The sequence below is a fragment of the Phragmites australis genome, chromosome 2, assembly GCF_958298935.1.
Source record: "Phragmites australis chromosome 2, lpPhrAust1.1, whole genome shotgun sequence".
Classification (NCBI taxonomy): domain Eukaryota; kingdom Viridiplantae; phylum Streptophyta; class Magnoliopsida; order Poales; family Poaceae; genus Phragmites; species Phragmites australis.
In genome coordinates, this window is record NC_084922.1 from 7,006,747 (window position 1) to 7,146,644 (window position 139,898).

Genomic DNA, 139,898 nt, shown 5'->3' on the forward strand with positions numbered 1-139,898 from the left:
CACATGAGCTAGCATCGTTGGACTTCCTCACAGCGTTAAACTTGTTCGACAATAGACTGATGGGAAGCATACCGGTGTCGCCTCATTTCTTGACATTCTCCAATAGCTCATTTCTTGGAAACAATGGTTTGTGCGTGCCTCTGTTGTCAAAAGAGTGCATCGACACAAAAAAGTGGCGTCACATGATTCCGAGAAGAAATATGTAGACATTGTGCTATTCCTCTTTGTCGGATTGGGATTTGGTGTTGGGTTTGCAATTGCAATTGTAGTGGCATGGCCGCATGGGGGATCCCCATTAGAAAGCCCTCTCAATTGTGTATTGAATAACCTCCTAAACTTTAAATTGGTCAGAATAACCTCCTGAACTTTAAATTGGTCTAAATAACCCCTAGAATTCCTAAACTGGATCAAATTTCACCTTTTGCTTATCACAATACCGGTTTGATGACGTGGACTTCGGGTTTCAAGATTTTCTTGACTGTGTCATCCACGTGTGCCAGCCATAGCCATGACAGTGGGTCCAGGCCCAGTTGAAACACATCAGATCTTGACCTCGGTCAAAATCAAATGGACGGAGTTGGGGAAAATGGCAACAGGCGACTCAGTGCAGGCTCGCCGACGAGGGGGCGGCAGAACTCAGCCAGGGAGGCACGGCAGAGGCTCGGCGCGTGAAGAGGGTTTGGTTCGGGGGTCGATCGGTCAGTGAGGGCGATTGAAGATGGCCGACGGTGGTGGCCTGGCTTCCCGATCTTGGCTGACGGTGAAGAAGGAGTTGGGGATTCGGCGGGCTAAGGGAAGGTAAAGCTCCACCGCTCTGAGGGGAAACCAGCTCAGTGGTCCAAGGGCTAAGGGCCTGGCCATGGCCCGACCGCGCGGCTTCCGTAGAGGCGGCAGCGGTGGGTGGATCATGCAGAGACCCACGTCAGCGTCGGTCCGAAGCTAAAACGGAGTGCACACAAGACTTAGCAGAGTACGGAGGAGCTCATTGTGCTTTTGGTCGGCCGGGAAAGGCTGTGGCGCGGTGACGCGTCGTTGGGGTGGTGGGGATACACGTCGGAGCCGAAGAAGATGAGTTTGCGCACTCAAATCTAGTTAAGGTTCTATGGGGATCTGGGGAGGGAGGTTCGGTGAAGCTATGACAGCCTCTCTGGTGCGTCGTCTCTTGCGCGCGCGAGTTTGGCCCCTCCGACAACACGACCTTCACTGTGTTCGCGGACTGCCGCTCATCATGCTCCCCGAGGAGGCCGTGCCCGCATCGCGCCACGACCACGCCGCCTCCGGTGACCACCTATGCCACCCACACCCCCTCCTCTCCCTCCTCCCTTTCCCCTTCCCCTTCGGCCCGGGCCACCACCGTGCGTGCGAAGCCTCTCGCTGATGGCCCGAGGCTCTGCCCAGCCATGCAAGCCGCGAGGTTGCGCGCGCCTGAGTGTGGTCTCGCTGTCGGGCGCCATCCCCCTTCCCGGGCATCCCCTCCCCCTGCCGGGCCACCGCCTCCCCCCCTCTCTCTTCTTCGGTGGAGAAAGGAAAAAGAAAGAGAAGGAAAGAAGAGAATAGAAAAGAGGAGGTGAGACTGATAGATAATTGGGCCCCACGTGGTGATGTGGTATGTCAGCCAAACCGGGTACAAAACCACTCCAGGGGGTAAAGTGATTCAGTATTGATAGTTCAGGAGAAGTAAAATAGACAGTTTAAAAGTTCAGAGGGTTATCTGGACCACTAGTATAGTTCAGAAGAGTAAAATGGATTTTCCTAAATATTATCCATGCCATCTATAGATAACACTTCTAATGAACTAGATATACCGCTTCCCTCCTAATTTAATGTGGGTCCATATGTAATAGGATACTAAAAGTCAGCACGTGTCTTAGAATGCGATATAGACTGGCTACATATTAGTAGCTAGCTTTTCTCTCTCCTCATATTAACATTTCACCACATAGATAAAAATACGATGTGGATATTTTTATATCTAGCTGGCATGATGGATTGTTGGAAAGTGAAAACACCCTTAAGCAATAGATGTTCATCTGGATTTTCGCCACTCATGGGGTCGCCCCTGGCCTGCGTCGCAGCCTGTGTCATCTGCTGCGGGCCAAGGGCGACGCCGAGTCACCGAGCAAGTTGCGGTATGTGTCGTTGAAGCCTAGGTTCTGGCGCTGGAGATGATGCCGCAGGTGAGTTCCCACCCGTAGTTACCGAGAACATGGAACCATGTCGTGCTCTTCGATCCTATTCCTCGACCCTACTGATCGGGAATTCGGTGACTTTGTTCCCACCTCATGCCGTAGTTGTCGCTGCTATTCACGTCAAACGTAACAATAAAGTCCCGAGAGCAGGTTCGTTGCCATAGACACAAGCACTCGTCTTTGGACGTTATTATGTCACTGCCGATCCGGCGATCCCTGTGACTGTGAAAGCACAAAAACTTAACTGAGTTATTGAGGTAGCAAATATCACACAACAGAGCAGGGCGTGACTTGCAACAGAAGGACGTTCAGTTGCGAAACTACTCAATTTTTTATCGCTTCCTTTGATTTAACTTTGCTTTCGCGATGCAGGTATGTTTGTACCAGTATTGCTAGTTCACAAGAAGAGCTTCTTTGGGGCGGCGTAGCTTGGTTCAAGAGAGGTGAAGCAAGGAGCTCCAAGAATCAAGACAAAGCAAAAATGATAGAAATCTTTTGACTTTTGTGCTGCTGTAGGCTCAATGGCTGTCTTCTTATGTTCTAGATCGCAGTCTGAATTAGTTTCAGTTTTCTCTGGACTTCGATAGTTACGTTCGCAGTCTGAATTACTAGTTGATAGACCATCAAGCGCTTGGGTTCTATGGGTTCTATGGACCTCAGTGCTATGCACGAGCCTGTGTGCCTTCTGTCTTCATTAGTGCCTACGGTTGGAAAAAAGCTGCAAAGAACTGTAATAGAGTAAGACTTGTTTTGTGGATCCTTAGTCAAGTCTTATGATCAGTTTCCCCCAAGCACCCGCAAGGTGCAAATCAATTACTGTCAGATAGGCACAGTAGGAGACATCATGGGGTTACCTAGTTAGCAAACGAAACAAAGCTAGGAAGACAAGAATAGTTGGAGGTTAACTCCAAAAGACAAGAAGAGTTGGAGGTTAACTCCAAAAGACAACAACTACTGAAGCTCCCACACCTTCCTTCTAATCAGATCCATCACTTTACCCACCATCGCTCTCTCATTTCTTTGGAACCTGGAGGTTAACTCCAGTACGAAGCATGAGAAATCAAATAAAAATATGTTTGGATTTATATGTGATGAATGATTGATAAGGTTATTATTTTGGTTTATCGATTTGTGAGATTTCATAACTTGTATATAAACTGCAAATATGATCATGACTAACCAAAGTTGCAGAGAAAAATAGAGCTGACGTGTTTGTCTCTGAGTTCAGAAAAATTGTACACGCCGAATGATCCAGCGCTCTGAAAATTGAACATGCCAGAAGGTCTGGCGTTCAGATGTGATTCACGCTGGAGCATTTCCAACTCAGAAGCAAAAGTTGGTGTACTTGTCGGATGGTCCAGCACTTGGTCAGTATACACGTCGGAGTATTTCTTGCAAAGAGGTTAAAAATCGGCTCTTGGTGACTTATACTCATCGGATGGTCCGGCATTCGAGCAGTACACGTCGGATGCTTCACCGAAGTATTTACTGCAGAGAGGTTGCAGAACAAGTCTGGAGAGGTTGAGCACGCTGGATTGTCCGGTGCTCAGGAGATGTGTACGTTAGATCATCTGATGTTCACGATTTGTTTATGATGTGCTGATCAACTGAGAATTTTGATTTTGACTAACCCGTAATGGAGTTCGAGATATATGTTTCTTTATCTTATGTTGTGCAGGTGATGGATGTAACTTGGCGGCCGATGATGAGACGATCGGGACAAGCGGGGTACTTGGTGCCGGATGATCGAGGAGGCCGGACGGAGTCAAGGGTGATTGAAAGTGCATCTAGGCCCTCTAAGTGGGTTTTGGCTTATTGATGACAAAACGATTAAAGAACTAACATGCTTTTTCGAGTGATGAACAGGTTTAAGCATTAGTTGTGAAGATAAATGACGTTTGACGCCTGCCGAAACAAATGAAGAATCAACGAAGAGTACTAGATAGGGTTTACATTCTTTTATTTTTGAAATTGAGTCTAGGATAGACACCTTTTTTAGAAGGATGAATTTGATTGCTTGGTTAGTGTCTCAATGCTCAAGAGATCCTTTAGAACCATCCAGTTGAGAGACACATTCACTCACGGACACAGAATTCTTTCTGAAAATCTTCACTGAGTCCGGAGTCTCCGGTGTTCACCGGATACTCCGGTACTCAGTGTTCAGCCGGAGTTTCCGAGGTAGCCTCCGGCAGAGAGTCTCGGTTACGGTTTATTCTTTTTGGAAAAAAGGCCGAAATCTCCGGTGTTCACCGGATACTTCGGTATTTTAAGGGTTAACAGACCGGAGTCTCCGAGGGAGACTCCGCCAGAGAGTCTGTGTTAAGTATTTGTTTTTTAATTAAAAAAAGAGGGGACCGGAGTCTCCGGTGTTCACCGGACACTCCGGTAAAATGTTTAGAGTTAACCGGAGTCTCCGAAGGAGACTCCAGCAAGACTTTCGGTTAGCATTTAATCTTTTTGATAAAAGAAAAGAAAGACCGGAGTCTCCGGTACCTAGAGAGGCCGGAGGGTCCGGCTGGTCTCCGGACTTAATCTTTTTGGAAAGACTGTCAGGACCGGAGACTCCGGTGTTCACCGGAGACTCCGGTAATTCAACAGAACTGTAACGGCTAGTTCTGACACGTTTGGTGACCGTTCTGACGCCGTTTTTGGATTTAGGACCGGAGACTCCGGTATACACTAGATACTCCGGTAAGCTCTGACAAAAATAGTAACGGCTAGTTTGTGAAAGAGTGCTATAAATGCCCCCTCTCTCTATAGCATTTAGAGCTTGCTATGGCTGGTAAACTTGAGACCTCTTGAGCACTTTAAGAGCATTCAAAGCCCCTCCAACCACCTCTAGAGCAAAGTTTGCAAAAATTTGAGAGTTTGTGTTTGGAGAGGGTTCAAGCCACTTGAGCATTGAGTTCTTCATCGAGCATCTACTGCAATCATCTCTCTTGAAGCTTTGGGCTTCTAGAAGGAAAGGAGTCGCCCGAAGAGCACCCAAAACTTGTGGTGTGCCTCGGGAAGTTTGTAAATATCTTCGAATTGAGTAAGAATTTCTAGCTTGATCTTGGTGGTCGCTAGAAGAGGATAGGGTTGGAAAAGACCCGGCTCTTTGTGAGCTCCTCAACGGAGACGTAGGCACTTCTTTGTGAGGTGGCCAAACTCCGGGATAAATTCACGTGTTCTTATTTGCGCAATTTACTTTATCGTGTGAATTTGGTGATTTGTCATTTAAATTGCTCTAGTAACAATCTTGCTAGTATTAAGTGTTATTCTAGCTTTGTGATATCTAGTAGACCTAGTGTAATCCTTAGACTCTAGCTGTTATCTTTAGTTCACATTTATTCTGAAAATCCCTTTTAGGCCGGAGACTCCGGACTAGACCGGATACTCCGGACCATACCGGAGTATCCGGCCTTCACCGGAATATTCGGCAGTTTTAATCCGCTGTTTTTAGTTTTAATTTTCAGAAAAACCTATTCACCCCCCCTCTAGGCACTTTAAATATATAAGGATGATATGCATGGTCGATGGATGGTTCAGCAATATTTTTTTGGTAACGAAAAGATTTATTAACTCTCAACATTATATCAAGATAATACAATTGTTAAAAAATTATCTTCAACCTCTGCTATGCAGATAAACCAAAACTATACAGCAGTGTAGGGATGACAATGGTTTATACCCGTGAGTAGAAGCTATACAAATTCGCACCCGCGAGCTAATTCCTAAATCCGCGCCCACACTCATTACCGGTCACGGGTAAAAACTGAAACCCACGCTCACCACCTACAGAAACACCCCTATACTCGCCAATATAGTAAATATGCATTAAACATAAGAGTAAATGTGTAACAATAATATGTCAATTTAAACATGCATCTTAACTAAAATAACGAACAAACATCGTACATATACATAGAATGCATATCATATTAATACACTACCACATAATTTACACATCAACATATTATTTCATAATTCAACATAAATAAATATTATTCATCAAGACAATATAGTATTTAGCGGATACATAGACAAAGCAGACACATACAAACCTATTGCATACCTAATCTCTTTATACCCGTTGAATTTATCTTCAAACTCACATCATGCCTACGTGTAAAAATTGCATCCTAAATCCGTACCGTTAGGGTTAGACCAGGCTTAGTACCCATTGCCATCCCTACAGTAGTGTACTCTATATATTCCCTGAATGTGGAGCACCATCGGAAGTGGCAAAACAGCAGTCCAGCAGATTAGACGAGATGAGCACCGGACACTCAAAACTACACGTCCTCCTGCTCCTCGTGTTACTGATCTGCTCCGTCCACACTTCAGCCAGCAGCCACACCACAGCGCCATGCTTCCCTGCCGACGCCACCGCGCTGCTCCAGCTAAAGCGCTCCTTCCTCGACACCAACCTCACGTCATGGCGAGCCGGGACCGACTGCTGCCGCTGGGACGCCGTCTCCTGCGACGCGGTTTCTGGGCGGGTGATCTCGTTGGATCTCGGAGGCCGTGACCTGCGGAGCCGGGGCCTTGACCCTGCACTCTTCAACCTCACCTCTCTGAGAAACCTCAGCCTTGCGGGCAACGACTTCATGAGGGCAAGCCTGCCGTCCTTTGGGTTTGAGCTTCTCACAGAGATGGTCCACCTCAATTTCAGCGATACATGTTTCTGTGGTCCGATCCCCATTGGCATAGCGCGGCTCAGGAAGCTGGTCACGCTTGATTTTTCCTCCTACGAATATACCACGGAACTACTCTTTCTTGAGGTGCCAAGCTTTCAAACAATCATTGCAAATCTGAGCAGTTTAAGAGAGCTCCATCTTAACGGAGTGGATATCTCCAGCAGCGGAGAAACATGGTCCATTGCTTTAGCAAACTCCACTCCTGAATTACAGATTCTAACTTTGCTTGACTGTGGTCTATCCGGATCCATTCATCACTCCTTCTCACGACTCCGTTCGCTGGTCGAGATCGATCTCAGGGGCAACGCGGTTGCTGGAAAGGTTCCTGACTTCTTTGCTGACTTCCCTCTCCTGAGTTCTCTTCGCCTCTCACACAACGATTTTGAAGGGCAGTTTCCCACCAAGATATTCCATCTAAAATGTTTGAGGATCCTTACAGTGTCTTGGAACCCTAAGCTTTCTGGGCACTTACCTAGTTTCCCAGTCGAAAATAAATTGGAAGTGCTAGTTCTACATGGGACAAACTTTTCTGATGCTCTACCAGTGTCTATTGTCAATCTCAAGTCTTTGAGCAATCTGGCACTTACGACGGAGGGAATTTCCAAGCAACTTACCTTGATAGGTAAGCTTCAGTCTTTGCGTGAGTTGTCGCTCCTAGCAACTTCCCTTGGTGTAGAGAAGCCTCATTTTTCTTGGATTGGGGATCTTAAACATTTGACACGTTTGGGGATTGTTGGCTACAATTTCTCTGAGCCAATACCCTCCTGGATCGGCAATCTTACGAATTTGATGTTCTTGGAGCTCATCAGTTGCAACTTCTATGGAACGATCCCCCCTTGGATTGGTAATTTGACCCAACTGTCATTCATAGACTTCGGCGGAAATTACCTCACTGGTGAGCTCCCACGTACAAATTTGACACCACCATTATTTCTTCATTATGAATATTGCACTTTTGACTATTGTCCCATGTTCTTTTGTTCATTGCCGTTGCAAATTTGCAACAATTATCTCGGTAATAATGGTATAAAGGTGACCAATGTATGTTTACCACAAATTTGAACGTTTGTACGGTCCCATGAGACTAAGTCCCACAAATTTGAAAAATCGAAAGTTTTTTCAAGTATTGTGTACTTTAGCTTAGAAAAGCAAAAAGGTGAACACAATATGGTGGTTCTCGCTCTCATCAATATTTCCAATTCTTTGACCTACCTTCATCTGTGTTGAGTTGATAAAAGTACACATAAGTACATAACTACAAATGGATAAACTACCTTTTTTTGTAAATATGCAGAGTGATGTTAATTAATCTTTTTATTGTCAGATAAGTTACTCTAGTTAGAAACTTGTTTTCAGCCATTACATATTTTCATGTTGATTATTTGGGCTGCTGTCCATGAATGAGTCTGAATTGTCGCTAGTTATGAACATTTGACAGTAAATGGTGATGTAATGTTACTACATGCTTAGTCTAAAGGAATAAGTCTATTTTACTCCCTCTAACTATCACGTTTATTCGAATAGCCTCTGAATTTTTAAATCGTCTATTTTACTCTCCCGAACTATCAATATCGTCCATTTTACCCTATGAAGTGGTTTTTCTCGGTGATTTTGATGACGTGGTGGCGGTTTCACCACGTGGCAGTCCTAGTCAGCGTGCTAACATCAGCGTTGCGTAATAATTTAATTTTTCTTTAAAAAAATAATTCATGAAAATAGATTATTCTGAAAAATAGGTTTATGTTTAGAAAAAAAATCCAAAAATATAAAATGATTTAGATAAATGTTTTAATATGTTTTTAGCTCTGTTTTTATTTCTGTAAATAATATTTAATGTTTTCTAGTGTAAAAATTATTCCAAAAATGTTAGAATAAATGTTTTAATTTGGAAAATATTTTTAGAAAATATAGATTAATTCTGATAAAGTTTAAAAATATTTTATTTGATAAAATAAATACTTTTAATATGTTTTGTTGCATATAAAATTAGTTTTAATTCTAGAAAAATTAGGTTTAAATCCAGAAAATAGCTTTTGTTGTTTTTTAGTCGTAGTTTCGCGTTGTTTCTAGCCGTTTAAAATTCGTTTAGCCGTACTTTTTGTGCATATTTTGGACATATTTGAGCACATTTTTGGTACATTTTAGGCACATTTAAGTATATTTTAGGCATATTTACCATATTTTGGTCCCATTTGGGTACATTTTGATCACATTTAGCCATATTTTTGTTATATTTGGGCACATTTTGATCATATTTGGGCACATTTTTAGTATATTTGGACATATTTTGGTCACATTTTGGCACATTTGACCATATTTGGGCACATTTAGCCATATTTTATCCAAATGTGCCCAAAATGTTTTCAAAATATGCCAAATGGGCCCAAAATATGTCCAAACAATGAAAACTATTTTTCTGGATTTAAACCTAATTTTTCTAGAATTAAAACTAATTTTATATGCAACAAAACATATTAAAAGCATTTATTTTATCAAAGAAAATATTTTTAAACTTTATCAGAATTAATCTATATTTTCTAAAACTATTTTCTAAATTAAAAAAAAATTATTCTAACATTTTTGGAATAAGTTTTACACTAAAAAATATTAAATAATATTTACAGAAATAAAAATAGAGCTAAAATCATATTAAAATATTTATCTAAATCATTTTATATTTTTTGAATTGTTTTCTAAACATCAAACCTATTTTTTGGAATAATCTTTTTTATAAATTATTTTTCTAAAAAAATCAAATTACTGCGCAACGCTGATGTCAGCACACTGACTGGACGCGCTGCCTAGGACTGTCATGTGATGAAACCACCATCACGTCATCAAAACCACCGAAAAAAATCACTTCGGAGGGTAAAATGGACGGTATTGATAGTTCGAGGAGTAAAATGGACGGTTTAAAAGTTCAATAGGTTATCCGGACAAATATAATAGTTTGAAGAAGTAAAATAGACTTATTCCTAGTTTAAATGATGGCTATGCTGGTACACGCATTCATTGTTTGTAGTTCAAAAAATCACTACTCTGAATTAAAACATTTCTCTTAACTAACATTTTACCTTTACATGCAGGAAAAATTCCGAGATACTTGTTCACTCTTCCAGAAGTTCAGTCATTATTTCTCACATCAAATCAACTTTCTGGCCATCTGGAGGACATTGAAAACCCTTTGTCTTCATCCTTGTCCGATATTTGTTTGAGCGATAACCAAATTGGTGGTTCAATACCTCAATCGTACTTTCAGCTTCCGAGTCTTGAAGTTCTTGACCTTAGCTCAAATAAATTGACAGGCACGGTCAAGCTTAGCTCTTTCTGGAGGCTAAGTAAACTTTTTGACCTGAGACTCTCTAACAACATGCTATCGCTGATAGATGAAGGAGGTGATTCTCTGCTTTCTTTGCCGCCTAACATCAATGTTTTGGAGCTAGCATCCTGTAACCTTACAGAATTTCCCGGTACGTTGAGATTTATGGATGAGATTGTGATGCTAGATCTCTCAATGAATCATATTACTGGGGCCATACCAAGTTGGGTTTGGGAGCGACTTAGCTATTTGAATCTCTCGCACAACATGTTTACTAGCCTGGAGAAGTTTACCACTCTGGTTCCTATGACATCTTTAGATGTTCTTGATCTTAGTTTCAATAGACTTGAAGGGAACATACCAATCCCACAAGTAAAAATAAGAAGCCAAAACGGAATGGTCTTGGATTACTCAAATAATAACTTTAATTCCATTCTACCTAACTTTGGTAAATATCTTAGAGAAACAACACATCTCGATTTGTCCAAGAACAAACTAACTGGTCAAATACCAACTTCAATTTGTAGTGCAAGTAAACTCCAAACCCTCGACTTATCTTACAACTACTTTAGTGGGTCCATCCCATCATGCTTAATAACACAAACAAACCTGATAGTACTGAAGTTAAGAGGGAATCAAGTCAAAGGAGTATTGCCTAACAATATCAGAGAAGGATGTATGCTTGAGACAATTGATTTGAGCAGCAACTGCATCACAGGGAAATTACCTAGATCACTATCCAACTGCCGAGGGTTAGGGCTTCTTGATGTCAGTAACAATCAGATTGCTGATTCATTTCCATCATGGTTGGGGATTCTTCCTAAACTTCGAGTTCTTGTTTTAAGATCCAACCGATTCGTTGGCGTGATTATGGATCTTCAAGAGAATGATCGAATTATGAAACACTTCTCCAGTTTGCAAATACTAGATTTGGCCTCCAACAACTTCTCTGGAAACCTGCCCCAAGGATGGTTCAATGAACTGGAATCAATGATTGAAAATGACAATAATGAGGGACAAGTTATAGGGCATCAAATAAACCCGTCTGAAGAATTCTATCAAGATACTGTCACTATCACATTCAAAGGGTTTGATCTTATTTTCACCAAAATCCTAACCACTTTCAAAGTGATCGATTTCTCGAAGAACTCATTTGATGGTCCCATCCCCGAGTCAATTGGGAGGCTTGTTTCACTACACGGACTTAACATGTCGTACAACAACTTCACGGGACAAATTCCATCACAGCTAGGTAACCTGACTCGGCTGGAATCAATGGATCTCTCATGGAACCATCTCTCAGGGGAAATCCCACAGGAGTTGACCTCTCTAACTTCTCTTGCTTGGTTGAATCTTTCATACAACAACTTTACTGGGAGAATACCACAAGGAAACCAGTTTTTGACATTTCCCAACAGTTCGTTTGAAGGCAATGCAGGCCTATGTGGAAGTCAAATCTCTAAACAATGTGACAATCCAGGTTCAACCACTCCAAGAGCATCAGATCATCCAGAATCCAACAGTTTGTGGCAGGACAAACTTGACGCCATCCTTTTGTTCACCTTTGTTGGCTTGGGATTTGGAGTTGGCTTCGCATTGGCAATCATGTTCCAACACTTATGCCGCATAGATGGATGGACTTGCAAGCGTTGTTGAATCCATATTGGATACAAGTATGCAACATATTTCTGGTTTTTTTTTTTTTGAAACGCATATTTCTGGATTGCTTTTCATAAAAATGATAGTCATGTATGTTTGTGTTGTACTTGTATGAGACTCTTAAATCCACTTTGTTGTGACAAGGTTGCAGTTTTCAAGTTCACTCTAGTTCATATATGATACTCAAAGAGAGTTGTGCTATCTCGAAGTGAAAAGATTATTTTACTAACTTCAATGTCCAATTATCTCAAGACTCAAGTGCTAAGTAACAACTGTAAACAGAAACATGTGCAGAAACTTAAAGTGTATTTGGTTAGAGGACAAGATTGAATGTGATATGATCATTCATGTTTTGTTGGATAGAGCGATCTAATTCCTTATTTGGTTGGACGGATAGAATTTGGATGTGGTTAGCTAAAAATTTGTGAAACATGTTTGTCATATTTTTAGTTTTTCATTAAAATATAATCACGTAAAATTGTATTTTGTTGATTTAATTGTAATGAATACAATGGTACAATTAGATTGTAAATCAAATCAACGGTTTAGAAGATAATGTTATTTGTCGGAACGTGGTCTATTTAAAACCCATTTATGATAATGCAAAGCAAGAAGGTTTAGTCTCGTATTGCCAAGCAAGGGGATTTAGACCAACTTAAATACTTGAGTTCCCTGACCTCTTTGAAATAGCGAAAATGAGAAAGAGAGAGTATACTTTGCTATATTCACACGCATTTGCGCTTGCGTATTCGCGTATTTTTCACGTGAATATCCGCGGCCGTGGCGTGGCGTGGCAGCACAAAATTGCAAGCCCTTTTGCTGCTCTCCCTTTTTAATTGTGATCAATGCCATAATTAGCCGTTTTAATTGCGATCAATGCCTTAATTCTGAGGTTATTGGTCTGTTATGGAGGCTGCAATTGTGACAATTTAATGAGAGAAAACGGCTCCAAGAGGGTAGCCAATTCCCTATAAATCCTGGAGACGTCCAGGCTTTTGGAAAAACACATCTCTCTGCTCCACATTTTCTTCACCACCCATCCAGATCACTGTCTTGTGTGCTGTGCTGCCGGATCTCGCCGGCCCTTCTCCTTGCCGTGCACAAGGTTGGAGAGTGAGCGGTATCTCCGAGCCTCTGCCGTCGTGAAGCCCGCACGAGGGACGGCAATAAGGTTTCTGGGCAGCGCACCTGCGCAACCGCTCTGCACTGCTTCATCTACGATCTGCACGGCAGCGAATCGACACATCGTCAACTTAATCCCTTCATCAACCCGACTATGAGTTCTTGATGAAACTGATGGATTTTTGGTACTGTTGCTTGCTGCTAGGGTTAGAAGTATGTTCATCTGTTATAGATTATGAAATATGCCTTTGTTTTGAATCTGAAATTAGATTTTTGCGTATATTACCAACATTATTTAAATCGTGCTAAAAATATATATTTACTTTAATTAATTAGAATAGGCCACATCAGTAAAGAGATCTCATGAACATGCATGACTCCGTCCAGCACTTTTTTACGAATGAACTCTTCTATTATCTGACAAGAATATTCGCTCTAAGTGGTTAACCCGGCCAGCTTCTTCCAATAATTCTTCTTAAAAAAACTAGACGGTCATCTCACGGATATCACTCCAAACAAACATACCCTTAAATACGTAGAACAAACTCAGAACTGAACTTGATCACAAATTCCAATGTCTGTCCTTCACCTGGACTCCTGAGTGTGCTCGCGGCTCGCCAAGCTGCGCGTGTCGGCGCCTCCCTAGTAGGTACTCCGGGACTAGCCAACCGATCATGCGGTAATCCGATCCCATTATCCCGTCTAATCCCCAAACAGCCAGCCTCGCGAAGCCCTAGGTCTCTCCAAGCCAAGCGAACAATCGGAGGCCGAAACGCAAGCTTGCGGATATTTGTAAGAAGCGAGACGAACTAGCCTGATAATCGGAGGCGATTAGCGCGAGGATTTCTCCATTTCGAAGGAGGACGCGCTGCTGAATCTAGTGTTGGAATGAAAGGAGGGAGGAATCCGGAGAAAATTCTGCTTACAGTTGAGCACTCACTGACCACAGTGCCCCCACAAGTCATGGACTAAATGAGTACTCGTCGTCCTCAGTTCCTGAGATTTTTACATTTTGGATCTTTTAAAAAACTTTTTCTACAATAGATCTCTATAAAAATAATTTTTGAAAATAGATCTTTTTCACAACACCGTAATATTTAGCATCGTAATTGAATAGTATGGTACCGTAGTAGTTATCACGTATAACCTTCACATTGGACTTACAAGATCATACGTTGTAGTTATCATAACATCAATTATCACGATGATATGCTATTTAACAATAGACATGATGTCATAAAAATGTTCATCTTTGAACATTGTTTCCTGGTAAATCTATGCATAGAAAAAGTTATTAAAAAGAATCAAAATCTAAAAATTCCACTCCCAGCTTCTTTAATTTTACGTATTCTGGAGCCGAATACATACACCTCCCTATCAGAGAATTTACGCCAGCCAGAGATGAGCATCATTTTTTTCCTGTCCCGAGATAAGTTAAGATCTTGTAGCCGCTTTGCAATGATGCTTTTTTCTGTCCCGTGTTTTTCTGAGTAGTACGGTATCTTTTAATCAACTAGCCATCATATTCAAGGTCGACATGCTCTAGCAAAGGTCAAAAGGTTAAGGAACCCATAAGTACAAAAGCTAAAGAACAGCAGTTTTTCTCACTACAAAGATGAAGAGAATATCCAGATATTTAAGCACTCAAGCGCAATTACAATGGTCGATGAAACCATTTGCATAATCTCACCTAGCCAACTCTCTGCTAGACAAGTTCCCTTGTAGGCTTCGACTAGGGTTAACTGAACATGCATGTTCTGGAAGCAAGCACTATCCTGCACAGATATCAAGTTCAGTCTCAACAGGACATAGTTTTCATTTACGTACTGTGGTTTATATACGGAGAGGGCCCTTATACAGACGGCTATATATGACAATCTTTTCGAAAAGGAAGACAAGAACACTACAAATGTATATATGAAGCTACAGAGATCTCTGTACTGAAGGATAACAGTTACAACTTTGCGTTTTCGTATTCATGTGAGGTTGACAACAGTTAAGACTCTGCGTTTTCATATACATCTGAGGTTGACAACAGTTTCAACTTCTTTGGCAGGTGATGAATCTACCATCCTTCTTTGGCATGATGTATGGAATGGAAATTACCTAAAGATTCAGCTTCCTAGATTGAACTCTTTTGCCAACATTTCCATTGCCCGATTCAGGGAAGACAGCATACCGCAATTTTAATTTTACTCGACACTATTCACGCAAGCTTTTGAGGAATTGCAAATTCTACAGCAGAAATTGGAGACCATTCAGGACAATAGTAATCAAAGAGACACTTGGATATATTGCTAGGGGAGTTCTAATTATCAACCGAGCAAATTTTATGCATTGCCTTACAAATCAATAATGCCATCAGCTCCTATCCTTTGGATTTGGAGATCAAAGTGCTCAAGAAATTGAAAGTTTTCACGTGAATTCTCTTCAAAGGCAGATTGAACTCCAAAAACCTGCTCAGATTGAATGAAAAATCTGAGGATTGAAGGAAAAAACCGGTGATTGACAAGCTAGGAAGCAGACTGCTGGGATGGAAAGACAAGTTCATGTCCTTGGCGAGCAGAGAAACATTAGTTAAGACAGTCATGTCGTCGTAGCCGATCTACTTTCTTACAGTGTTCCCTCTTCAAAAATGACTCACCAAAAAGCTTGACCGAATTAGAAGAGCGTTACTTTGGAAAAGCGACGAACCGGAGAAAGTCACGGGGGGCATTACCTGGTAAACTGGGACACAGTGTGCATGCCAAAGACCCTAGGAGGTCTGGCTATTTTAGAACTGCAGAGATTCGCTCATGCGCCACGTCTTAAATGGTTATGGTATAATTGGAAAGAAGGAGAAAGGCCTTGGGCACATATGCAATTACCTTGCAATCAGGCATACCATGAACTTTTCAGTGCATCAACCATTGAAATCCTTGGAGATGGTGAGAAAACGCTTTTTTTGCAATCTAGTTGGATATATGGCCAAGCCCCGATGAATATTGCCCCGAGTATTTATGCAAAATATAGAAGAAAGAAACAGCTAGCCTGCATTGCGCTAAACTAAGTCAATTCCATTATAAACTAAGTCAATTACCCTCTTCTATTAAAAAAAAATCGACAATGCTCTTACCATCCTTTCAAAAAAACTATTATTTCAAAGTTATATACTGATATACATAGTTCAGTGTCAGCAGGACAGACCATTCATTTTCCATTTATTGATTGTAGTTTATATGGAAGGCTAGATATGACATTCGTTCAAAAATAAAGAGCAAATGCTGTTTGTGAAGCTAAAGCCTCTCACCTTTCGAAATTTCATTTCAGTCAAAAGTAACAAAAGAATACTATTCAGGTCTCTGAGTTGCAGGATAACAGACAGTAGGCACTAAGCAACACAACTTCTGTGCCTTAGTTCAAGTAAACACCCGCTCATCCACTTACTACGTAGATACTTCTAGAGCTCAAGACGGCTAGTAAGGCCATGCTATTTTGCCACATGCACGCTCTCCTTTTGCAGATTTCAGGACCAGGATGCAAGCTAAAGGAGGGATCTCCATCTCGACTTCACGCAGCGGCCACAGGCCACATCACTTGCAATTCGAACTGCACAAGGACTTCAGATGCCCTCCTGCCATTTCTCCTCCGATTGTCATATGCTTGTCAACGCTGTAAAAGCTGCCGAACCAATTGACAGCCCTGGACATTGGAGTATTGGACTGATGCTCCAAATCAAAATCATACTCTTCCAATGTAGGATCACATCACATCAGAAGAGATAGCAATCAGGAAGCAGGTTACCTGGCAAGAGAAGCTGTTAAAAAGGTTGCAAACCTTTGGTAAAGAACTTCCTCAAACGTTACTGATGCAACACCGTACCCGGTCATCGCAGATCGCACCTTATGTAATATTCTCGAGCTGCGAAATTACTGTATATTTCATGCTACTAATTGACTGTAAATCCTTAATTTTATGCGCTTTTTAACCCAGAAGAAAGAAACTAAACACGATTCAGACGTGGCCGCCTGTTAGCAGTCTTGAGAACAATATCCAGAAGCAGCCTGCGTGCCAAGTTGCAAGTACCATAGTCGTAGTGCACTAGTTGGTCACCGGATAGAGCCATCAACCATGTAATCAAATCAAATTTATAATCAACTTCTCACATACTTAGCCCGATGTGTTTTTGTGTTTTTCGTTTTGTTTTTTCTTAATTAATTGAGCATGTGAATCTGTCAGATTTTCCTTCTTATTAATATAATTGGCAATTCTCTTGCCGATTCATTAAAAAAACAAAATTAGCTTACAGAAAAATGTCACACACTGCACACAATGACACCAATTGAAACAGAAGAGAAGAATCGAAATCACCCTCCGAATGACACATGAACCACTTTTCTCGGATCGATAGCTCATACGTGTGCTCATCAATGGCGCGGCACACTATTCTGGTAAACGGGCGTTCGAGATCAGTAGTGGCGCGTGGGCACGCAGCTCGCTGGCTTGAACGCGAGCGGGCCGGCGGTGTACACGACGTTCTCGTAGCCCTCGCCGTCGGTCCACCGCTTGCCCTCGTCGCGGAGCGGCGCGCCCACCATGCCCTGGTTGATGTTGGTGACGTAGTTGCACTTGGCGTCCGGGGAGGAGAGCAGGCGCACGAAGCACGCCTTCTGGGGGTCCTCCTTGTAGTAGTAGCGGGCGCTTTCGACGCTGAACTCGGCTTGGAAGTAGCCGTTCTCGTCGACGACGGGCGCCCGGTACGCCATGACGCGGTTCTTACTGTCGCGGCAGGTGACCGTCACCTTCGCCCCGGGCAGCGGCGCCGCGCCTTCGAGGCGCTGCGAGCCCCGTTGCGCGCAGCTCTGGCAGAACACCAGGCCCTCCACCCGCACCACCAGCTTCTTGTCCCCGTGGGCGGGCGGCGGGGTGTAGGGCGCCGGAGTGGAAGGCGGCGGGGTGTACGCGGCCTGTGGCGGCGGGGGACTGTTGGTGTAGCCGTCAGCCGTGGCCCCGGCGACGAGGAGGGACACGAGGACGGCGAGGTGGAGGAAGGCCGCCATTACTTGGGGACCGGCGCTCGATCGATCGCTCGGAGGCGGAGAATGACGAAGATGAATTGAGCTTCGGTTGTGTGGAAATGGCGGGAGCCGCACGGTTTATATACGTGACAGGGTGAGCATCAGCGAGAAAAGAAAATGGTGCAGACGTGCGGCCATGTAGGCGCGGGTGATCAGTGGTGGTCGCCTCGTCGGCATTGGGCATTTGGGCTACGTGAAGGCCAGTTTGTTTCGATCAGATTTCAGAGTCTCATCCTCTCAGGTGACTGCGTCACGTTGCACTGGAGGTGATAATGATTGGTGTACAAGAGATTGTGTGCTCGTGATTAACCTGATCCATTGTTGTAGACTATTGGTAAGTCATGTCGTCGATAAAGAAAAATACAAACATGCTTGCCGGTATCCAGTTATTACCCAATGGATATTAGAATAAAATGAGGAAAAGCTTTGGCTTCAATGTTTAGTAGATGTGTTGTACCTCTACTCACTAAGGATTAAATATTATATTTGCTATTTATCTGTCTCATTAAGATAATTTTTTTTTATAGTAGGCGAAGTACCTATCTACAGAAAAGGGGTATATCGTGACTTCGTCAATCTCTAAGTTTCGCATCTTTGATCAATAATAAGACGTGACTTTATCAATCACTAAACTTCGTATCTCTAATCGACGGCGAGACACCTATGGTAACTTTGTTAATCTCTAAACTCAACATCTTCGGTCTTCTGTATGTGCTGTTTGAGTCGTGCGTGCTGTTATGTGAGTATGTACATACGTCTATAAGTTATATAATTATTTAAAAAGAATATTAAAATAATATAAAAAATCTTTGGTGAAAACAAGTAAATAGATGCAAACATGCAAACAGTGAATATCCGTCTGATCCCCATTCGAAAGCTACGGTTGATCGCATCATCCCACCAATAGAGCGGGTGTTGCATAAAACTCTTGTGCAACCATAAAATATCACGAAATAACTCATTCATTGGTGGAATGGTGGGATTAACCGCATTTCGGATAGGGATAGGACGGACGATATTTACTGTTTGCTTTGCACAAAGATTTCCCCAAAATAACATTTTCCACGTAGTGGGCCTTCGGGAACTGGCAGTCCTGAATTTAAAGCCCATAATTGCATATTGGGCTTACTTTCTAAGAGTGGCATGGGCCGTGTTAAATATTGAAGATACAAGCTTCAAGCAATAGGCCCATTTCACAACCAAATCCAACAAGAAATGAAAGCCCACCTGTGCGTACGGCTTATCCCTCTTCCAATTGCGACTTCTTTTGCCCTAATCCACACAGCTCTCCGCCGGCATCACGAATACGGAGTACTCTCCTTTGTTTTTTACGCCCTGTCCTCTAGAACGTTCCCGAACCCTAGGCGAGAGCCCATGTCGGGGTCCTACGGATCCGACGACTACCGCGGCGGCGGCGGCTACGGCGGCCGAGGTCGCGTCTGGATCCTACGGACGAGGTGTTTGCGTGCGTGTTTCTCTGGATCTGCTTCTGACCGGTTCGTGTCTGTGTAGGCGGCGGCGGAGGCGGTCGTGGGCGAGGAGGCGGCGGCGGCGGCAGTGGAGGAGGGTATGGAGGAGGTGGCAGTGGAGGAGGGTATGGAGGAGGTGGCAGTGGAGGAGGGTATGGCGGCGGCGGTGGAGGATACAGCGGCGGGGGCGGGAGAGGTGGAGGTGGAGGCGGGGGATTCGGTGGAGGCGGTAGAGGTGGAGGTGGCCGAGCCGGGGGCGGTGGCGGTGGCGGTGGCGGGCGCGGGGGAGGACGCGAAGGCGACTGGGTTTGCCCTGACGCGAGGTTCGTTTCGAATTACTCGGTTCATCGATGTCCCGTTTGGTTTGAATGATCTAATTATCTTCGTCTTTGAGACTGTCCTGGGAATTCTGGTGTGTAGGCTTGAGATAAGTTATTGTTTCGGGATATTTTATTTGCGGTGTTTTGGTTATTAAAACATTAGGCTGTTGAATCAGGATTTGCTTGCGACATGATGTGCAGTAGCCAGCTCCCTGTTTCTTTAGTTGATTTGCACCCATGTAGGTGGATTGTATAGTTCCCTGTTGTTTGATTTGTCTGGATAGATGGAACTTTCATAGGGTTTTATGATTTGGAGCCTAGGGCGTCTTGTTGTGATTGTGATTACCAAAATTTGATTTGAGACTTAAGCACCATTGATGACAATTTCAATAATAGATTCTCATGGCTTTGTCAATTGATTTGAGGCTAGGATGCCATTGATGACAATTGTAATTCACAGATGTATAAATTGCTTTAGGGTTATAGGAAGGGTTTAGCATTTTTTCGATGGCTGTAGTTTCTTATATTTGTTTTTTCCCCTTTGTGTAGAGCTTTAGTTCTTCCATGAGAAATCTTAAATGATGTTTTTAGTTTAACTGGTTCCCTATGTCACTGTTTCCTAAAAGATCTATAAATTTTGATCCAGCTGCGGCAACGTGAACTTTGCGAGGAGGACTGAGTGCAACAAGTGTGGGGCGCCTTGTCCAAGTGGAGGTGGAGGAGGAGGCGGCGGCGGCGGCGGCGGGTATAATAGGTCTGGTGGAGGTGGTGGAGGCTACAACAGAGATGGAGGGGATTACAACTCCAGTGGTGGTGCAGGAGGAGGGGGAAGAGGAGGATACAATCGAAGTGGTGGTAGTGATCATGGTTTTGATGACTACCGCGGTGGCAGAGGTGGCAGTTATGGGGGACGAGACCAGGAGAACAACCAAAGGGGTGATGAAGGTGGTTACAAGGCCGGTGGCTATGGACAAACTCCTAAGCAAGGGCCTCCTTCATACGGTGGGCCTGCTGGTGACTACACAGCGCCTCCTAGCTCCTACGGAGGCAACAATGCCTATGGTTCAGATTCTGCAGTGCCACCTTCTAATAGCTATGGCAGTGGTCCAGGCTCATACCCACCAAGCTACGGTTCCCCACCTCCAAACCCATCTTCTAATAGTGGTGGTGCTCCAGGGGGGCAAGGGGGATTGCCGCCTACATATGATGGTGGGTATGGTGGTCGGTCCATGCCTGGGGGTGGAGGTTCTGGTGGTGCACTGCCACCTTATCATGGCAGCGGCGGCGGTTATACTGGTAATGCTGCCCCTGAGCCTGCTCCAAAGGTTAAGCAGTGTGATGCAAACTGTGATGAGACATGTGATAACGCAAGGATTTACATCTCAAACTTGCCGCCTGATGCCACTGTTGAGGAATTACAGGAGCTATTTGGAGGAATCGGCATGGTATACTTGAATTTCTTTTTTTGTTAGTACAACAACAACAACAAAGCCTTTGTCCCAATCAAGTTGGGATAGGCTAGAGATGAAATCCACAAGATCCAACTAAAAAGATGATGAGAAAATAATAATGATAATAAAGGTACTAATAAGCGTAAAAAATAAAAGTAACTCTATATTTTACGAAGGCATCACTTTCTATATTGGTATGTATGTTTTATAATTCTCTTTCTAACTGAATTTATTAGTTCCCTCTTTCTCATCTCCGTCATGTCCTAGAATTATCTCATTCCCAATGTTATCTTTCCCAGCATAATCGTTATTCACTTGCCACGAGCCCACTACTAGCTATGACAGATGTGTAGTTAGAAACCATGTTGATGAGCTAGTGGCAAGCTAGCATCTGATTTTACTATGTTCATATTGGTCTACTATGCACGTAAGGATACTATTATTGTTTTTTCAATTGTCAATACTCGTAGTACGTTTTAATGCATGAGTTTGTGGAATCTATTATATTTTTTAAGACAAGGTGCTCATACATGTCAAATGCTATGTTTTGGAGTACAAGTATCAGTTTGGCGGTTTGGTTTTATGTATATGTGCAAATAGTTTACCAGTCAGTTTTGTATGTCAATATTGATGTTCTCTTTGAGTGTGCATGTTTATAGTTAACAGTTCTACTCCCAAATAGATAGAGCAATCTTTATGCTTTATAATTATACTCTCATGTTAAGTTAATCTTGCGATGTAACTTGACATTGTTGATTGAAAATCTTATTGAGTAGATTACAGTTGATTCTTACGTTATACTGCGTCTTTGTAGTTATTATATTTTTTCAGAATTTTATTTTGTTTCTATGTTACCTTTTATGTTATGGAACCAATCTCTCTCTTTCGTTTTCCTTATCTTATTGAATAGAATACAATTGATTTTACAATGTGCTGAGTCATTGTAACGAACTCAGTTTTTTAGAGTTGCATCTTATTTTTTACATAAGTTGTCATGTTAAGGAACCAATTTTTTCTTTCTTTTTTTTCCTTGCTATTTATCTTTGTGTAATCAGTTGCATTACTGTTTCTTTTGAAAGGTTGGAAGGATCAAGCAAAAACGTGGCTACAAGGACCAGTGGCCCTGGAACATAAAAATCTATACTGACGAGTCTGGAAAAGCTAAAGGAGATGCTTGTCTTGCTTATGAAGATCCTTCTGCGGCTCATTCAGCTGGTGGATTCTATAATGGTAAGTTTGTTGTTGAGTTTGCATTGTTTCGTGATATCCACTTGTCCAATGCATTGTCCGGTGCAGTTTGTAATGCATCTATTCTGTTCATGTTCCAGATTATGACATGAGAGGCTATAAAATCAGTGTTGTGATGGCTGAGCAATCAGCACCCAGAGCACCCTCTTATGGTCATGGGTAAGTACTTAAATCTGTTTATCTCCTACACGCAAATTCTGAGATGCTGTATGAAATCAAATTGTCTAATTGCGTGCTATTCTGAATCAAGTAGTACCTTGTATTATAATTTGATTGATCTAGGGATTTGCATCTGCCACACACTTTAACATACTGTTCAGCAATGGCCAATGAATGATTCTAGTATCCCCTTTGAAAAAAAGGTGTGTTCAGTAGTATATGACGCACGCTGTTAGCACTTTCATTTTGGTCTAGCTTTTGAATTAACTTTAGTTGGATAGTACTGGATATTGTCCAGCCAAATTAAGTATTACGTATTAAATTGTGATATTGTACACAAGACACTAATGGTTGATCAGAAACGTAAAGCCCAAATATCTGGACTTGTTTTTCGCACATCAGGCCTTTTTTGTGATGTATAAGGTACACATGATGGTAAATACTGAAGCAATTTTCTTTGGTTACTCTGTTTCCTAACTGACAGAATCTAATTTGTTGAGCAAAACGATTTATCCTGATTGGAGTACCATACAATTCAGTAGTACTACCGTACGAACTCGGGGATGGCAAGGAAAATAGGAACAGATTAGTGTACTACTGTCTTGTTCTAATGTTTCTGCGTTGAAACCATGTTTATGTGAATGTAACAATGTGCAAGGGGAAACGAAACTACTTGATAATAAGTTGGCAACGAAAAGATATCGGATCTTGTGCTATGTAGTTTTGCTCTTAGCAGTGTATCCCTCGGTGTGTATTTGTGTACTAAATCATGATTCATGTAGATGATGCTTATATTAAAAAAAATTGTACTGTGTTATGTGCTGTGCAGCGGTGGCCGCGGTGGTGGCTATGGTGGTGGACGCAGGGATAATTTCAGAGATGGTGGCCATGGACCTAATAGAAACCAGGGTGGTGGTTCACGTCCACGACCATACTGAAAACAGCTAATATAATTACTAAGATTGTCATCTGTGAGAAACCATTTGTATTCTTGTTCTACGGACGTGTACTCATACAGGCGCATAAGGTAGGTTGTCTGCTTTTCTTGGACTTCTGTTCCATTGTCATACACCAGTCTTGGTCGGATGTTTGTTTGTCCTAAAGTCATTGATCTATGTTATGTGAATTTTTTCATAGAGGCAGCTGGATATAAGCTCCAAATGCTCGTAGGTTTGAGATGTTATTTCAGGTGAGTGCCGAACTGTTATGATTCTGTAATGTTTTGCTATCTTGGCGATTGCTTACCTATATATTTCTGTGTTCTCTTTATTTATCTAATGCTTACATTCCACATGGTACCTCAGCCGGTGGATCAGTCCTGTAAGCTTTGGATTTTTGCTGTGGAGAACAGTTAAGCATTGTTGTTCTGCGATAGGTTTATTAGATTCCGTATATATGATTAACCAACGTAGATTGCTCCACATCCGTTCACGTGGATGTGGAGTTGAATTTAGAATGTAGCGTGTTCCGAATTCAGGTTCCAGCGGGCGTCTGAGTTAGCACATTGATGGTATTTAGCAGTCTTGTACGTCTCTGGGTACTGATTTCCATCGAAACAGCCTTTTTTTTGTTCTGATTCTACCCCAGATGTGAAAGGAAAACCTTGGCGGTGTGCTCAAAATTTGGATTTATTGCAAGGGTGCAGCTGCACAGTGAGACAAACTTAACACTCAGCACCGGAACTGCAATGTTATCTGCTCTTTCTGTCGAAGTGGCAGTTGCAATTCTGCATCCACGCACGGGACCAGCGATGTGTGGAATGTTAGTTTCATCTGCTCTCTGGTGCCTCGTCTCTGACTCTCTGGGAGCTTTCCTCAGTTCAGTTGACCTGGCGGCACTGGATTAGGCATTAGCCTTGGTTATCTTCAACATATACTTCAAAAATTTATTCTTTATAATATTATTATAATATTTTTTTATTTTTTATCTTCAGTAGTTATCCTATTTTCTATTTTCTTATTACTCTTCTCTATAGTCATCTTCTATAAAAAGTTATGAGAGTAGAGAGTACTCCAAATTTTAAATATGAACCCATCTTGTTGCAATACTGTAGCACCAGGAACGGGTTGTGTTGACTTTTACTGTAGCAGTGGATACCGATGCTACTCGAGTTTGTCATGCTCTATGAATGCAAATGAGTATCTAATGGATAATTTTACATTAATATTTATTTTTTCCCTTAGCTTAGTTAGGAGTAAATCTTTAGTTTTTTTAAAAAAAATTGGATTGATCCAATGAATAAAAAATACAAAACTTCTCCCTAGCTTACTCGGTTGGCTGTTTTCTTCCCCACTCTGCGATACTTTCTAGCTTGGTCTGGAAGATCAGCAGAGCTATGGTGGCTACTTCGCGTGGGCTCTTATGCAGACTTTTTGTGTGACAAATGTATGAGTTGTTAGTTGTATGACATTTGTTCAATTAACCTTCACAAAGATTGTGAAATATTATAGAGTAGATTAACAGTCATTTGAACTGATCACTTTTATTGATGGATGATTGATAAAAATCCAGTGGAAAAAAATAAGGAGAAAAAGGTACAGCATATATTGATTATTGTTTCTTTGTTAACTCATATGAGAAAATCTTGTAAAAGAAAAATCCATAAACGAGTTTAGAGAATAATAGATATGTCTTGTATACCTCTTTTAAAAAACCTCGGTAGGAAAAATAAGAGGTATGATATGTGATTTTGTGTTGATATTGCCTCATTAAAAACCATTTATAAGAAACTTTATAAAAATTCAAAGGAAAAAGAGTACACTATGATGTATGAACAGATTGAATTCAGAAGGAGACTTCCATAGTTGCAAATAGTGGAGGCACATCTCGGCCAAAGGACTCATGGATTGGAGTGCTAGATCACTGGGGAACGTGATCTGAACCCACGCTGAACGCGCATAATTCTAGACTGGGGCAGCGGCACGGCAATCATGATCCCGGCGGCGTCGGTGCTCTAATAGTCGAACGGTTTGGTGAGGGCATGTGGGACATCCAGGGGCACGCGTTGGTCAAAGGACATGACGATCTGATCTATGATCGGCCAAGGAATGTCGATGCCAATCGGTGGCCGCACGGCTGCCGGCGACGGCCGTGGTGGCGCAGATCGAGCTTTGGCCGGGCTCGGGGTTCGGTTAGGGATCATAAATGGATCCATACAGGGGAAAAGTGAAGGGGAAGGGACTGGTCCGATTCCTCACCTTGTTGCGACGATCGGTGACAGAATTCGCGGAGATGACAATGGCACCGGCGGCACGGCAACGCAGATCCCAATGGCGTCTTTGCTCCTCTGGCCAAACTGGTTTTGGGTCATGGTGAGGGATGATCTAGGGCATATCTTGGTGAAAGATCAAAGTTTTTACCTGAACGGATCGCCGGGAACGCGGATGCCAACCGACGACTACAAGGCTGGACGCGACTTGCAGAGAGAACAGTGAACCATGGCAGCAGCCTGGCAGCGTGGTGGAGTGGTGGCATGCAGCTTGCAGCAGCATAGAGGGCTCTTTTTATATGTGCAACGAGGGAGAGGAACGATCGATCGGAGTTAAGGCTGTCGGTTTTGGAATTTATTGGGGAAGAGAAACGACCATCTCATGTTAAGGACAATAACTTCACCATCATAACTCCAAATTAGACGTTTCTGGACTCTATCTTGTAGTACTCGAAAAGATCTACAACTTTTGTATTCATTGGAAATTCTGAAAACGCTATCTTGATTTTCAAAATTCGTCACAAGAGAAACTGTTTGAATTATGTCCAATCTATGCAGCACTAATTTCGGTGGTCATAACTCCTAGCTCTATTATCCAAATAGGGACTTTCATAGTTGCAAATCTAATCTCTCGACGAGATGTACCACTTTGGTATTGACAAGATTTGCATTTGAGGTTGTATTGAACTCTGAAATTGCGTGAGAAGACAAGGCTGACGACGAGAAGTAACTTGCAACCGTCTTCAATTGCCATTATGGCCATTAAAGCGGCGGTTTTCACTCTGAATTGCTAGGAATTGATAGAGGATAAATGCATATCAATGCGTCTTTATTGAGCACTAACTCGAGCTTTGTTGGCCAGCCTTGGCTGCCATACGAAAGGACGACGTTGTTTGGAAGTGGATGGAAACAATCAGGTACATGCTCATGCAAGAGAGCTGATTTGGATTAGCTTTAGCGCACATGTGGGCTGTCATTCTAGCAATCTAACGTGATGCAAGGTTGATGGCTTGATGCTAATTTGGAGCCACAGGTTAGAGAGAAAAATATTGAGGAAAAATAGTGATGGGTTGGATCAAAAGGATGCGAGATGAGATTGTCCACGGATGATTACTGGATAATGTTGGGAAAAATGGAACAAAGATTTGTCCAACCTTGAAATTCCTTAACCTATTCTAATATTTTAAAAATATATTTTTCATCACTCAAAACAAATTCTTTTTAAACTCTAATTTTTTTAAAAAAGCTTTCAAATTTCAGAAAAAATATTATTTTATTGTTTTAAAATGCTCATAACCTAAAATATGAATTTTGGGGTGTGGCATCTTCCTTTCGTACCAAAGGGGCTAGTGGGCTGCGGCATCATGTCGAATTGACAAAGATCTTCGGAGATCGTTGATGGTTTGGTAATTACCTTTTAGTGGAACATTTGTTTTGGCTCCTCTTTTATTCCTCTAATAAAATCGGCAAGTCTCATGCCGTCCTTTCGAGAGAAAAATTGAACTGAAAATTGATATTTAGAGGATCTTTAATTCAGACATCTTGTTCTTATTTTAACCTAAAAACTGATATAACTAATTTATTTTATATTACAAAATCTAAATCGTATACGGATCTGGGAGCTAAAGCTCGATCAAACAGGATCAGAATCACGTCTCTATTCGTATTGAACCCATTTTTTTAAGGATATTGAACCCAATTTTTAGGAGTACATTACATTATATTGTCTGTACATATCCATTTTTTTCAGATAATGGTCAAGCGTACTTTGCTTCAATTGCTTTATGTGCAGTATGATACACCATACAGAAAATAAACGGACGGTGCGTGACCAACACAGTTTAGCTCCCTGTCATTCTTCATTTTGTTCAGCTGATGGATCCGCAGAAGCGCTACCTTGTTCAATCCCTACCTGTTCTTCTACATCACCAACCTGGGAATATAGCAGAACAGAAAAGGTCTGAAGATGAAATGGCGTTATTTCCATCAGAACAGAAAGTATCTGGTGTAATTCGGGGGGGGGGGGGGGGGAATCAAAAAATGGAGTTATTTGGACAGCAAAGTTGAGTGATTTTGTAGGCCTACGGTCTACCTCATCATCTGGGACCACCACCGTCTTCACTTGTGCGACAACGACTGTAATGTCATCCATCTTACCACCTGTAGGAGCAAAATTTGGGCACCATTGGCTTACTGATTTTGCTGTGTAGAATACAGAGCATGGCAGCATGTAATAAGCTAATGCGTACCTATTAGTTTGGCTCCAAGCAGCTTCTTCCACCAGGGAACATCGAAACCCTGCATGTAAGGAAAGTATTTGGAATGAATCATGTTCCGTCATCGATGAGGTAAATAATGACATGTAAAGGAGATTCTCATAAGATGTATTTGTATCACACCCTGCTCCGGGCCTCCATTGAGTAGGGTGAATCAAAGTTGACATCCACCGAATGTTTTCTTGCAAGCTCCGCCAATGCTTTTGCTGTGGAAAACATCATCACGCTTTCAGAAGGGATGGAACATGTGGTCAGATGACCCCTGTTGCATAAGTGAGAATTTTACCAGCTTCATCTACGCCTGGAGACTCAGAAATGACGGAAATAATCTCTTGATCAAAGATATTGTCAAAAAGTCCATCTGAACCACTCACAATCGTATCACCCTCCATAAGATTTACACTGCAAACCTGATAGATAAACAAACTTGCAAAACCAGACAGCAAAAACCTTCGCAGAACACTTACATCATGTATAATCGTATTGACCATTGTAGAACCTCATTAAATCTGAAATTAACAAGGAGGTGTCCACATATACTGATAAAAGAATCTTTGCACATACATGACAATTATTTTCACTTACATCCTGAAGATTAAACAAAATCCGACACTGGGCCTGCTTAATAGGTTGATTTTCATATACCAACTAGCCACCTTTAAACTTAAAAACTTTTACAGTGGCATGTCATAGTGCTGGTGCTTAAACATAATAAAAGAAAAAACACTTAAACTTAGAAGAAGGTACATACCAGTGCATCCTGATATGTTTGACCAGATGCCTCAGAGCTTATCTGATATGGACAGTCAAAGTAATGTTCTTGAGGGGATATAGAGAACATTACTTGGCCTGGAATGTCGTGGCATCGAGGAAGAGAAACGAACGACTGGTTAAAATTGGTACAAAATAGGTACATTTAGATATTATTTATTCAAGTTCACCTTTCCGAATAACTTTCAAACCACAATCTCCCACACTTGCAATTTTTAGAGTCCCGGTCTTCTCAAGCATTGCGATGATTCTAGTACCATTGCAATGAATTGAACAGCATTTTATGTATCATCCATAACACAAGAGTTATCTGTAAGGCTGTAACATATAACAATGTTCAAATAATGCTTACACTGTTGCAGATCCAACAGAAGAAGTTGCAGCATGAGCTTTCATTAGAAGAATCTGAGGATCACGATTGACCTGCAGCTCCCATGTGATGTAAATTTGTTACAGGTGCATAGCATAAATGGGACCGATGGAATTCATACATAAGTTTATTTCATAGTACTGATGTCTAGCGAGAGATACCTCCTCATCTTTGAGAAAATTAGAGCTGTTTCTCATGAGCTCTCGAGAAAACAGAGCGGGATTGACATCCTTTTCTGCCCATCTGTCAGTAGATAAGAGAATGACTAGCAGGATAAAAACCATGTGTTAATGCAGACTGATGAAATCACCTTATACCTATTGAAAGTGGTGCAGGCAATCAGAAATAGAAAGAAAAACACATTGATCACAGTTCATTGCAGGAATTCTTTTGGGGCACAAACAGTTGATTGCAGCAAAGATGGCGTACCCTGAAACGCCATCTGCGATGGCAAATACTCCGTGAGCATCACTATTGACAAATAAAGCATCTTCTCCACCACTCGCAGCCTGGAAAATATGAAAAAGGCTATCAAAGTTTTCCAATTTCAATTCCTATAATAAGAAAGAGAGAGAGAGAAGGCCCAGGAACGATATGATCTGTGAGCAACTAGAATTAAACTTATTAGTTAAAATAAATGGCCAACCTTTCTCGGGTGCGGGATTAGATGGGTACCAATAGATAACGCAGCTTCCAACCTACAACCACAAGTTCATAGGACTGAATACTGAGTTACCGACAGATGAAAGAAATAACTTGAGAATAACAATTAGGAGCACCAACAGTTGATCCCTCAGTAAGCTGGAGCAAGCAACTTAATTTTGCACTTTGATGACAATGTGAGTTGATAGTGTTTAGAACTAGAAGCCACCAGAGCAACTCCACATAAATAAATCATCATCAAACATACACATAAAGGGAACTAACACTATAATTGCACATGATGGAAGAGGCTGCACGAAATTGGGTGGCCATGTTACAGTTATGGAGCCATTTCTATACATAAGATCCTGAATTCCCTCCAAAGAGAAGAGCCTAAAAGTATTTTTAAAGGTGGTCATGTGGTGATGATGTTGGAAAGGGTGCATCAGGGATCCAAGCTACACTAAAAGGACTGAAATTTGTAGGGTGGACTTTCCCACCCTAATAACTTCAACTTCCTATAGCACCATGTCCAACAAAAAGGTGAATTTGAGGCAGAAACAGCGGGAATCCTACACTCATACAGTCATACTGTTCTTCATGTAAATATAAACTTGGATGAATTATAATGGCAATTCAATTCCTAGTATAACCATCACTCACTGTCCAGGATACTATCCGAGATCAAACTCTTATCCTAGCTTCCAAGAACCGGACGAAAATCAAACACTTTACGAAAAAAAAAACATGAATTCTTGAAACAAAGACAAGTAGAACATAAAACGGGTAGGAGAAAAGGGCGTACTTGGCGGCGCGAACAGGGGAGAATCGCAAGCGACGAAGTGGAGGAAGAGTAGAAGGGGGAGAGACGTGGATGCGAGGTGGCGAGAGGCGGGAAGCAGTGGACGCCGCCATTGAAATCTCCTCGGCAAATGCGACGCGCTGGTGGTGGTCTGGTGGAGGAGGGGTGGAGGCAGGCAGGCCACATCAGCGGCTGAGGCATCTTGCTAGCTCTCTCTCTCTCTCTCTTTAGAGAAAGGAAGGCCTCTTGTGCTACTTGATAGCTAGTGGCACCATTTTACATGTACCCAGCATAAACTATCCCTTTATAATGCTTCGCTAGATATGCCATCTCTTTTTTTTGTTTCTTATTGTAGCCATTACCATCAGCATCGTGTATGTAAACCCAAAAACATTGGACATGTAAAAGTACTCAGAATCCAAAGTAGGTTTAGGGTCTCCGTAGTTGTCGTACGAGAGTAACTTAATCCAACGTATATATATATAATTTTATATAGAAGTATATTTTGTTATCCGTATATACAGTTACAGTTTAGTGTAACATATGTAAATATATGATGGTAGCTTTAACTCAGGAGGGAAATTTGATTTAAGCTCTCTCTTTAGTTTGGTTTGGGGATGTATGTTTTTGCATCTACTTATATAGACAGATTCAGTTATCAGTATCACAAAATATCTTTATACGAGTAATTAATTACAATTTTAACTCTTACATTCGTTCATAGCAGCCTTATATTCAGTCAAACTTGAACAGAATGAGAATGAGTGAATTCATATTGATTAAAAAAATGTTTGATCGGTTATATTAATCTGGATAGATTAAATTTAGTTATCTAAATCTAATTTCGCGTAAGTGGATGTTAGAATTGAGATTTTAAATAATTGATCTTACGAAGATAATTTTATAACACATATCTACCGGACCAAATTATTTCACTCTCAAATCAAAATAATATTATATATTACGTTCACCGAATCAGACTAAAACAACATGGGATATAGGCGACAAGCACGCTTCTCCCATCTAAAAGCCACGCCGTGTCGCCGTGTCGCCGTGTCTTCTCCCGAACGCGATTCCTGAAACCAACGCGGCGACTCCGATCACCACAGCCGCCCGCCGCCCACCACCTCCTCCTGCACCTTCGCCGCTGCCGGGGCTCGCTCTCCTGGGAGACATGTCGCGGTCTATGAGCTTGAGGTCGCGCCGCGACCTGCCTCCTCCCCAGAAGGTGATGATCCCCGCGTCCCCCCTTTTCCCACCTCCCTCGGGCCTCTGTTCGCGCCCCGCGCGTGCGGTGAGCGCGTGCACATTAGCGCGGGCGTGCCCGCGATGGGCGGGTTGGATCTCGGCTTCGCGACGCCCGCCTTCCCGAGTGTCGCTTGGCATGGCGAATTTGTGAGCTAGGGTTCAAATGCCGATTCGTGCTCAGTGCCTCCATTACAAGGAGGCTTGTGCATGCACGCGAGCGGATAAAGGTTCAGTATTGATGTTGAATTTGGCCTACTACCTTGTTGATTCAACATCCGAGCATCAGCGTTGAAAGGCACCTTGTCCTATCTATCTGAAGTATATTTGTGCTCCTTTTGTTGCATTAGCTGTTAGGCGAGTTCCTTGTGCTTCCTTGGCGGCATTAGGTAGTATTTCATGCTCAGGGCCTGTGCATCAGCTACTCATTAATTTTGTAATAATGAATTATGTGTTCCAGGCAATTGAAAAGCTTGAGAATATGGTGGATGGAGGAAATTACTACGAAGCCCAACAAATGTACAAGTCAACCAGTGCAAGGTACCATGTATATGATTTAACTTAATAGTGGCTCCCTTTGCTCCCCTTGTTTTCATCATTTTGATAACCTTATGCTTCAGTCCATGTGAAAATTTCTTATTGCATGATGGGGATCAACTTTCCACACCATTACATTACTTGAATTAGACGGCCTAAGCAAGATATGAATCGGTTCAGTGTGATGTGTGCTTTATTACTATTGCAATTATTTTGGCTCATATAGCATCTTAAAATTTAACCTGAGGAATACTGTACATAAATCTAACAAGAATCAACTGGGGAAGAATGTGAGCTCGAGGATCAATATATACCAGTAAACCAGCTTAACTTTGTTTGGCACATCTCATGTAGGTATGTTGCTGCTCAGAAGCATTCGGAAGCCTTGGATATCCTTCAGTCAGGCGCTTTGGTACAGTTGAAGCATGGGCAGGTTACTTTCTTGCCCTCATTCCTGTTTTGGTTTTTTAATTGAAAACAGAGGTTATGGTAGCAGGCTATCATACTCTGTATAGTAAGGTGCTTTAGATTTGCCGGAGCTGATGCTGGTACGTGAATTTCGTTGTTATCTGTTTATGCACATGCATCAACCTAAATTGGCATTTGACCAAATCCATGATAGGAACAGCAGCATTTAGAACTTCGAAATCATTCCATTTTTTAATTACTGGTAAAAGATCTCAATGTATTTGTATTATTATTAACAATTTCAGGTAATTTGTGGTGCTGAACTTGCTATCCTTTTTGTGGACACCCTTGTCAAGGGAGGGCTTCCTTATAATGAAGAAACTTTTGGTCAGCTTTTTTCTTTTTAATGTACATAAGTTCCTTTTATTGATTGTCAATTAACATTTCCTTAAGTTTATCAGTTTTATTCTTCCTATAGTTAGCAAATCAACAATATTTTATTCTGCAACATGTCATTTTAGCATGCTCCTAGCAAGTCCATTGTGCAAAAAAGATTGAAGATCCTAATTTTTTGGTGAAAGAAGTGACTCCTAGTGCTAAATATGTGCTTCTCTTCTTCTTCTTTGCATGCAAAAAATCTTAGTGTTCCTTTATGGTTTGAAATTAACTGAATAAAGCACTCTTCCTGTAGCAAATGAACGCATGCGGCAAGTTTGATTAATCGTATCACATTTGGCGATTGTAACTATATTGTATTACCCTAGATCGTATCAGAAAGATGTATGAGGCCTTCCCCAGGATATCCATTCCCCATTTCCTTGGAGATGACTATGACGATGATGGGCATAAATTATCTGAAGCTATTTCTGCTGCAAAAGTGCGCGCAGAGAGTTGTTCATCATTCCTGAAAGCTGCTATCAGGTAAGGAGGTTATAGTGATAGGGTAATGCATGGTTCCTCATTTTCATTTGCTTCCATCTCATATCAAAATACAGATTGATCGACCGGTTGAAGTCAAAAGAGAAAAAAATATATGCTTTTCAATAATAATTGCTTTCCTCCTTGTGCTTTAATGAGTACTTGCAGCAACATGTTCATTATTAATCTCCGCAAAACACTTCTAGAGTTGGTCATGGTGGTGTTGTTTCAAAATGTAGTCTGGCTTGTGCTAATCTATTTTGTAGTTTTGAAACTGCGATACAATAACTTCCCATAATATTTGGATTTTGCATCTGTATATTTTCTACTTTATACTCACTGTGCTTACTCGGTTACTGCATTGTGATGATTCTCCTATTTCGAGCTGCTATCTTCATGTGGCACTAATAATGTGTCATTCGTTTATTAAGGTGGTCTGCTGAATTTGGGGCATCGAGAAATGGATCTCCTGAGCTGCACGTTATGTTAGCAGAATATGTATATTCTGAATCTCCAGAAACGGTAACTTGCTTTAATTCATTGGCTGATAAGAATGTGGATGTCTTCTATGTTAGAGCTGCAATTTTTATGAGTCACTATGGCTGTTCCTAGTTTTATTGTTTTTGTGATTGTGCTCCAAGTTTTTATGTTAGTTCCTTGACTGCAGGACATGACTAAAGTCTCAAGTCATTTTGTGCGCGGAAATGATCCTAAAAAGTTCGCTTCTATGCTGCTGAACTTTATGGGCAAGGTAATGGTTTTGTTCTTAACAAATAAGTTTTACATATTATAGTTGTTAAGTACTCTTAATCTCTTGTGTTGTATTGTGCAGTGCTACCCTGGTGAAGATGATACTGCAATTGCACGTGGTGTCCTAATGTAAGATGCCCTTTCATTTTTGGGGGGGGGAGCGAGGATATCCTTTGCATATATGAGTGCAGATATTCAGTGCATTTTGCAATGCAGGAGATGTCTGGTTCCCATTCTATTTACAATGTTAAGTACAGGTTCGCTAACATTGTGTTTGGTATGCATGCAAGATGTACCATGATTTAATAATGACACTGATTAGGATCTATTGCCTCAATGAAATATCCTGATGTGTGATCTACAAATCCCCTTTGGATAATAATTGAATGCAGAGACTAGCACACTGTAAAGTTAACTAAATGTTCCATTGATGGGATAGCATAACAATATATTAATGTTATAGAGATAGAAATATTCAGTCTTCTGACATAATGTTCTTTCCTTAAGGTACCTATCTCAAGGGAATCTGAGAGATGCAAATTTGCTTATGAATGAGATGAAGGCGCAACTAAAATCTGCTGACTTGGAATTTCCGAAAACAGATTTGATTCAGTTCATCAAGTATCTTTTACAAACGTCAGTTTGTCCTATTCTTTCTGCATCTTTTATCAATATAATTCTATCTTTCGGACTGGACATCTGTCCTACAGTTTTTTCATTGCATTCACATACTAATTTTAGCGGAATGAACGTTGCACTTTTGCATGATAGTTCTCAATTGTCAACTGCAAATATGTTATTTATATTTTCTACCAAAAGAAAGATAAATCACAGCTTGAAGGTATGGCAAATGCTTCTGTGGCTAAGCTTTTATGAGTACATTGGATGATTTTTGCACTTAAGACTCATGTCTTGCTCAGTTGCTCCTGATGACTTGATGTGAAACAATTAGTACCTGTTTAACTGATACGTTCATGTCCCATATTGTGCCTGGTTCATAAATTGCTGGTGTCGTGTTTTCTTATTTTGGCACACTTCTGTGGTATGTTGTCCCAGATTTGCTTGATAGCTTTATTTTCCCTTTGAACAAACTGATCGTACAGTTCAAACATATTGCAGGAGAACTGTGTGTCATTGTATTAAAGAAGCTATAAAGTCGATCATTTTACAAACACCAAAAAGAGAAAAATGAAAAAGAGCTGGCTCTAGTGTAAGCACATTTCAGGATATGTTTGAAAACGAAAATGAAAAAAAAAACATATTCAAGTCACCATGTATGCTTGAAATAATCTTGGGAGAACATTTCAGGATAGTTTTACATTTTGTTACTTGCATGTACATTTATTTGATGGCATTGCTCTCAAAACTCGGGCTTTATTGTATGCTAGTGAGAAGCTCTTTTGTTATTGTTTCCTGTGCTTGTGGGCATTTGTAACACGTGTCACTGTTTACAGGCTTGAAAGAGATGCTTACCCTCTTTTTAGGACACTTCGACAGAAGTATAAGACAAGTACAGATCGTGACTCTGTGTTTGAGGAGGTAGTGCCTTTTATCTAATATTTTGTAGCTCCTTATGAACATCTGTTTACCATCACAAGGCATGTTTTACCATTGTAAACATGAATTTGACAGGAACCAGGAGAACTGCTTTAAAAAATTGCCACATAAAAAATGATGACTTTAGATCCTGTAGGAGTTGGTCGAAAATGGAAGTTGTATTGCTGCTATTGCTGTAACTAACTTGCTATCATATCATATCATATCAAAACTAGAGAGAAAAAAAAGCAAACTTAAAGAAGGTAATGAGGTGGCATGGTTGGGTTTTGCAGTTACTGGATGAAATAGCTGCGAAATTTTACGGTATACAGCGCCAGAACCCTCTAGAAGGACTTTTTGGTGACATGTTCAAGGTAAGCTATATGTCTTTGCACTAATGCCGTAACTTGTGTTCTGAAATTGGTGGTAATAAATGACTTTTCCTGACATGTGTATCAACTTCTGAAGAAAGCAACAAAAAATGGTCTAAAAGATTATAAACTTATAATTGTTGTAAGCAGTCAGAAATTTTAAATGCAAAGGTTTCCCATGTAGTTCACCATTCCATGTTTTCCCTGTCATTCAAATTTCTTAGTCACTACCTCCCTACCTCGGTGGGAAAAATGCCAGTGCTAATTTACAGTTTTTTTGGTATCCTTTTTAGGTTTCATAGGTCCCAAATTTTACCTTTCTATGTACCTGCACCGTATAGTTTCACGTTCACATATTTCTAATGGCCCAATTACAATGCAGTGACCAATTGACACTAAAAAGTTTATCGAACAGTGATGTCAATATATGCTAACACTTTACAAACCAATCGGAAAATATTAGTATGGAACCACAAGTCGACAGCCTACCAAATTCCAAGCCCAAGATTTATCGGTCTTATTCTCTACATTCTGCAGATATAATAGATGAGGAAATAATTTGATCTTTAATGCCATCTTCAAAATCATTGAGCGAGATATTACAATTGCTGCCATGACACATTTTGTTCTCCAAAGGCGCTTCCTCATTCATGAATATCCAAGGTCATACATTTAACAGCAAAATGCATGAAGATACATGCTCCTCTGCTCTCCTGTAAAATCATCTATTAGTTACGATTGTTCCTAAATTTACTTGTTTTCCTTTTGCTGGCTCTGCCTTGTTCACTTTTGGAGAAATCATATGTAACCCACTTCACGATGCTAGCATGCTAGCTACATTCGATCCACGTGATGACCGATTGTATGTTCATTGATTTTAATTTACGGCGTTATCACTAGAAGCTTCCATAGGGATGCTTGCCTTGTAGTTCATTTTTGTAATCTGAAGACGTGGTAAACAAATCAATTGATTTCCAACTTGCACAAAAAAACATAAGACAGGATTAATTGCGAGTTCAGTATGCCACAGGTGACTGTAGTACATTTTCTCCGTAGCGATGCAGTGGTACCTAGCGCCAAATCAAACAATGGCACACAAAAATGTGTTTTCTGGCAATCATGATCGCGATCATAAACTAGTAATTTGGACCAAGCCAGACCAGGCAACCATACAATAACTGCCACAAAAGTTATCCAGAGCCAATAGTCCAATAGCATCAGATCGATTCTCCACCAGGGGAGACTGAGTACAATATTAAGGCCTTTAAGGGCATGAGCAATATTAGGTGCTTACAGTGTTAAGCACACATAAAAATTGTAATTTTCAATGCAAACAAAAACTATGTGTTAAAAATTATAATTTCCGATGCAAACAAAGACTATATTTACTTAAATATGATTAATTATCTTATTAACACTAATATAAATAGTGGCGCTAAAGTACCCCGCATAAGCACATGTGCTACTACAGTTGAGAATTTTTTTTTCCGCAAACACCTGCTATAAGCACCATATTGTACATGCTCTAATTTTGCTTCATGCTCATAGATTTTCCCAAAAAAGAACAATGTGTGTAGAACAAATCAAATTAAATAGAAATTCGTACACCAGCTAATTATAAACGAGCCTGGATAGGGACTTGCTTACAATGTGTTGCTCATGTAAGCCTGGGCAGCATAAAGACATGGCAGCCCCCAGATCCCAGCACAAGACAGCAGTTGAGTGTTGAACGCGACAGGCCTGCACAAGGCTCCTTGGCAAGAAAGGAGCACCAACTACGCTCAAACTCCATGAGGATGATTTCATCTTGAGTGGCAAGCGTGCTCATGTGAGTCCGGAGAAACCTCCCCTGCTCGTTGAGTTCTCTGATCTGTCCTGCCCCAAATAGCAAGCCCTGAAAGCACAAAAGTACTCATGGCTACAGCTACGTAACTTCTGTTTGCATGCTACGTGCATTAGTTGCGTATCTTGTTGTAATGGTATGTCGCAATGCGCCAATACATACCATGGATTATTATACATATCTACAGGCGCTATGAATAATGTGGGTTAAATCGCCATACCTGCTGAAGAAACATCTCTCTCCTTGTCACTTGCATTCCGTGCAGCGTTTAACGTAGTTGTTCGTTCTCTTGTCCATCGGTTCATACTGACAGACGAACATCCCACTGGCATAAGCTTCATCTTGGTCCAGTACTTGAACACACTGCCTCCAACCACCAGTGACTATCGCCAGTGAGAAATATTAAAGCTGAAGAACTCCCAAACAAATTCATCATTTGCAAAAGCAGCAGGCAGCAGCATTTATTATGATTCAGACACCACTATCGCCAACTATACATAAAACCCTTTCTTTTAGCTCTTGAATTTTCTGCAAGAACCATTCATATTGCGGTAAAACAATGAGTGACAATAGGATCATCAGAAAATGTAGCACTTAACTATGGTCTCTCTAAGGCGAAGAAACGTACAGGATAAGATATTGAAGCCCATCTCTCAGCAGAAGTGGCAGCTTCTTTAAGGTGGGATTTTTTAGGAATCTCATGGGAAAGAGTATAGGTAGAGCTCTCCGTTGCCTCAGCTACCCATATTTGCCTCATCTGGTCTTTCTGTCGCTTGACCAGATTACTAAAACCAACCTGTGTAGCAAATGTAACAATAAGCTAAAGCTGCACTTGTTTTGAAAGGGTTAAAGCTGAACAAATGTAACAACCAAAAAAATTACTGGAAGTGGTCTTAAAATTTCTAAGCAACGAATTCCACAAAGTGGCGCTCAATATAGAGGTTTCATAATCAGGGCTAATGATATGTCATATGTTGCATACAGTATCAATGTATTTCAGATTTAAAGATACGCCAACTTAAGATATATACAGCATAATCAAAATATCACATACTATACTTCCGGAGAGGGCATAACTAAATAATGCTGAGTCTTCGCCAGTGGTTGGGCAAGAAAAGCTAACTGCTAGAAGACAATCTCGCTCTTCAGACTTTTGTTCAGAGATAAATTTAGATCCATCTGTCAAAAAGAGCCACTGCCTTTTCTGGTTGCTACATAAATAAATATTGCCAACATACAAAATAACACCTGCAATGTCAAATTCACTGAAATAAACAGGAATTATTCAAAAGGTTCATTGATACAACGAGAGAAGATTCAGCGAGTTAATTTGGGATTAGACTGACCTTGAAAGCGGCACCTCACCAAACTTTGACAGTTCAATTGCTTTACGAGGGCTGAAAAATGATCTGCAACAAGAAACATGGTTTAAGGTTGAACGATGCAATGTAATCAGTGTGCAGTCATGTCTCTTACTTAAAATCTGTGGTCTGAGATGATGATAAGCGCCTCCATGTCGTAGATGATCCTCTAGCATGCAAGTAGAGGGTTTCAGTACAATAGTTCGAAGGCACCAATCCCGTAACAGAATAAATTTGTCCCTCCACAAGATCAGCTTTCTGTCAGTAGCAATGATGAAGCTTTAATGCTTTACATCAAAAATCATTTGTTCCCTTTTCAACAGAGAATAAGATGCTTTAGAACTCTTATAAACTGCAGGATGATTGTGCCATACCTGCATCTCAGTAGGGTTCCAAATTGTTATTAGCCCTTCCTTGCTACTGGCTTTTGAAGCAGAAAGTTTACTGACAAGGCCCATCACCCTCACTTTCAAAAATGGTGTAACATCTCTTGAACTAAGGTTAGCTACTTCGAGGGCCTTTTCAACCTTCTTAGCTACTTCATTTTGCATAACCACCTGCAATATATTTGGTGTAACATTTGCAGCTTTCCATAAAGTATTAACTAATAGATGCTAGAGCTATTTACCTTTCGTTTTTCTTTATAAGATGACAAATGCATCAACTGCTCTGAAGTCATGCCTGCAATTATAACATCAGGCTCAGCTGCACGCTCTAGCATTTTGCAAAATTTAGCCCCTTCCTCGTTATCATCTGTACTGTCACAGTTTTCTTGTTGTTCAAACAGAATATCTTCTGCGATCTTAGATACACTACAAGGGAAGGTAAACATTATTGCGATGGCACTAAAAGGGGGATAATATCAAACAAATAGAGCCACAAAACTACCACGGATTTTGGTTCAGCAACTTCAGGGCTCTAGTCTGAATGCATTCAACTGATTCTATGCAACAACCAACAATGAGTCTATAGATGATACAGTTATGTTGCCTGAAAATTTAATAATACCAACAGGCAACCCACAGCAATCACTATTCACCAGTGCACAGGACCTGTAGATTTACATGATGCTACTTGTTTTTTTTTTTTTTTTTTGGAGGGGATACATGATGCTACCTGCAACATGGTCTCCAAAAGCCTGGCACACTGATATTAGGGAAAATTACTGTGCAAATACAAATCCTGAAGTACTCATAATTATTAGCGGAGCACGATTAAATGGGATTAATAGACAATTAACCAGATATTTAAGAGGACAACTGCAATCTTAGTTGCACCAAAAGATAATGGTAGGAGAAAGCCCAGTCCTTAGCTAATAGGATGAAAAGCAGAGGCAATTGATAAGCACCAGTTCATTTAGAAAATATAACTTCATAATCCCCATGCCAAAAAATGCTGAGAATGTTCTGGACCAAAAAAAAAAATAGCCACACCAGAATGATGCTTTGACACACTGTACATGTATTAGCACTTGTAACGCTACTCGGATACTTCTATAGATAATCGACGTCTATTAGGAGTTGTGGGCGTTCAGGGCAATCAATTGTGTCATTTGCTTTAGTGACAACTACGTACCTCTGCTGGTGCAGTGTTAGTGCCTTTCTTTCCATCCTTTCAGATCTCACAACAGAGCGACCATCAGGCAACCTGAATTACTCAACTGAGTGTTAGAGAGTCCACCTCACATATGTGTATCTGATCCTAGTTTTTGTTCCGACAATTGTAATGTGTTTAAATTGCATCCAGCAGTATACCTTTCCCTGTACAGAACAGGATATATCCTTGTGACTCCAACCAGTGTCTTAGGAACTCTACCACCGGAAGCTTTTATGCACTTGAATGCCAGTGGAAGTCCAACATGCTTGCCTGAGATGTATGAAAGGTTATCAAAGATAATACAGCAGTTTGAAAAGGGATAAGCAGAACGTGGAGTACAAATTTTCTGTTTTCAAGTACTTGTATTGTACACTGGTAATCCCAGCTGAGTACATGTTTTGCTTTCAATATAAGCAAGATAAAATTATCTTTATTTTTTATTTTAAAAACTAACTATAGTACAAAAAGCACATACAGAATCCCAAGGTCTCATTCCATCTTGCACGATAGGTGCCATTTATATGGACCATTAATTTGGCAGAACCAGATGCCTGAAAGTACGAAGTCATCAACAAAGACATTTAATTATGTGTTAGTCCTTATGTACAACTAATGAATGGATCAGGGCATCAGGCAAACCTCATGGAACGACACAGGCCCAGACCACCCGCATAAGGAAGCTCCCCATATCTGCCAAGATAGAACACATAAGGTCATATATGTTAGGAGTAAGTAATTAACTATAGCCATGTCCCCATGAAAAGTGAAAACAGCATAGTACCCGAAGCTTCTGTCCTAAGAAAAGCTTTCTTTTCTCCAGCTGTTCTGAAAGTGCCGTATCTAATGATGCATCAAGTGGATACCTGCGAAGAGGCAGACACTGGATGTTGTTGGGTGTCCTTCAGTTTCAACTCAATGCAATAAGGAGAACGCAACCACGTACCATCCATCAGTTAATTCAATTTTCACAGACATGTTTCTATTAGCAGCTGGCAAGCTTTTATTGTCATTGCTGTCTTCATTAGTATCTGCCTTGTCAACCTCCAACTTATTGTTATTTAGGTTAGGACAAGAGTAAATAGCTGAAATGCACAGGACCATCATCAAAGATGGTGAAGCATTCCCTTCTAAAACTTTCTTTATTGCTGACCGATGGCCATGGTTCACTTCTCTGTCATACCTAAATCCATAATATTTCATGAATAAAATCATATGCATCCATACAACTGAAATGGTAAAATTAAAGACATGCCCGTTATCTTACCGGTACTTCAGCTCCTCAAAAACGTTGGCAACAGTCAAGAACTGACCAGCAGTTCTAGTTGGGTAGCATCTTTCGAGTGAAGCAAGTTTCCACACAATCCATTTATAGTGGTTACTGACCCATCTAAAACAGGAAGATTCAAGTGATTCGATATCCAGGATGTGCTTATTATTTGGAGAGAAGAAAACTATCTCATAGTTTTTACTGGCATCCAGCATTCAGAACATGTAAGTCAATATAGAGTAATCCTAGCATGATGAAAATGAAGCAAAAAAAAGAATTGGAAAAAAATGAACAAATCCCTGGAAAAAAAATCATAATGTAGGCAGTTCACTAGAAACACGTGAAATTGGAAAGTAATGATCAAACATTTTATATCACTTATTGAGCAAAGGCATCATATCTAGTTAGTTAATCTAACAACGGGCTTGCTTAGTAGCACCTTAGAATGGCATAGCCTTAACGTTGAGGGATAGAAAAGTGGGATAGAGATTGTGAAAGGAGGCGGAGTAATTCTAAGCCTTTATTCTTTTCTATCGAGGAACCCCAAAACCCTATCCCAATCCCACCCCTCTATCCCACAATTTAAACACCCTGTAAAGGTCAATCTTGTATCATCAGCATGAATTGTATCATCAGCATGAAATATTGGAATATGACATTAAAGAATGATGCTTACTCTTTAGATGCATATGACAATGAAGCACCACACGCGAGCAGCATCTTCTGAAACTCTTCAGCCCCAGTACCCGTATGCTGAAACTTGTACCTCTCAGCTCTTTTTGCATCCATGAGCTTCACATCATCTAATACATGTTCAGTCTAGTCATCACAAGAAAGATTCCCAGTCAACAAAGTGAGAAATTAATGCACCTGCAGAAATGAAATGCGAGTATGCAACACTCTGCGTACCGAATATTTGAAGCAAGGAGGACCACCAAAATATTCTTTATAAGTTTTCCTTTGATGTTGGAAAGGATAACGTGCAGATAGCTTTGTCCTACAGGGACTGATCTGAGTTGATGGTAGTTTGGATTCTCCTGTGAATAATAGTCCAGCCAATCAAGTAGGAACGAATCTGGAGAATGTGCTTAACAATGTATCACCCATCAGCTTACCAGCAGAGGACAGTTTGTTAGTTTTCATTGGCGTGATGAACCTATCCAGTTTTATCAAGGATATATCAGAAGCATGACATCAAGGAGTTTACAACTTGCTAGACAGGATGCAAATCAAAGGACCTGGAAGAACGGGGCCGTTTGAATGGAGATATGGAGCTTCTTCCCCCGATTATTCTCTTTCCATTAGTAAAGTGGTCCGTAGTTCCAGAACGTGTAGCCATGCAGTTAGTGATGTCAACCAATGCTCCAGCTGGCATGTGGTGCCTCCTGGTCTTGTCCTTAGTGTCACTTGCATTGTCACCTTCAGATAAACATCTGGAGGGAGGCTTCGGGACCTTTGGGATTTCATTGATTGGACGATATTCCTTCCCCACATGAAACCCATTAGCATTTCCTTTAGTCGCAGGGGTATCAGGTACAGCACATCCATTTGCTCTACTTATGCACAATAAGACAGATTCATCTCCTTCTGGAGAAATAGTTGAATTTGGTAGCTTCTCTTTACTAGATGGTGCCAAAGAGCAACCTACGGAATCATTTGGTGAAACCACTAAATCCGATTCACCCAGAAGGCTTTTTGCACGTTGTATTGCACCACTAGAAATAGCCATTGATTGGCCACCTGATGTTCTGAACCTGATAGAATGCTCACCAGTATCAGAGGCAGTATTTTTAGAAAAACCGAATTGCTTATGTCTATCCATAAGTATTTGGTTTTCTGTGGGACAAAAACTCTTGTGAGGGCCACCAGAAACTGTAAGTGCAGATGCAACATCGAGCCTGTGTTTTGGATCGTCCCGGTCAACAGTTATCTTTGTACCCAACTTATCACCCACATGTCCAAAAAACTGTGTTGAAAGGGTATTCTCCTCCAAGCCCAACAAGGTAGCAGCTCGAGAAACACCAACTGAAGATATATTTACTGTTCTTGCACAGCTTGTCTTGAGAGGTGAAACAAAGACTGGAAACTTTCTTTCCATGTTAACCAACTTGTGGTTGTCTGACAAAGAACAACTCAAATCAGCAATAATTAAAGGGAAAATAAATATAATTTTAAAAGCGCAAAGCATGCACTCATTTGCATCCTTTTGAAACAAGTTTCTCTAATAATCACCGAATGATCATCATGCCACATCAGCACCTGAGTTAACTTGCCCACACTTATCGTATATCATACATCTGAAACTTGATAATGCATCATACATTTGTCATTTTGCACCCTTGTGCGCACTTATTTCATTTATTAACACAGAATAGGCTGATGCAACTGTCTGAAAAGCTAAGTGTGTCGCTCTACATGAGCACAGCGGCATGATTGGGTTGCATAAACAAAAATATGGATTATGCCAAAGACGCAACGTTTTTCTTTCTTCTTTTTATGATAACGTGGAAAATTGGTGATCTATTACTATCTTTTTTCGTGAACTGAGTTTAGTAGCTTAATTTTCACAGCTAAAAAGGCAGCGTAGGACCTCAGATTTAACTAAGACAATCTCTTGCCATGATGCATCTTTCAAACATATTTTTTTCCAATACACTCTAGTTTTTACTCCGTCTGTTCTTTGTTATTTGATATTTAAGAATGTGTGCCATTAAAAATATTTAAGAATGTGTGCCATTAAAATTTTGTAAAATTGGACTAGCAATATATTTAGAACTATCTATATTGACCATATGAACACAATATCAGTAGGCTTGTCATCAAAATTGCTATTCTAATATTATAATTTGGTTAATGCTTACTAATATAGAGTTACAGAAAGTAAATCACATCTCATAGACTCTGAAAAGTTGATGTCGTAAAATAAACAGAGAACGGAAGTTGAATATGAAGTATCGGTTGATGCATCAGCAAAATAGCCTCAGAATAAAGTTCGATATGCATGCTGAATACCTCTGTTTACATCACCTTCCTCCAGAACAACCTTTGCCTTCCGCACTGAGCTTTCACTAACCAAGACAGACTTTCCAGATCCAGTTTGAAACATTGGCAATGCACTTCCACAATCTTCATATCCTTTCAAAATAATGTTGTAAATACTATTTTACATTTCAAAGAGTGGAATTAAAGGTGTATCATGTCTGATTTGTTCTGTGAATCTAATACTAAATCCATCTGTGTAAAAAGCCCTACAGTGTAACACAGTATTCCAAAAGATACCTTCCGATACAAATTTTCCTTGCTCCAAGAGGATACTGGAACTATGACTTGAACTTCCATTTTCCAGTGCTAAATTTTGTATCCCTGGATTTTCACCATTGCCGTCTCCAATGTCACTATTTACTGGTTTGCACATAAGAGATCAATACTTAACTGAGCATAGAATATAGACTTTTACAAAAGCTATCGATACCAACTTTGAAATCAAGTGAATTAACTAAGAACATAAAGTTACCTCTTTGTTCCTTTTCTCTCGAGTTCTCACTTGCTAAGATAGACCTCCCAAATCCAGTTTTAAATATTGTGGCACAACCATCATCGAAATGAGCTTCATCTGAGAGAATTTCAGAAAGAAAATGTGTTTGTTAATAAAAAAAAGGTGACATACCATTTACCACTGATTGACTATTAAGAGTGCATGCCAATTACAAAAGGATGATATGCGATGTTTGAGCATGATTTACCTTCCAATTCCTTTGCAATGTTCCTTGGCTCCAGAATTGCACTTGCCCTTTTGATTGAGCTCTTACTTACTGCAACTGACCTCCCTGACCCAGTTTGAAACAACGGCAAGTAGCCATTGTCTTTATATTTATTTTCAAGTGGAAAACAAAGATTATCAAGTGAGAAACATCTAAGATGTACCAATACTATTATGTTTATATTACTAATGAATTGTAAAAAATGGTTTGCACAATAGCACTAAAGAAACAAGTTTTTACAGTGAACTTGGGAAAGGCATATACCTTGCACTGTAGCATTTCCCTCTGGTGTAAAAGTTCTGTTGTTCATAATCAAACTGCTACTCATCAAAACAGAATTCGGTGTTTCAGTTTGAAAGGATGTGGCGCAAACACTTGTATCTCCATTTCCTGAATCTCACAAAGGTAAACAATACTATGATCCAGTGCATTACATAGTAAAGGAAACAATAAGGAAGTATCTGTGTCTTTACCGCTTCTTTTAACATCTTCTTCCTCCAAAACTGCCCTTGCCTTGTTAATTGAGCTCTGTTTCACAGAAACAGGCCTCCCAAGTCCAGTTTGGAAAATTGGGAGCTGGCAGCCAGTATCCAATTGTCCTTCACAACAAAAAGTAACCACTTAATATCATGATTGAATTTAGTAACCACTTAATAGTCTAATCTTAGTATCTTACCAATATTTTCACCACCTTCATCCATCAGCACAGCCCTGGATCTTTCACTGATCAAAACTGGTCTTCCCAAACCAGTTTGAAACATCAGAGACTGATCGGGCCTACCAGGACCCTCCACATTTCCTAAAAAAGAGGGGAATTGTATCACGACACTAATGAAGGTGCCCATATCAAAGTAATTAGGAAAAAACTATGGTGAATGCAAATAGTATCGTAAATTTGTAATCAATGTTACCCTCATTTATATTATTTTCCTCTAGTACTGCCTTAGCTTTCTGGATAGATGCCATATTCATTGCTACAGCCCTACCTGAACCAGTTTGGAACAATGGAAACTGTTCCATGCCATCCACACCTCCTACACCTCATGCAATAGAGGCTGGTTAATCAAAAATAAGGCATGTCTGGGATCGGCAAAATATTCAGAAGTTTGAAAGATAGAAATCTTATTTAAACAAAACTAACCTTCATTTGCGAAGGTTTGAGCCTCCAAAACAGCTCTTGCCTTGTCCATGGAACTCTTGCTAACCGGAACCAATCTACCTGTTCCGGTATGGAACATTGGTTGTCTGGCACCAGCAGCATTCTCAACATTATCTGAAAAGAAGAGTGAGGTATCTCATTATTAATGACAGTTTTGCCCCGAACACAAAAGAAAACAGATCTTAAATTACAGAAAGACAACTTAAAGCCATCATGCACAAAATAAGAAAACACTTCTTACCTTCTAAAACAGCTCTTGCCTTCTGAATCGAGTCTTCGCTGAGCGAAACTGCTTTGCCTGATCCAGTTTGGAACATTGGGGACAAGCTATCTTTATGCATACCACCTAAATTTGAAATTACACAATCTCAGTACAGAACCACAGGATTTCATCAAAATTATCAGAATTTTGCACCCTTTTCCTCCAGTTGCAAAATCTAGTCCAATCTCCAGAAAGGAAAAGGAAAAAAAAAAACAAGTCTAACCTCTCAATGGACCATCTGTTTTTCTCGGTTCGCCCTCTAGACCAACATCATCGCCAAATGGTTGCTCTGCAATAGACAAACTCATCAACCCAATGCCGAAGTCATAGAGAAACGAATATAAATAGTGCCAGTTCCAAGCCACCAAACACCCAACGCTCTGTCTTGCACGAAGAAGCTCTTACTTCTCCTCTTGTTGGTTTCCTCCTCCACCTCGTCCCCAACCAACGCTCTTGCTCTCCTAACGGCCCTCTCACTGACGGCCACCGACCTCCTTGACCCGGTGCAGAACAGCCCACCCTTCCCTGCATCTTCGGGCAATCCAGCCAACCCATCTCCTTCAATCAGCTTGTCCAGCGCTGCAGATCCCATCAACGAAATCAAGCGGCCACTAGCCAGTTAGACACGATGCCACTCGCGCAAACGCCGGAAGCGGCCGACACGCACAGAACAGCACACGCGCAACCACAAACGGTACTGAGGTAACGCACGAGAGTGGACGGAGGGAGAGGGGCGGCGGTACCTTCGAGGAGGAGGTCGGCCATGGAATGGACGCGGCATCCGTCGGCGCCGCCGGGGGCTAGGGTTTCTGACCGGAGCGACGCGGAGGAAGTGTTGCGTCAGCAGTTAGCAACCCATCCACGGTCGAGGCCAACGCGAAGGCAGAGGGATGTACAGAGATGGAGATCGAACCTTCGATTGGCCGGTCGTCGGGCGGCGGTGGCGGGTTAGGAGGCGCAGGAGCTGGCGGACCCGCCGCGGCGGGCGGCGGAGTCGGAGGAGCGTCGGACGCGGGCACCCAGACGAGGCGGCCGTCAGGCTGGCCCCAGACCTGCCACTTGCTCGGCATCCGTCCCGGCGGAGGAGGCGAGCAGAGGGGGATCGCGGCGAGGAGACGCGGTGCCGCGAGACGAGCCGAGACGGGACGGGACGGGAGGAAGGATTTCTATTTTCGAAATTGGGCGGAGGGGAGGGGAGGGGAAATGACCGTACGGCGCGGGAGTTCGACCCCTTCCGCGTTTTCCCTCGCGCTTTTCGGTGGGCCCGAGGAAGCGGAAGCGGCACGGGCCACTCGCGAAGGCCCTTCCAGGGCCAGGCAGGCCAGGCCGAACGACGAAATGACGAGGCCCCCTGCAAGGCGGGCCGCGCGGCACAGCAGGTGGCTGCCAGCGGTGAGGCCAGCACGGCGCCGCCAAGAACGACTAGGGCGCCAGCGCACACCGCGGGTCATCATCAGCTCGGCCGAGCGGAGCCGGCTGCTTCTGTTCGTTCTCGCACCTGTCCCGCGTGGCTCGTCATCCTCCCACCTGCGGTGGTAGTGCACACGCCACGCACCGCCACCGCCTGCTGTGTTGTTTACTGTTAGGTGCGAATCCAGCTAGGTAGTGTGAAATCATCAGATGAAGTCATCTAATTAAATCATTAGATGAAGATGAATATATGCTCATACCCTGACATGTTAGTCTACGGTGCTGGTACTGTACCAGCCTGGTTACTCTTGTAGGTAGTTAGGTAGTGTGGTATACTCTCCCAGTTAAAAATACTTACGATTTAGACCAAACACATTCGACGTTTTGGACAACACATCATCTCAAATGTGTATATTTAACCATTATTTTCTACTAAAATTTATTTATAGATTCCAATAAGCTTATAAGATTATGGAAATATTTTTCGAAGCACATTTGCACATATGATTTTTCACATTTTCAAATTAAATGTTTTTTAAGTTATTGATAATCAAAATTTTAAAAGTTTAATCAGATTTTATCTAAAACGTCAAATATTTGTACTACCACTACCAGCACCTGAACCTTAACGCCGGTGAGGATCTTGGATGACGGGAGGTGCACAAGCACTATGATTAGATACAAATTGAGTTTCATCCTTTGGGAAGAAGTAGACGATGGGCATCCGCTAGAAACTGCGGCCGGCGCGTTCTTCACTGGCACGGGACTGAATAAACTTTTATCTTGGATGTAAAACTCCCTAAATTACAACTTCCATCGAGGAAAAATGGGAAATATTTCAACTTTAGTTAGGAAACTTTAACTCCAGTATGAAAAGATCTTTTAACTGTAATCCATCATTTGCAGAGCTAGTTTTCACCAGGATTCCTCACAACTTTACACTTGACGTAAATCAATCGTATATTGGTAATGTGCTTGAAAAGGAAAAGGTGGGCAAAAAGAAGAGGATGCTTGCCGCATCCTCAAATTGGCTACGGGATTGCGCAAGCACAAAAGCAACCCAGTCAAGGGTAGACAACGAGGAAGCCACAGTTGCATCTTGACGGGTGACAAGCCGTAACAATGGACATGGTAGGCTGGAAGTTTCTTGTCATCTTTTTATCCACGTGGAATAATTCAGAGGTGGTTGTTACTATGTTTCTGCATGTAATTGCAAATGAGTGGTCTTATTAGTCAAAATGTTATTACATAGCCACTAAACTGTCCTTCTTTTGCTACATGTCAGCCACTCATGTGTTATGCATTGCGTGTGCCTATGCAATTAGGTTAGACATATCTAGCTCATGCTCATCTGCTTATCGTGTCATGGTCCTAATAAACCATACTTCAAAGACTCTACACATATAGATCCAATCTTTCAATAATCTTATTTGTTATGTCATCTACATCTGACTTTTTGTCTTGGTCAACTTTCATGAGATTTTGTTCTTATTATGCTCACCAAATATAGCAAATGTTCTATATTTATGACCAATGTTAGAGTTAAGTTTCACCGACAATAATGACCTTACATATATAGATCCAATCTTTTCGATAATCTTATTTATTATATCATCTACATCCGACTTTTTATCTTGATCGACTTTCATGAGATTTTGTTCTTATTATGCTCACCAGATATAGCAAATATTCTATATTTATGATCAATGTTAGGGTTAAGTTTCATCAACAATAATAACTTTAGAGGGGGGAGGATGGTGGCAAGCAGGCAGCACGACGACAAGGACGAGTTGGACTAGACGCTAGCGAGAAAGATGGAAAGAATAGTGAGGCAACAAGAAAAGCGCCACCGGATGGTGGAGGAGGATAAAGGAGTGCTCACTAGCCCAACAATCAGCATACAACAAAATGGTCAGCCTTGCCGCAGCTGCCAAATCAAAGGCATCCAAATTCCAAGCTACAAAGTCAGCAGCACTAACAAGAAGCTCCAAACGTAAGGGCACATTAGAGCATCTACAACCGACCCCTTATATTTGACCTCTTATATCTTTATATAGGGATTCTTTCTATCCAGACTGACACCTTATTTCTCTATGCGCTCCACCGATCGCCTAAATTTGACTCCTTATATTTCACTTACACATATTTTACTACTATCATGTAACTTCAAATTAATTCTAACGGCTATATTTCTAATAATTTATTTTCAATGGCTATTTTTTTCAACAGCTATTTTTTTCCAATGGCTATATTTTTCCAACATATACTATTTGTCCAACGAATATATTTTTTCAATAGCTACTTTTTTCTAATAGTTACTTCTTCCAACTCTACATATATCCGGTCAGACCCCTGGTTATCATTCACCAAGTCTCACTCCCTTGTAGTTCCATCTCTGATCGAAATGAGTCATCGTTTTCTCTTAAATTCAATATCGTCGTCGGAGGATGATGACGATGAACTCATTCTTGCTACACTACACCAAGCACACGCTCAATATGAGCTTATGAATGATGCACGACCTGACAATTTCGTACATGGACATCAGTATATCAACTGCAACAGAGAAGCTAGGTATTGGAGGCTATATGAAGACTACTTTTTAGATGTTCCTACCTACAGTCCAATTTTCTTTCGTCGCATATTTGTAAATGGTTTGTTTTTGTTTGTTCATCCTCTTGGGTTCGGCTGATTCTTATTACTTTCTTCATATTTATAATGGCTCGTTCTCTATTTCTTTGCATACTACAAGCTGTAGAACAACATGATGAGTATTTTGTGTAGAGAAGAGATAGGAACGGACGTCTTGGGTTATCTCCTTTTTAGAAGATAACTGCAGGATTTAGGATGCTAACTTATGGAGTAGCAGCAGATGCTATCGATGATTATATTCGGATTGGAGAAAGTACTGCTATAGAGAGTCTTAAAAGATTTGTGAAAGCTATTGTTGAAGTCTTCGGTGATGAGTACTTGAGATCTACAAATGATGTATGCACTTGTAATAATGTAGTCAGTACCTATCATGTAATATTTTTAAATATGTATACAGTTGCAATAACGTATGGTAATGTTTGCACTTCTTTCATAACACAACAACATTACTCATACAACTAGCGTAGAGTTAGTACAACAGACTAAAAGTTTATACAATATTGTAAAATGCAAACAAAATACTTAAAGTTCATACAACATACTTAAAGTGCCAACAAAATACTTAAAGTTCCATATATAAAGTAGCTCAACCAGAGCATGTACCAAACCGCAGAGTGATGATCTTATCCTGCAAGCTCGTATAGTATTGTCGTTGTCACTCACTCATACCACTGAGATCCATATTCATCGTCTTATCATCTTCAATTATTCTCCTTAACTCAATATCTTGTTCTTTCAATTCAATCTTTTTCTCCTCAAGTGAAAGTCTCTCATCATAGCGTTATTTTTTTGCAACCTCTTTCAAGGCTTCTGCCTTTTTCTTCTTAGCCCACATGTTTTCCAACGCTTCCATGTAAAGATTATCTCCATGAGAGACAAAATTTTTACCTCATCGTTGTCGCTCTTTCTTCGCCTTCCTACCTCCTAGTCTAACCACGAGCTCTGAAGTATAAGCCTCCCTATCATCCTCTAGATGACTCTCGTTGGTCCTAGGAGTGGACGACAGACTTCCAGTGGTGGATGTCTTCTGTTTTTTCTGGACACACCTATCATTCCACTTATGCTCGTGCTACAATATATTCCAACAATGCAATAATCCGAATGATCTGTCCTTTGAGTCTTTTGACTTATACAATTCACATGCATGCATTGCCTACATATGTAAATACGCTTGATTATATTTGCACCAACATATAAAATGACAATCAAATAAAGAAAAGAACATTATACTTTATCTTGTTATGTCACCCGCTTTGCCTCCTGTTTTGAATCTAGACATAATATCCACAAAACCGATTAACACCTTCTAGTATGACACATCAATAGTGCTGGAGAGAATTGCAATTACAATCAGATGCGAAGTCCTTGTGCTCGTGAAAATAATCGGTAATTCTTTACCAATACGTAGCTCGGGATTGTTCATTCCCTTGTATAGCATCCAAACTAACTTCTAGCCATGCTGACACCAACATGTTGTCGTCTTTTACACTGAAAGTTTTTGATCTAGCCTTTTTGCCTTTTGGGATGCACCAGCTTCTACATGTGACTGTTGTTGCTTCTCAGGTGGGCTTACAAATTGACTATCATCCCAATACAGTCCATTGTCTTCAATGTTTTGCTCACTCATCAATTCCAAAAAACCATCCATTGTTGTAACCTGCACCTGCATAACACAAATTGAACCATCATACTAATTACTAGCATTGCAAAATATAAAATTAACCGATTTTTGGCATTGCAAACTTTCTAGCATGGCATCAAACTTTCTAGCATTACAAAATTGTATCATGGCATAGAGGAGGCCGATCAACATCTTTCCAGGTGACCTCTTCTTCTCTCCCAGTCGACCAAAATCTCTCCAGCCAGCCCTCTCCCTCTCTAGTCCGCCTACACTCTCTCCTAGACCTATCCCGGCCAACATCTCTCCAGTCTGCCTCCCTCCCTCTCAAGTCGGCCTCCCCCTTCTCTCCCGGTGAAAGTGCCTAGAGGGGGGGGGGGGGGTTAATAGACTTTTCTGAAAATTAAAACTAAAACAGCGGATTAAATCTGCCGGATACTCCGGTAAAGGTTGGATACTCCGGTATGGTCCGGAGTATCCGGTCTAGTCCGGAATCTCCGGTCTATACAGGAATTTTAGAATAACTACGAATTAAAGCTAATAGCTAGAATCTAAGGTTTAAGCTAGGTCTACTAGGTATCACAGAGCTAGAATAACACTTAACACTAGCAAGATAATCACTAAAGCAATTTATATGACAAATCACAAAATTCACATAATAAAGCAAATGGCACAAATACGAACATGAGAGATTATCCCGGAGTTCGGCCACATCACAAAGAAGTGCCTACGTCTCCGTTGAGGAGCTCACAAAGAGCCGGGTCTTTTCCAACCCTATCCTCTTCTAGCGACCACCAAGATCAAGCTAAAAATTCTTACTCAATTCGACGATGTTTACAAACTTTCCGTGGCACTCCACAAGTTTTTGGTGCTCTACGGGTGACACCTTTCCATCTAGAAGCACAAAGCTTCAAGAGAAATGATTGCAGCGAATGCTCGATGAAGAACTCAATGCTCAAGTGGCTTGAACTCTCTCCAAACACAAACTCTCTAAAAATTTGCAAACTTTGCACTAGAGGTGGTTGGAGGGTCTTTGAATGCTCTTAAAGTGCTCAAGAGGTCTAAAGTTTGCCAGCAACAGCAAGCCCTTAATGCCATAGGGTGTGGGGATATTTATAGCTCTCTCTCAAAAACTAGCCGTTACTATTTTGTCAGAACTGACCGGAGTATCCGGCCCTAAATCCAAAAACGGCATCAGAACGGTCACAGAACGTGTCAGAACTAGGCGTTACAGTTCTGTTAAATTACCGGAGTCTCCGGTGAACACCGGAGTCTCCGGTCCTGACAAGCTTTCCAAAAATATTAAGTCCGGAGACTAGCCGGACCCTCCGGCCTCTCCAGGTACCGGAGTATCCGGTGCACACCGGAGACTCCGGTCTCTCTTTTCTTTTTATCAAAAAGATTAAACGCTAACCGAGAGTCTCTGCCGGAGTCTCCCTCGGAGACTCCGGTTAACACTAAAATATTTACCGGAGTATCCGGTGAACACCGGAGACTCCGGTCCCATTTTAATTAAAATAAACACTTAACCGAGACTCTCCGGTGGAGTCTCCCTCGGAGACTCCGGTCTTTTTCCAAATAAAAATAAACCGTAACCGAGACTCTCTGCTGGAGTCTACCTCGGAGACTTCGGGCTAAATACTGAGTACCGGAGTATCCGGACTCAGTGGATTTTTTCAGAATAAACTCGGTGTCCGTGAGTGATTGTGTCTCTCAACTAGTTAGTTCTAAGGGATATCTTGAGCATTGAGACACTAACCAAGCAATGAAATGCAACCCTCTTAATAGAGCGGCTATCCTAGACTCAATTTCAAAAATAAAAGAATTTAAATCCTATTGAGTACTCTTCATTGATTCTCCATTTGTTTCGACGGACGTCAAACGTCACTTATCTTTACAACTAATTTTAAACCTGTTCATAACTTAGAAAAGCATGTTAGTTCCTTAATCATTTTGTCATCAATAAACCAAAATCCACTTAGGGGCCTAGATGCACTTTCACCCGGTCGGCCTCCTTCCCTCTCCCAGTCGGCCTCCCTCCCTCTCCAGTCTGCCTCCCTCTTCTCTCCTAGCCAGCCTCCCTCCCTCCCAGCCGGTCTCCCTCCCTCTCCAGTCGGCCTCCCTCTTCTTCTCTCCCAGCTGGCCTCTCTCCCAATCGGCCTTCCTCTCCCTCGGCCCTCTCTCGCTCAGATCTCAGGGTGGAGATACTAGAGGATTGGAGCTAGCAGTGCGTGTGGCCATGGGGGCCAGCGGCGTGGGCAAGCGGAGGAGCGTGCCGAAGTGGGCCGAAGTGGAGGAGCCGGCTGTGCGGGGCAAGCGGAGGAGCCGACGCGGGGCAAGCGTACACAGTGTCGTCGTCGGAAATATCCATGACAGGAAGGAGTGGTGGGAACGGGAAGTCGCTGACGGATAGGAGGCTGGCAACGGTTCCTAAATCTAAGGGTCCAGAGAGGTGAGTTAAGGATCACTTAAAAATAAGAAGGCCGATGAGAGATTAGTTAGAGAGCAATTGAGGCTTTTTTTCTTAAAAAATAGAGTAAGAGATAAGATAAGAACTTGATTAGAGATGCTATTAGTGGTTTAAAAAAGCAAGGACAGTACTCCGTACTACACTAGTACACTGGCCGCGGAGCACAGGGCGGCGGGTGCCGTCGATCGATGGGTGTAAACGCATTCGGGCGCGCGGTGTTGACCCGCCTGCCAGGTTAGCCGGATAGGCACCTCGAGCTGGCGGCGTCCACGTCAAAACCGAAGCAAGCGGCGGCAGCGTCAGAGGGAGGGAGGCGGCACACCGACACCTGCCGATAACAAGGCGAGCGCGAGGTGGGAGAGATCCGGGCAAGCGCGCCGGCCGTAGAAGATCTGGTTGGTGCCCAGAAAAGAAACAACGAGGATACCACCGCCAGGGAGGAGAGGGAGGCAGGAAGGGGGAGCAGCCGGAGGAAATCTAGGGAGGAGGAGGAGATCTCTCTTCTCGCTCGATGGAGCGGGGAGAGGGGCAGGGAGGGGACTCCTCCGGGGGGCAAGTCAGGTGAGCAGCGTCCTTCTCTATCTCTCTTTACCACGGCATCCTTCTTCCTCTCGTGCTGGGTTAGTCGTTGAGCATTGCTGGGGTGGTGCTCTTGCGGCTGGCTGCGGAGCAGCTGGACATTGAATCCATGCGCGTTTCCTGCGCTCGTGCTTGGCGGATAGTGTTGCGGAGTGTCCGTGCTGAGCTGGAGCTTGCCCGTCTCGCTCTGTTCGTGTGGCGGTGGATTAGCTGGACTAAATCGCTCCACCCTTCTCTGCGTTTCTACAGATACTGTTCTCCCCCAGGTTGTGATTCTTCCCCTTTTTCCAAAGAAAGGTTTTTGATTTCCCACGCTTCTTGGCGGAGAATTTGAGTTCGGTGAGATTCGGAACAGACAGATTCTAAGTGTTAAATGGGGTGAGACGATGTGGTTGTTGAAAGTGGATGTGGGAAAGCTTGCTGTGTTCTCGGTGAATGTGGGGAAGCTTGTTGTGTTCTCGGTGGTGCACGCAACACGCCAATTGCTTGCTGGAATGCCATGGCGGAAGAACTGTTTGTGCACAGTATCAAGAAACCATTTTATGATGTGTTCAATTTTTCTTCTTGGCTTGATTACAGCTGGTCTTTTGTGGAATGAAAGAGCAATCTTTTTTTTTTGAAGTTTACATGACTTCATTATCTTATGGTTCTTATGATTTTCGTCTGAAAATTTCAATTTTCGGCTTTGTGAAATCAATTGCCTTGTTGGGTCAGGAAGAAGAGGATGCGAAGGAAAAGCACTGGCCCTGACTCCATTGCTGAGACAATCAAGCGGTGGAAGGAACAAAACCAGAAGCTCCAGGAGAGTAGCTCCAGGAAGGCACCAGCCAAGGGTTCCAAGAAAGGGTGCATGGCCGGGAAAGGAGGCCCTGAGAATGGGAATTGTGCATACCGTGGTGTGAGGCAGCGGACATGGGGCAAGTGGGTGGCCGAGATCCGTGAGCCCAACCGTGGCAGGCGCCTATGGCTGGGCTCATTCCCTACTGCTGTGGAGGCTGCTCATGCATATGATGAGGCGGCGAGGGCGATGTATGGTCCAACAGCACGTGTCAACTTTTCAGAGAGTTCTGCAGATGCCCATTCTGGTTGCACATCAGCGCTTTCATTGCTGGCGTCTAATGTACCACCGGCTGCTCAACGGTCTGATGACAAGGATGAGGTGGAATCTGTAGAGACTGAGGTGCATGAGGTGAAAATGGAAGTGAATGATGACTTGGGAAGTATGCACGTGGAGCAGAAGACTCTGAAGGTAGTTCAATCTGAGGAGAGTGTTTTACACAAAGAAGGGAACGTAAGTTATGATTACTTCAACGTCGAAGATGTTCTTGAGATGATAATTATAGAATTGAATGCTGATAAAAAATTCGAAGTACATGAAGAATACCAAGATGGAGGTGATGGGTTTAGTCTTTTCTCATATTAGAGGTGTCGCCATGCGGAGCAGTAGGAATAACTTCATTCTAGCTGGTAGGAAATGCTTCAACCTGAAGCTTTCTAGTCATTTGTGGTTTTCATCTTACTGAGACATAGCTTTATACTATAAGCCAACCGGTACAAGAAGTTGTCCTGTGTGTTGAGTTCCTGTACTATAGTAGTAAATGAATCCACGTTTAATGAGTTCTCTTGGTTGTTAATATTGCACATTTGCTCAGGTGAACTCAAGTTATCTCTACACAAGTCGTGAGTACACCAAACAAGCATATATAATAATTAAGTTGCTCAAACAAGAAGTTATCTCTGTGTAAGGTGTCATATTCATTTACAATAGAATAATCTTACTTTTTGTGCCACATACATGCATGGGTTTCTCAATACTTAGATCACACACTGCTATACAATCATTCAGAGTACAGTTAAGTTATGAAAACTTTGTAAGGGGAAGCTGCAGGCATTCTCTGAATTCAAGCCACCTTGTTTCACTGTGAAAGGTCTTTTGCTTGTTAGGCCAGTAAGTTAGCCAAATCCAGCCTCGGATCTCCCAGTCCATAGTCTTTCCTAATGTTGCACCACAGATCTTCCACCAGACACTGTCTCCATACTCATCACGTGCAAAAATGACACCCCCCTGCTTTGTGAACGGGCGGTATGCATTCGAGTACCTGTCACGGAACCAGGCCCTTGGCTGAAGCAGGGAAAGCTTGGATGGCTTTGAAGAATAAACCTCCCTTCCATTTACACCATCATGAAGAAACCAGTTCAAGGTTGCAGTGTCGCCATGCACAGACTGTTCAAATTTCCAAGGCTTCATGGCCAGTGTAACGCTTTCAGTGACCGATGCCTTAATACCAAATGAGTTTGGGGGATCAAATGAACCCTCAAAACCCTTCTCAATACCGAACTCATGTGTGGGGTTGTCATTGGACTTGCCGACTGAAACAGACAATACTTCAGATTGTTGCATAGGTGTGATCTGCAACATGACACGAGATGGGAAGTGCTTCTCCTCCGAGCCATATCCGCGTTCTGCCATGAGGGTTTCAGAGACCAGAGAGTCCACATCACATCTGCGATGGATGCCAAAAGTAAGTGTTGTTCTTTTCCTTTTGTTTTAGATAGTTTACGTGTATGGTGTTTTTTTTAAAATATTTTCTACAGCTAATCATAACCTGTGAAAGAATCTGTTTTTTAGATTACAGTATGCTAATGAAGACTGGGTTGATGTAGGATCTTTGCTCAAACAGAGAATTGGTCATGTTTTACCTTAGTGTAGGCATCAATCATATTATCACCTATCCAGGATCTTATTTCCTAGCTAAAACTTTAGCTTTGATGCCAACTCATGCAGATATGCTTTCAAGTTATAATGTTTAATTACCATTTGTACTGAAAATCAAGTCACTATTGCTATGCCAGGAAAATAACGGGAAATTGGTTCCTGAATTGATAGTGGTTTAGTTGATTCATGTAAGAAAGAGAATCAAATCCTTGTATGTTAAAATCACTGACCTTATATTGTCCACCTTCACCTCAACATCAATCCAGTTATCCTTTCTGACTGTTCTGTAAGCTAGCTGAATCACACATTCAAGTTGCTGATAAATGAGTGAGAAGAGAAGGCGCTCATCCTGTGTTGCTTCTGCAGGTTCTTGCATGCCCATGGCTATGACTGGGCAGAACAACTGCACCTTCCAGAGCCCGCTTGCTGAGAGAGCATATGAGAACAGTGGTGATGGCACCCCAAATGAGTGGTTTGAGGATCGCAGCTCAACAATCCAGTTAGTCACTGCAAGGTTCATTGTCTGCATCCACTGGTCCTCAAGGTTTGCCCCGAGCATTTTGACAAGGTTCTTTGCAGCATCTCTGCACTTTGAACTAGTAAGCTGGGTTCTCAGTGAATCCAAGCATCCAGGACGGAGATCGCGAGGAGCCTCATAGATGCAAACCAGGAAGGCCAGGGACAAGAAAACTATGTTGAACACGTCCTTGAAGTTGCCATGAGGCTGTGCCCCAGGAAACCGAAAGGACAATTTCTTGTCTGCTCCATACCTCAGTACTGCGTTGACAATGTCAACGAACACCTGTATCATATCTTGTTCGTCTAGAGTTTGTTGTGTCTTTGTTTTCAGGTGGACTGGCTTTGACGTCCACAGAGAAATCGGCACATGGTAGTTTGCAAAGATGGAGAAGGTGACATAGGAAGGCTGGCGGGTGGGAGGGGCTTTCGCAACCGAGATGTTCATGGATGGCTGTGATGGTGCCGATGCCGATGGTGTTGTGCAAATACAAAGGCACATGGTGTTGGTGCGCCATTGGGAGAATGGGGGCAGGTTGGTGATCCAACCCCATACATCAGGAGCGAAGTTGTAGGCCATTGTTTTGGTGTTGGAAACTTAAGCTGGTGGTTTGATGAGTGGAATAGGTAGGTTTTATAGAGGATAAAGGCAATTGTTCTGTGGATAAAATGTTGGTTGTCCATGATTGAGCCCAGTAAGGCCTGCCAAAGTTTGGGGTAAAGCAGATTCTCGGTTAGAAAACTGGTGTCTCGTTTGAAGAATTTCTATTGTCAATTGGACCTTGAGGAATCTCCCTTTATACTTCCGTGCAGAGCACATGGTAAATTGCTACAACATATTTCAAAGGCAAGTTGGTGAGTTATACCGTAATAAAGAGAATATTGTGTGGTTTTAAAGAAGAAAGCTGCCAAAAAGCGATGGTGAGCGGATAATTGGTTGCCAATGACACAAAGGCGGTTGTTTATTTGGTGTGTGCGCCTAATTGAGTCCAGTGTTACACTGCAAAATTATGGGGTGAAACCGTGCGGGTAGATTATGCTTTTCTGGACGAGGAATGGATGCTAGTCTTGTCCAGAAGCTTGTGCTGCCGATTGGTAATCGGAGCTGAAAGAATCTCGCTTCTCTGTTTTCGCGAGGTTTCAGAGTTTAATCAACTCTAGCTACGTATGATTTGTCCTCGTCCAGTCTAATTGAGGATTGTAGCTGCCCAGTTTATAGCCCTTGAGACTTTTTTATACATTCTATTATAGCTAATATCTAGTAATGAGAAATCCTATTTACATCTGTGTAAAAACGTCCAAACCTCATCAGGCGAACGCAGAAATGTACTCAGAAATGCGCATCCAGGGCTCGATTTCGACCGCTTGGCGGCATCTTTGGAGAGAATCCCTGAACTGATCATGGCTTAAACTGACCTTTTGAAATCTCGCACAAGCAACAGGTCTGCAGTCGCATCGCATCTTTCTTCTGTGATAGATGGATAAGCAGTTTGTCACGCCAAACCCCGATAGTTGGGACCATATTCTTTGCTTAGCAGCGTTGCATTTCATTCACCAGCACGCTGCATTGCCCCAGAGTCCAGATTCCGCCAACCGCTCCGACTATATGGCACGAAGGAGAAGGGTAGAGTGCTAGCAGTTTACCGGCACAAAACGTCCAAAAGCCTCCACTACAAGTTTACAATTATCATATCCACCGGCTCCCAAATAGAGCAGCCAGAGCTAGCTAGATGGCTATCAGCATTCGGCAATTACAGAGGACGGAAAGATGCTTAAAATGTAACACAGCTGGGTACGAACATTCGTACTTCCGAAGTGACCCATGAAGTCTGAACAAACTCAATTTGTTCCCGCAACATCTAACGCCCTATCGCCTGTCATGTGTAGTTTCTCAAAACTGACAGAAACAACAACAAAATGCCTGTACAAGTACGGGTGGGCATAGACCCTGGTGGTGTCTATGGCTGTCAAACCTGTTGGTTCTGAGACATGCACAAAAAACAGATGACAGTACAGAGGGGACGCGGTATACTCTGACCGAGGTATTGCCCTGTACAGAACCGGAAAGAGGGCAGATTCATAACTCGGGAGAAATTTGGTAGGATATGAGACCTGCAGTCCTGTCAAACGACAATAGCACAGGCGAAGGCCCTCCTTCCTATTGCCTCGCAACCTGAGATCGACCAGCCTTGGCTCTCATTGTAAACTTCCACCTGCGAAACAGCAACAGAAGAAACTCGAACCTCAAACAAGTCCAAGAAAGATGAATGGTAGAAGATTAACGCCGGACAGACTTACAGTTTCGATAGTTTCTCCAGCATCGTTGACCCCACCAATGAGGTACAAATTATCATTCACTGTAACTGCGCATCCATATCCTCTTGCGGCGCTAAATGGGCTGCCTATCCTCCATGAATTGGCACGTGGGTCATAGATTTCTACAGTGGAAGCCATGCTGTTTCCATCGTGCCCTCCCACGGCGTATCTGAAACAGGAGCTAGCATGTTCAGTGTACACAACGTCGAGGCGGAGCATGTAAGTTTTATGTTGCAGGGAGGTCACACACGATAGAAGGGAGCCATAAAGTTTCAAAAGAAAAATGAGTCATAGCATTCAGTTATCCAGAGGGAGGGAGGGAGAGAATCTCACAGGGATTCCCCCAAGACAGCTACCGAGTGGGATCCTCTTCTTGCCCTCATACTTGGAAGTAGGGTCCAGAAACCTTCCCTTGGATCATACCTTTCTGCTGATCTGTGTATTACAAGTATTTCATTCAATAGGCAAGTCTAAAAGGTATAGAAGTCAAAATCATACAATGGAGAGTGGTGAAGGATCATAACTGTAAGTACGTGTTGCCATCATAACCACCGGTAACATAGAGAGTGCCATTTAATTCGGCAGCAGCCAGGGTAAACCGCTGAAACAACATATCACACAAAATCAAGAACGTTAGTCCTAGCATCAAACCATTGAGGGTAAACTAGACAAAAGGAATGGAGTAATGCTGCAGAAAAAGATAAAGTCATGGACAGATCCAGAATAAATCCCATGAAATGGCATCCACTTCTCTCTAGCAAATATGGTGTGCATTGCAATGTGCAACACATAGTTTGATATAGCCTGGATTTGAAAATATGTATGATCTATACCAGTTCTAAACTAATAGGTTAAATTAGATGTATCCAAGAAAAAAACTAGTGCCCTAGCATAGACTCAGACCCCACTCAAATTCTAATGCTCAAACAGCTATATATATTCTAAAGCATTCGATTGTTACTGATTTACTGAATTAATACTGTCCTACAGATTTATGATGACTAAACAATAATATAACATCCCTTTTAATATTATTACTATTATTAATACCTCTTTTACTTTTTATACCCTTTTGTTGGTGGCTCTTGTTGTGATTCATCTCTAGCAACCCCAACTTGGGCTTTAAAGGCTTTGTTGTTGTTGTAAACAATGATATAATAATATGGAAACAACTTCTCTCTATAACATTTAGATTTCATTTCTGCTCCATCTTATGGATACTGATTCCTGAACCTTATTAAATATCACACTGAGAAGGCACAATACAATGCTAGTAAAGCCCCAAAACCGTATTACATTGGAGATAAATTTAGAAAACTCTACTAAGAATCAAACAATTAAATGCCATAAGGAATGTGAGATTGTGAGACCATACACTTTGCCGCATAGACAGACTGTCTATCCATCTCCCAAGTGCTGGATCAAACATCTCAACTTCTGAAAAAACTGTAGACCCATCTCCCCCACCAATAGCAAATATTTTATCATTCAAAGTAGCTCCAGCAAGGCTTCCTTTATCATGTTTCAAGCAGGGGCATGTTATCCATTCATTTCCCCCCTTGGTATAACATTCCACTTAAATTGAAGATATGCAGATAGTCAACACCTTGGAACTTATATAAAGAACTCTATTATGTTAGAATATTTACCTGTGCGACACCATGAACTGCCATCCCCACCACCAAAAACATAGATATGATCCTTCAATGCAGCAACAGCTGCATATGCACGGGATGAGCTCATTGGCCTTAGAGGAACTAGTCTGTCTGTTGTAGGGCAAAAGGAATCGAGTGATGACAAGCAGGTACTGCCCCTGTAGCCACCTATTAGGAGTATAGATGGCCCTCCCACATCATTTTGTGATCTACCAAGGAGTGAGGCTGAAGAGTTATAGTTCGGTTGTAGTTTTTCAATCTGGTATTCCAGTTGCTGAACTCTTCTTTCAGTGTCCTTTACTGATTCCCTCAGAAACAGTATTTCTTGGTCCGACTCAACCTAGAACATAAAAGAAGAATACTTAGGAGAAAGATTGCGAATAGAACACACATGGACAACATAATTAACTCAACATCAAGCACGTATACAACATACAAAGAACATATATAGTTCTTTATTTCCACTAAACATTCGAACTATATTGAAAACAAAGATAGTCTGTGGACATGCCAATACAGAGCTGGAGCCAATGAGGAAAGCAACTTCATCTATTTACACTTTCGTCTCCAACTGATAATAACACTATTGACTTTTACACCTCAAACAGTCAAGGGGGGAAGTACCAGCTTTTTCTCCGTTGCTTCCGTCCTCTTGGATAATTCATTGATGATGTGAAGCAGCTACAGACAATGAGACATACATCAGGTAGCAGTACAAAATTGTCATACCAAACATTAGAAATCATACAGTTAAAATATAGGGCGTGATGTGAAAATAATTGAGTTCAAAGGATAAGCAATAGAATGGAATAGCTTAAGGCACCTCAGCATTTTGCCCTAACAATGTGTGGCCTTCCATAGGTGCATCACCCTTTGAGGTGGACTCAGATGTGTTTGTGAGGAGAGTGGCACTGAATTGTGCTTCTTGAGATGTGGGTTTATCTGAAGCAGAATCAACATCATCCTTGGAGGATCGGGCCTCCTCCTGTGAAACAAACATCTCTTGCAATTTCTGCCTAACAGACACTCTGTCATGTTGTTTTTCATGCACTGAATTGGTATGTTGAAGGTCAGCATTAACAGATTCAGCTCCTTCCTTGGTTGCAGCATGATCCAAGTCATCCCAGTTAGAAGCCTCCTCGTCAAGGTTGATCCTTGATGTTCTGCTAGTGCTAGCATATTCACCATCCAGATGAACCAAATTGTAAGGAGCTATAAAACGAGAATCAGAAGAAACACCACGTTGATTAAAATCCTTTGGGTAGGACTCTGACTTCACTTGACCAGGAACAAGATATGCTTTGGTTGTAGGAAATGGCACAGATCCGGAAGGACTCCATTTGTTTGGAACATCACCAGCAGGGGCAGGCTTGAACAAAGATATTAAAGCTCTTGTTTGTGCATGATCTAGCTCGAAGTAGAAGTGCCGAAGTTTATGATAATTCTCACTGATCACACTTTTGAACTGAGACTCTGGAACCGGAAGGCACTGAGTCTTGGTAGAGATGCGGACCTTAAGAATACAATAATTCACAAGTCAGTCAGTTTACGAATCTACAACTAGATTAACCAAACTTACAAATTATGGTCATGGATATATAGAAGAAGGATTGTTATTTGATGATACCTGTGCAGGAAATTGTGTCTTTATTCTACCATCATCACTCCAGGCAAACTTGTCAATGTTAAGCTGGCCAGCACATGCAGCCTCGAAAATTCCATGCATTTTTCGGTCACTATAATTGAATAGAAATAGAGGCATGCCAGGTTTAACATTCTTCACATATGAGATGTGGCCTGATGGCAAACCTATCGAACAAAAGGCAGTAAGCCAATCCATCCCGATTAAGCAAGTAGAAAGAAATGCAGATGATGTACAAGCCATTGTTCCAAAAACCAAGCATTTATGTTATGATAGTTTTATGTAGCTTTAAGGGGATGATGATCTATTCGCAGTAATGGTGATGCAGATTATAAGGTGGAAAATAATTTACTAACCAAAGAGTTGTTTAGAGAGGCATTCATTGATCATGTTGTGTTTGCAGCCAAAAATCACTCCTCCTAGCTGATCTGCCCGGAGATTACGCGTAGCAACAGAATAGGTCCCATACCATGCATTGGTTCGATTTTGAGATGGTGGAGCAGGAATTAATGTCTCGGTCTTCCTTCCAGCACCCATTCTTTGAAAAACAACAACAACATGCAAAATGTAAACCTTAATATACAACTATAGAAGCAGGTGCGCTGAAGCAACGAACTCAGTACAGCAATAACTTATCACAAGTAGCAACACAGAGGTATATAAAGTAAACGCAAATTTGGAACCAGTAACACAACAAGGACCACCAAGGAGATACGAAGTGTAACTAAAAAGGTAACCGATATGCCTAACATCGTCTAACAACAGGAAAAAGGAAAAAACAAAAAGTTAAAAACATCTCCTCCACAAAACTTGGGACTACCAAGTTATCAAGACCAAATAAAACTCATAATTATGTTTGCTTCACATTGTTCACAAGATATTTTCCTTCGTCTCAATTTTTCTTCAAACACTCTTCTTTGATCTAGAAGGACAAAATCTCGTACTCCATAATAATAATCGAAGCAACCAAAGGAATCCAAAGACTCCATGCGATGTGCAATTCGATCAACACCTGGAATAACAAAGGCTAAAAAAACTCACAGCACAAAATATCACCACCAAAATTTCTGTCATGCTGGTCTCGTAAGTCACTGCTAATACACATCTCAACATCAGGTGAGCCATCCAGCAATCCACCGTGTTCACTTCACTTCAGCACCCGAGCAGAACAGTCGCGAAAGGACCATATCGACAAAACCCTTCAACAATGACCAAGTCAAAAGACTACTCGTGTGCTCCACATCATTTGCTACCGGAAAATCATATAAAAATGTCGAAATCCGTTACCAGTCTCAGTAAATTACAACTCCCGTGCTGCTACATGCCAAATTCAAAAATTCCAAAAGTAAAAAATATCGCCTCCATAAACCCCGAGCACAGAAAATACCAAAACCCCAGCAATCCAGAGTGGAAAAGCTGCTAAAAACAAATTAAAAGCGATTCACTGTTACAAGCTTACATCAAATGCACGACTGGAAGATTGCCAAATGATCCATAAATTTCAAAACCCGTGGCAACGCCCACTCGCTAACTGCTGAAAATAACCAGAGAAAGTACAAGCAAAAACCAACGAACAAATCGTAAGAAGACGTCGAAATCGCAGTTCCGCACTTACAAAGCCCCCGGCACTTGAACCCCAAGTCCCCAACATTCAAAACCACCTCAATCCGCTGCACACCAAGCTTGCACATTTCAGCCCCCATCTCCTCAAACCCTAGCCCCTAACTACTCCAAACGGCGCCGCATTGCGAAGCGCTCCACGAAACCACCAACTCATAAGCGAGCCCCGAACCGCACCCGATCATCCGCAACCATAAAACCCACCAAAACCCCACCAAACGAGGAAAACCCAACACCAATCGGGCCCAAATCGAGCGCCCAGTAGCCGGTATGGATCGCTTACTTGCTGCGGCGGAAGGAATCGCCGGGCTTGGATCGTGGGTTGTTGCTGGAATCGCCGCTAGTTCGGTCGCCTGGCCCGCGCGCGGCAGCGGCGAGAGCTGGCAGCCACCGGTCGCATGACTCGCTTCTGTGCTGTGTGCTGTGCGGGTAAATCAAATGGGTGAGCGTAGCGCTGCCTGGTTGCAGGTGAGTTAATTATATATTGCTAGCTATCTGATGATAGATTTGGAGTCCTCAAGCCTATCGAATTTCTAACATTTGGATTTTTATTCGACGTCCAGATCAGCCTTTAACTTGGTATAAGAATTTAAATCCTAATTCCTCTTCCTCATTCCCATCCACCGTTATAGCCCCTCAGCTCCTCCTCCACCACATGCACCGTCTCGTTAGCACCATACATAGCGACAGCGTAGCCTGCCAATAAGCCATGTCACCACCCTTTCCTCCTCTGCCGCCCCTCCATCTTTCTTCCACAGTGTCAGGTGCCGCTTGTCCTCATCACCTCTACCACCCCACCTGACTCTAGTGGCACCATCGCTGCTGAAACCACCGCTTGTGACCACTTCACATGCTAACCACTACAGAACGAGACACCCTTGCCGTCAACCTTACCTAATTGATGATCCTCCACCACCCTAGCAGTGGCGCCCCACCGCTCCTCGCCGTCTTGCCTGCCACCACCGCTAGGGCGACGACCTCCCCTGAGCTCCCTCTAAGTTAGCGGCCCCTAAAATCCTGAAAATCTGAACCCAACTCGAAACCTTAACCATAACCTTGTCATCGTCATAGAAGAACACATCGCTAAAGTAGCTCACCGGAGGAGATAGCCGAACGAATCTCTAAGTTCGTCCTACGATACGAAATTTAACAAATTTTGTCCTCTAAATCTGTAAACAGTGAAATAGCATTTCTCTTTTTATATATATATATATATATTATATATAGACGGAGCTGCCATCGCGAGGGTCACACGGTGGGTCTAGTCTAGAAATAAAGAGATGTTTTTCTCTAAACTATGCTAGATAATTGTTGATTGATTTCTCACCTCCAAAACTATTTTTTTATTAACCGTCAGATTGAAACCTAACCGCCCAAATCCTCTCCCCTCCTTATTATACAACGTCATCATCTACATCCTGCATCACAGGTAATTGGTATTCCGGTTTGAATTAAATTATGGTTGGCGGGTTTTAAATTAGATATGGTTTTATTCAATCCAGATCTGATTCAACCCATTGCCAGGGTTAAATTACCGACCGAAGCTCGGTTACCGAGCTCCGGTGGTAACTGAAAATTCGCGATAACCGTGGTTATCGGTCAAAAATTCAAAAAAATCAGAGAAAATTCATTTGGCAAAATTTGAAATTTGAAAAAAAAATCGCGATTTTAGCCATTCGGTTACCGAGCGGTTTTCTCGAATTTTCCGTATTGTCGGTAACCGCTCGGTTTTCTCGGTAACCACTCGGTTTTCTCGATTTTCAGTGAAGTTCAACAAAAAATCCAAAAATTATCTTAATCTTTTAAAATCAATAACTAATTCATCTGAGTTTCAAATCAAGTGAAATAAATTTTGTTGGTTTACTTGTGACATGATCTACATGATAAAAGTATTTATACTCATAAAAAAGTTCAAAATTTTCTGTGACAAATTGTATTTGTTAAACCAAGTTAAATGCATAGTTTACTCTTTGCTAATCCAAAAATCATGAAACTAATTTTGTTAGTCTTCTTACATGATCCTATGTCTTTTAAAAATACATGAACTCATGAATTAGTTATTGTAATATGCATGATTGTATAAATGTATTGCAACTAGATTAATTCATAACTGACCCATAACACCTCAAAAATTAGTGAAACCACTTTCATTAGCTTATTTGTACTATGATTTACGTAGGAAAAATAATAGTAGACATGATAAGTTAATTACAGTGCTATTTCTTAACATATTCACTTTATGCTTGTGAATTTTGTAATAATCATAGAGAAATTAATAAAACTCTAAATAAAATGAAATCAATTTTTAAAGATTCTCTTAAAATACTTTTTACACAAGAAAAATATATGTTTGCATGTTACACTTTTCCTTAACATGAGTTAATATCTGAGCCGTATGTTTCAAAAAAAAATTCATTTTTTTCAAACTTCCTCCCTATAGAATATGATGCAAACGACATTATTTTTGAAATTTTTTCCACAGAAGGTCTTAGAATTGTGTCTAGTTTTTTTAAAGATTTTTTTGAAATTTTTTAAAAAAAAATCCGAATTTTTTGAATTTAAATTCAGTTATCGTTCGATTTCTGAAACCGGACCGGACAAAAAGATCGGTAACCGTGATTTTTAAATGGTTACCGTTGTATTTGTGAACCGAGCCCACTGCTAGTCCTAGCAATGAGAGGACTAGCAATGAGATGCGTGTTGAAATTAGTGTCCATGAATCATCATGCATGTTGTGGATAGTTTAACCAAATTAGCAAGTTTTCTCCAGGAACAACGTTGGTGGAAGGTCACACGTGCTACGCTCTGGAAAACTGGCCAGCGCAGTACGAGGTCGAGCTAGCTTCGAAGTTTTTTCTTTGAACGATCCGGGCTGGTTTCTGTAGGAATAATCTGCACTTTAGGTTTAATATAATCTATGAATAAAATATGAATTCGAACAAACTCGTATGATCATATAGCATTAGTATATTTTATATATATATATATATATATATATATATATATATATATATATATATCAGCACTACATAAATATCCTCTAATATATTCAATAACAGAAACAATAAAAAACAAATCATGTTATACACGAGGAAATAACAGATGCGATTGAGGTGAGCGTATCGATATTCTGTAGAGAAAACAGTAGCAGAGAAAAAAAATCTTGATGTTGATGTTACAGACAACATATGAGGAGAGATCACGAGTAGTCACGTTCAGTATTTTTCAATAGTCTTATTGTAGCATCTAGATCCCTAGATAAGTGGTAAGTGTTTCGGTGATTAATGACAACCATATTACTGTGACTAACAATTTATTTTTGAAGGGAATCAAAAATTTAGTATACAATGATATTTGGGTAATCTTGGTCCCTAAAGTGCTTATATGGACAATCAAAGGACATATGCTTTAAAAGTAAGGATCTTCTAGTTCTAAGTGTCACAAAGGAGATGGAGGACACTTAGAGTAGTATAGGTCTTCTTTTCTTTTAGTCTTTTTACCGTACTATAAAATGGGGCTAAAAGTAGTAGCTTGACTTAGCGAGTCTAGATATAGCTGATGCACACTTGTTAAATTCTAGCACTAGGTAGAGCATACAAGTCCATGGTGAAGTTGTCGAGGAGTTAGAGCTCAAAGAGAGTTGAATTGGACGAGCTCAGGAAAAAAAAAATATCACTCACCGGGTTATCCTATGATGGATGTCTAATACTCACCGGATAAACACTAATTGAGGCATCCGAATTATATGAAAAATTTCAGAAGTGTTACACCGGAACATCCGGTGATGGAAGCCTGGTGACCACCAGAGCTTTTTCAGCAGAGAAATTTTTTGGAGAAAAACAATTTTGTACTCACCGGATTATCCGGTGACTGCATAATATGAACACCGGACTATTTCTTGCAGAGAGCATTGCTTCGGGCCACAGTGGAAAATTACGTTCACCGGACTATCCAGTGACTTAGCTGGCAGACCACCGGAGAAATGTTGTGAAGAAACTCAGATAAATTGAACTCACCGGATTATCCGGTGAGAGCAAAAATATCACCGGAGTATTTCTTGCAGAAGGTTCTGAAATTCGAAGGGTCGGGTGAGTTGTACTCACCGGATTATCCGGTGATGACTGCGTGTTCACTGGAGTTTATCACCGGACAAATGTTGCCGTGCAACGGCTAGTGACAGATGGCTCTGGGTTTGAACCCACCGGATTATCCGGTGATCTTAAGGATATAGCCAGCGGATTATCCGGTGATTACAGAAAAATGAGAGTGGTTAGCCAACGGTTAATTTTGATCTCTATGCTATAAATACCTACTCAGTTGGTTTCAAGAGGTGCTCTTGCGACACTGTAGCAACTTATACACTTGGTGTGATAGTTAGAAGCAAGAGAGAGCACTTAAGTGAATTCCAAGTTCTTGATTGAAGGTTAAGGACATTATTAGTGCTTGGAGAGTAACAAGATGTGCATCTAGCTATAGTCTATGCTTGGTCTCTGTCAAGTGAAGCTTGAAGCTTGTTACTCTTGGTGGTTGGCAACATCTAGACGGTCTTGGTGATCGGAGGTGTTCTCGGTGAGCTCTTGGAGGTCTTGTGGGAGCCCCGGGAAGAGCTTGTACTTGGTTTGATGCCCGCCAATCCGGAGATGGAGAAGTGGCAATCCGGAGAGAGCACTTGAGTCTTGGTGACTCAAGGGGGAGCTATATCCTTGGTGGATACTCCAACGAGGACTAGGGGAAAGTGCCAACTTCTCGATACCTCGGGAAAAAATCGGTGTTCTCTTCTCCATCTATTTACATTCCTGTAATTTACTTTGAGTATTTTCTTCGTGCAAGTTTTCTATCTCCTCTTGTTCTTGGTTCTTTTGCTTGCTTGCTTAGTTGCCTTGTTCTTTCTTGTTCGTTTAGTAGCATTTCATTTCATCTAGGATAAGGTTGTCTTGTGCTCTAAAAATCGGTAAAAATTTAATTAGTGCCCAATTCACCCTCCTCTTGGGCCACTCGATCCTTTCATTTATTTACCCTCTCTCAATGAAGAATCTCAAGGAAGATGGGTTCTAGAGACATACTCTCCCGATCGCCGGTGCACGCCAACGCGCGGGATTGAGTAGTCTACATATGGTGACGTAACAGAGAGAAAGATATAAAAACCCTAACTCGTGTATACATTATGGCGGAGGCTGATAGTTATATATAGAGAAAGATCTACATGCTTGAGACATGTCACAATAAACTCTCAACCGATACGATTTTTATATGTCATAACCATATGAACCATCCTATATTAAATAAAATTGTAAAAAAATAGTGCATATGCACAAGATATTGGACTGAATTTTAACTTATCATTCACTTAAGTGCCATACGACAGTACCCCCCATCCTGCCCGACCCAGTGAGGCGAGGCCAGGCGGACGAGCGCACACATATTCTTTCTAGCCATTCCATCGACATATGCTTAATAAGTGGATGACACAACTAATTTAAGTTAGTGTCCCTTCGCTCCACTGAAAGGTGACTAAGGAGGTTCACATCTCGTTTGCATAGTTGGATGTCTGAGATTTTCAAGAATTATAAATAGGCTTGGAAGTGAGAGGTTAATATATAGGTACTTCTTCACTTGTCTGATGATGGGTCTTGCTTGGCTAGTTGGCTTACCTTGCCGCTTCGTTGCTAACAATGGACGGCACTCGATGAACTGAGCAAAAAGCTAGGGGCAAAGCATACGCAGAGATGCGTGGCTATGCTTACATGACAAGTGCCCGGCGATGCTGACGTATCAAGCACACACAAAAGGCAACGAAGTAAGGTCAAGTCTCCGCTCGCCGGAGAGAATATAAGGACGTTAGTCACGTGGAGACGCATCACAGATGACTCCACGCATCACAGATGATTAGATAAGTGATGTTAGATTAAAAAAATAATATAAATATTAGATATGATAATATCAATAGTAATTTTAAAATATAGCGATATAAATGTTTTAGTAGAGTGTTATTGAATAAATATATCGAAAGTGATATCATAATTTGATTTGAAATGTAATTTAGAAAAGAAGGAGAAGATTATCCATTAATTTTACTTATAATTTTTTATTTATTTTTATTAATAAAAATAGTCTTAAATTTATAGTCGGTAACAAGACGTGCGGTCTCGAGAATAAGAATAGATAAGTAAAAATGATTAAATTATTTTTTGAGAGTTTTTAATGAGAGGATAGTAGAAAAAAATGTGACGCGAGAGCTAATTTATATTTTATACATAGATATTAGCCGAAAACAAAGAAAGGCACCGAGCGAGCGGTGGAAGCCAACTAATTAATGCCGTGAGGGAATCTGATGAACCAGGTCGGTGATCGATAAAGAATTGTGAATGCCACGATACAGAGTACAGAAACGTCCCTGCAAGCGCTCCCTCCCATTTGGGGATTTTTTATTTTTAGATTTGGCAAATAATTTTTTTTGCAAAAATAGGTGTACTGCATTCTTTTTTCAAACGGAGGCCTATTTTTATATATTTTTATTTTCGAAATATAAAAGTAAAAAGCTGCTCTTTTGGGCCCAACTCAAAGGCCTGGTTGTTGTTGGGTCCAGGCTCTGCAAAGGGCGGTCCAGGCTATCACACTTGTAAGCCCATCGTGTGGCCGTTCCGTGCTGCCAGGCGCCATGGCGCATCGAAAGCGACCGCCAAGTGGCCGACGAGCTCACACGTGCGCTCGTCCAGCGCATCGCTGGAGCCCGCCCGAATCGTGACGGAGAACGTGTTAGGGCATCTTCTCGGACAATAATGTTTTATGAAATGATTTTCGTTTTTTATATTTTAACGGTTTTCTTCATAATTTTTATTACGAATGAATTTCTAATTTTATTCTCTTCAGAATGTGATAATCTCTTTTTCTCTTTATAATTCTTTAAAAAAATTATTAAAGACGAGAGAAAATAAAAAAAATCTAAATTAAGAGGAAAATTATGAAGAAAATGAAACGAAAAGAATATAATTGAATGCTCTTATGCTCCTGTGCCCGTCCCATCAATGGACGAGGGACAGCGCCCCACGTGGACGAGGGGCCTGCGTGCGCGTTACGTGTCGCGGCAGGGGCACGACGGATCGGATCGATCGGGTCGACCGATCGGCGGCATCTCTTCCACGGCTTCACCAGAGCTCCCACGTGCGGCCAGCACGTGCGTACGTACGCAGTATAAGTTGACTTGACCTTTACCGTACGCGTTCGTGTACCTAGCACACGCACACAAGAGTTACAGGCATCGATATTGCGTTTTTTGCCTGACAGCTCGATCGATCCAGCAGATACGAACACAACTTGTCTCGTAATGCAATCTAGCTGAGCCACGGTGGCAGAGAAGCGTAACAAGCGTTGACCAGAGAGTAGCTAGGTCTCTACCTGCACAATAATTTTGGTCACAGCTTGGCATGACGCTTATTTAGCGAGATGGCAAGATTAGTTCAGCGGACGGTGCCTGCCACACACGTCGATCGGAATTGTTTTAATTTGGCGCTAGCTAGCTACTCTATAATCCAACAGAAGTAGTAGCTTGAACTGTAGCCTACCTTCAGTGTCCGAAAAGGTCGAAGTTTGCACGTCCGGACATATTGGATGTTTTTTTTTTCTTATTACAAGTGACACATATACATATAGTGTGATATACGCACACCACACTCTGTATATATACATCATTAATGCACTCATATAGATAACGTTATTAGAAACACTTGTATATATGTAAATCACGGATACCAGAATTTAAATCTTAATAGATGAGTTGTACACTCACGTCTTCGTCAACACACCAAATAATTATTCCCACTGTTTTGAAACCTATATATATGCGCAGGCACCAAACGATTAAGCAATCAAAGTCCTAAAACCCAATTCGAACCTAAGCTCTCGTAACCGATTGTGCATTCGCACTTGGAAGCATAGCTTGCATCACTCATCGGAGAAGATCAGAAGATACAACCAGGTCCAGCAGGGCAGCATGGTTGTGCGCATAAGTGTGCCGTCTGCCGTGTGCGAATCATTGAGGCGTTCGCTAGCTAGGTCCAAAAAAATTAAAATGATTATCAGAACATGGGCGCTGATTAAATTATAGCTATCCCTCCCCAGATTAGACGAGGGTAAGTGTAATTCAGACTTCATAATCTAGATAAGATGTAAGGAAAATTTAAATTAGGATTTACACACATATGGATTATTTATTTATGTTGAGATTTATACTATAGAAATGATGAAAAAAATCATAAAGTAGAAAAAAACATAAAGTAGAAAAAATCAATCAATAAATAAATATTATATAAAATAGATGGATGTGTGAGATATACGTCTACAAAGTTCATGTAGATTTGCATTTCCGGGTGATCTATACGTGTTTATGGGCGTAAACTACTGTCACATCACCAAACTGTTAAGCTTATTAACTTGTTAATTATTTAATTATTTTTCTGGCTCTTTGTTTATCCTCTCCTATATATATTGGTGGCCACATTGCACAGTGAAGAGAGAGAGAGGGGGGAAGGCGCGAAGCACGGCATCATCGATCGACATGGGCAACAGCCTGCGGTGCTGCCTGGCGTGCGTGCTCCCCTGCGGCGCGCTGGACCTGGTCCGGATCGTGCACCTCAGCGGTCGCGTCGACGAGTACGGCCGCGCCGTGTCGGCCGGGGAGGTGCTCGCCGCGCACCCCAACCACGTGCTCAGCAGGCCGTGCTCGTCGCAGCAGGGGGTGGTGCGCCGGATCATCATCGTGTCGCCGGAGTCCGAGCTGGAGCGCGGGGAGATCTACTTCCTCATCCCGGCAGCCTCCGTGCCCGACGGGAAGAAGACTGGCGCTGGCGCGCCGGGCCGGCACGTTCGCAGCAAGTCGGAAGGCAGCGTCGTGGCCGGCGATCGGCAGCTGGGGCTGTGTGGCGCGTCGCCGGAGAGGACAACGAAGAGGACGGCGGCGCAGCAGCACCGGAGGCGCATGAGCACCGGCAGCCACGCCTCGCCGTGGCAGCCGCACCTTGCGTGCATCGCCGAGGACCTCTGACTTGAGGAGTTCGCGCGCATGGTGTGATAGATCGATGCTGTGATTCCCTTTTCCTTTCTCATATACTCTGCGTGGTAAATACGTTCGTTTTCGTACATGTGTTCCCTTTGGTTGCTTGTTTTTCTCGTTGAAAGTACATTCGAGTGTCGCGTGCCGATCTTCTTGTGTGAATTTTTGAACATCTTTTTTAACTTATTTCCCGTTTGGCTGAAGACTGAAGAGTGTTCCTGCGTTTTTCTCATCTAGGAACTAGAAAAGAGAGAGAGACATTGACAAAGAGGACAAATTTGTATCAAATTGAATTTGAACCTTGTACATAAAGCTGTATATTGTATCAATGTGTCATTTTCTTGTGTCCCTTTTCTTTTGTAAAAACTAGCAAGGTGGCCGACATTAATAACGTGGCTAGTCTCGCTCTAATATTTTGTTATGATAATTTTTGATTAAAAAATAATCTATTCATTATTATTTTTACTATTTGGAGTCTTTATTTAAATATTTTGCTTTTCAAATCGTATAGAAATCGAATCGCTAATTTTTTATAATTTTAATTTTAATTTTAACTATTTATTAATCGTATTTGATATGAATTTTTTTAATCTAAATCATTAGATGTTCATAATAGTTTTGTGATCTTGAAAATAAACATGATAACTTTTTATAACATTCGTATAATAATAGATAAACGAGGATCCACCACCAATCTCGATCACAACAGCGCACCGCAATAATGTTAGTTCCATCACCTTTGAGATTCCGCGCAATGATTCCGGCGCTGATGGTGAAGACACACATCATTAGCGCAAGCACAAACCGGTTGTTGCTTTCTTAAATCTCGTGATAGATTAACGATCTTGACCAAAATCGACAGCAATCAACATTTTTTTAGAAGAAAATTGGAATCATTTGGTAGTCGAGCAAAGCCCAGTTGTTGTAGCCTCGCAGAGTCTCACACAGAGTCACAGGTGGCGACTCGTCACAACTCACATGGGAGTCGATCGATATAGGCCAGGCAGGCAGCACGCATAGAACTAGAAAAGCGCTGGGCGCCGAAACGGTGTCAGGCAAAGGCAGGCACCATCTTCTCGCAAAGCCGCCAGCCAGGCGCCGGCGTGCACGACTGCACGAGTGCGTGCTTTCCCGGCGGATTCTTGCGCACTTTGTTCGAGGAATTCGGGGGACCAGTTCATCTTCGTGCATCTTTCACTGCTTCCATGTCATGTCAGTGCTGAGTGATCAGACGTCGCAATGCAGTCAACAGTAAAGAATTGAAGGAACACCCCTCGATGCAGCACGACTCATACGTCCCAATCTTCTTCGCATCACCAGAGGTTAACCGAATGTCTCTACAAGGTCTGGTGGTCTTCGAATTCATTCGAGAGGAAAGCTTTGCGTGCACGAACACCACTCAAGGGCTCAATGCAGCAGGAATCCTAATATTTCTGTAAGCAAAATGCAGGCGGAGATTATGGCCGACCACGGCGCCGCCGGCCAGGAAAGACATGTCCCTCGATTACCCACTACAATGACATCCGCGATAGGCGCTGCCCGAGGCTCGGCCGGCGCCGTCTCTGTTGGAAATAACTTGTTGATGTTAGTTTCTTTTCATTTTCGCTTTCGTGTTTTTGAGTGAAACACATGGTCATGCTTATATGGGGCGTGAGAGTAGCTATAAAACTTAGACGTGGGATATCGTATGAGTTATATTATACGTGACTTCCGTGCCCCACTGTGCAGGAGTTCGAGTATAGAAATAAGAGAAAAAAACTTAAAAAGTTGTGGTGGTCGAGCAGCACAAATAACTCAAAAATTCAATCACTGTAGCTATTGATCCGAGCGGCCCCTGCACGATCTGACGGTAATCTCGGGTCGACATGATCCATGATGTTGGTGTTTTCAGGAGACTGCGTCGGTGGTCGATACTGTTGTGCCTGATCCGAGCCATCGATTTCTTAATCGGACGACTGAAAGAGCTCCTAATGCAGCACAGAGCATCTGGGCGTGCCGCCTCTCCATTAGAAGCTCGACGGACGACGGCAGGGGTCCATTTCCGAGCAAGCCTTTTTCCCGGGCCGAGCCGTGTGTTTCGGATTGTTGGGCCGGCAACGCGTACGATACCTCCCACGTCCAACTTGGCCCATGCATGCATAATGCTAGCCTTCCGGCTCCCAAAGCCCGTGTTATCACAAGCATGAATACGATATGGCTACAGGCTCAACAGTGAGATCGCTACTCGCTAGGCAAGACCTTTTTATTTTTATATTTTTAAAATCCGAAAATTATAAATATATATGTCTATTTTAATTTTTGCAGCTTTATATTCTAAAACACTATCAAATTTTTTAGAGCGTTACATTAAAGTATCCTGTTCATCATAATTTTTTTATTTTTTATAATTATTTTCATAGTGTTTTGAATTTTAAGAACGTTGGAACGCTGAATTTTTATTTCCCAACTCGCTACATGTAGCCTGCCGCACTTCCAATGCGCCTCTCCCGTTTTTCTTTCCTTCCCCTTCTCGTTTCCGTCGACGGAAGGAGAGGTCTCTCGAGAGACGATTCGTGGGTGGTCTCCGACGATCGACGGGCGATTGGGGTATTCCTCGACGATTCTTCGCGATTGCAGCTGGTTAGCTTGATCCCTAGAGTTTTGTTTTCGTTCGGTGGCTCGATCTGGGGTTCTTCCTTGGGCGATTCGTGTTGGTTTAGATGGTTCTAGTGTTGATTTTCTACCATTTTTAGGTTTATTTTAAGTTTCTTTTTTCCAGTTTAAATGAACAAGGAGAATTTGATGTGCTGATAACAAATTTTTCATATTGGAAACATAAGAACTAAATTGAAAAGATTAATGATTCCTTAGTGAAGGGTATTGAGCTCAGAGCTAACCTTTTTTTTCTTTGCGATTAGATCAGAGCTAACTTTTTCTTTCGCGATTAGCTTAGAGCTAACGTCCACCTACATAAACAAAATAGTGTTATTAAACCCTGAAAACCAAATACATGTAGGAAAATCTCATTTGTTTTAACTAGCAGGATGACAAATACTAACTAATAAAAAGGTTACAACTAAATTTACTTACGATAGTAACAGAGACTACATTGACAAAGCTAAAATAAACTAGCAAAAGCTCTACATCTAACAATGAACCAAACAAACCAGCCCTAGAAATCTAACTGCCATGAGTCCACGATGGAGAGCTTTATTCCTTGTTTTTTTATTTTTCATATAAGTGAGAAGTTGCCTATCTCACCGAGATACCAGTAGCTAGAACATTTTCGTTTACCTAAGTCACATTTTATGGAACAAATCACATATGTGCCTGGAATAATTTTCTTTTGAAGCTATAACATTTTTTCTTATTAAGCGGAACAATATTTACATTTTATGAAACAAATCGCATATATGTGTGGAATTTTTCTCTCCTGAAGCTACAACATGTTTTCTTATTAAGCGGAACATTTTTACATTTTGTGGAACAAATCACATATGTGCCTGGAATAATTTTCTTTTGAAGCTATAACATTTTTTCTTATTAAGCGGAACAATATTTACATTTGATGGAACAAATCGCATATATGTGTGGAAATTTTTTCTCTTGGAGCTAGATGGTTTTTCAATAAAGCCGAACATTTTTATTATGCATTGAACTTGCTCACATGCACATCCAATGGCCATGACGCATAACCAAGATCTAAGGCAACTTAAGAGTGGCAAATCTGTTTATACTTTGCATTGAACTTCCACACAACCTTTATTTTAATCTTTGTTTCAGGTTCACAACGTTCCCAGGTGACCAGTTTTTTTAAAAAAGTTCCCAGGTGACGAGTGATTAAAGACAGTTTGTATCAGAAAACTGAATCTGAAGACATGCTATTTTTGTTCATTTCTTCTTGACATTTCGATGCACAGTAGTTTAAATTCTGGTTAGGTGTTGACATTGTAATGCTCTACACATATTTTGTAACGCCAGTTTCTTCTAATAATAAAGCTCTGAAACTTCGTAAATTTATTTATGTACCAAATTTGTTCAGTGCTGATAGGCAACAGTTTTTCTCTTTTCGTTCAGCACTGGTTGTTCTTCCGTAGTAACATATGGCACCAGCTCTGAAACATACAAGTTCTTCGTAAGTGGCATATTGCTCGTTGATAGCACTGATTCTTCTTGTTCTAGAAAAAAAAACATCGGTTCTTCTTCAGTCTGCTAATCAGGGTTTAGGAATTGAACACAATTTTCAGATGAAGCACAATTCGTACTGGGGTAGAAACATACGGCTGGAGTCAGAATCAAGACAAAAATAAGAAAAAGAAAGCTCTTCGTATTGGGCTCTAACCGAACTTGCGGCCCAAAATAGGAACGACCTACGGCTCCCAGTAGCTCAGGCGACTTTTCCAAGAGTTTGATCCTTTTTCAAAAAAAAAAAGAAGAAGAAGAAAAACATGGAAGCAGAGATCTCTTCGCTATACATGAACCAGCTACGAGGAAGACTTTTTTTTCTTTTTGAAAACAAGGGCAAGAGCTCTGCCATTCGGTTAAGAAAAAGATAATTGCAACATCGGACCTCAAGAGAGGTGGACACCACACTAATCATCATTTCCAGCTCGAGGCAACACCTAAAAACATAAACAAAGCCCCATAAACTCCCACTATAACTATCCAGACCGCTCGGATGAAGATTTTACATCTAAGGTTGTTTGGTTTCTTACACCAATGAGCGAAGCCAAATTTTGGTTGCGATTAAATTGGGGCAATACTAAAATTAGTCTCTAGAACTAGTGTTTGGTTCATAACGAAACCGAAAACTAAGGTAATGACAAATCTGAGAGCATGACACGTGAGGTCCACATGTCATTATTTTTTCTTTCAAAATATAGACAACATGGATCTTGTTTCATAGATTAAATCACAAGGAATACAACGATTAAATTGAATTACACATCGGATACATGGTTTAAAAAATATAATCGTTTGAAAAGTTGCTAATCCAAAAAGAACCATTTAATGCAGCCAATAGCCCTCTACCACATCATTTTGGTATGCTGCAGCGACCAAGCTAAAATTTTGGTGGACGTTTCGGCCAATCGGATTAGTCAGCAAAGCAAATTTTGTTAGAGCTGACTAAAACTTGCTTTGAAGCAAACACCGGCCAATTTTTTTTAGCATGGCCAGCTACAGACATAAACCAAATATCCCTTAGTGCTCTTGGAACGTCCCTGCACCACCTGTATTGCAATCACAGGACGATCACCTTTCCAATAATGATGTAACTAGTCCGTACTCCGTATAAGTTCTAGGGGCTTTGTTTATGTTTTTGACGGTGCATCTGATGGTTTAAAGGCTGAGATAATCTTATTCTTTTATTTAAAAATACTTCTTTATTAGAAAAATACTCCATAAGTTCACTTGATTGGGTGGGTTAAATCTTTAGTTTAATTTTTAGTTTTGGGATGATCTAATGATCTAGAAAATACAAAACTTATACCCCTACACGTCACCCAAATCACCGTTAGCCACTGCATGGCACGTAGCTAAGATGAATACGAAATTCTCAGGAAAGCATTAGAAGGCGATGGGAAGGAACGGGCTGCCGACACCTGAACGCACAAACGCGATCGCTTCGGAAATTAAAAAGATTAAAAAAATACTCTCTCGTTCCTTCCCAATCCAATAATATAATATAACACAAATAAAAAGAGAGAAAGACAAATATCATACATAAAAGGAGATCTATATGAGATAGAATTTCCTTCGGATCGCCTCACACGTCTCTAAGCTCGCAATCAGCGTCAACGAGCACACGTGGGCGCGAGACACACACACAGCTATCCAACTCCAAACCCCGCCACGCCCCGCAACAAATCCGGCGCGGCCGGTTGCCCCCACCTGCCGGGACGCCCCCCGCGTCCAATCGCCGCGCTCCGCGTTGCAAATCTCGCTTCGCCTAGACAGGTCAGCCGCAGCAGCTTTTCCTTCCCTGAGCTCCATAGTCCATCCCATCCCACGCCACTCACTTTCTCCTCGTGAAGCGAGCTGGATTCCAAACCGATCGGTTAAACGGCCGCGCGCCGCGCCAGCAGCCTCGGGCTTGGGCCGCCAGATCCACGCGGACAGACGAGACCACCGCAAAAGCTTTTCAAATCCCGGAGCCGATTCCGCGCAGGGACGTAGCCCGCTCGATCCCGTCGCCGTCCTCCCGTTGCGTCGGGGAGCGACGTCATGGGGAACAGCATATACAGGTTCCTGTGCGGCCTGTGCGCCCCCTCGTCGCAGGAGCACGGGCTCCACGGCGCGCACCCCGCCGTCGCCGCGCTCGGCCGCGACATCCTCAACTTCGGGGCCGCCTCGCAGGTGAGCTGGATTTTGTTTGCGCCGCCGGAGCGGCGGATGTTATCTATGAGCTCAAATAACGGTTTCGTTAATCTCGGGGCTCTGTGTGTGAGATTTTTCAGGTCCCGGAAGGGCTCAGCCGGCACGTCGTCTCCTCCAAGAAAGCGCAGGCTAATTGGTAAACACACTGATCCTTCACTTCCGTTTCTCTTCTTCTCTGTGTTTCGACTTTCGATCTGTAAACTTCCTGACGAGGAGTTCGAAGAATGAATTGTGAAAGTGACGTTCAAGAGAGAAAAGGATGTCCTTTCTTGACGAGTACTATTTTGTAAAATATAGAATACAAATAGCTTTTTCAAAATTTGCATGGTGAGTCAAGCACTAGTTACTTAATCATAGTGGTAGTACTACCTTTAAATGTGTTATTGAAATTTATATAAAAAAGCTCTAATTAGCTTCCAAAATATGGGAAGATAGAAGAGCAGTAGTATACCGTACAAGAATCTTCGATACTACTACATGGAAGAACAGTGGTACAACGTACAAAGAATCTTTGATACGACTACAGTTAAAAAGAAACTCTAACTTAATTGTCGTAATTTACCTGCTATCATCGGCTGATTTACCACTGGAGTTAACTAGTGCATTTAATTGTCATATAAAATTGGTAGTGGAGAGTAAGTTCAGTAAAATTAGCATGTCGAAATCCTTGCGGTGATCGGCACTAGTCCGTGAGGTCATGTGTTTCCTGAAATGCGTGGTGAGTGCTGCAGCATCATAACGAGAACCAACATCTAGTTCAGATTGTAAGATGTTAGCATGATAAAATTTGTGGTGCTGATGATGTAAAAGGTACAAGAAGCTTCTGGCGGCATGGAAGAAAACCCGGCCACCTCCGAAGACGCCGGAGGAAGCCGCGCGCTTCGTTGTGCAGACGCTCAAGAACCATCAGAAAGCAGACGTCGAGGTACCTTAACTTCCCAACCGTATGTACAGCTCGAAAATTACAATGGTGATGCTCTCTAGCTAGGCCAGTAACCACGATTCCTCCTTTGCACAGGGCTTCTTGGTTTTCTACGGCCTTCCGCATCCAAACGCAGCACCAGGCGCTCCCGCTCCAGCGCCTCACGCTGCTCCCCCGCCGCCCAAACCTCAGAGCGCCAAGTTCGAGCTGCACACGCTCCCCGTACGTGAGACTCTCCTCTCCTTCTCACCAGCAGATCATCTCCCGAATCTGTTCATGTCGGTATGTAAAAGCTAAAGAATTTGCTCTTGCTCGTTTTTCAGGTGGACCCCAAGGCGGTGTCCGACGGCGACACGATCAACGTGTACGTTGATACGGCCGACCCCCGTGAGTCCGGCAGCGTGCCCCGAGAGGTGCAGAAGGCGGCGGCGGAGCGGGCCAAGGCGCGGGCGGTCAAGGACTACCAGAAGGCCGACGCGCTGCAGAAGATCATAGTCAACGGAGGATACAGGTAACCTGAACTTCACATCGATCGGTATCAGCCGGCTTCCTATTTCTCGAGAGCACATGTTCATTTGGTTCAGGCTGTGACAGCTAGTTCTGAAAACTTGTGCAATGCAGGCCAGTTCCTAACGCGAGAGGCGAAGAGGTGCTCGGGAAGAAGTACAGGATCAGGCTAAGGTTTGCGCTGAGTGTGCTATTTGGCCAATGATGATCAGGAACACGCGCATGCCTTGATTCCTGCAATTTTAATCCTGACGCAGTGAGAGTTGAATATGCAGGGGGATCGACGCGCCGGAGAGCGCGATGCCGTACGGCAAGGAGGCCAAAGAGGCGCTGTTGAAACTTGTTCAGGGAAAGAGCCTGAAGGTCTACGTGTACGACGAAGACATGTATGGTAGATGCGTCGGAGACATCTACTGCGACGGCGTATTTGTGCAGGTAAGATTGCACTCACAATCTCACATGCATGCATGTCTTGGAAAGAACTATTGGAGGCCAGAATAATCGGAAGCCACATACAAAGAACTGAAACATTTTTGCACCATGTGCCGTTCGCGTACACGGGCAGCTTTCCTATTCCCCAGTCTACGACATTTCGCTAGCAGCAGTGGTCTTGTAATAAAAGGTGCGGAAGGTTACTTGGGGTCATGAAAAGCTTTATATATTGGGCAGAATAAGTTAAAAAACTTTTGCATCAGTACTCTGCAATGAAATGTTTCAGCTGACGACAATGGACATGTACTGAAAGTCTGAAACAGTCAATATTTGCTGTATGCCTAAAACTATCTTCTTTTTTTGTTACAAAAGATTTAATCAGTTTTCATGTTGCTTAATGAGTAGGAGCAAATGCTGAAGAAGGGGCTTGCATGGCATTACACCGCCTATGACCAACGCCCGGAGCTGGCCAAGGTAAGCAGTACTAATCGGCGTCATACAGCTACGTTGATCACTTGAGAGAAATAGAGCACGCACAGTCTGAACTCCTCTGCAATTATCTACACCAAGAGTCTTAAAATAAACGTCTTTTTTCCTACCAGTGGGAGAAGCAGGCACAAACTGGCCGGAAGGGCCTGTGGGCGTCGTCGAAGCCACATAAACCATGGGAGTGGAGGAAAGCGAAGCGCAATGGGACGGCATGAACAGATCTCGGAGTTCAGTACATGTTGTGTGTTGTTGTAGCCATGAGCAGCTGATCAATTTATTTAGCCTGCAGACTCTAAGCCCAGAGCTGTACTCGAACTGAACACCAACTTAGACTGTGCAGTGTGTATGCCACTATAGAGCAAAATATAAAACTAAACAACATACATGATCGTATTTGTTAAAATAAATAATATATTATTGTATTTATAATTTTAACATCCGTATTTGTTACCTTATTTACCGAAAATCAACTTTCGATACACCGTACGTCATGTCCGACACACGAGTGACAAATATGACATATTCGGCACCTCATATACCGAAAATCAGGTATATTCGGCATATGAGGTGCCGAATATGGTCCGTACCGGTTACGGATACTTTGATGCTGTAATTTTATGCCAGAAATCTCATGTGCCTGTACAGGCTATATTCGGTATATTCGGCATCTCATGTGTCGAATACACCTGATTTTCAGCATATGAGGTGCCGAATATGAGCTACAATACCATATTCGATACCTCGTGTGCCGAATACATCTTATTTTCGTCATATAAGGTGCTGAATATGGGCTACAGTGCCATATTGTGCATCTCGTGTGCTGAATATGACCGGACCGGTGTTTTTTTAAGTATGATGTATCAAAAGTCAGTTTTTGATAAATGAGGTACCGAATACTGATGCTAAAATTGTAAATACAACGATATGTTGTCTATTTCGATAAATACGATCGCGTATGTTATCTAATTCTCGCCATTATGTGCACACTAGAAGGTCCATACAGGGCTGAGAAGCAGAAAGCAATTGATCAGTGTGATCCTTAATATTGAGATTTATTGTAGTGTTGTGATTGGGTCGTTAGACCGTTGCTATTACTGTGAAGTAGTAAAACAGAAGCCTGCAGAATGTGTTGAAGTGAATGTAGTGTGGTTCGCGCATGCTGTAGCATATCAATTTACTGAGTGCCCATGCCTACGAATAATGTTTCTGCGTTATGAAAGCCACGAGTTTCACATCCAATGGTTCGGAAATGTTTTTTAAATATATAAATGATGTATTGCCAGCCTGTTGTATTCAGACTGAGGTGACTAGCTTCTTGTGTGCCGTCGTCTGTCCATTTGATCTGATCACTTGTCTTAACCTATTTATTTTTGATGAACCAGTTTAATATTGGAGCGTGATAATTAGCTCCCCGGTAAATCAGCTAACTGTAGCTGTTAAAAAACCACCTTTTCTTTTGAGGGAAGTTAAAAATGTACTACTCCTCTAGGTTTACGCGACTCGGCCACAGAGCCGGAGACGATCCGTATCCACGAGACGAGGCTACAAGGCAGAACAAATTCGCCGGGGAGGCCCAAGAGCCCCCACACCCTAGCAGGCTTCAGGCCCGACACAGAACACACTAGAACCATAGAGGACTGGAACTAAAAATCAAAGAGCATCTAGACGGACTGCGGAGTTCTGGAAAGCAGCTCCCGAGCGGAAGCGATTCGGATGTGACACCGAGGCTATCAGCGTTCGGCCGGCCCCCTCGTCCCGATGGCTTGCCGGTCTCGGTGGAGGATGAGGGTGGTTAGTTTTTTTTAAAGTATTTTTAAGTATTATTGTAGTTAGTAGTTTGTTTATTTTTAGTCTAATTGTTAGGTTAGTTTGTAGTTTTTTTAAAGTAGATTTAGGAATTGAACCACTGGTGTGTTTTTTTCTCTTTTTGATTTCTCCATCTAGGCAATAGGTTCTTTTGTTTTCCGACCTACTAACTTACCGTGTTGATTTTTGATAGTGTCGTTGTCTCTACTTCATTTAAAATAGGAATGTGTATCATACCTTATCTGATGTGGTCGTTTGGTTCGTTCAAAATTCTAATAGTACTTTGCGCTACTGTTGGTGACTTGAAAAAGTTGATTGGCCTTCAATGATCTTACCTCATCGGTGGTGGATGTATTGGTATCGGCTCATCCGATCCAGCTTGACAGCGGTATTCAGAAAGCTTCGGAGTGTTGCTAATAGGGATTTATGTACGTTTTGCTATGTATTTTTCAGGTTTTTGGTTGTACCACGTTTGTTACTAATCGAATAAAGTCACATGTTTCTTTAAAAAAACTAAAAATCAAAATTATAAGCTTTTGCTGAAATCCTCCAGGAAAACATCACATTGTTTCAGCTATGCAAACTATGTTGCTACACATGGTGTAGGCATTATTTTTTTTCGAGCTGAGACCGTATTATTGTTTTGGGATTATCTACCAGTATTTTAACCGATCAATTATTAAGGTTGTTAGATCCAATTTCTCTTATAAATAAGATTAACTTTTTTTTAATAACACCGATATTACTGACGCTATCCTTTAAAAAAAACTACGAGCGGCAATTTGGCCGCAATGCGACCCAGTTCTGTTATTCGTTTTCAATAGGAGCACATGCCGAAGAAAGGGCTTGCATAGCACTACACTGCTCACGATCATCGGATCGAGGTCTGCAAGGTAATGGCCCTACGGAAGGATAGTAAGAATCCAAAACTGCTTGCGAGATTGAACCGAAATGTCCTGGGTTGGTACAGCGAGCTCACGAGTGCCTTCCAGGAGGATCAAAGATGCGGAAACCGTTGCTGTACCCGAGAAAGTCGTAGGCAAAGTGCACACACCAGCTCTTCAAACCATGCTCCATGGCAGAGCACGAAACCGCGAAGTTTGCGGGACCAAGAAGAAACGCTGTATCGCCAATGTCAGCCAGCTTGCACCATTCTTGCTCGGAGAAGTCCATCCTGTAGGCACCGACCTCGTCGATGCGTTCGAGGCGGCAACCAAGGAAGAAAAGGCAGACGAGGAACAGCTCCTGGGAGGAAGAAGGTAAGTCATGGTGACAACCTGCTGCGCGTCACTGACGAAAGTGGGCATACGAGCACCAAAGGTAGCTGACGAATATTTGTATAAGACTGTCTATTGTTCGTGAGATGAAAATAAGGATATCCATATAGTTATCGATGAGTATCGTAAAGAGATGTTTAGATCTTTAAAATTGAATAATAATTTTATATCATGCTTTGCTATTATTATGTGTATGGATCTAATGCTAAGAACCAGTGGATTGCTCTATGTTCACACTGCTAAGTTCTAGCCAAATGATGATTAATTTTGCTGTAGATCTTTGATGAGTATTGTTGTTCTATTCGATTATACTTTGGAGATCTGAAGAAGCGAGTTGCTATCATGTATCAATTGGCGTGAATTGGCTTGGTTTCGCTCTGATCTGGACGTGCCTCTCGCCCCCTCCTTTTATAATTGGGGAAACTCGGGTGTGAACTACCGGATTTCTTCGGACGTAATCTTTCCAGATTGGTAGACTTCCAAATATTTAAGATTTCAATTGAACAGGAGATAGCTTCCCTATCTGATATGATTATCTTTCTTGTATTCCATCTCTGTACCCTTACTCTGCGGCGACTACTAGCCCAGATCGAGTAGAATATGTACGATTGTCATATAGCCTGAGAAATCAAGTTAAAATATATCTTATGTTACCTGTAATGAGTGATTGACAAAGTGGTACTTTACTTTGATGATGTTTTGATTGTATTAAGCATGTATATGTGTTACGATTATAATTATAACTAACAAAAATTAAAAGAAATAGAGTTGACATAGTTCTGTCAAACTCTAGGGAAAATTGCACTCACCGAATAGTTCGGTGTATGAGAATTTGTACATATTGGATGATCGGTGAGCACTTAGAGACAACACTAAAGCTTTTACTAGAGATACAGGTTTTCAGTGCCAGAGCCTTTCTACACATCGAATAGTTCGGTGATTAGAGGCAGTGCACGTCGGAGTATTCTTTCTTTGACGGCAAAGTTTGAATGTTGTACTAGATGGTCTGGTGTTTAGGGGATGTGAACACTAGATAGTTTTCCAGAGAAGTGTGCTAGAGAGAAGATGCATACTGGACAGTTCGATGATGAGTTGTGTAAGCACCAAATGCTTCACCAGACCAATTAACAGAGATGTTACAAAATAAGATATGATACAGTTGTACTCACCAAATGATCCGGTGATATATCTTGAACTCACTGGATGTCTGGTGCTTATGTTTTTCTTTAGATTATATTTTTCAATAGAGATTTGATTTGAACTAATTTTTGATAAGTTTAAATAACATTTTTGAGATACATGTCTGCTTGTTTCATGATGTGTAGGTGATGAATGAAACTTGGCGGCCGACGACAGGATGATCGGGGCCAAACGACGTGCTTGGTGTTAGACGATCGAGAAGGCTGCGTAGAGTTAAGGGTGATCTTAGTTGTGCATATGGAGATCAAGTAAAGTATAAAAGAAAGGATGAAGATAACATGTTAACAAAGTCAAGTGAAGGGGATGCCGGTGCAAGTGATAAGGTGGTCCAAGGGATCAGGAGCGGAAGATACTTGTCAATGATTAAGATCGCAAGACAGAGTACACGCGTCGATATCAGGATGCTTTCTTGAGGTCAAAGCAAGAAGATGTGAGTCACGCTTTGAGAAGCGTGACATGCGGTTTCGTGGTTTAACCTCAAAACCGTGGAGGGGTGAAATGCACATGGCATCATTGCGGAGCCAGCGTCGAGGTGAAGCTAAGTTGTGAAGGTGTCACGGCCGTTCGATGGACAGAGCGAAAAATTGACCAAAATATCTCGGTGGTAGGTAGGAGGCTATTGTAAGCGAGGGGTATTTTATGAATAAGGAAGTTTAAAGGCTAAGCTACCTCTCTAGGTCTATAAATAAAAGGATATAGCTGTAGGGATTGGTATGAGCCAGCCGTTTGTTTTTGAGAGCTAGGGTTTTAGAGGAAAACAGAGGATAGACTTAGTTTTTTAATAGGTTAGAGCTTTTGTGAGAGATTTTTTTTCTTCTAATTTGCCTAAAACATGGCTGACCTCTTATTGAAATGAAGTGCAAGTTTGCTCCCATGTTCAAGTTCATCTCCTTCTAGTATCCTTCTTTTGGCTTCATGTTTTGTTGTAAGTTTTTCGTTTTGGATGCAATTTTTATTTTGATATTTGGACTGAAAGTTCAGCACCTTGTAAAAGTGATTTTCTTTGTTGTTAGATGCATAAAATTTACACACTTATGTGTATTAGTGGGTATTTAATTTCCTTGCCTCTATTATATTAATTTGGAGGTTTTCTTCTCTAGGTAGCTCGTGTTGATTTAAAAGTGCAAGCTTTTGTGCACTGAGACATATGGAATGGTCTTGAATGAATCATATGGTTCATATACCATCCATGAAGTTGAGTTACCTCAGAACTTATTTTCTTAAATAGTCTCCCTAGTGTTTTTACTTTCGCTGAGGTTTTGAGGTGCGTTGGGTTATCAAATAGAAGAAGACCATCAGCTTTGAAAGAAATTTATTGAGCCGTTTATTTACCACCCCTTTAGTCGTCAATCTCGATCCTACAATTGGTATCAGAGCTGGTTTGATCACTTGTTGACCTTAACCAGTTGTGTGATACGTAGGCAATAATGGAGAGAAGTGAAAATATTCCGTTATTTGATGGTTGATACTTTTCGTACTAGAAGGTACGCATGGAGGCTTATCTTGTAAGCCAATGAAGTGCAATTTAGGAGATAATTAATTCTAACTATGAGATCCCTGCTGCTCGGACGACTCAGGTTCAAATTGAATAGTATGAGATCAACAACAAGTCCAGAAATATTTTGTTCATAAGTTTAACTCGGAATGAGTTTGGCAGGGTTCAACACCTTTGTACTGCCTGAGAGATTTGGTCTACTCTGAGTGTTTTTCATGAAGGCACCAATCAGATTAAGGTTAGACAACAAAGCACATACAACAAAGAATATCAAATGTTTATGCAAGGACCCAATGAATCTTTTGATGCTATGTTTGCTAGATTTGATGGAATTGTTAGCAACTTTAGATCCATTGGTATTTTTCCCTACTCTAATCATGAGAGAGTGATCAAGCTTCTCCATACTCTTGATCGTAGCATATGAGAAGTGAAGATCTCAAGCAATGAAGAGTCATCAAGTTATGACACACTGACTTATGATGAACTTTTCAAAAAGCTCAAGTCTACCGAGGTTGCCAAGGTGGCTTGGATAGGTCTCGAACACCCGCTGTCTCAGAACATGGCGTTGGTTTCTGATCTAATTTTGGCAATCATACTAGAGCTAATTTTTCTTGTGCTAACACTTCACCGAGTGGATTTTCTCCGTCTTACTTGGTTTCTAGGAGCAGATGAACACACTGGATGATGAGGACTTTGCTCTTATTGTGAAGAAATTCACTCGCTTCTACAACAATCACCGAGACCGGAGGATGGGTGGTTCTCGTGTCTGCTTTGAGTTTGGTGATACCACTCACTTTAATGTGGACTGCCCCAAGCTCAATAAGAGGGAAGACCGCGATCACGACCATGAAAAGCACAAGAAGAAGAACAAGAAACCCTTCTTCAAGAAGAAACATGATAAGATGACTAAAAAGACGGCCAAAGCAGCTTCTATAGCGTTCGTGGCAGCTCTCAACGACATCAACACCTCTTCTAGTGAGGAGGAGAGCTCGGAGGAGGAGGAGCTGCTGGTGAAGGATAAGAAGAAGAAGAACAAGGACTTCACCAGACTCTGCTTCATAGCGGACGACAACAACGACAGCGACCACGAGCTCTATCCCTCTGAGTCATTACCTTCCCACAACCAGCTTTCTATCTAAGTCGATACCTTGAATGATGTTTTCGTTAGTTAGGGTAGGTTACTTAAGAAAGTTATACGTGAGTTGAAGGAGCTTAGGCTTAAGTATAAGTCTGTTTCTACTGAGTTTGCATTGTTAGGTCTAGGCCTGATGATGATTAGTGTGAGAGTTGTTTGGTGATTATGGCTGAACTTACCAAGCTTTAGAATGTACATGCTCAAGTTGCCAGTCGATTTGAGAGTGCTGAGAAGAAGCTCCTTTAGGATGAGTCTACGTCTACTCTTTTAGGCGCTTACAAGATTTTCCTTTGCTTGCAAAGGATGCTGAGTTGAAAGATAAGCGCATTAGAGAGCTAGAATCTAGATTGGAGAGTGCTAGAAGTTTTAAGGATGTGCAACCGAATTGCTCTACCTGCATCATCTTTTATGACAAACTCAGATGGGTTATAGGGCAAGTTCAGAAGCTCTTGACTAAGAATGAATATCTCCTTTCTCTAGTGGAAAAGTGCTCAGAGGGTAAGGGAAAAATAAATTTGATCTTGATCAAGACCAAGATATGTGCTGACAAGACAAAGTTGGCTTTGGGTTTGGACTTTGAGAGAGTTTCTTACACCAATCCTGATAAGACTGTCTTCACTGCACCTATTACCCTAGAGTCGGAAAAAACCAAGATCAATGTCGCATAATCCATACCAGAAAATAACAAGCCTACACCGCAATCTACAAAGAAGAAACCCAAACCATAACCCAAGAGAGCTCTACAAACTAAGATGAGTGCACCTATGAGAGAGCATAGAGTGACCGACAGTCGAGTTCTGGAGAGACTCTACCACTGCACCTACTACCAAAGAGAGAGTCACCTTGTTGGATTTTTCTTTCACCATAAGAAAGATGAGAGACGTGAGTGAGAGTAGAGCACCCGAGACATGTACTGCCCCTCTGTTGGTGTATCTGAGCACTTTTCTCTCTCCCACCTATGAGTTTCAGACGCTTTTCAGTCTCTTCTTAGAGGTTATGCTCGGCGTGGATCTTACTTTGACTCATATGGTTTTGGATCACGTGTAAGAGGCTTTGATTTCTAGCGCTTTGGTGGACCACGCTTTTCTCTTCGTTGTTCTCGCTCTGAGCGTGCTAATATTGATTTGCATGCACTTGCTTTTACTGTTTTATGGTTGATGACCCAATACTAGATTCCCAAAAAATTTATGACTAACCCCAGTACTGAGCCATCTACTTACTATTCTTCTTGCATATAGGTGGCAGACGGAGGTCTGGAGAACAAGTGGCTCATCGACTCTGGTTATTTTCGTCAGATGACCGGAGATTCATCATGATTCTCCAGCCTCACTCCGACGAAGAGACAGAGACGTGAGTATATCACTTTCGGGGATGACCAAAAAGGAAGGGTGGAAGCCAAATGTATGATGAAGGTGAATGAGAGTTTCACTCTCAAAGATGTGGCTTTGATGGAGTATCTAGGATACAATTTATTTTTTTTATCTCAGTTGTTGGATGAGGACTTGGAAGTGCGTTTCAAACGTAATACTTTTTGAGTTCTTGCTTCTTCTGGCGCTTTGATTTGTCGGATTTCTAGAGTTGGGAGAGTTTTTGGAGCTGATTTTTTCTGAGTCTCTGGTTTCTTCTCGTTGTTTGATTGCTAAACCATCTTCTAAGATTTGGATGTGGCATAGGAGACTGGTGCATATGAGGTTTGATTTGCTTACTCCTTTGAGTATCCTAGACTTGATCCAAGGATTGACTAAGCTCAAGTTTAGAAAAAATCTTGTTTATGCTCCTTATCGGTATGGCAAGATGGTTGTTGTCTCTCACCCACCTGCCAATATGGTGATGGCTGAACGATCGGGAGAATTTCTCCATATGGACACTGTTGTTCCTTCCCGGGTTTGTTCAGCGGGTGGGAAGTGGTATGTTCTTGTGATTTGATGACTTCTCTTGCTACTCTTGGGTATTTTTTTGTGAGCAATGATGAAGTGTTTTCACACTTTTGGAGCTTAGCTTTGAGGTTGTTTAGGGAACTTTCTGGTGCATTGAAAGCAATTCGCAGTGATAATGGCACTGAGTTCAAGAACTACCTCTTGATGTTTTCTGTCTTGAGCATGGCATTGAGCATCAATTTTTTGCCCTACGCGTTCCTTAGCAGAATGACATGGTTGAGAGGAAGAAGAATTGGACTTTGGTAGAGATGGCTAGGATGATGCTTGATGAGCGTAGGACTCCTAAAGTTTTTAGCAGAGGCTATTAGTACCGCTTGCTATATCTCCAATCGGATTTTCTTACATCTTATGAGTTATGTTTTGGGAGGAAGCTGAAGGTTTCACATTTGAGAGTTTTTAGTTATCGATGCTTCATCCTAAAGCATGACGATCTTAACAAGTTCTAGACGTATTCTTCCGATGGAATTTTCTTAGGGTATTCTCTTCATGGTCATTCTTACAGGGTCTTTAATCCTGATACTAACACAATTATGGAGTCCTGTGATGTAACATTTGATGAATCAACTCCGTGTGCTAGTCCTGTTTTTGAGTGTGGAGGTGATCAGGAGATGAGCGAAAGCATCTTTGTAGATGGCGACATTCTAGCTCTTGGGGATGACGAGGATGATCCATCGCTTCCTACTACTATAGTTGCTCTCGAGCTGGTTCCTAACTCTTCTACACCAGAAAAGGGCCGTGCAGCCTCTACTTTCACTTCAGATGCTTTGACGATCTTTACTTCCAATATTTGTCGATCTTCAAATTTCAGTGACATTCAGGGAGAACAAACAATTAGAAACAGATAATGGAAAGCTAAAGCTTCACATAGCTAAAACACAATAATTGTGTCCAACCTTTTTAACCAGGGGAAAAAAGGATAAACATTTCTTGTTTGTTAGCACTTGTCTTTGACAAGATTGAGCTTGGATTTTTTTTTTTTTAAAAGAGACCACGTCGGCTTTGATTGAAAGCCAATAACCAGGTTCTCAACAGTATCAGGAAAAAGGAAAGGAACGATCAACCACTAGGAAGCATCCAATAGGCCAAGTAGCTTAGTACAGACACAACAAAATGATTATAAAAAATCTAGCCTATTACATAAAGAGCACCGGGACACCAATTCACAGCTCTCAGATATCCAAGACTGGACCAGCAGCAGGGGTGAATCCCTGCAATCACTTGCAAACGACATAGCGATCATAGCGCACTGTCCACCTTGAGCCGATCATCATTTTTGAGTAAGATGCTCCATCTCTGGACGAATGACATAGCGAGGATCAGAACATCAATATGCTTGTTGGGGAACTCCCTCTCGATCATCATGGTGTTCCTAGTCCTTCATTGAGCCAAGGCCAGACTTGCAAAGAGGAAAAGACCTAGATTTCGAGAGATTTTGAAGTTCTCCAGAAGCCATCTTGCCCATAAATTAGCTACTGAAGTGGGGAACCCATTCGAGTCGAAGGAATCTCTCAGAGCACTCCAAGAAAAATGTGCAAGAAACATCCAAAAAAGATATGGTTTTCATTCCCAGGTCTCTCGCACAGGTAACAGGTTGGGCTCCCTTTTCAACCCCTCTTCTTTAGGGAGGAGACCACTGGGAGTTTTTCATGCAACATTTGCCATAGGAAGATCTTAATTCTAAGGGGCATTTTACAAGTCCAAATCTTTATAGCCCTCTTGCTAGATACTCCTCAAAGGTAAGAAATCTGTAGAGAGACTTAGTGGTAAATCTCCTTGATTTATCCAGAGCCCAAGATACCTCGTCTTCATTATCATTTAGCTGAACATTCTACAACTTGAGCCTCATTTCATCCCACTGGAGTAAATCCCTTGCTGTCATACTTCTTCTAAACTGCACCTCCCACTCATTATTAGCCTAACACTCAAAAACCAGTGAATCAGGACCAGAGCAAAGGTCAAAGAGGTCAGGGAATTGGGTTTTCAGAGGGTTGTCGCCCAACCAAACATCCTTCCAGAAAAGAGCTTTGTTGTCCTTCTTCACATTATACACAACTCCCCATTGGAAAAGATGTTTCACCCTATATAAGCCCTGCCAAAACTGAGAGTGCCTCTCTGCTTGGAGGTGAGGAAATTCCCTTTTGGCATATATTTGGTTTTGAGAAGTTTAAACTAGGAGTCATCAGACCCAGAGCAGATCTTCCAAATCCACTTGACTAGTAGTTACTCATTCATGACTATTGTGTTTAAAATGCCAAGACCCCATAGTCTTTAGGCCTACAAATAGCTCTCCATTTAGCCAAATGGTACTTATTCACATCCTCAGCCCCCTTCAAGAGAATCTTGATCTGATCTTGTCCATTTTCTTGTGCACCCCTTTAGGGAGCAGATAGAACCCCATGGTAAACATGGGCAAGCTGGTAAGGTAGGAATTTGTCAATGTCAGCTTGTCTCCGTAAGTCAGGTTTTTATCTTTCCATGGGTCTAACCTTTTGATCATTTTTGTTAGAACAGTATATGAGGCAACAATACCTAATTGGTGATCAGAAATAGGGATACCTAAGTAATTCAGAGGGAGCTGGCCTGGCTTGCAATTAAGCATATTGGCAACCCTTTTCTTGTCAGACTGCTCCATCCTGAAGGCAAAGACCTCACTCTTATGAAAAATTATTTTGAGACCAGACAACCACTCAAAGCAGTAAAGTAGGATCTTGAGGTTGAGGATAGAGTTGTTAGAGCCATCTACCATCAAGATGGTGTCATCGGCATACTGAACATGTGTGATCCCCCTAGAATTAGGTGGTCTACTACTCCCTTGAGCAGACCCTTAGCTGTTGCTTTGTCCGTCAGGGCAATTAGCACATCTGCAGCAATGTTAAATAGCAAAGGGGATAAGGGATCACCCTGTCTCAGGTCTTGATAAGTTCTGAAGAAAGGACCCCTTTAGCCATTAATATTTATGTAGATTTTGCCCCCTATTGACAGATTGCATAATCCATTCTATCCACATGAGAGGAAAACATTTTCATTTCATGACTCCTTCCAGGTAACTCCATTTTACCTTGTTATAAGCCTTTTCAAAGTCTATCTTCACCAATAGTCATTGGTGTTTGGATCTTCTTAATTCATGAATTACTTTGTGGAGGATTACCACACCCTCCAAAATGTTTCTTCCCTTGATCAATGCAGTTTGGCATGGATCAATCACCTCCTTCGCTACTGAGGTCAGCCTATTGTTAAGAACCTTGGTAAAACCTTTGTAATCAACATTAAGGAGACAAAGTGATATGTACTGCTTGATGGTGTTAGTCTCCTTGACCTTTGGTATCAACATAATGACTCTATAGTTTAACCTCTTCAGATCTAATATACCAGCATGGAGGTCATCAAACATATTACAAATATCCTCTCTTACACACTCTCAGAAGACTTAAAGAAAGTAACAGTGAATCCATTAGGCTCAGGAGCATAGTCTTCTTTCATCTCCTAAAGGCATATTCAATTTTTTTTAGCAGAGAAGGGTTTGTCGAGCTTGGCATTGGATCGGTTTGTTTTGTTTAGCTGGAAATGTCCATCACAGACCTTCCGATTTTATTTTCCTTATATGACTTATAAGTTACAGAAAATAGAGGTTTCGTCCTTGTCATCTTCTTTGCATCAAAACTATCTTTCATAGTGGAAGAGTTCATAGCCAATTTGTGCCCACTGGCAAGATTATAAAGCCAGTGCTGAATTAGTGTGTGACCCCTGTCACATGTTACAGGAGCTTGACACTGCTTCTACGTGATGATATGAGCTCATGCATGTTTTCAAGGTAAATGTTGCCTGCTTTCAGTAAGTTTTCAAGCGCACTGTAAGGCATCAATCGTCTGAAAGAGATTACTTTGCAGCAATTGCATCCACCAGTCAAGACGTTGGTTCCAATCTGGAAAGCTTTATGTGCATTCGCAAACTCTGATAGCACGATCACTTCTGTAGTTCCTCAACCACACGATTCACATAAACATGTTGAACAAGACAGTGGCGTGCAGTCCTTAAATTACATCAAGATGTGATTCGCTGAAGACTTTTCTGACAACAGAATGTTAAGTGTTGGTACAAATCACTGAAGTTACAGAGTCTTATTGATACCAGGGCTCTTAATTTAGCTGCAGGAATTTAGTGAACCACATGTAACTTCGGCCCTAGTGTAATTCTGTCCTCTGAACATTCGTAATGGAATATACTGTACTTGTTTTCAGCTCCTTCTCAGGGGTTCATGTTCTGTACATTGTAAAATCATTGGCTGGTACTCTTGGTGACATTAAAAACTTAGTCACTTGCATGCATCAGATCTGCTCTGCTGATTATCTTTTTCCTTGACCAAGATGTAAAATTAGACTAGAAATCATCAACCTTGCGCAGACGCTGACAAACCACACGGCCGCATCTGCAGCGCAACAACATAAAAATACAAAAAAAAGGCCACACATGCAGTTAGTTTCCTTTTCCTTCTGGTATCTTGTAACGACTACTTAGCACAACTCTGAATCTGAAGCCTTAACATATTTTTTACTAACAGTTCATGCCTGTATAGGCCAATAAATGCAGTGGATCTGAAGATCTATAAAGATGGGGGATCTGTACTTGCTAGTGTTCCAAAGAACTCATCAAGTCGTCGTCATGCCAACCATGCCATCATCACTAACATTCCGATTTGCTCAGCTTCACCAGACAAATTGCTAGATAAATGTCAGTTACCTTCCTCTGTGACTCACATCCCCATGTTATGAATTACACAACTTGTTATGAATTAAGGTCCCGTCGCTTGAATTTTCTCCTAATCGTGCGTGAGTTAGACTAGACTGTTTCATGTGAAATTCTCGTAAAATTCCTATGAAACTCCTGTGTTACAAACATGCCCTCATGAACAGCTCTCGCTCAGTGACATACTGACATGCTAATATGACTATCAGCATATGTTGGCAAAACTTGTTGGGTCACCGACACCAAGAGAGAATCCGACACACAGTTCCGGGTCACTGTCGATGTGTGCCCTACATGGGAGTGCATGAATGACATTGAGTGTGACAACATGAAGGGTAAGCGAGAATAACACGAGAACAAAATGCAATGATAGGCTGTGTCTGCATTGTTGCTCTTAGTCAAGAGAAAATCGACAAGGATCAGGCATTTTTCCATCCATATGGCTGGGTTAGGTCAATTTCCCCTTTTCTCTTCCACTGTTCTTAGTGCTCGCTGTGATTCTCATGTCTATATTTGCACTCTGCTTCATGCGTATCGATATAGTGACTTGTGAGTAAAAGTTACTCTAAAGATTTGCAAATGTATATATCTGTGCATACGCCAAGGCAGTAATCCATGAGAAATGGGATTGGGATGACGCATGCTGAAGATTCCATTTCTTGATCACTCATTTTCTCCTTCAGTTTCCTTTCACTCATTCATTTCTTCCACTTGGTGGCTGGAGAGAAAAGGCTTTCGACCCTCCCAATGGCATCACTGGATCGTAGTGTTTTGTCCTGCTATTTCCATATCCTTCCTCGTTGTGATCTGATCCCAGAGAAAGTTAGCAGTAGAGCTGAATGGCCCTTGACGTCAACTCCAACGTCCTAAACAAGTGGCATCAATAAAAATTGGACAGTGACAAGCACATCGTCGGTGACCATGTAACGTAGACATCACAACAGTTCAGAACTGTTAATAGCAGATCAGCAGGCTGGCAGGCTGCTGTAACGAATCAAATGTTTAAAGTTTTCAACTGTTATGTGCTACAAGAACATAGTACTTGTTGTCGCTAGGCAGCTGGAGCTCTCTGCCTCCCTGATCTCCAGAACTTCAGAAAGCCTCTCGGCCAACCAACCCTTCGAGTGAGAACTGAGAACTGAACCGAGGCCATTGACACCACAACAGTTAGAACCATAAGCTGGCACAAAAAAATATGATCGGAAGGGAGAAACGTCCTTTCAGACAGTTTTGTAGAAGGGAGAAGTTGAATAGAACCCGGGTTGGGTTGCTCACCATCCGTGGCGCAAGCCATCTCACCCCAAGAGTCTGGCTCCTCTACCATGGGCTGGCACGTAGATTGCTGAAACATGAGCTTTGTTTTTTCCCCCTTGGTGATGATTGTTGAAACATACTGTTTATGGATCAGTAGATGAACTAATCAGTGCAGCTGATTACTCAGCAAAGACACTCCCGTTTCAGTCTTTCAAATTTGTTTTCTTTTACTTCCTTTTTGCAGCTGTAACATCAGACGCTGACTGCAGAAACAGGGCCGTATGCGAGCAACGGAGCTCCTTTTCAGTCCATTGCCGTCCGCAACGGAGCTCCTTTTCAGTCCATTGCCGTCCAGGTCAATCGGTGACAGCAACATAGGCTCGTAGACTGATCGCATTCGGCCATCAACGCCTGTCAATTCGTCAGATTTTTGGAGAAAACGGTTGTAGATGTTAAATTATGATGGTTGTTTTTTTTAAAATAAATTTTCAAGTTTTACGCACGTCAAAAATTTGAAAAACTCTTTTCAATCTGTTTATTAGGTTTTAGTTTATTTCAATCACAGTCATTTTCTCAGTCAACTAAAAGTTACTAGAACTCGAAAAAAAAAACATCCCCTTAGATATCTTCTGACTTTTTTTGAAAAAAATAAAAAAAAGGGTCTATCAAAGAGGACCTCAGATGTAGATGGCACTCAAATTAAGCACTCGTGTAGATTTCAAGAAGGGTAAAGCACGCATGAAAATTGCAGGAGCAGAAATGATTCGACGGGCAGCTGAACCGCTCCTGTCAGCGTTTGGAAACCAGTGGCGATTGCATGGATTGCAATGTCACGATTAATCTTCAGAAAATGAAGGTCTGAAAATAACGGCTACTGTCTCTGCACTCACGGCTAGGGACCAGAAAGAAATCTGCTTGATGGCGTGGGACTGTGGGGTAAGTTTATGCAGCTAGTGCTAAGTCGCTGCCTGTCTTCTGACTAAATAAATATGTTGTCTCTTTCATCCATTTCGGGCCGGGACCGACACAAAAGATGCGGATGCATGACATCTTCGTGAATGGTTTATCAAAATTAGATCTAATAGCTTACACAGATACAGATTCTTACAGTATGAGAATTTCAGTCCATCTGTTCGTGTTCCTGTTATATTTAGAAATTAAATTAAATTTAAAAGTACATTTTTATCCAACAATAAATACATAGGCTATTTTATTTGCGAACAAATACATAGATTAACTAGTTGCACTAACCTGAATGCTTTTCGGCAAATTATTCTGGCAATGTTTAGGTTATTTCTTCTTCTTGCTGTATTTTTTTGAGAGCGACAGTACTATGGTTGTTCTTGGACCTGCCTTGAGCTTTCAGAACATCGATCCTAGGCTCCTAGCATAGCTAGTTTTTTTTCGAATAAAAAAACGCATGAACGAATCTGTTTCAAATTTACGTAAAACGCACTGAACTTGCACCATCGCGATCGGTCATAAATTAATTTGTTTCAATTTTGACAAGTGACCAAATTAACAGAGTAAAAGTTGACGGCACTGTATCGACAAGGCCGGTCTTGACCTATCGAAGGCGCTGGGGAAACAAAAGTGGAGGCCTCAGCTAAACATGAATATAAAGTGAATGCTTAGTGCAGTTATAGGTACATAATAATGACAATTTTATTGGTGACTACTTCGAGCATTATTTAAAAACTTCAGATTTCTTGAGCTTAGTTTGGATGTACTTTTGAACACTCGGACCGCCTTATATCTATTTTTTGATGAAATATTTGCCATGTCAAAGATAGCTAAAAGATAATTAACTTCGAAATCATTCTCATCTAATAGAATTTCATCTGTCATTAATTCCATAGAAGTTTTCAGATTTACCTCTTAGGAAGCACAAGGATTAGGCGGCATCATTGTTTCAGGAAGAGAATGTCCGAACGGGATGACAATTATAGGGATAGCTCCAACACTCGAAATGAAGGAAAGCAAGTTACATAGTTTTTTTTTACTACACGACCTTAGTTAGTCGGGATAGTTAATGGTTTAATGTTGTATACTTGTGACTAGGCTTTGAGAGTTGTCGATTAGTCATATTGTCTTAATATTTAGATCCTGTTTAATAGAGTTTTAGCTCTGAGATCTATGCAATATTTAAATTTATAAGATAAAATAAAGTGATTTAAATATATATTTTCAGTGTAAAATAAAAATAAGATGTGTAAACACATATCTCAATCTATCTACAGTTCTAACTCTATAAATTTGAACTAACCTTAAAACTCTACCAAACAAACCTAATTGATAATTAACCTATATATATATATATATATATAGGAAAACTAGTATGTACTCCTGGGTGTATGTACTCCCACCTCTCATATACCACTTTTACACGTGTGTTATACTTCTTTATCACTTTAAATATACTTCATTAGTAATTATAAGATACTACAATACAAATCCCACGAATTTTTTTATGAAATTCCATGATTTTTATCATAATTTGCGTATATACTTCTTTTATGTATAAAAAAGAGTATATAGCAAAAATGAAAGGCTAACATTGAATTTTTTTCTTACAACTCATATTGGAGTATCTTAGAATTAGTATTAGAGTATACTAAAAATGATAAAAGAGTATAAAGTGTTTGTTTAGGTGGTATATTGCATGTGGAAGTACATACTCCTAACTCCTAGGAGTATAGAATAGGTGTCCTATATATATATATATATATATATATATATATATATATATATATATATATATATATATATATATATATATATAGGAAAACTAGTATGTACTCCTGGGTGTATGTACTCCCACCTCTCATATACCACTTTTACACGTGTGTTATACTTCTTTATCACTTTAAATATACTTCATTAGTAATTATAAGATACCACAATACAAATTCCATGAAAATTTTTATGAAATTCCATGATTTTTATCATAATTTGCGTATATACTTCTTTTATGTATAAAAAAGAGTATATAGCAAAAATGAAAGGCTAACATTGAATTTTTTTTCATACAACTCATATTGGAGTATCTTAGAATTAGTATTAGAGTATACTAAAAATGATAAAAAAGTATAAAGTGTTTGTTTAGATGGTATATTGCATGTGGGAGTACATACTCCTAGGAGTATAGAATAGGTGTCATATATATATATATATATATATATATATATATATATATATACCTACTTCACGTAGGTTTTGACTTGACTGGGAGCCCTAACTTTTGAGGGGCCAGGGAGGTCGCCCCTCTGCCCTCACCCAGGGCCGGCCCCGTGTATCGGTTGGCCAACAACCGTGCGTGGATTCATCTACCTCGCTCACCTATGAAGTCGCATCGCATGCGTGTAAATACACTTCATCTGAAACAACGTTTGTAATGCAGCACAATACTAGCACAGGGTTGCTTTGCGACAGAGATGACCGCTCTAGATTAAATGCAGTCCTCGATTAGTTGGGCGATTAGACCTTCTCGTCCCTAATGCGTTTGATCCAGTCCTAACTGATGCGCCCTTAACAACACGCAAGCAATAAAAATACTTGGCAAATCAAGCAATCAAATGGATCGATCTAAGAGAGAATTAATTATGTGATAATTAACTTAGCTGCCCGTTGTTACACAACGAGTTCAGTACTAGTTTAGTTGTGTTAGAGTGGACTTGTCAGCGTAATCCAAGGTTGGAGCACCAGCATGGAATTAAATAAGGGCCATATGTTTTTGTCAAGTGAACGAGAGCATTGATTAGTGTCTTGTTCAAGGGTCCTTGTGGTGTCTCCTCCACGCATGTCGGCATGTCCTTGATGGCCCTCACATGGGGCAATCTATGGCAAACAGCAAAGGAAAATGCAAGCGGTTTCTGTAGCTCCTTTCCAGGCCCACACTCACTGCTAGGCTGCTAGATCAACCTAATAGCTTAATTTCTGTTATTTATGTATGCATGCATTAAGCCATCAGTCATGGATTCTTACTCTGTACTTGCCAAAATTGTTGTGATATATATATATACACACACATACATCCAGTGAGTTAAATAGGGATTTTTATTAGTTGGTTTTTCAGTTTCAGAATGAATGTTTTTCTATTTTGAAATAGAGATCTTGTTACTGTTTTCTGTTTTTCTGTTTTATGTGTGATTTCTGATTTTGTAAAAAGGATTTTCTTATTACGGGTTGATTTGACGAGATTGAATTGGCTGACGTGTTAAATACTTATTTAAGGTGCAGATATATGTGAGTAGATATATCTGCCTGTCCTCAGATGGCACCATGTTTTAAAAAAAAATGGTTTTGGAGAAACTGAGGATATTATGAAGAGGAATTGTGAAGAGGAATCGAAGGACGAAGGATTAGAATGACACTTCTGTCAGGAAGTGCTCCAGGTTGTGAATAATGAAAAAGTAGGAGGTTACTAGGTTTCGCTAAGGACACTGTGGCCAACATGAAAATGATTCGAAATCACGTCCCAAATATATACTTATCCACTAGTATTTGTTTAATCAGCGCACCTTAAACTCTGCTGTCCTGTTCTTGGTAGCAGCACTAGTCCTCTCCTAGGAACCGGTAAACAAACGACCCTATTGTCGACTCACTAGCCAGGGAGTCAGGGAAATTCCACGACTTTGTGCGCATGCACCCTCTATTCAGCCATGCATTTACGTTGGAATTTATACCAAAAGTTAGATAAAAAATAAAATAGGTAAGAGAATTAACGGATGGATAAAATAGATAAACAGTCAAGATAAAAGATACCTACGTATCACATTGCGAAATTGCATTTCCGGACTACACAAGAATATCATTAACAAGAGGCTTGCATGCATGGTCATGGCCTCATGGACTATGCAATGCAGTTTGCATAACTCACTTTCTTTTCTTTTCTTTTCGTTTTTTTTCTAGAGAACTTCATTCAATTTCCTGCATCTCTGAACTTTAAGTTTCTGAAAAAGGGTCAATACTAGCATGAACATGACTCGCAAAGCATAGAACAAATGGTTTTTTCTCCAAACATGAGATAAAAAGAACGTATCATGTCCGAACTGTAAATTACTGACCAAGCAGGCAATAAGTTCCAGGAAGCAAAAAATAGTCCATACACACTACATAGCCATGCTATGATCATTACATTATTTTTTAAATTTACACACTGTTACAAACTTAATTCACCATAATACTTTGATAAGCTCCTCTTGAGATTTTAACATTACTCCATGAAAAGACAAGGCACACTGTTAAACATGCAGAGCAATTAAACTCCAGTTCTCCAAGCAACAACAACATGCATGCATGACGCACAAGGACCATGAGGTTACTGGAAGTATTACACCCTCTATGCTGCCGCTGTTGGCGCTGCAGCGGTGGACCCATGGCCGCCGACGGACGCCAGCGCGCTCCTCACCGTCATGGCGACGCGGCAGCTCTTGAACGCCCTGAAGCTCTCGTGCCGCACGCTGAAGCACGTCGGCGGCTCCTGCTCGTCCTCGCTGTCGTCCCCGGCTGAGAACGCGTGCACCCGGCTTCTCATCGACGAGCAGGCGGGCGACTGAAACGACGCCGACGACCACGACGAGGAGGAGGAGCAGGAGGACGAGGCGGGCGCCGAGCTCGACGACCTGGATCGCCTGTGCAGGATGATCTTGGGCAGGATGGCGCTGAAGATGCTGGGCTTGGATTGCTTCTTGCTGGTGGCGGCCGCCGCCTTGTGGGTGGTCTGCTGCTTGGTGGTGTAGTAGGACGGCGGCGGCGTGAGGGGCGGCAGGGTGGCCGTGGAGATGGCGTTCTTGGGCGTTCCCGGTTGCGACTCCCATAGGAAGGGCACGGACCCCGCCGAGGCGACGCCGTAGTACACCCGGAAGGACGGCGCGGCGAGGGAGCTCTCCCTGGAGAGCAACTTGGAGAAGACCTTGCTCCCTTGCTTCAGCTGGAGAGGCTCCTCCTTGCTGATGATTGCTGCCATGGATGTGGATGCAGAGAGAGAAAGAGAGATGCAAGCAGAGAAAAGAGAACACTGGGGTCAGGGCGTGCAGCAAGTCTGCAAGTGGCTTTTATGCACCTCCAGTCCTCCACAATCGACAGAGCACATGGATATTACTCCTATAACGGACCTTTTTTGGTTATTTTTAACAGCACATTATCGGCATGCTTTAACTGTTCACTGTTCAGATCCCAGGAAAGAAGAGCTGACCTTTGCCTTTATTTAGACCAGCGAGAATTTACTGCCGGAAATTACATACCTGTAGTACTACAAAGAGGGTGGAACTAGAATCAGCAAAGGTAGTTGTTACACTCTAAAATTTCAATTTTGGAATGTGAACATTTTCAAATAATAGAATAGCATTTTATTATTTATTTAAAAGAATTTCCTAATTTTTGGTATTTTAAAAAGAGTTTATTTTCAGTAATAAAATATTTTATTTAGGTTCAAAGCTTTCCAAAATGCCTCTTTTAAATTTTTTATTCTATTTGAGTGTATTTGCTATTTATTTGAATTTTATTTTATGCTTTTATTATTTTTAAAAATGCTTTAATTCCTAAAACCCGAAAATCCTCTTGGGTCGAATCTTAACCAAACCCTAACCCAAATCCTAGTCTAAAACTAGCCTAACTCTTCACCCCTCACCTGGGCCGAGGCCCATTTTTTCGTTCTTGGGTTGAGCCAGTTGAAGCCCAGCCTCTCTCCCGGTCCACACTCTCTCCCACCTCTCTCTGTCGTGTCGGAAACACTCGTCATCCCCTTCCTCCCGCCTCTCCCTAATCGCCACCGAGCATGATCTCCGCGCGCCCCTCACGTCGCCCACCCTCTCCTCTCTATTTAGGTCGGCTCCGCGCATAGCCTTACGGTTTCGCACCCCATCCCGCCGCCCTCAATGTCCCTCCAAACCCGAAGCGCCGCCACAACGGTCGTCTCCTCCGGTCACCACCGAGCTTCGTCGCGTCGCCTTGTCGCTGGGCCTCTAGCCAAGCCGAGGCCACCTTCGGCTTCACCGAGGCTGTGCGGTACTGAGGTATCCTCCCTCTCCCAACAACCCCGGCCGCCGAGGCGCCATCCTGCTCATCTCCGATGTCTGCGCTGCCACACTCGAGCCGCGCCGCCACACTCAATCTCCACCCATGGTGAGCCCCGTGTCGTGACCTCTTGCCTAGAGCACCGCACTGCCGCTAGGAACATGCTTGCGACCTCGCCTTAGGCCCTCATCCACCACAACAACGTCGAGATGAGCGTCTTCACCGGTGGCTGCATCTCGTGATCACCCCGCCTTGACGCCACCTCCGTTAGAGTCGAGCCCACTTGTGGTGCCCTCACATCAGCGTAGTGCCATGAAGTCACCCCAATGTCTCTCTTGTGCCCCGCATCTCCACTACTGCTGACCTCAGCTCGCTGCGATTCTCACTGAGCCAAGAAGCCCCACGGTCCCACCACGGCGCGTGACCTCTCCTGCGCTGCTCCCGAGCACCTAATCGCCGGTGAAGCCGAGAGCCCACTGCCGGCTATCGCCGTGCTCCCGTGCTCTCTGATGGTATGCGTAAGATTTACAAAAAACCCCTCCCTTTATCTTTTAATTCTATCTTTATTTCCTGTTTAGGAATTTTACATGTTAGCCCCTACTATCTATGGTTAATTCTGCTTCAGATCTCGTAATTCAAATATAGTTCATCTTTTCAAATCTTGTTCAGCGAATTTCATCTAAATTCCAAACCACTTTGTAAATTCATCTAAATTCAGCAAGTTTCTAATGAATGATCCTTGTTCAGGTTTGACGTGTAGGACCATATAGTTTCTAATATTATTTTAATAAGTTGGATGCATATCATATGACTTAGATGTGCAGAGATCACATATTATTGCACATAGGATATGAATTCAATATATGGTCTCATATGTTAATATTCTCGGACATCTTTGTACGTCCTTCTCCGATAAAACCCTAGTTTTCATCGTCTTCATGTTAAATCTAGTCAACCCAGTTCTTTCTTCATTGAAAGCCACAATTCTGTGTTCTTTCCTCTTTTGATTTGCAAATTAGGTTTCTTTTGTATTTATTTAGTTTTGCTGTTATTAGCATGTTTTTACGAGTATAGTACGACGTGTCCAGAAGATCCAATGTTCTGCAAAGTCAAGGCCTCGGGATATTTCAAGAACTAATTTATGAAGATCACTAAGCAACATCCAGGCAAGTGTCCTTGATCACATTGACCCTATTGTAGGAAAGTGTGTCTTTTACTTTTAGTTGCATACTTATCAATATGAATCCTATTGCTAGGGTTTACTAGATACTTCCATGATTATCCTTGTCTCTTGTATTGTAGTTTGGGTGTAAGGGTAGAAATTCTTAGTCTATCGAGTCGTGTGGTTTAAATGTTAATATGTTAAATATTCTATGTAATATGAACCGATTTGGATAGTCTTTTCTAGCAACATGGATCATAGGGATCTAGGAAGGTTGGTTTGGTTGGTATTGCTGTTGTGTGCGCATTGGGTGATGTGCGAGTATGTGCTTTAGATCCTAATGACCGGTTTATGGATATTGACCTAACACAACAGCGTGACCACGAGGCTTATATGGGTACGGCCTGACCAATTAATTAGATGTCCTCCTTATTCCGTATGCACCAGTTGGCTATTGAGTGACACAAGAGGGAGCCTCTACAGTGGATGAAATCCTTATTAGCAGTGAAACCTTAGTGGGTGTACAAAGATTTAGAGGCGCTTTGTAAATGCCTTATAGTGAGACCCTAGTTCTATACCTCGAAAGGGTGAAGCAACACGGGAATCACAACTTGTGAGTAAAGTGTACAACCTCTACAGAGTGTAAAACTGATATATCAGCCGCGCTCACGGTCAAGAGCAGGTATGGATTTCTTCATAATTAGTGGGGTCCTGGATGGTTGGTAACCCGATGAGTTGGTAGCCGGATATGGAATATCTGGTGAGTTTTGGTAGTCGGATAGAATCCGATGAGCTGTATGTTGTGAAGTCTTGCTGTCACACATAGTAAATAAGATTGCTAAGCCTTTTTGAGTTCTAGGATATAATGATATAGATGCAGTTAACTTGAGTCAAACTTTTTTTGTCTTAAGCTCTCATGTCATACTTTCTCACACTTATAGAGTACGATATGTACTTACATTTGCTATTTTCAATAATAAATATTGCTTAGTTGAAGAAGACTGCATGGAGATCAATGAAGCTGAAGACTACTAGGAAGATGAAGCGTCCTAGATCGCATTGCCCCCAGTCGATTGCCTGTGGTGTGCCTTGAAACTTTCATTGGAGTTTTCTATTGTTCTTTCGCTGCTATTTGAAACTCTGGTATTTATTTTAATAAAGTTATTTTTATGCGATATAGTACTATTTATCACTAATAACGTCATTACATATATGATGAAATTGATTATGGCATACTTATGGAATGCTTATGATTTTTTTTAAAAAAACTAGGTGTGACAATAGTACAATATAATAACTCTGCTGCTAGTACAGACTTACCTGAAAAAATTACTAACAGGGGTGACAACAACCATGACATTGCAATATATTCAGATTGACAATCATGGTTTGAAAAATTATTGAAAACCACTCAGTATTCATGAATATTGGCCAATTCGGTCTGCATCGTATTTTGAAATCGACCGGTTTTCGAATTCAAATTCAAAAAATTAGTTAATAAATAAATAAATCATAAAAAATCTAAAAATACTAGAGAAAATTCTAAGGCCCTGTGTCATTTTTTCTTTCAAAAATACTATCGTTTGCATCATATTTCATGGAGAGGAAGTTTGAAGAAAAAAAAAGAAATGCTAAAATAGGTCGTATGAACATGATGATTTGGCGCATCACGTTAAGAAAAGCCTTAACATGCAAACACATTTTTTTTATGTAGGACATATCTTAAGAGGATCTTTAAAATTAGTTTCACTTCATTTAGAGTTTTATTAATTTCTATATAATTTTTACAAAGTTCATAAGCATAAAGTAAACCTGTTAAGAAACAACAATGTAATTAACTTTCATGTTTACCATTATTTTTTCCTACATAAAGCATAGTATAAGTAAACTAATAAAAAGTGGTTTCACTAATTTTGGATATGTGATGGGTTAGTTATGAATTAATCTAGTTGCAAAACATTTACTCAAAAATGCATATTAAAATAAATATTTAGGAGTTCATGTATTTTAAAAAGACATATGATCATGTAGGAAGACTAAAAAAATTAGTTTCATAATTTTTGGATTAGCAAAGAATTAACTATGCATTTAACTAGATTTAGCAATTACATTTTCTCATAGAAAATATAGAACTTTTTATGAGTATAGAACTTTTTTACAAGGAAACCAACAAAAAAAATTCATTTGATTTGAAGCTCAGATGAATTTAGTTATCGATTTTACAATATTGAGCTATTTTTTTGGTTTTTCTTCAACTTGAGCGGTTTTCGATAATATTCGAGTGGTTTTCGATCACAAACGAAATGCGGGAAATACGGTTGGTTTTTTATAGAATTCAAGCGATTTTCGGTTTAAATCGAGCGGTTACCAAATCGTCGATTCGATCAGTTTTTCTTCCAATTTACAAATTTGACTGAGTAAATTTGATCAAATTCTCACTGAATTTTGAGCGGTTTTCGCAATATTCGTGAATTTCAGAAAATCGTTGGGTAGCGATTTTGGTATCTCAAACGATTTTGTTAACCCTGCTGACAATCCCATCATTTTCTCTCTCTATATTCCTAAGCTTCATTTGTAAAAGAAAAGCATGTGTACTTGTATATAAATCATTTCGGTAGCATTTAAATAGTGAAATACTTCACTTATAACCATTCATAACCAGATATTTAACTCATCGAACATCAAATCCTAGGTTATATGTACGTGATTAGAGGTGTCAATAAGTGAATCTTATGATATCCTCTGATCTTTTTAGTTTATTTGTTTGTATAAATGATCTATTAATTTGATTTATTCAAGTTTTGAGGTTTTCAATTTTCAATGGTTCTTGCTAGCTACTTCTACTCTGTCATATAGTAGCTACTGTAGTACCATGCATCATGTATCGTTATCCCCATCCGCTGCTCGCATTAACTACACATCTGCATCGTCCGAGCGTTTACGTGCAGATGAGAAAACCATAGATATATATCTTCTTTTATATATGATGAGTAATTGATAATATCTAAATTAAGTTTGGTTTGTACGAGCTTATTTATGCATGATTTTTTATGGTGACTAATCAAAGTTGGAGAGTGTCGGAGAGTGAACTCCTGTCGCAGGGATCCCGAGAGACCCCTTTTTAGAGATTCGGCCGGGGGGATGATCCTGGAAAAGCTTGTGCGGGAAATAATCGGGAACAGAAATAAATGCGATGGCTGGTGGGAGACGATCACCCTAATGCAAGGAAAAGTGGGTACGCCGGGTTTTAGACAGGTTCGGGCCGCACGGAGGCGTAACACCCTACTCCTGTATGAGCGCTATATTTATCCTTGAAGGGGATTCTTCAAGGATATATCTGGTTCTAAGGGGAGAACTGTTTACAAAGAGCTTGAAGCTCTTATGTTCTAACTTAACTTGAGCTGGTTCGAGTGTCCGTCGATCTATCTTTGGCCTGGTTCGTCGGAGATTGTTGGTCGTCTGGTGGTCGGGGGCCTTTTCTCTCTGCTTTTAGTGTTCTCCATCCTTTCCTTTTATAGGCGCGCCGACCTCAACATATCCTGAATGGGAAAGAGGGGACGCGAATGCCAAGGTGCCACGGAGAAAGGCGTAATCATTTCATTTTGGCGAAGTGACAGGGGCGGTGGAGAAATGCGGCGCGCATTCGACCACCAGCCGCTGCGGAAGCCTCGGGGCGCCCTAAAAGGGGCCCACCGGTCAGCCTCAGAGGTGCCCAGTGCGCCCACCCTGTCTTGTTCTTCTGCCAGGGCAGGGTGGCAGGCGGAGGGCTTCGATTCTGGCAACGTTATCCCGAGGCACCTGGATGAAACGGGACGGGACCCGTGCATTTAATTGACCCACGGCCCCCTGCTAGTGCATGGCAGGGTCTGACACTGGGGAGTGGGCAGCTGAGAATGTCAGGATGTCAGGATGTCAGACCGCGCGTGCCTATTAAATGCGGCATTGGGCCTTTGACTGGATGACACCCTGACGACGGGACCCTTCGGGTCGTTGAATGATCTTGCGCGAACCTTCGGGGCACCGAGTCCTCGGGGGCTGCCACGTGCAGCCCCGAGCACTCTCTCCCGAGCACTTCGGTGGGACCTTCGGGGCACCGAGTCCTCGGGGGCTGCCACGTGCAGCCCCGAGCACTCTCTCCCGAGCACTTCGGTGGGACCTTCGGGGCACCGAGTCCTCGGAGGCTGCCACGTGCAGCCCCGAGCACTCTCTCCCGAGCACTTCGGTGGGACCTTCGGGGCACCGAGTCCTCGGGGGCTGCCACGTGCAGCCCCGAGCACTATCTCCCGAGCACTTCGGTGGGACCTTCGGGGCACCGAGTCCTCGGGGGCTGCCACGTGCAGCCCCGAGCACTCTCTCCCGAGTACTTCGGTGGGACCTTCGGGGCACCGAGTCCTCGGGGGTTGCCACGTGCAGCCCCGAGCACTCTCTCCCGAGCACTTCGGTGGGACCTTCGGGGCACCGAGTCCTCGGGGGCTGCCACGTGCAGCCCCGAGCACTCTCTCCCGAGCACTTCGGTGGGACCTTGGGGGCACCGAGTCCTCGGGGGCTGCCACGTGCAGCCCCGAGCACTCTCTCCCGAGCACTTCCTTTTCGGTATTTGGGCTCTGCGGATCATCGGGGAACTAGGGTGCTTGGGAACCAGAAGCGGCGGCCCCGAGCACCTTCTCCCGGGACTTAGCTTCTACCTACCTTGCAGGGTGGTGACATGTGGTGGATGGCCGGCCTGGCCTCGGGACTTAGGGACCCCTGGTTCTAAATACACCGACAGTAGCCCCCGGGCCCGTTGGTAGCCGATGGGACGGAGACTGCGAATGGGCCCTTCGTCGCGACCGAGGCCAAGGCTGACGCGGACGCCATGTGGCAAGCTTTCGAGAGGTGGCCCTTGCGGACTTAGACCTCAAGTACGTTCCAACGGGAAAATGAGTGGACGCGTGTCCACACAACTTCCGAAGGGCATGATAACCATACGGGCGGCACGCGCGGTCGCCGCGCAGATCGAGGAAAATACGCCTGGCAACCGCTGACATCGCGCGATCGGCGTGAGATTCGCCTGACAGTTGCGTCGATCGAGGCGACGCTTCGCCGAGCGAACCGTCTGGGGCGGCAGTTTTTGAATTTTGAGCTATAAAAAGGGGGAATGGATCGGACCGTTCCCTTTTTTTACGCTCTCTCGCACTTGCGCTCCTGCCTTCTTTGTGCTCCGAAGCCCTCAGGAAACTCCCAGGCGATCGGAGCGTTCTCCCTTCTCTCTCTCTTCACCACCAAAAAACACCCTCTATCCGGACGAGATGACGAGGGTTGGAGGAGGTCACCGGGACAAGACTTCGGACAGCATCTTGCCGGAGTCTCGTCTGAGGAACGCGGAGGCGGCGGATAAGATTAGGAAGCTGTTGGTACCGGAGGGTCAGGAAGGTGCCGTGGTGGTGAGGCCGGCGACTCTGACGCCGGCGACAACCGTCCCTGGGCGGACCGTCCTCTTAACTTCTTTCGTGGCGGCAGGGCTAGTGCCGCCGTTCTCCGCCTTCTTTCTGCAAGTGCTGGAGACGTACGGCATTCAAATGGTGCACCTAAGCCCCAATTCCGTCGTGGCGTTGGCGGTCTTCGCGCATCTCTGCGAAATGTTCGTGGGGGTGATGCCGTCGGCGACGCTGCTTCGCCACTTCTTCGTCCTTCGGCCGGTGGGGAAGAAGAGGGGGCACTCCACGGCGGACGTCGCGGGGTGCTGCAACCTTCGGCTCCGGGAAGGCCTGGGGGACCATTATATTCCCCAGGTGATGCGCAGCAAGTGGGAGGAATGGCGACGGGACTGGTTCTTCGTCGACATCGACCCCCACGAGCGCCTTGAATTGCCAGAGAAGGCGGCGGAACCTCGGCGATCGACGTGGGAGGCGCCGCCACCAGAAGATGCGAGACTGAAGCCGGTGCTGGAGCGCATCTTGGAACTGCGCGAGGGCGGGCTGACCTCAGTCATGGTGGTTGTGGACTTTCTGCGTCGTCGGTTGGCACCCTTGCGAGAGCGGGCCCGACCAAGCTGGTTCTACACCGGGCCGGAGGACATCACCAGGACCCAGATTGGCGCGAGCTGGGATCTGGGGCAGGCGGAGCTGCGAGGGATGACCCGAGTGATCACCGGGACGGAGGACATGAGCCGGGCGGAGCTCCCGTGGCCGGAGATGGCGCTCTGCGCCAATCCCAACCGGGTGGCCATCATGGCGGGGCTGCCGGAGTTCGATGCCCAGGGGCCCGTGGACCGGCCACGAAGCCGGAGTCCCGAGGCCTCCGACCTCCCCGGGCTGGAGGAACTTCTTGGCGAGGAGGTCGCTGGTAGCTCGGTGCGGGCTGGTGACGGGGCCGCCGCAAGCAGCAGTCGCCGTGCCGGAGAGGAGGGCGCCACTGAAGTCGTTGGGGAGTTGGCGCCGGGAGACCGGGGAAAGCGTCCCCGGGCCTTGATCCTAGTGCCAGACTCTCCGCCGTCGCCGACGGCAGCGGCGGCATTTCCGGTGCTGGAGCCGCGCCTGGTGCGGATGGGGCCTGCGCCGGCGCCCGCGACCAGCACGGCGGAGACCGAGACCCGTGCGGCGGCACCCGAGGCCCGCACGACGGCGCCCGTGGCCCGTGCAGCGGCTCAGCCGAGCCCCCAGCGGAAGAGGCGGCGGGAGGGGTCCGGACCGACGGCGCCGGACCCGGACATCAGGCTCCCAGCGGCCAAATGGCGGTATCGGTGAGTCTTCTTTCTTGCTTTTCCATGGGTATTTCCGGCCCGAACTAAGTTTTGACGATTTTCACTTGTCTCCCGTAGGCCGGCCGCAGGCGTTGCTGCGACGGAGAGAGAACAGGCGCCGGGGCCAGAGCCGAGCCCGCCCGCTGCGCCAACGGAGGCCGGCATAGGAACGGCGGAGGCGCCAATTGACGTGGCGGCCTCAGGGAGAGAGGCGGAGGCAGCGACCACGAGAAGGGCGCCGGCGGAACCTGCCCCGGGCGCGGAGAGCCCGGGGCGGATAACGGTGGAGGCGGATGTTCTGCCGGGGCCGGTGGACAGGGCGGCCGATGCGGGAACGCGGCCGCCGTCCGAGACCTTGGCTCCGGCGGAGCCTACCCCGGGTAGGCAGAGCCCGGGGCGGATGGCGGTGCAAGGCCCTGCGGAGAGCTCGGCCCCCCTGGAGGCACTCTGCGGAGAAGCCTGGGCCCCACCGGTGCCCGGTCAGCCCGCCGATCTTTTCCTGGCCGCCATTGAAGGCGTTCAAGTAGCGGTTGGGCGGCTGGGCGCAGTGGTGAACGCCAAGGAGGGGGAGCTCGAGGCCGAGCGCGCCCGCCTGGCACTGGAGAAGGCGCAGCTGGCGGGCGCCCAGGAGGAGGCCCGTGCGGCAGCCGCGCGGGAGCAGAAGCTCCTAGAAGATATCCGCGCGGAAGCCGCGCGGGAACGAGAAACTCTGAAGACCGCGCAGGCAGAAGCCGCGCGGGAACGAGAAGACGCTGCCCGCTTGGCCGAGGCGTCGAGGCAGCAAGCTGCCGAGGCCCTTGCCAGGATGGGTCAGGCGCAGGAGAGGGAGCTGGCAGTCGCAGCCCGGGAGCAGGCTGCGGAGGAGCGGCAAGCCGAGCTGACCCGCCGGGAGGGCGCGGCCGAGAAGACGCGCGCCGACCTCCAGCGCTGGGAAGACGACCTCCGGAAGATCAGAGAAGAAATCAAGCGCTGGGAAGAGGAAGTCTCCATCCGGGAAGTAGACAACGAGCTATCGGCGTCTGAACTCGGTGCCCGGGAGGATTCGGTGGTCCAGCAGGAGGATGTGTTGGCCTGGCGGGAGAATGAGCTGAGTCGCCGAGAAGGCGAACTGAGTCGCCGAGAGGGCGAAGCTGCTGCTGCGGCGACCGCCGCGGCTACCAGGGCGGAGGAGAACGCGAAGCACGAGGCGGAACTGGCCGAGCGTGAACGCGCCTTGTCCGAGATGGTGGCCAAGACGAAGCAGGCTACCGCCTCCACCGTGGCTGGCGGTTCTTCTGGTCCGGCAGGGGACCAGGGACTCGAGGCACAGCTGCGGGCCGCCAGGGAGAAGCTCGAGACCGCCTTTGTCTCGCGGGTCAACCTCGAGCATATGCTGGAGGACATACTCCGGCGGATGCGACGGGCCGTGGAGAAGGGTGATCTTGGACGGCTTGTCGACGACAAGAAGGGCGACGGCCCCGCACGACAAGTGTTGGGGCTGCAGCAGGTCTGCGAGCGCCTCGAGACCCTGCCCTGGGCAGTTCAGGAACTTGCCGCCCGGGAGGGACGTGGCTTGGCACGTGCCGTGGCCGAGCACGTCCTGGCCTGTTACCGAAGCAGGGACCCGAACTTCCCATTGGAGCCGGCGCGAGAGGGAGTAGTCGAGGCTGAGGAGGAGGCCGCCTGGGCAGCGGTTAGGAGTACCGCCTCCGTGGTGGCGGCCGGCTTCAGGCGAGAGGTGCCGCCACCGCCAGCCCCCGGGGACGACTCGGAGGATTCAGCCGACGCCTCTGCCGCCGACTAGGCCTTCTGTGCCCTCTTTTCTTTTGTTGTAGATGTAGGAGTGAATATTAGGAGTGAACCCTTAGAAAAACGCCTTGTATATGTCTTGTGAATATAATGGCAGCTTTTCCTTGGGCTCGCAACTCCAATTTCTCTGTGTGTTTGATGTTTCTTTTGGTATTCTGCCTGGAAGTCCCGGGGAGTACTTAGTCGGGCCGTTCCCGACCTTCCCATCCCCGAGAAATGAAGTTGCTCCGATTGCTGACGTTGGCGCGGCCAGCCCTCGAGCTTTCGCGAGTCCGCACTGCCCAGGTTAAGAAACGAAGACACAGACTCCCTTGCCCGGGAGATAGATCGATCCTGCTCGGAACACGCCGTGCCTAATGAACACTTTTTCACTTTGCGACCACTCAGTTAGTAGAAGGGAGACGTGTGCGGGCGAGAATGTGACCAAGAGTCCTCGCGGTCCGGTGGTGCCCGGGCTTGAAACGGGCCGGACCGAGCGCTGACAGCCTGCCCCCGAGACCTGAGCTCCGGACTACCCGAGTAGCTCGAGCGATAGGATTACCCAGGGTACCCGAGGACTCGGTAGTGCTCGGGGTCCATAAAAGCGGACCGAACACCACGACGACCACGAAGGGCTTCGGTCAGACATTATCGCAAGCACGCTACTCTTTTCTGCAAACCGCTCTGTCGTTCTGGGAAAAAGTAGACACGCGGCAGGGTTTTTGCGTGCGAGGAGACCACCTCGCCGAACAGATTAAACCGCGAGAGCCCCCGAGAGCGGCTCGAGGACATAAATTTACTTAAAGCAGACTTATCTGAACATAACCACTCACCGGACAGCTGTCGGCCTTCTGGCTCATCGATCCAGGAGGGATGTGCTTCCGAGCTCGGGTGCCCGGGGACTTGATTCTTTCAACGGAGCGCCCGAGTGCCCAGAGGCATACGAGGCTCCTAAGGTCGGGTGATCTCGACCACCCAAGCCTAAGTGGTAGGACCATCCGAGGACCCTTGGGGCCGACCAGGGACCGGGGCATTGAAGCCCTCGCGGCCGAACTGCTCGTGATTGCCAGCCTGTGACTTAAGAGAGAATATAGAATTTTTTTTTTGTCTGGTGCGCTCTGTTAGTGCGGTACTTGCTATAGACTGCTCTCATTTTTGACCCGAGACCTCTCGAATATCCAAACCGGCGGACAAGAGCGGACAGAGGCATAACCTAGAGGTCCTATGGTTCGGTGGCGTCCGGGTATGACAGACCAGACCGAGCACCGACAGCCCGCTCCGGGGGCCCGAGCTCCGGACTACTCGAGCAGCTCGAGCGATTGGATTACCTAGAGCACCCCGAAACTTGGTAGGGCCCGGGAGCCTGTCACGACACCGAACACCACAGCCTACCATGCTGGACGTAGGCCAGCGGCGACTGCTCGCGTGCATACCGATTCGGGATTCTTTTGTCAGCGGGGAAAAAGAGAGAGAACGAACTTTTTCTCGCACAACCGAGCTCCTCGCCAGACATATTTAAACATACAGAAACCAGAAAAAGTATTTTGATATAGCGATTGATTATTGAAAAACTTAATGTGCAATATTTACAAGGTTGGGTGACATCGACTTACCCCACGGGGCGAAGCCTTCAGACTGCTCGGGCGGGGAGAAGCCCCCGGCCTTACTAACCTGAACCGCGAGCACGACCATCTACTGGTAGAAGCGTCGAAGATGCTCGATGTTCCACGGGTTCGGGAGTGGCTGTCCTTCCTCCGTCGCCAACCTGAAAGAACCTGCCCGGGAGACCGCGATCACGGTGAAGGGACCTTCCCACACAGGGGACAACTTATTCATTCCTTCACGCGACTGGATGCGTCGGAGAACTAGGTCCCCCACCTCGAGAGACCGGGCCCGGACATGGCGCAGATGATAACGCCGCAGACTCTGCTGGTACCGAGCCGCCCGGACAGCAGCACGCCGCCGGCGCTCCTCCAGGTAGTCTACGTCGTCGCGCCTTTGATGCTCCTGCTCACCCTCAGAGTATGCATGTACTCGAGGGGAGCCCAGAGTGAGCTCGGAGGGGAGGACTGCTTCGGCGCCGTAGACGAGGAAGAAAGGAGTCTCCCCGGTAGCGCGGCTTGGCGTAGTCCGATTGGCCCATAGCACGGCTGGCAGCTCGTCCACCCATCCCTTCCCGTGCTTAGCGAGCACGTTATAGGTCCGGGTTTTGAGGCCCTTTAGTATCTCCGCGTTGGCGCGCTCGACCTGCCCGTTACTCCGAGGATGAGCGACGGAAGCGAAGCAGAGCCTGATGCCGAGATCTTCGCAATAGTCCCCGAACAAGGCACTTGTGAACTGGGTGCCGTTGTCGGTGATGATTCGGTTCGGGACGCCAAAGCGGCTAGTGATGCCGCGGATAAACTGGAGCGCCGTATTTTTGGTCACCTTGATGACTGGGACCGCCTCCGGCCACTTGGTGAATTTGTCGATAGCGACATATAGGTATGCATAGCCCCCGACTGCTCGGGGGAATGGACCCAGAATGTCCAAACCCCAGACCGCGAAAGGCCATGACAGGGGAATGGTATGGAGAGCCTGAGCTGGCTGGTGAATCTGCTTTGCATGGAACTGGCATGCCCTGCAGCGCCGAACCAGCTCGGAAGCATCCTGGAGAGCTGTAGGCCAATAGAAACCTTGCCGGAAGGCTTTCCCGACCAGCGTGCGGAACGATGAATGGCCACCGCACTCGCCCTCGTGGACCTCAGCGAGAAGATCGCCGCCTTCTGCCCGAGAGATGCATTTCAGGAGGATACCTCCTGCGCTACGTCGGTAGAGATCCCCATCTACAATGGCATAGCGTTTGGACTGCCGAGCAACCCTTTCGGCAGACGCCTCATCCTCGGGTAGGAACTTTTCTTTCAAGTACCCTCGGATGTCAGACATCCACGAGGCATCTTGAGAACATTCGGCGAGCACAGCGCACTCGTCGGACGGCGGCGCCCTGACGGGGCTTCCCACTGAGGGCACCGTCGGGGTCCCCTGAATTGAGTTCGAGGTTTCCCCTTCATCCTGTTCGGCAGGCAGGACGGAAGGCCGTGCGAGTCTTTCTTCAAAGACTCCGGCAGGGACGCGCGCACGTGATGAGGCCAGGCGAGAGAGCTCGTCGGCCGGAGCATTGTCGCGGCGAGGGATATGCCGCAATTCGAGGCCGTCGAAGCGTCTCTCGAGCTTTCTGACTGCGGCCACGTACGCCGCCATTTGAGGATCCGTGCACTGGTACTCCTTGGACACCTGGTTGACGACCAGTTGGGAATCCCCTTTGATCAGGAGGCGACGAATCCCGAGCCCCACCGCAGCTCGGAGGCCGGCGATGAGACCTTCATACTCCGCCATGTTGTTGGATGCGCGGAATTGCAACTGTACGACGTACCGGAGCTCTTCACCCGTTGGGGAGGTGAGAACCACTCCGGCCCCTGCGCCTTTCAGCGAGAGGGAGCCGTCAAAGTGCATGACCCAGTACCCAGGCGCGTCGTGCCCGGGATAGGCAGAAACCTCTTCTAGGACGACGCAGGGGACGGGCGTCCATTCTGCCAAGAAGTCGGAGAGCGCCTGGCTTTTGATTGCCTGGCGACTGACGAAGTGTAAGTCGAACTCCGCCAGCTCTACTGCCCATTTGACAACGCGCCCGGTGCCTTCCCGGTTCTGGAGAATGGGTCCCAGTGGATAAGTGGTAACCACCGAGACTTTGTGCGCCTGGAAGTAGTGGCGCAGCTTCCGGGAGGCGATGAGCACGACATAGAGCAGCTTCTGAGCTTGGGGATACCTTGTCTTGGCCTCCCGGAGGACCTCGCTGACGAAGTACACCGGTCGCTGTACCCGGCGGGCCCGGATGGTGGCCCCACCCGGGGGGCTGCCACAGCCCCCAGGGTCGGCGGTATGGTCGGGGTTGGCCGGGCACTCGAGCTCGATTCCTTGGCTGGGAAGAGCAGTGTGCTCGGGCTCGACCCCTTGCTCCGGGGGAGCCACGAGGACAGGTGAGTGGTCGGGGGCCTCTGGGAGCTGGGACCCAGCACCCGGCCCTGAACACTCGTCTCGCTCCACCACCAATACTACGCTCACAACCTGAGGAGTGGCTGAAACGTAAAGCAGCAGGGGCTCACCTTGAGAAGGAGCCACCAACACGGGTGGCGAAGTAAGGTACTTCTTTAAGTCGCGGAAGGCCTGCTCGGCCTCCGGCGTTCAGTCAAAATGACCGGATTTCTTCAGAAGCTTGAAGAGGGGGAGCCCTCGCTCCCCGAGCTTGGAGATGAAGCGCCCGAGGGCGGCCATGCAGCCGGCGAGGCGCTGGACTTCCTTGAGTCGAACCGGGGGTTGCATCTGCTCGATGGCCCGGATCTTCTCTGGATTGACCTCGATCCCTCGGCCAGAGACCAAGAAACCAAGGAGCTTGCCCGCCGGCACCCCGAAGACACATTTCTCCGGGTTGAGCTTGAGGTGGGTAGAGCGGAGACTGTTGAAAGTCTCGGCAAGGTCCTCGAGCAGGGTGGCGCGGTCTCGGGTTTTGACCACGAGATCGTCGATGTAAGCCTCGACGTTGCGGCCAACCTGCGAGTTAAGAGTGATACGAATGGCGCGCTGGAAGGATGATCCAGCGTTGCGCAGGCCGAAAGGCATCGACATGTAGCAATAAGTACCCACTGGGGTAGTAAAAGCGGTTTTTTCCTCATCTCCTACGGCCATGCGAATCTGGTGATACCCAGAGTTTGCATCTAGGAAGCATAAAAGATCACATCCCGCAGTTGAATCTATAATTTGATCAATGCGAGGTAAGGGGAAGGGATCTTTAGGACAAGCCTTGTTAAGGTCGGTGTAGTCCACGCACATGCGAAGCTTGCCGTTGGCCTTCGGGACGATGACTGGGTTTGCTAGCCAGTCGGGGTGGAGGACTTCTCGGATAAATCCGGCGTCGAGGAGCTTGCGGACCTGCTCGCGGATAAACTCCTGGCGCTCTGGCGCCTGCCGCCGGACCTTCTGCTTCACCGGGCGGGCGTCCGGACGCACAGCCAAGTGATGCTCGATCACCTCCCTAGGGATCCCGGGCATGTCGGACGGTTGCCAGGCAAACACGTCCACGTTAGCCCGGAGGAAGGCGACGAGCGCGCTTTCCTATTTGCTGCCCAGGTCGCCGCCGATACGGACAACCTGGGTAGCATCTTCGCCCACCTCGACCTCCTTCGTTGGAACAGAGGTGTCGGCGGCGATGCGGGGTCTGGATGAAGAGGGTCCCGGGCCCCCTGAAGAGCCATCAACCTCGGCCTGTGCTGAGACCAGAGCCATGTATGATTGTTCGGCGCAGGAGACGGTGCCGCGGGAGTCGGCGACCACGGAGATAGAGCCTGCGGGGCCGGGCATCTTAACCGTAAGGTATGCATAATGCACGGCCATCATGAACTTGGCAAGCGCCGGACGCCCGAGGATTGCGTTGTAGGGGAGAGGGAGCTCCGCAACATCGAAGAGGACGCACTCCGTGCGGAAGTTGTCCCGGCTCCCGAATGTGACAGGCAACTCAACCTGCCCGAGGGGCAGGGAGTGCCCGGGAGTTACTCCACAGAAGGGGAGTGACGGCTTTAGGCGTCGGGAAGATACTTGCAGCTTCTCAAAAGCCTCCTTGGAAAGGAGGTTGAGGCCGGCACCACCGTCGATCAGCACTCTGCCGACCTTAACATTGCAGATAGTGGGAGACACAACCAGAGGTAATCGTCCCACGACCGCAGTACTGACGGGGTGATCTGCCATGCTGAACGTGATCGGAGCATCCGACCACCTCAGGGGTCTTGTGGCCTCCTCGCTCGGGGTTGCCGAGCACACTTCGCGCCGCATGACCTTGATGCCACGGCGCGAGCAGGGTGTGTAAGCGCCCCCGTCGATGAAGGCGACCGCATGCTCGGGCTCCTGGAAGCCGAGCTCGGCGTTGTTGGGGACGACCTCGGTATCGCCTCCTGCGCGGGACTCGTCGCGCTCTCTCTGGCGCTGTTCCACGAGTCCTTTGACCGTACGACACTCTGTGAGGTCGTGCCATCTGGTCAGGTGTATGGGACACCATTTACCTGGCTCGGGCCCCGCGGGAGCGGGGGCCCTTGCTGGAATAGGAGCTCGGCCAGGGGCCGGGGCTCTTGCTGGAGCTGGCGCCCTGGCCGGTGCCGGGGCCCTCGCGGGCACAAAGGCCCGAGGAGGAGCCCGAGCAGGGGCCTTGACGGGGCGCCGATCGACACCCGGCTGACGCTCTTGCCGGTGATCGGGCTCTTGCGGTACCCTGCGAGCGGGGACTTGGGCTGGCTCGACGGGAGCTGCCTCGCGCTTCCTTCTCTTTTTCTTTTCCCGCTTATCAGAGCGGGAAGAACTTGGCTGGTCGGAAGCGGGGCGAGGAGCATGCCACGCCCTGGCCTCCGCAGCCTTGGCGCACTTATCGGCCAGTGCGAAAAGTTCCGCAGGGGTCTCAATCTCGTGCGTACCTAGCTTCTCGAGCATCCGCTCATCACGGACGCCCTGCCGGAAAGCAACAATAACAGCATGGGGGGCCACTCACGGAATAGTGTTGCGAACCTGGCTGAAACGCTGTATAAATCGCCGTAGCGTCTCCCCTTCCTGCTGTTGGACGGCGTGGAGGTCGCACTCCAAACCGGGACGCGCGAACGTGCCCTGAAAGTTGGCCACGAATTGGTGGCACAGGTCATCCCAGGAGCTGATGGATCCTGGGGGTAAGTTCATAAGCCAAGAGCGGGCGGAACCCCTCAAGGCAACATGAAAATAGTTTACCATCACCTTTTCGCTGCCTCCGGCCGCTTGGACGGCCGTCGTGTAGATCTGGAGGAACTCGACGGGGTCGATGGACCCGTCGTACTTCTCCGGCAGCTCGGGGCGGAACTTGGAAGGCCACCTCACCCGGCGGAGCTCGGTGGTGAAGGCACGGCAACCGGTGCCGTACCCCGCAGCACGAGCGGGGGTTCTTGGTGGCGAGAAGCGGCGAGCCGGGGATCCCCGGTGGTCATGGGCCGGGAGAGAGGAAGCCTGGTCCTCTGCCCCAACCCCCTGCCGGGTCTCCCGCTGACGTTCGAGAGTGACTCGGGCATCTTCGTGGCCCCTCCGCTCGTCAAGGTGCAAACGAAGGTCCCAGGCTCCGGACATGGCCAGGGGGACGGCACTCCGCCTGGAGACCCCTCGGCCCGTGCGGGTGTTGCCCGCTGAGGAGCCGGCTCTGGCGGCACCGTGCTGAGAAGTGGCGCGAGGACTCCCGGCCTGCACCTGGCGACGAGCAGTGCCGACCAAAGCGACGACATCTTGCATCCACCGGCCTTCCGGAGTGTTTGGCGTGGCCTGAATGGGCGGGTGTCTGAGGAGAGCTTGTGCTGCAAGCAACGCGCTCCCTGGGCTGGCCTCACTGAAAGCGAGCCTGTGCCGAGGCGGCACCCGACGTGGTCCAGAGGCAGACCTGGCGGCCGGGGTCCCGACCACCTGCTGGGGGTCGGAAAGTACGTCGGCAGTGGCGGCGGCGCTGATGGGCCCAGCGCCTTGATCCCCTTGGGCGGGAAAAGCCGCACGCGTGGATGGCGGCTGCCGCGGGTACGCAGCAGCGACGGGGCTTTCTTCGTGGGGCAGCGTTCCGTTACTGGAAGTGGAGCCGGAACGCTGGAGACGGTGTCCACCTGCCATCTTTTCCTGTGGAGAAAAAAGTGAAACAAACAATCCAGGGATATTCCCCCCTACCTGGCGCGCCAACTGTCGGAGAGTGAACTCCTGTCGCAGGGATCCCGAGAGACCCCTTTTTAGAGATTCGGCCGGGGGGATGATCCTGGAAAAGCTTGTGCGGGAAATAATCGGGAACGGAAATAAATGCGATGGCTGGTGGGAGACGATCACCCTAATGCAAGGAAAAGTGGGTACGCCGGGTTTTAGACAGGTTCGGGCCGCACGGAGGCGTAACACCCTACTCCTGTATGAGCGCTATATTTATCCTTGAAGGGGATTCTTCAAGGATATATCTGGTTCTAAGGGGAGAACTGTTTACAAAGAGCTTGAAGCTCTTATGTTCTAACTTAACTTGAGCTGGTTCGAGTGTCCGTCGATCTATCTTTGGCCTGGTTCGTCGGAGATTGTTGGTCGTCTGGTGGTCGGGGGCCTTTTCTCTCTGCTTTTAGTGTTCTCCATCCTTTCCTTTTATAGGCGCGCCGACCTCAACATATCCTGAATGGGAAAGAGGGGACGCGAATGCCAAGGTGCCACGGAGAAAGGCGTAATCATTTCATTTTGGCGAAGTGACAGGGGCGGTGGAGAAATGCGGCGCGCATTCGACCACCAGCCGCTGCGGAAGCCTCGGGGCGCCCTAAAAGGGGCCCACCGGTCAGCCTCAGAGGTGCCCAGTGCGCCCACCCTGTCTTGTTCTTCTGCCAGGGCAGGGTGGCAGGCGGAGGGCTTCGATTCTGGCAACGTTATCCCGAGGCACCTGGATGAAACGGGACGGGACCCGTGCATTTAATTGACCCACGGCCCCCTGCTAGTGCATGGCAGGGTCTGACACTGGGGAGTGGGCAGCTGAGAATGTCAGGATGTCAGGATGTCAGACCGCGCGTGCCTATTAAATGCGGCATTGGGCCTTTGACTGGATGACACCCTGACGACGGGACCCTTCGGGTCGTTGAATGATCTTGCGCGAACCTTCGGGGCACCGAGTCCTCGGGGGCTGCCACGTGCAGCCCCGAGCACTCTCTCCCGAGCACTTCGGTGGGACCTTCGGGGCACCGAGTCCTCGGGGGCTGCCACGTGCAGCCCCGAGCACTCTCTCCTGAGCACTTCGGTGGGACCTTCGGGGCACCGAGTCCTCGGAGGCTGCCACGTGCAGCCCCGAGCACTCTCTCCCGAGTACTTCGGTGGGACCTTCGGGGCACCGAGTCCTCGGGGGCTGCCACGTGCAGCCCCGAGCACTATCTCCCGAGCACTTCGGTGGGACCTTCGGGGCACCGAGTCCTCGGGGGCTGCCACGTGCAGCCCCGAGCACTCTCTCCCGAGTACTTCGGTGGGACCTTCGGGGCACCGAGTCCTCGGGGGCTGCCACGTGCAGCCCCGAGCACTCTCTCCCGAGCACTTCGGTGGGACCTTCGGGGCACCGAGTCCTCGGGGGCTGCCACGTGCAGCCCCGAGCACTCTCTCCCGAGCACTTCGGTGGGACCTTCGGGGCACCGAGTCCTCGGGGGCTGCCACGTGCAGCCCCGAGCACTCTCTCCCGAGCACTTCCTTTTCGGTATTTGGGCTCTACGGATCATCGGGGAACTAGGGTGCTCGGGAACCAGAAGCGGCGGCCCCGAGCACCTTCTCCCGGGACTTAGCTTCTACCTACCTTGCAGGGTGGTGACATGTGGTGGATGGCCGGCCTGGCCTCGGGACTTAGGGACCCCTGGTTCTAAATACACCGACAGAGAGAAAGATGGAATTGACGATTTTGTCTATAAGTCAGGAAAAATTGTATTTATTGGATGATCCGATGTTTAGTAAAGTGAACACATTGTATGGTCTGGTGTTTAGAAGAAAATCACACAGGGGGATTTTAACTTAGAAGAGAAAAATGATGACCTTACCGGATGGTCCGGTGTTAAGGAGGTGTTAACACCGGACCATTTTCTAGGAGATGTGGTTCTTGGTGCTAGAATAAAGTTGAACACTAGATGGTTCGGTGATGAGTAGATGAGAGCACCAGACTATTTTTCAGGAGGAGCAATTATTCAGGGGAAAGACATATGATCATGTAATAAGACTAAAAAAATTGGTTTCATGATTTTTGGATTAGCAAAGAATTAACTATGTATTTAACTAGTCATAAATACATTTTCTCACAGAAAATATACAACTTTTTTATAAGCATATATACTTTTATCATGTAGATCATGTTACAAGGAAACCAACAAAATTTGTTTCACTTGATTTGAAGCTCAATGAATTAGTAATCGATTTTACAAAATTGAGCTATTCTTTTGGTTTTTTTTGAACTTCAGCGGTTTTCGATCGAATCTGAGCGGTTTTAGATCACAAACAAAATACGGGAAATACGGTCGGTTTTTTATGGAATTCGAGCGGTTTTTGGTTCAAATCGAGTGGTTACCAAATTGTCGATTTTGTCAGTTTTTTTCCTCCGATTTACAAATTTGACCGAGTGAATTTGAGCTAATTCTCACCAAATTTATAGCGGTTTTCGTGATAATTGCGAATTTCTGAAAATCGCTGGGAAGCAATTTCCGAATCTCAAACAATTTTGTTAACCCTGAAGCAGGATGCTTGGTGTGAACGATCAATAAGGTCAGATGGAGTCAAGGGTGATCCTAACTCTACTAGTGGAGGGCGAGCAAGGCATGAGATGGTGGATGAAGACGGCGTGTTGATAAAGTCAAGCGAAAGAGATATCAGTGCAAGTGACAAGGCGACCTGAGGGATTGGGAGTGGGAGAGATTTACCCGCGGTTGAGATCGTAAGATGGAGTACACACGTCGACATCGAGTGGCTTACATAAGGTGTAAGCAAGTGGCGGTGAGTCACACTATGAGAAGCGTACGAGGTGATTTCACAGTTTAGCCTCAAAACCGTGGAAAAGTGTGAAGTGCATGTGGCATCATCGTGAAACTTGCATCAAGATGAAGCTAAGTCATGAAGGCGCCACGATCGTTAGATGAGCGAGGAAAAAGATAGACGAAAATACCTTCGGTGATAGGTAGGAGTGTATTGGAAGAGAGTAGCATTTTGGGAACAATCTAGGGCAGAGGATCCTGCAGCCTCTACTTCTACTTCAGTAGCTTTCGAGTATACACTAGCATGGTTTGAGGGGGATATATACTCACAGCATGAGACCTCTCAACACATTCAACGGAGATACCCTCCACAGATGATGATCAGTGATCTTGATGAACGGGTAACAAGACCTAAATCTGCCCAACATGCTCATTTTACAGATTCTGTATTTGTTGCTTTTTTTAGCCCTACGATGTTGGATATACTTTCTGATTCAAATTGGGTCAATACTATGCATGAAGAGTTTGAAAACTTTGAGAGAAATCAAATTTAGTTTCTTGTAGACTCACCTCCTAATATTCATAGCATAGGCACAAAATAGGATTTCAAAAACAAGCAAGAGGATGATGAGTCTGTAGTAAGAAACAAAGCTAGACTTGTGGACCATGATTTCACTCAAATAGAGAGGATAGACTTTGGAGAGACTTTTGCACTAGTAGCTAGACTAGAAGTCATTAGAATCCTAATTGTATTGTCGGCATCCAATGGTTTTAAGTTTTATCAAATGGATGTCAAAAGTACTTTCCTAAGTGGGTTTATAGAGGAAGATGTCTATGTTAAGTAACCTTCTAGTTTTGTGCACCCCAAATACCCACATAGTATACAAGCTTCAGAAGGCTTTGAATGGGCTTAAGTAGATGCCTAGGGTTTGGTATAATAGGTTTAAGTCTTTCTTGCTAGAGCATTGGTATGTAATGGAGTCCGTAGATAAAACCTTGTTCACCTTCAAGTATGGTATTGATTTCCTACTTATTCAGATTTATGTGGATGGTATCATTTTTTTTGGCTCCTCTCATGCTTTTGTGGCCAAATTTGCAGAAACTATGAGCAGAAAATTCAAGATGTCGATGATGGATGAGCTCAACTTTTTACTTGGGCTTCAAATCAAGCAATGCAAGCAAGGTATATTCGTCCACCAGATAAAGTACACCAAGGATCTGCTGAAGAAGTTTGACATGGGTGATGTGAAGCCCTTGGCGACATCGATGGCTATCTCGACCGTACTTGATCCAGACAAAGATGGTGAGGCGGTAGACCAACGGGGGTATAAGAGCATGATTGGTTCCCTCCTATACCTGACAGCACAATACCTGACATCCACTTCATTATTTGCTTATGTGTCTGCTTCCAAGCATCACCAAGATATCTCACCGCCAAGTGGTGAAGCGCATCTTGAGGTTTCTCAAACATACCCTTGAGTATGGTCTTTGATTTTCTGCATCCTCTTCGCTTTTTCGTCGAGGTTTTTCGGATGTCGACTTTACTGGTTATAGGATTGATAGAAATAGTACATCGGGTATTTGTTATTTCTTGGGTACTTATTTTGTTTGTTGGTCTTCTCGCAAGCAGTCTAGTGTTCACAGTCAATTGCTAAAGCTGAATATGTTGTTGCCGATATCTGTTATTCTCATATTTTTTGAATGATTGCTACTTTGAGAGATTTTGGGTTAGACTTCAAGAGTCTGCCACTTTTGTGTGACAACACCAGCGCTATAAGCTTAGCTAATAATTCAGTCTAGCACTCCAGCACAAAATACATAGATGTGAGATTTTACTTCTTGTGAGACTATAATAAGAAGGGAGTCATTGACTTGCGATACATAGATATCCAACACTAGCTTGTTGATATCTTTATCAAGCCTCTAAATGCATCTAGGTTTGCTTTTCTGAGAGGAAAGCTTGGGGTGTGTCGCCATATAGCATTGTGTGAGGGAGAGTTACCGTTGTACATACTCTATCTTATTTTTATTGCATTTTCATTGCATAGCATTTTATAAGATAATCACAGTATTTGAGCTTTGACTGGTATGTCTTTAGCATTTTTAGTTGTTAGTATTGAATTCGGACTGAGTTGAGTAGTTGTGCGGAGTAATATTTTAAATTTAGGCTCCTCTTGATGCTTTGACATAAAACATTTCAAGCAAACTAGCTTTCCTAAAGATGACATTTAACAATTTTATGAATCATGTAGACTATAAAATGCTACATTCTCGATCACCATGTTCATAATTGCTTTGGCTTAGTCAATACTTGTGTTAAAGCTAGTTTGATGAATATATTGCTCTAACCTTCTTGGTTCAAGACTATGAATTGGGGAACATTGCACTAAGCTTCACCAAAGTATTTTCTAGGAGATGATGCAAAATAGTGGTCTGGTGTGATTGCATAACACCAGATGGTCTGGTGATGGTGTTTGTGTACACTAGAGGCTTCGCCGGAGCTTTTTCAATGAGTTTGTCTCTCTGCTAGGTGGATAAAGGACTTCCATACATCGAATGGTTCGGTGCTCAGAAGAAGTATACACCGGATCATTCGGTGTTCACGATTTTTTGAAGATGAGCATTTATGCATGAATTTTTTATTTATGACTAATTTGAGATGGACTTGGAGAATGTGTGTGTATGTCTTGTCATGTGTAGGTGATGGATGAAACTTGACGATCTATGGCGGGATGATCGGGGCTAAGCATGGTGCTTGGTGCCAGACGATCAACGAGGTCAGATGAAGTCAAGGGTAATTTTAGCTGTACACATGGAGGGCGAGCAAGGCATGGGATGGTGGATGAATATGATATGTTGACAAAGTCAAGAGAAAGAGATGCCAGTGCAAGTGACAAGACCACCTGATGGAGCAGGAGCGGGAGAGACTTGCCAACGATCGAGATCGAAAGACGAAGTACATGCGTTGACATCGGGGGGCTTGCTTAATATGTAAGCAAGTGGCGGCAAGTCACGCTTTGAGAAAGTGGCAAGACGGAGTACACCCTCAAAATTGTGGGAAAGTGTGAAGTGCATGTGGTATCATCATGAAGCTTGCATCGAGACGAAGCTAAGTCATGAAGGCGCCATGGCCGTTCGATGAACGAGGAAAAAGATAGACAAAAATACTCTCGGTAGTAGGTAGGAGTGTATTGGAAGAGAGTAGCATTTTGGAAACAATCTAGAAAACTTAGGTGTCAAAGAAGCTAGACTATAAATAGAGAAGAGGGATGGTTGAGCTCTCTTGAGCCAGCCATTAGAGAGTTGTGTGCTAGGATTTTAAAAGGAAGAGAGGAGTTCTTAGTCTATGTATTATGTGAGAGTTTTTTATATGCAAAAATACTTTGTAATCCACCAAAAATAGGGTGTTCCTCTGCAAGCAATGAAGTTTACGTTTGCTCTTATGCTTGTGTCTTTTTCTAGTTTTCCTCTCTTGTTTCTATTGCTTGCTTGCAAGTTTTTCGAGTTTTGTTGCAATTTTTGTTTTTGTTGAACAGCTGAATTTTTCCATCATGTTGGAGCAGTTCTTCTTATGGCTAAAGAGATAAGGATCATCTTGAGTTGGTCTTAAACCATCCCTTGCCTCTAGATCATCAATTTGAAGACTCTCTTCACCCGGTGCCTATTTCTTCGAAGCGAAGTGAATCAAGTTGCAAGCTTTTTGTGGCTATGACTCTTGGAATTGATTTCTATGGAACCTAGAGTTCAAAATCACTCATGAGAGTCATGCTTTCTTTAGATATTTTTGTTGTATTTTATTTCTCTCTGTTTTGTTGCTTCCACATGTTGATTTGAGTGCATTGGGTGAAAAGATTAGGATATATTATCTAAGAATTTAGTAAGACTCCTATTCACCCCCTCTAATCGCCTTTCTTAGTCCTACACCATCCATGCATCCCCCATCCCCACCATCAATCCCTATTTTTTTTGGCCCACAAATGCTTGATTTCGACACTTAGTAAATCCGTTGGATGGATATGTAAAGCTAGCTTATAGCCCATAATATGCAGAGAAAGTTCCTTATATGCCACTGAAACTTATACTTTTCCTTCATGTGCCATCCAAAAAAAAATCCAATTCCCTTCTATGCCACTACTTCAAAAAAATTATCCCCTTCATGCCACTTCCGTTACATCAGTTAGAATGTGTTACCGTTAGAGACTTCAATCTTGTCAAGTTTTCATTGTAATGACTATTTTCCCTCCATTGATTGATCAGCTGACCTGCACCCCTGGTCTAGTTTGATCCCCAAATTGATCGTATCCCCAATTTCAATTAGAGAGAGGGGCAACATCGGACCGGTGGCACTGGTACATGAGCACGGCACGAGCTCATACGACACCTGAGAGCAAAGCATGATTAGGCGGCGCAGGTGAGAGTGGAACATGAAGGGAGGTCGGCCAGCGCAGGCGACATTTGGGAGGTTGGCTAGCATGGGCGACATTTGGGAGGTTGGCTAGCGTGGGCGACATCTGGGAGGCCGGTCGATTGCGTTGACCATAGAAGTCATGATGAAGGTCCTCGTAGGCAAGGTAAACAAGCAACTCGTCTCCCTCATCAGCTTAGCTAGCATCATCTTCATCAGCCTCTGCAGCAAGCACGTGCATCTTCTCTGTCGATGGGGGTGTATTGCAGTAAATCCTCCGCCAATTAGGTTGCAAGGTCGCCGAAGCGGATTGAGCTCGATGCCGATTCATCCTCACTGGGATCCACCCACCCAAAAGCCACTTTCCTGTGCCCCCCCTGGGCTAGCTCCTAAGGACCAAAGTTGTAGCTGTAGTGCTCGCCTAAGCCCATCTCCCGTTAGCCGTGCAGTGAGTTTGCGAAATCGGAGGAGGTGAGGACCTACGCATTTCTCACTATCGCCTCTCTCACAAGAAGAGACTTGGGGCATCTGGATTTTGGATGAAGAAGAAATGATTCGGGAGGTAGAAGAAAGGAGCAATGGCATAAATGTATTTTTCACATCTAAGTTAATGGTCATCAAGCAGAAATGGCATAGAAGGGCAAGAAAAACTAAATTAATGATATGTAGGGGAAGTGTATTTTTTGAATGGCACATGAGGGAAAGCTATAAGTTTTAGTGGAATAGATGGAATTTTCTTTATACCACTAGCTTCTTCTGTATGTCTGATTTTATCTCGCTCTTACTCCCTCTATCACAAATATATGTCAACGTCTCCAACGCAACATTGTAACTATGATCGAATTCTTTATAATATGCTAGTGAAAATACACGACGGCAGTTAATACGTCATGGAAATTAAGGAACCTTCGTTCCATCTTTCTTTGGCATTGATGATAGAAGCACACTTTTGTTTGGGTAGAGAACTAGAAATTATAAAGTACATTGTGGTCATCTCAAGCTATATCTATACATAGAGGTGAAAATTTATGAATAAAGATATCCATCGCTCATCTTTAGTTCAACTAATAACATTATTTTTCTCAAATTAAATATTTTTTAGAAAATTAACGTAATTGATCAAACTAAAGAGCATCGATAGGTATCCTTATGTTTACTCATTTGCACCCCTAACTATATATGCATGCGTGACAATCGGCAGAGGTCGTTCCTGCAAGTTTGCTTTCCTCTTTAACTCAAGAAGAACCATATTCATACTGTGGCGAGACCAAAGAAAAGAGGAGCCTGCACTTCGTTCTCATGATCATCGTCTGGCTGCATGCACACATTAATTCGCACGTCATGTATACCACATAACTACTGATCGAGATACTCTCTCTAATCATGCATCCGATCGTAAACCCCACAAGTGGAGACAGGAGAGGCCAATGCTAAAAAAAACCCAATTTAATTGCGCTGGTCAAGAGCCTAACCGCCTGGTCAGTCGTTAATGAAGTAGGGTTTCGACAGTACAGTGGTAGTGCTACATGGTACGTTGGATTTGAATGTGAACTGTTAACCCCAGATGCGCCAGGTCTTGGCAAACAAATCAATCCCAGCTTTTGGGCAGCTAGCTGGACCTCTCACCAAACGTCCTGCGGGCTTTCAATGTCAGGTAGGGTCAAGATTTTTTTTTTTACATTTCTCAACTAAGTACAAATATACTATATATTTATGTACACACCTTAATCCTACATATACACACTATAACTCACACCTCACACACACAGCTAGATCTATAACTACACTTAGTTAAAAGGTCGTATCTCTAAAGAGATTAACATAATTATCTAAAGCTCCGTCGACGACGAACACATATTGTGGCACCATGCACCAGAGGAAGTGAAATTTTATTTAGGGGCCAGGCAGGGTCGAGGCTTGAGACGGGGAGAGTAAAGTTTTTACTCAGAGCACTGCTACCGCTCCAGTAGATAAATTAGATCTAAGCATTGCAGTTTTCAGAGACGTTCAATCAGTGGTCACCTGGCCTAGCTCGGACTTGTAGTACTTACCAAAAAATGACTGTCAGTAGTACCACAGCATGCAGGCTGTTTCTTCGAAATTAGAAGATTAATACTACCTGTCAGTTCATCAGCCTGTTTGCAGGGCGATTACTGTATCCAGGCCGGGAAAAAACTGGGAAAAAGTTATAAGCATCGGTGCGCGCATCCATGCAAGTCAATCGTGAGTCGTAGATGCAGGCCTTTTGTGTTCGTCATCCTCGATGCATGGAGATGGCCGCCAGTTCGAAATCAAGGTCATCCATACATTAAACCCAATCGCAAAATCCAAGAAAGAACTGTTCTTTTTTCGAGAACGTGAAAAACTGTTTTTTTGACATATACTACTATACTCCAGTAATCTACTTACGATGGACCAGAAACGGTGCATTGATTAACTTGAGAGATTCGTGCAAGTTCAACTGACGACGATGCACTGAAACATAGGTATATATGCGCAATGGTGTACTGCTCTCCTGATCCTCTCCTGCTGTGTAACTGTCATCTGCCCCGTGCAGTTGGAGTCTTGAAGGATACATGGATATGGCCATGATGGCCGGTGTTGGCGTGTTGCCATCCTCCTGCTGCGGCTGGCATCGCCACTGAATCTAGCTACAGTGATCGCCTCGGGAAAGGAAGAGGATGGCCGGCCCGGCGCCCGTTGGAGGGCGGTTGCCTACCTACGGCCGGATTGAATGCAGTAGCTGCGGCCGGCCGGCCGTAACAAGCGTCCCATCCGGCCGGTTCTAGTCTACACGCTAGCTCTGCCGTGCCACCACCTTGGCCGGAGTCGTATGCTGCAAATCTGGTACTTAAGCTGGAGTGCATGAATTAGTGCATCGTAAGGAGTTATCTTCAGCCGATATGTTTTTTTTAGCATATTTTTTAAAAGAATTTATTTCTAATTTTTTATACTTTATAATAGTTAGAGCTATATTTTATTTTTTATCTTTAAAAAGCTAGCTCCTGGATTCTCCTCCACTTGAGGAAGATTTTCCTCCATATCAACTTTATCTTCACCCCGATTACTTCTTTTCTCTCAGCATAGAATAAGAGCTAGCTGCTATCTATAACCACTAGAGTTACGTCCCGTTCCAATGTGTTTTCCATATTTTTCTTAACCATTTTCAGATTTTCGAGACTTACGTGAAAACATGACTAAAATAGTTTTGTTGTTTTTCCGACCGTATTGTTTGTATCCTATTTTTAATCTAGAATTTCTTATTTTTTCTAATTAAGACTAAACTTTATAAATCACAATGTAGCCCACAGGTTAGGCGGATAGCCCAAACATCACTCAATCCCAAACTTCACCCAGACCCGAGTAGTCCAGTCTCAGTCAGTTGTCGACCTATCAATGCCGTTCAAACTCCTGCACCTGCGCCACCTCCAACCCTAATCTATATGTGATTATATATTATGTCGAGTACTCGAGGTATAATATGATGACTGTATTTAGTTAAGACTTATGTCATTACATGGTATAAAATTTTTTAGTGTGAATTAATTATGTGTCACGTTGATGTTTAAAATTATGGTTCTATAAGTCAGTGTTCCCGACCGATACCAGCGTATTTCTATTTTGATTAGTTCGTTTTCGATATCCTGACATTTCTAAGTTCATACATATTTCTAGTTTTCCTATTTTCAAAAAAAAAATGAAAATAAAAATAGGTATGGAGTTTTCTAACCGTTATACATTTTCATCCCTACCTCTACGTTGCCGAATGGCACCAGCACTGTGCACTGCACAGGGGCAGTCGGCAGGTCGACATGCGAGTGTTACGTTGGTGAGGAGCAGTAGCTACAGATTACAATGGCTCCGCAGCAGAGGTGGCCTGCCAAATTGGATGGGCCTTGAGGCCCAAGTTACCTGCTGGTACTGAACTTGCCAATGACATCTGTGAGTCATCTGCTTTTCTCTATCCCAGCCCATAATCGAGTTGTCAGGGGTCTATAACTTAAGAAATAGATGTTTCTCGGACTGCTTAGATATAAGAGTCGATATGTCCGAGTGGTTAAGGAGACAGACTTGAAATCTGTTGGGCTTCGCCCGCGCAGGTTCGAACCCTGCTGTCGACGATGATTTTTTTAAATTTATTTCTACCCGTTTCTAATTTATTTCTCCCACAGTACTTTTTATATTTCCATGTGATATCATACTCATTTATGCCTTTTTTTTTCCAAAAAGTTTCACAGCTTCTTTAAGTTTTCGAGGAGAAATGCTGAAGGGCCTTCCTAACTTATCACTCTAAACTTGTTTGTTCACAACATGTCAACATTGTCATTTTTTTCTTTTCATTGAGTTGGTGGCCTGTTGGTACTGAACCTGCCAATGGCAATCTCTCTATTCCCTAGCAGCGGAATATTCCTCGTTGGCACGTCTAGACCGTGGAACAAAAACATTAAAATCGTCATCTTCAGATGTTGATGGGGTTGTAAAAAATCTTAAATTGACATGCACCTGAATTATTAGTAAATAGCTTGCAAACTGCAACAGCCCCAACAGACAAGTACTGATCGTCAGCCAAAGAAAATTTATTATTAATGATGGTCAACCCTGTTTCGTCTAGCAACATATCTCTGTGGTTTTATATGAAAATCTTCACGTTCCATCTCCTCATGATTTCACAAAGGTACGAAAAAAATGTTTTTCATCTTAATGGAAATCCATGTCGCGAAAATAAGAAATCCATTAAATTAAAAGCAAATTTATTCCTCCTTCTGTTGCAGTTATGTCTTTTTTTACTTTACCCAGCTGACCTTACCTTCGAAGAAAATATACTTCTTTCCTAGCTTCTCCAAGTCCGAACAGAAGCAAACCTTCCACCCACTTTTCTAATCTCACATGCATATCTAATTTGATGACAAAAATTGACATTTAGTAAAGTGTCAGATCTGAATTTTTCAGCCCATCGGATGTTTTCGATGATGTTTGATAAAACTGGACCTTTCGATCGTATCGGAACATCCAATTAAATATTTTTGGCCAAACAGAGAAATCGGTGTTTGAAAAAACCAGACATTCCGATGTGCATCGGAACATCCGATCTGAGTCGGATCTAGATTTTTAGAAAGAGATAGAGTTGGATTTGAAGATGTGCTTTGGTAGATTCTGACTCAAACAGCGTAAGACTATCACTCCCTATAAATATGAAAGGCCATGACTGATTGAGAACATTCAACATCCAATCAAACAAATACAATTTACTTTACCTTTTTTTTTTACCCTTTTTATCATGTTCTTTTTCCCAACCTCCGTATTACTTCTCATTCTTGATCTCGACGACCAAAGACAAACCACGGGCCATCTACGCTCTAACGGGTCCCAACCGAGCGTAGGTAATGACAAAGGTCCAACGGTGCGATGCCAGGGCTAGGGTTTCCTAGGTGTTGTCCGTTGGATATTTAGATTGGAACATTCGACGCTGATCAGAACATCCGATCGGAGGATCAGAACATCCGATCCAGTATTTTGCAAACGAAGTGCTCAGTGTTTGGCGTGGTATCTTTTCGCATCAACATACTTTTTGGTAACTTCGCTGGGGAGAAGCTTTTCGGCCATCTTCTAGCCGAATCCGAAAACCCTAGCCATGACGAACGGATCTGAAGTCGACCCCGACAACGTCATTGTGTCTACCATCGAGGAGCTAGATGAGGAGGCACAACGAGAATACGATAAATACAATATGGAGTTCAACAGAGCATTCGCTTCACGGTACCAAAAGATGAGCCAGGACGTCATCTGAAAAGGAGGAGATTTCACACCTATCTACACCAAGCCTGAGGTAACTTTCACTATAAGTGACACACCTCTTAATTAAGAGAAAGTTGCTTTGATGATTGATCAGCAAGTAGGTGCTTCTGTGTATAATGCATTGGATAGGTTGTTACCTAGTTGTCTTAAGGTTATGGGTTTTGAAGTGCAAAGTGAAAAAGATCTAAAATGACCTATTTTTCCTCATGATAATGGTAGCAGTAATAGCAGTAAACAGCATGACTCTTTGCTTGCTAATGCATCGACAGCAGGTACACCATCTAAAGTTGCACCACAGGGTGTGCCGGTGCAACATATACATAGCCGAACTAATGCGTTAAGTTCGGTTGATCATAGTGCATTACCACATGTTCAAAATACTACTATACCCGAATCTATAGCCCTTATGACTTCACCATATGCAAATGCTACTATGGTCAAATCGAGTGTGCCTAATATTAGCAATTACACTGGTATAGGAGAAAGTTCAGTAAATTTGCAAACACCTTTGTATCGCATTGTAGCATAAATTATACCTCCCATGCCACCTCAAGGTTCTGGCATCCTATATGGTCCACTACCTGCTAGTAATTTCAGTAGTTCTCTGCAGCATATAACAGGTACATAGCCGAACCATACTAATGCCTATGGAACACCAACATCACAATATTTTTAGGCCACAACAACCCGCTGATGGGACATCCACTCGGCCTATGGCTGAGCCATACACATGGCCTAAAAATGTTAGAGAGCAAGTGTTTAGTGTTATGAGAGAGAAGTTAAGGGTAGAGCCCAACGGTAGAGCACATGCTTATCAAAAGCCATACCTCAATTTCTATGAAAATATTTAGTATCCCAAAGGGTTTAGAGTGCCTGAATTTATTAAGTTCACCAGGGATGATGGTGGAACCATTTTAGAGCATATTGGTTAATTTATTTTTGTAGTGTGATGATGCTAGTGCTAGTGATGTATTAAAATTGTATTTAACTGGTTTACTTCTTTGGTACCTAATTCTATTAATATATGGTCTCAATTAGAGCAAAAATTCTATGAGTATTTTTATACTAGAGATACTGAGCTCAGATTATCATATTTAATATCGGTTAAACAAAAACACAATGAGCTTGTTGTTGATTATATTTGAAGGTTTAGAGATACAAGAACCGATGTTTTAATTTGACAATTTCTGATAGAGACTTGATTGATCTAGCTTATTCCGGTTTACTTTAACATTTAAAAGAAAAGCTAAAGAATCATGATTTCTCAGATATTAGTCAAGTGTTACAAAAAGCTCTAGTTCAAGAAAACTAGGTTAAAGAGTATAGAAATTTTTAGAGATAAAATGAAAGTGAGAGAAGATTGTCCTAATATTCACATGCTTGAATATAAATTTGAAAGTTTGGACGAGGATGGCGTTGATGTATGTGTGGCCGAATAGGTTTGGTCTTCTAAATCTAAACCATTCATTTCTATAGCTCTTAAGCCGATAATTCCTAAGAATCGGCAAGAATAGATTAAATTTACTTTTGATGTAGCAAAGTGTGATAGAATTTTTTATTACTTGCTACAAGAAAAATAGATTAAGCTATCTCATGGTCATATAATTTCTCCATTAGATGAATTAAAGAGGCGAGCTAATTGCAAATGGCATAATTCTTATTCTCCTGCTACTAACGATTGCAATGATTTTTGTCAACAGATTCAATCAGCCATTAATGAAATGAATGTACGTGATGTCACCTAGAGGGAGGTGAATAGGTGTTTCCTAAAAATTAAAACTTTACAACGGATTAAAGAATCCGGATACTTGACATTTTGTAAAGTGTCTTGAATCTGGAATTTTCAACACATCGAAACATCCAATTAATATTTTTGGCCGAACAGAGAGGCCGATGTTTGATAAAACAGAACATTCCAACCATATTAGAGCATTCAATATTTACACCGGAACATCAAATTAAATATTTTCGGCCAAACAGAGAAGTCAGAGTATGAAAAAACCGGACATTTCGATATGTATCGGAACATCCGATCGGGGATATCAGAACATTCGATCTGAGTTGGATCAATATTTTTGGAAAGAGGTAGAGTCGAATTTGAAGATATGCTTTGATAAATTCCAACTCAAAACGGGATAAAATCATCCCTCTCTATAAATATAAAAGGTCACGACCAATTGAGAATATCTAACATCCAATCAAACAAATACAATTTAATTTACCTTTCTTTTTTTACCCATGTTGCCCTAGTTCTCTTTTCAACCTCCCTATTACTTCTCATTCTTGATCTCGACGACTATGGACAAACCGTCAGCCATATATGCTATGACGTGATCTAATGATGTGGCGCCACGACTAGTATTTTCTAAGTGTTGTCCATCAGATATTTAGATCAGAACATCCGATACTGATCGAAATTCGATCGGAGGATCAGAACATCCGATCCAGTACTCAGCATATAAAATATTCAGTGTTTGACACGATATCTTTCACGTCAACACTAATCTAATCTCCTGAACCTTTAAAAAATAGGTAATTAGTAATAATAGATACAGGAAGTCTTCAAGCTGCTCTCCTTCCATTCCATTCCAATTCCGAGAAAAGGGCAGCGGGGGAGTGGAGAAGAGAAGAGCCAAAGTCAACCAGGTGAGCTGCTTATTGATTTCCTGATCCATATTAGCTGCATCTTTGGTACCGTCCGTTGCTTCTTGATTTGATTATCGCGTGCTGTTCATCCCCCCTCTTTCCCTAGCGAAGGTACATGGAAAAATGGGGTGCAGAAGAAAAGGTAATGAAGTGTCATGCTTGGTGAATCTGCTGCTTCAAGCATCTGGAGTGATGTCAACAGAGTAGTTTTGGGACCATTTTAGCCTAGTTTTGCTGTGGGGATGTAGCCCTGGTGGTAGTAATGAACTGAATCTTGTGGATTTGGTGCCCAGGATG

General features: G+C 43.6%; 13 protein-coding genes and 1 non-coding gene across 22 annotated transcripts in view; 7 read left to right on the forward strand and 7 right to left on the reverse strand.

Moving 5' to 3' along the window:
* Positions 1-6,317: 6,317 nt before the first annotated feature.
* On the forward strand, positions 6,318-12,012 carry LOC133896879 (receptor like protein 22-like). 2 transcript variants are annotated; one of them, XM_062337526.1, is made up of 3 exons: positions 6,318-7,766; positions 9,958-10,266; positions 10,909-12,012. In XM_062337526.1, exons 1-3 carry the CDS (start codon positions 6,446-6,448, stop codon positions 11,844-11,846), a joined length of 2,568 nt encoding a protein of 855 aa, XP_062193510.1. In that variant the 5' UTR covers positions 6,318-6,445; the 3' UTR covers positions 11,847-12,012. The 2 variants fall into 2 exon arrangements, with proteins under 2 accessions (XP_062193510.1, XP_062193505.1); XM_062337521.1 differs by having other exon boundaries at positions 9,958-12,012.
* A 5,280-nt stretch (positions 12,013-17,292) lies between these two features.
* Positions 17,293-18,438, reverse strand: LOC133909809 (non-classical arabinogalactan protein 30-like). The gene has a single exon (XM_062352357.1). It carries the CDS (start codon positions 18,008-18,010, stop codon positions 17,420-17,422), a length of 591 nt encoding a protein of 196 aa, XP_062208341.1. The 5' UTR covers positions 18,011-18,438; the 3' UTR covers positions 17,293-17,419.
* An 842-nt stretch (positions 18,439-19,280) lies between these two features.
* On the forward strand, positions 19,281-50,646 carry LOC133896906 (protein GET4-like). 5 transcript variants are annotated; one of them, XM_062337544.1, is made up of 13 exons: positions 31,792-31,972; positions 32,450-32,529; positions 32,881-32,959; positions 33,240-33,321; positions 33,699-33,855; positions 34,284-34,374; positions 34,520-34,603; positions 34,685-34,731; positions 35,110-35,238; positions 36,057-36,141; positions 36,432-36,512; positions 46,674-46,742; positions 50,075-50,646. In XM_062337544.1, exons 1-13 carry the CDS (start codon positions 31,919-31,921, stop codon positions 50,078-50,080), a joined length of 1,044 nt encoding a protein of 347 aa, XP_062193528.1. In that variant the 5' UTR covers positions 31,792-31,918; the 3' UTR covers positions 50,081-50,646. The 5 variants fall into 5 exon arrangements, 4 of the variants coding, with proteins under 4 accessions (XP_062193528.1, XP_062193539.1, XP_062193532.1 ...); XM_062337555.1 differs by lacking the exon at positions 46,674-46,742 and having other exon boundaries at positions 50,075-50,641; XM_062337548.1 differs by lacking the exons at positions 46,674-46,742; positions 50,075-50,646 and adding an exon at positions 40,072-40,201.
* LOC133896927 (probable protein phosphatase 2C 1) lies at positions 27,548-31,021 on the reverse strand. Of its 2 annotated transcripts, XM_062337561.1 has the most exons (12): positions 30,748-31,021; positions 29,947-29,998; positions 29,730-29,809; positions 29,462-29,543; positions 29,283-29,353; positions 29,101-29,180; positions 28,911-29,008; positions 28,446-28,569; positions 28,283-28,365; positions 28,133-28,181; positions 27,976-28,043; positions 27,548-27,816 (listed from the first exon to the last, which is right to left on the reverse strand). In XM_062337561.1, exons 1-12 carry the CDS (start codon positions 30,855-30,857, stop codon positions 27,736-27,738), a joined length of 978 nt encoding a protein of 325 aa, XP_062193545.1. In that variant the 5' UTR covers positions 30,858-31,021; the 3' UTR covers positions 27,548-27,735. The 2 variants fall into 2 exon arrangements, with proteins under 2 accessions (XP_062193545.1, XP_062193547.1); XM_062337563.1 differs by lacking the exon at positions 30,748-31,021 and having other exon boundaries at positions 29,462-29,565.
* LOC133896895 (protein BREAST CANCER SUSCEPTIBILITY 2 homolog B-like) lies at positions 38,084-43,852 on the reverse strand. The gene is made up of 18 exons (XM_062337535.1): positions 43,692-43,852; positions 43,486-43,613; positions 43,253-43,395; positions 42,574-42,696; positions 42,253-42,489; positions 42,091-42,172; positions 41,949-41,999; positions 41,785-41,860; positions 41,468-41,579; positions 41,289-41,360; positions 40,342-40,525; positions 40,088-40,270; positions 39,829-39,971; positions 39,699-39,761; positions 39,407-39,617; positions 38,981-39,148; positions 38,573-38,880; positions 38,084-38,403 (listed from the first exon to the last, which is right to left on the reverse strand). The coding sequence occupies exons 1-17, from the start codon at positions 43,717-43,719 to the stop codon at positions 38,824-38,826; spliced, it is 2,061 nt and encodes a 686-aa protein (XP_062193519.1). The 5' UTR covers positions 43,720-43,852; the 3' UTR covers positions 38,084-38,403; positions 38,573-38,823.
* LOC133896944 (uncharacterized) lies at positions 47,263-49,063 on the reverse strand. The gene is made up of 7 exons (XM_062337568.1): positions 48,672-49,063; positions 48,502-48,567; positions 48,164-48,337; positions 47,982-48,047; positions 47,738-47,842; positions 47,479-47,610; positions 47,263-47,392 (listed from the first exon to the last, which is right to left on the reverse strand). The coding sequence occupies exons 1-7, from the start codon at positions 48,826-48,828 to the stop codon at positions 47,379-47,381; spliced, it is 714 nt and encodes a 237-aa protein (XP_062193552.1). The 5' UTR covers positions 48,829-49,063; the 3' UTR covers positions 47,263-47,378.
* Positions 50,647-56,072: 5,426 nt separating the features above from the next.
* Positions 56,073-58,064, forward strand: LOC133896972 (dehydration-responsive element-binding protein 2A-like). Its single transcript, XM_062337588.1, has 2 exons — positions 56,073-56,469; positions 57,202-58,064. The coding sequence occupies exons 1-2, from the start codon at positions 56,420-56,422 to the stop codon at positions 57,908-57,910; spliced, it is 759 nt and encodes a 252-aa protein (XP_062193572.1). The 5' UTR covers positions 56,073-56,419; the 3' UTR covers positions 57,911-58,064.
* Positions 58,065-58,202: 138 nt separating this feature from the next.
* Positions 58,203-60,299, reverse strand: LOC133896964 (uncharacterized). Its single transcript, XM_062337583.1, has 2 exons — positions 59,434-60,299; positions 58,203-58,991 (listed from the first exon to the last, which is right to left on the reverse strand). The coding sequence occupies exons 1-2, from the start codon at positions 60,297-60,299 to the stop codon at positions 58,346-58,348; spliced, it is 1,512 nt and encodes a 503-aa protein (XP_062193567.1). The 3' UTR covers positions 58,203-58,345.
* A 1,072-nt stretch (positions 60,300-61,371) lies between these two features.
* LOC133896954 (uncharacterized) lies at positions 61,372-67,502 on the reverse strand. The gene is made up of 11 exons (XM_062337576.1): positions 67,236-67,502; positions 65,689-65,870; positions 65,318-65,499; positions 64,514-65,203; positions 64,315-64,371; positions 63,685-64,030; positions 63,411-63,610; positions 62,560-62,636; positions 62,369-62,470; positions 62,018-62,204; positions 61,372-61,932 (listed from the first exon to the last, which is right to left on the reverse strand). Exons 2-11 carry the CDS (start codon positions 65,867-65,869, stop codon positions 61,843-61,845), a joined length of 2,112 nt encoding a protein of 703 aa, XP_062193560.1. The 5' UTR covers position 65,870; positions 67,236-67,502; the 3' UTR covers positions 61,372-61,842.
* A 7,973-nt stretch (positions 67,503-75,475) lies between these two features.
* On the forward strand, positions 75,476-76,375 carry LOC133909810 (uncharacterized). Its single transcript, XM_062352358.1, has one exon. It carries the CDS (start codon positions 75,507-75,509, stop codon positions 75,990-75,992), a length of 486 nt encoding a protein of 161 aa, XP_062208342.1. The 5' UTR covers positions 75,476-75,506; the 3' UTR covers positions 75,993-76,375.
* Positions 76,376-81,861: 5,486 nt separating this feature from the next.
* Positions 81,862-85,143, forward strand: LOC133896984 (probable staphylococcal-like nuclease CAN1). The gene is made up of 9 exons (XM_062337595.1): positions 81,862-82,337; positions 82,439-82,494; positions 83,169-83,283; positions 83,377-83,502; positions 83,604-83,791; positions 83,902-83,961; positions 84,063-84,222; positions 84,625-84,693; positions 84,822-85,143. Exons 1-9 carry the CDS (start codon positions 82,206-82,208, stop codon positions 84,921-84,923), a joined length of 1,008 nt encoding a protein of 335 aa, XP_062193579.1. The 5' UTR covers positions 81,862-82,205; the 3' UTR covers positions 84,924-85,143.
* Positions 85,144-104,613: 19,470 nt separating this feature from the next.
* LOC133909811 (uncharacterized) lies at positions 104,614-105,610 on the reverse strand. The gene has a single exon (XM_062352360.1). The coding sequence runs from the start codon at positions 105,521-105,523 to the stop codon at positions 104,897-104,899; it is 627 nt and encodes a 208-aa protein (XP_062208344.1). The 5' UTR covers positions 105,524-105,610; the 3' UTR covers positions 104,614-104,896.
* A 29,588-nt stretch (positions 105,611-135,198) lies between these two features.
* On the forward strand, positions 135,199-135,280 carry TRNAS-UGA (transfer RNA serine (anticodon UGA)). The gene has a single exon. It is a non-coding gene; the product is annotated as a tRNA-Ser (tRNA).
* Positions 135,281-139,448: 4,168 nt separating this feature from the next.
* LOC133896994 (uncharacterized) overlaps positions 139,449-139,898 on the forward strand; it is a 2,835-nt gene continuing 2,385 nt past the window's right edge. Inside the window, exons 1-2 of one of the 3 annotated variants that reach the window (XM_062337605.1) lie at positions 139,503-139,601; positions 139,713-139,743. In XM_062337605.1, the coding sequence (XP_062193589.1) occupies positions 139,725-139,743 (19 nt within the window). In that variant the 5' untranslated portion in view covers positions 139,503-139,601; positions 139,713-139,724. Of the gene's footprint in view, positions 139,602-139,707; positions 139,744-139,898 lie in introns of all 3 variants that reach the window. The other 2 variants (XM_062337601.1, XM_062337611.1) reach the window with 2 other exon arrangements.

Coding starts and splice junctions, on each gene's coding strand:
- LOC133909811 (XM_062352360.1), bottom strand. CDS start 105,523: ATGGCAGCAATCATCAGCAAGGAGGAGCCTCTCCAGCTGAAGCAAGGG.
- LOC133896879 (XM_062337521.1), top strand. CDS start 6,446: ATGAGCACCGGACACTCAAAACTACACGTCCTCCTGCTCCTCGTGTTA. Junction 7,767..9,957: donor CGGCGGAAATTACCTCACTG/GTGAGCTCCCAC, acceptor CTTTACATGCAG/GAAAAATTCCGAGATACTTG.
- LOC133896895 (XM_062337535.1), bottom strand. CDS start 43,719: ATGAAAACTAACAAACTGTCCTCTGCTG. Junction 39,972..40,087: donor GGAACCCTACTGAGATGCAG/GTATGGCACAAT, acceptor TGCTACTGACAG/AAAGCTGATCTTGTGGAGGG. Junction 39,762..39,828: donor TCTCAGACCACAGATTTTAA/GTAAGAGACATG, acceptor TTCTTGTTGCAG/ATCATTTTTCAGCCCTCGTA.
- LOC133896964 (XM_062337583.1), bottom strand. CDS start 60,299: ATGGCCTACAACTTCGCTCCTGATGTATGGGGTTGGATCACCAACCTG. Junction 58,992..59,433: donor GTGAAGGTGGACAATATAAG/GTCAGTGATTTT, acceptor CATCCATCGCAG/ATGTGATGTGGACTCTCTGG.
- LOC133896927 (XM_062337561.1), bottom strand. CDS start 30,857: ATGGCGGCGTCCACTGCTTCCCGCCTCTCGCCACCTCGCATCCACGTC. Junction 29,999..30,747: donor TCCCCTGTTCGCGCCGCCAA/GTACGCCCTTTT, acceptor TTGTGGTTGTAG/GTTGGAAGCTGCGTTATCTA. Junction 28,182..28,282: donor CAATGGAGGCCCGGAGCAGG/GTGTGATACAAA, acceptor CCTTACATGCAG/GGTTTCGATGTTCCCTGGTG.
- LOC133896972 (XM_062337588.1), top strand. CDS start 56,420: ATGGAGCGGGGAGAGGGGCAGGGAGGGGACTCCTCCGGGGGGCAAGTC. Junction 56,470..57,201: donor TCCTCCGGGGGGCAAGTCAG/GTGAGCAGCGTC, acceptor TTGTTGGGTCAG/GAAGAAGAGGATGCGAAGGA.
- LOC133896984 (XM_062337595.1), top strand. CDS start 82,206: ATGGGGAACAGCATATACAGGTTCCTGTGCGGCCTGTGCGCCCCCTCG. Junction 82,338..82,438: donor ACTTCGGGGCCGCCTCGCAG/GTGAGCTGGATT, acceptor GAGATTTTTCAG/GTCCCGGAAGGGCTCAGCCG. Junction 84,223..84,624: donor GCGACGGCGTATTTGTGCAG/GTAAGATTGCAC, acceptor CTTAATGAGTAG/GAGCAAATGCTGAAGAAGGG.
- LOC133909810 (XM_062352358.1), top strand. CDS start 75,507: ATGGGCAACAGCCTGCGGTGCTGCCTGGCGTGCGTGCTCCCCTGCGGC.
- LOC133896954 (XM_062337576.1), bottom strand. CDS start 65,869: ATGGGTGCTGGAAGGAAGACCGAGACATTAATTCCTGCTCCACCATCT. Junction 64,372..64,513: donor TGTTAGGGCAAAATGCTGAG/GTGCCTTAAGCT, acceptor CATTGTCTGTAG/CTGCTTCACATCATCAATGA. Junction 61,933..62,017: donor CTGGAGAAACTATCGAAACT/GTAAGTCTGTCC, acceptor GCTGTTTCGCAG/GTGGAAGTTTACAATGAGAG.
- LOC133909809 (XM_062352357.1), bottom strand. CDS start 18,010: ATGGCGGCCTTCCTCCACCTCGCCGTCCTCGTGTCCCTCCTCGTCGCC.
- LOC133896906 (XM_062337544.1), top strand. CDS start 31,919: ATGTCGCGGTCTATGAGCTTGAGGTCGCGCCGCGACCTGCCTCCTCCC. Junction 35,239..36,056: donor ATCAAGTATCTTTTACAAAC/GTCAGTTTGTCC, acceptor CACTGTTTACAG/GCTTGAAAGAGATGCTTACC. Junction 36,513..46,673: donor TTTTTGGTGACATGTTCAAG/GTAAGCTATATG, acceptor TCATCAAAACAG/AATTCGGTGTTTCAGTTTGA.
- LOC133896944 (XM_062337568.1), bottom strand. CDS start 48,828: ATGCCGAGCAAGTGGCAGGTCTGGGGCCAGCCTGACGGCCGCCTCGTC. Junction 48,338..48,501: donor GGCCGACCTCCTCCTCGAAG/GTACCGCCGCCC, acceptor TGGGATCTGCAG/CGCTGGACAAGCTGATTGAA. Junction 48,048..48,163: donor GGAAACCAACAAGAGGAGAA/GTAAGAGCTTCT, acceptor TGTCTATTGCAG/AGCAACCATTTGGCGATGAT.